Source organism: Onychostoma macrolepis, chromosome 03 (assembly GCF_012432095.1).
Source record: "Onychostoma macrolepis isolate SWU-2019 chromosome 03, ASM1243209v1, whole genome shotgun sequence".
Classification (NCBI taxonomy): domain Eukaryota; kingdom Metazoa; phylum Chordata; class Actinopteri; order Cypriniformes; family Cyprinidae; genus Onychostoma; species Onychostoma macrolepis.
Window position 1 is genome coordinate 29,482,617 of NC_081157.1, and position 144,179 is coordinate 29,626,795.

Genomic DNA, 144,179 nt, shown 5'->3' on the forward strand with positions numbered 1-144,179 from the left:
TCTCATGGTCATTATACGTCTTTGTTACAATGTTTGTTACAATCTTCCTTCTGGGATATCCACGGGGAACTGCCTTTTCAGAAATATATTTTGATGCTTTACCTTGCTGGGCAAAACATATGCAGCAGATGGCTGATAGAACTTTCAAATAATCTGATAGTTTTTCTTTTAGGAAATCACTGCAGGAAATTATCTTACACCAAATTTACACTGCAAAAGTGGCACAGAAGAAGACATTTAGCTGTCTTTACACAGACTGTTTCATTCCGCTCAGAGCTGGTATGAATGCATTTACACAGCAATTGCATCTCAGTACTCTGATACTAGTGTCTAAGCCTAAGGAGACAGAGCAGGCATGATTTAGTCTGGCTTTTTTGCGCCATTGCATCTAAACACAGAATTTTGTGCAGGCACAGAGCAGCCTTAACTCGAGACCCCTTTAGAGGCAAACATTACCATCTTTTTGTTGTTCTATACTAATCAGTGGTTTTTGTTGTAACCAAAGGGTCCAGAACACCTTTATTACAAATATGGGGTGCAAATAGCTTTAGGATTTTTAAAGAAATGAATTACAAATGTTTACAATGAATTACATTTGGTCAAATATTCATGATATATAAAATATTATAATGAATAATTTAAAAAAAAAGTAGCTGAACTGTCACCATACACTTTAAATTCTTGGTTCAACTGCAACAAACGCCAAAAAAAAAAAAAAAAAAGTGTTAGTTCAGAAAGCAGTTGTCTTTGTGCTACAATTTCTCAAAGGTCTAATTGGTGTACTAAACCCAAACCTGCCTTGATCACTCATCCAGATATATTGAGCCAAACACTGTCTCTAAACAGCGTCAGTCAAGCTAGACCCTCACTTACTCAAGAGGATCTCGTAAATGACATCCCTACCAGTGTAGAAAACAAAACTAAAGCTGCTTGGCAAGAGAATATAGATAGTAATTGTGCCCCCTGGGCTTTAAGAAACCCTGAATCCATATATAGCATGTTGCACTGAATTATGAAAGGTGTCAAACGCAGTATCACTCCCACAGAAAGACAGGAGCAAGGCTAAAATGAGTGCTTTATGTCATTGGGCACAGATTATTAGATATTGTAAATGAGACGATTTGTTTTTAAGCACAAATCTTAGTTCTACTATAAGGTTTCAAGTCATTTGTATTGATATATTGATGGCATGTGACATTTTCCCTTTCCATCTTAACTGGCTGAAATGCCAGCATGCGACCACCTGGGCATGATTTGTCAATAACTACAGAAAGAGTCTCAACACAATATTCCCTGTACTCTGTTGCAGCACATTGATTGACAGGCTTTCAATATCAGAGTTAACAGCTGTTTTAGTGGGTTGCCTGCGGGGAAACACTGTAGGCCCCACGTCCTAAAGTGTAGTGACTCCATCCAAGCACTCGTTCATTTCTATTCAACCAAGATAATACTTTTTGACTGCTGAATATGAAGCTCATGGGGGATTTCTGAAACATTTAGGGTGGCGATTTCATCCAAATCCGTTGGCCACACACAACAAAATGTGTTTCAGTTCTAGTTTCTAGAGTCTTAGTAGATTACTGTATGAGAATATTATTAAGAAAGAAAGTAGGAATACTACTAAGTATGGAAATTATCAAAGGTGCAAAATGTATTGAGAAATTGTAACATATAATATATGTAAAAAGTACTTGATATAAGTGCCACTGCCTAGCCATAAACAATACTTGAATCAAAGTAAAAGAGCCTCCACATTTAATCTAATCGTTCATTCATCTACTGTGATGATTATTATTCAAATGCAGGCAAGTGAATAAGAAAAGAACATCAATTTCACTCTGTTCAATAAAGCCTCATTTGGCCTTGGAAGACATAGAATATATTTCATCATTATATGCACTACTGTTATGATGCTTTTTTTTTTTTTTTTGATGTGAGCATGATTGAATGGTTTGTTAGTCACATTAGAGTAAAGAAAATTATGATTTTTATTTTCAGATCATTGAGGAAAGGTGACATACGGCATGTTTGTACTTTTAAGTGATCAGATGTACAAGTAAAATGTACAAGTATTTGGTTTTAACAGAACTAAAAAAAAAATTTAAAAAAAGGTTCAGATTCCTCCCAAAAATACTTAAGCATAATAATTAAGTATTGTTACTCAAATACTGGAAACAAGAACTAATAACCTATGCTTTGTACAAATATAAAACCATAACACGCTGTGTGCCTATGATTTTATATATACATTTTATACTGTGTCAGTTTATTTCTCAGCCTCATGCTTGCTGTCTGAGATAATCTGTCTGTTCTCCCAAAGACAGACATTCTCAGTACTGACATGTTCAATAGTTCAACCTAATCCTAATTGAAAAATGAACCATTATAGACAACATATCTCAACATGATAAATGTCAGGCAATCTGATGAAAAGCATGTCAGCAGTCTTCTCATGTTAGCCAATCTAGTAAGCATAACAATAATCTTTCATTCATTTGATTTTTTCTTTCTTTTTTGGCAGATACCCAGAGCCAAAGTAATAGAATGCCTTGTCTATTATACAAAATGTTTGATAACAGCAGATAACCACTGGTTAAGACTCCCGTCAGCTTTTGAAATAAAATGATTGCTTTAAGCTCACAGGTATCTGACTTCCACTGAATAAATGAATCATGATTCTAGAGTTGTGACATGTTATTTTTATATCTTAATTGATAGGCTGTTCCTGTTGGGTAATACAAAAACCTTTCATCCTTTTTTTCATGAAAAAAAAGTAATGATCCTTTGCAATATTTTGTAAATACTAGTTGATCACTTGATCTGAGCTCAAATGTCACTCGTGTGTTAATTAAGTACACTTTCCTTACAATATTACAACTTTTTTTTTTTTTTTTTATAAAATGTAATTTATTCCTGTGATGCAAAACTGAATTTTCATCATTATTACTCCAGTCTTCAATGTCACATTTCCTTCAGAAAGCATTCTAATATGCTGATTTGCTGTTTAAGATACATATATTACCAGTTGTGAAACAGTTGTGCTGCTAATTATTTTTTGTGAAAACATTTTTTCAGGATTTGTTTGTTTTATTTCTTTTTGATGAATAGCTCAAAAGAACAGCATTTATTTGAAATGGAGTAATATTTTAGTAATATTATGAATGTCTTTATTGTCACCTTTGATCAATTTAATGTATCATTGCTGAAAAGAAGTATTAATTACTATCAAAAAAAATCTTACTTACCCCAAACTTTCAAACGGTAGTGTAGATGAAGTAGCAAAATGTCTATTAAATATTGCATATATGGCAATACTGCATGCATATGGTAATCAGGCACCTGTGAAATTGTGTAAAACCTCATATAAATTCATGGAATAATTTATTTGGTCTTCATATACTCCCACAGTGAAAGTCATTATCAGTTAGTGGTTTGTTCAAGTCAAAATATACACTGTGAAACAGCAACATGGTACATATGACAAGAATCATACCAAGTCACTCCTATTAAGATGTCTTGGTGTTCAGGATCAGCGGATCCCGGGATTCCTCGATTATGCTTCAAAAGCCACTGTGTCACGAAAGATAACTGATAAATATCCAAGTGAAACGTTTCATGAATTTAAATCTAAACCTTTAACTGAAAGCTATTTTTCGGTAGCTAGAGCAGTCATGCTCCTTTTGTGTGTCTTTCCCGCTGTTATCCATCGTGAAGGATGTGTTAGACACTTTGCCAAAAGCCTTGTCTTTGGCCTCCTGCTGGCAGCTGAACACTCACTCCTTAGGTGAGACTGCACTTGTCATGAGAATGGCAGCAGCCGAGAGATTACTTTTCCGGAGATGTTGGAAGGCCTACCGCTTTTCTGAATAGGCTGCCAGGCCCTCTGAACAGCAAGCAGGGGGTATCGTGGCTTCAATGTGTGACAAACCCAGCTCTCCCCTCTCTAGGACCCCCGTGGACCTGACTACAGCGATGTGTCAAATCATGCTTTCAGCATCTTTAGAAAGATTAATGACCATGTGCTCTAAAAAGACTCCCCAGCCTCCATTTGGGCTCCTTAAGCAACCCGGAGGGGTATTCAGCCAGAACTAGAAATGCTAAGTGGATATGCTGGACTCTGTGGGGTTTGAATTCAGTCATCATTTATTGAAATTAAAAGCCAGCGTGAAGGTGATGAACTCTGATCTGCTTTAGTGAGATGTTAAAGAAAAGCGTTAAAATGTAATCATACTTGTTCACCTGAACCTCTAGGAATCTGCCATGGGGATGAACAGACTATGTCGACTATATATGCTTGCTTCACACACACACATATGCATATGTGTCAAGTTTAGTCAAGAAACTCTAGATGGTGTGGACTGATAGGTCTTTTGCAAGCAATCTGCTAGCAACAGACCATGGACAGATATTTTTGGGTGGCAAGGTGCTCAAATGACAGCTATGGAAGCTTGTTTCCACCACAAGATTTTTTTAAAAATCTCACAATTCTGTCAATTCACAGAAATTCGAACTTTTTTTGTGAGTTCGTATCTCGCACTTTAACCAGTTCTTTCAAAGAAGGCGGCCACTGTCTTTATGAATGGTTGATTAAATTATTTACTCACCAGATTCTGTAACAAATTTTGAATCATCCAAGAATTACACACCACTCTGTGCTGCTGAGAGATTCAGCTATTCTGCTTTGACTGGAACTATTTTCATTGGCGTAATAGAGCAAAAGCAGACCAAACTGATAATGTTGTGTCTGAAAATGGTCACTTAATATAACTTATGTTTTGAACTGTTGTATAAAATGCATATCACATTTGCAGTCATGCTAATATTCAGGAAAATAGCACTCTTGCTTAACTATATTATCTTAACACAAAATTATAAATTACTAAAAGGGCAATCCATTTGTGGTGGCATTTCTGACATTGCATAATGCTATTTTATGCCATAATGAAAATCTTACTAAGCCAAACGTTTGAATGTATATGTGCATCATGTAACATAGATAGCCTATTATACATGTACAGAAACAGAATTAGAATTTTTCATTAACAGTACAATAATAATGCAAACATGATTTGGAACAAATAAAAGGCGCAAAATTTAAACCATCCTTGTTTTTACAGAACACTTTGACTTGTAGATTTGTAAAATCTACAGTAGATATGAGAATATTATTTCAAAGTTTGAGAAACAGAGCACATAAAAACAGTTACAGATATCGAAACAAAGACAATGAAACTAAATCTGATCTCCTTTAAATTAAATTTCACACTGTGGTGTAATCTTTGCAAACAACAGATAAATGTAAGCACCTTTTTATTGTTTGGTTACTAAAAACATTTTGTTCTTGTCTTTACCATGAGTCTGGATGATTTCCTCTTGTTTGACAGGTTATAGGTTAAATAAAGACATCCCAGAATTACTTTGTGTACCATCTGTCAGTCTCCTGCTATTGTGCCCTCGTTTCTAACTTCTAATTTAGCTGTTGTCCACCTAGAGACCGTGTTTGCTGATCCCATGCACCAATACACACCTGTCCCTGCACAGGTTAATTAAAGGATAGGAGTAATAGGTCCACTGTGGAGGATCCCAAATTTCGTGAAGTGTCAAACAATCAACATATTATAAAGGGAGCATCTACTGAGCATCTTAAACTGAAGCTTGTCTAATATCCAATAGTGATTATGGCTAATGTTACAACTGGCGAAGAATGAGAAACAAATATTGTGTTGATATGACATAAGTGCAATGATCTTGAAATTAATTATAATTATGCTTTATATTTAATGGTGCTTAAGTTAAGGAGGTCTATAATACCTTGAGCTACCCATTCTCATGGTGTAGATACAGCATCCCACCTGCAGGGACTAACTAGTTCATGCTAACCAGCTAACCAGCTAACCCGGCTAATGTGATTTACCCAAGTGTTACTGGATCAACATGCTTGTTGGTCTTAGAACAACATTCCTGTAAACCGATCAGATTATACAGTAGGTGTAGGTTTAGATTTTGTTTGAGACATTCTTACCAACCAATCATTTCCCACTGATTTTAAGGGTTTTGGCAAAGGATATAAATTATTTGTATTATATTCTCACTTCTCCCCTTTTTCTTGTCTAAAAATGATTAGTTGTTGTTGTTTTTTCCATTGAGTATGTTGCATTTACTTCTGTTTTCTACTCCTTTGTCCCTGCGATGAAGTTAACTGAAATTGATTGTACAATAATAATAATAATAATAGAGCATTGTGGAATAAAGAAAACAAATAGTATAGCAAACAAACAAAAAAAAATCATTTTGGAGTAGTTTTGATCTGTCTAAATGTTAGAAGCCACAGCTGTTTCTCATAAAAAGGATTGATGGATTGTTTCACGTGAAATTAATTAGATTTTTGCACATGTTAAAGCCACTGAATTGTGATAGAGTCTTTGGTATCTGTTCAGAAGGAGATTAGATCTAGACACATATTTGATTATTTTGAACATGTGCAGCAGTAGGAATAAGCATTAATGCCTGATGCACATTTGCAATCTTGGTAGCTAGGAGCTTCATCAGAAAAACCTCTTCGCAATTTAGAGGCTCTTCACGGGCAGAAACCTATCAGAACGCAACCCAAGAAACCTAATGTCTGTGAAGCAATGAATATTCAGGCTCATGCTCCACTTCCCATTCTTTCTGGCAGAAGAAGGTCTTATAGCTTTGAGTTTGCAAAGCCACTCATTACTAGTGTCACATGGCCAGACTTATGGCCGCACACTTAGACAGGAAGAAACGATCTAAACAACATATGTATCGAACACAGTTTGTTTCGATTTTATCTGTCGCTTAGGGGGCAGTGTGAAAGGGGATGTCTAATGCTATTTCATGCATTCTGACTTATTTACACTAAACACTTGGATTCTCTTGCAAAACATGACCAAATAAGTCTCAAAAAAGTTGGATGTATGACAGAGTATTTCTTTGTCAAGGACACTCCATCAGGGTTTGTATAAGTTTTGGGAAGGGTTTTTTTTTCTTTTTTAAAATATCGCTCTATACATGTCACGCCACGTCTTAAAGTGTGGACTTTCTTGTTTGGGCACATCTCCTGGATGTTCTCCAGGAAACGCGCGCACGAGCCCACCCATCAATGTGCATCATTTGTTAATTTGTTAGCCATAGTTAATTTGTATCAATTAAGTTTTTGTTTTATGTCGATGTCACAGAGTGCAGACGATCAGACTGCGCACTTATCCAGGCCACACAGAAAAAAAAGGGCCAAAATTGCACCTTTTGGGATACAACAGCTTGTCACTGGAGCAGTATTCTTAAAAGGACATCTTAGTACCTTTTTTTTTTTTTTACCCCTAATAGGCACATATTAGTATCTTAGAGTAGTAGTTTGTACCCTTAAGGTACTAATAGGCCTGCCTATTAGGGGTAAAAAAGTAAAAAAGATACTGTTCCAGTGATAAGCTGTTGTTCCCCAAAAGGTGCAATTTTGGCCCCTTTCTTTTCTGTATATAGCTTATACAACAATTTCTGAAACCACAGACAACCCTATTTGTATGGCCATCACATAAAAAGGTCTAAATCCTTAGTCTGGAGCCGTGGAAAATAATTAAAGGTTCTCTCTTGCACTGCACCAATTCACTCCATTTTCCCCAATATCTCTATCCCCATGAATAATATATAGAAATTATTACTTTTATTTAGCAAGGATGCTTTAAATTGATCAAAAGTGATGATAAAGACATTTATAATGTTACAAAAGACTTCCATTTCAGATAAATGCTGTTTCTCTGAACTTTCTATTCATCAAAGAAAACTAAAAAAGATATTCTCTGTTTTCAACATAATACAAATAAATGTTTTTTTTTGTTTGTTTGTTTTTGCAGCAAAATGTGACTGTGTCAGTCCTCTGTCGTGTGTCATGTGTTCCCACCTCTTGTTTCCTTATTTGGTTTGTTTCCTGTCCTTATTTAATGTGTTTATTAGTTTATTCAGTTCAGGTGTGTCTAATTATCTGTGATTGTCATGTGTATTTAGTTCCTGCCTGTTTAGTTAGTTTTCGTCTGGTTTACTCGTTAGTCTTTCTTGTTCTGTCCTATCTATCATATGTTACTGCCTTCATTACTGTACTATAGATTTAAAAGAAATCTATATTTTAATTTTATAGTATATAAATATATAAATGTATTTGCTTGTTTTTTCATGAATGTATTTTACAACAATACAAAGAGCAATGTGTACCATTTTACCAGATTTAGTCCTACACTTATTCACTTTTATTTGTAAATAAAAATGTTTCACTAGGTTTTATAAAATTATTGTGCACCCATGATTTTTCTTATGCTGCTAAATTATCCACTAACCTAGTTTATAATAGTATTTTTGTCATGATCATGATTTTTTCATTTTTTAATTAAAATGAAGTTATCTATATATATTCAAAGTTATGCAAAAAAAGTGCTGCTGGGGTGTAGAAAGTCCATTAATTGGTGCTCTTTGGATGCGGGATTCTTTCGTATCGTCAAAAAACTCATAAATCCAAGGCACACGAATAGTGTGAAAAAAATTCTTATAAGGCTTTTTAATTTTTTCACACTATTCAAGTGCCTTGGATTTATGAGTTTTTAAAAGTTATCTATATGTAGTAGATTGTGTTTAACACACGAAAGAGTGACGATCAGGTCAACACACAGAAGAATAGAAATTCTACATCGATTTAAAAAAAAAAACTGCGCTGGTAATCGGATTGGATCGGTATCGGCAGATACTCAAAATTTTCGGGATCGGATCGGATCTGAAAAAATGGTATCGTTGCATCCCTAGTTATTTTAAATAATAAAAATATTTCACAATATTACTGTTTCTGCTGTATTTTGGATCAAATAAATGCAAGCTTGGTGAGCAGAAGAGACTTCTTTAAAAAAAACATTAAAAACCTTATTGATCAAAACCTTTTGACTGGCCTATTAAAACACATTTTCTAAAGTGCGTAAATGTCAAAATTAGTACAATATATTTTTTGAAAAATTCTAATGCACCATTGAATTATTAGGCTGTGACTATTGAATATTAGGTTTGTGTTGCTGTCTAGCTCCCTCCCTCCCTGTGCAATGAATGCATGTGAATATCTGTCTCTGCTCATTTTTTAAAACTTTGCAATTGATATTGATGTCCTTTAGCACAGTATTCTGAATGATGATAATAATGGAGTGCAACTGATAGCATAACTAGCAGTTTAAAGGGGTCATATGATGCTATTTTAAAGGTAATTATTTTGTGTATTTGGTGTTATCAGAATATGTTGACATGCTTTAATGTTTAAAAAAAACACATTATGTTTCAAATACACATTATTATAATGTACAGTATTTGAAAAATAATGTGTTTTTTGTAGGTCCTCTATGCCCCGCCTCTCTCAAAGGCGTAGTTTTCTACAAAGCCCCTCCTTCCGACAAGCACAGTCTGCTCTGATTGGCCAGCTGACACAGTGCATTGTGATTGGCCGAACACCGCAAGCACTGGTCGGAAATGTAATGCCCTTTCCATAATCGCGAGTTTCAGCTTTCAGAATAAATGTAAAGACAGTTAATAATGTCCTTAGTTTTACTATCAGTTCAAGCCCGAGAGGGGAACAGAGTCGTGTGACCGACACAATGATGATGCTCTTATGCATTTGCAGTACACTGACTCCACTGTGATGTGACCCTGTCTCTCTCTCTCTCTCTCTCTCTCTCTCTCAATTCAATTCAATTCAATTCAATTCAGCTTTTTTAGCATGACTGCAGCTGTGTTATCATCTTCTCCAAGTAAGAAGGGCATTTTCTCAGTATCACTAAGTTCAGTAAATGATGGGATCAGGGCTTCAAATCTGGGGAGAAATGTTTCTCTCACATTGTGATATTTAGGACACATCAGCAGAAAGTGTTTCTCATTCTCTATTTGCTGTAGATCACAGTGGCTACAGATCCTCTGTTCTTGCTCTGTCCATGTTTGTCTATGTCTTCCTCTCTCTATTTCTAAATCATGGTTACTTAATCTGTATTTGGAGAGGATTTGTCTTTCTTTGAATGGTTTCAGATTTTTGTCAATTTCTTTAATAATGGCTTTGGGGTTGTAGCTGTAGTCGGTGAGGAGCTGGGTTTTATGGACTAGCTGAAGAGCGAGCGTGTTTAGAGGATGAGATTCTGCTGAGGTTTCATTGGCGAGGAGGGCTTTATATTGGACTGAATCAGAATCAGATCGATGGAGGTGATGCCAGAACTGAACACATCTCTTCTGGATCTCAATCTTCAGTAGGTATAAGCCCCTAAAATGTTTTTGATAATTTCTAGTTGTAGTTTTTCTATTGATGTTTCATCCCAATTTTTAAAATGTATTATTGGTCCCCAAATTTCATTCCCGTACAGTAGAATTTGTTTAATGATTGCGTGATATAATTTGATCCATGTTTTAATTGGTAGTTTTAATTGGCCAAACCGTGATTTGATGGCATAAAATGCCCTCTGGGCCTTCTCATTCAAGGCCTTCACAGCCAGACCGAAGCCCCCTGATGCAGAGATCTCGATGCCCAGGTAAGTGTAGCTGGTGCTGTGCTCGAGGACTTCTCCTCCGTAAATGAACTGGTATCTGCTTCCCTGAGACCTGGCCTTCTTCTGGAACACCATGACTCTGGTTTTGTCCAGGTTGACCGTCAGTGCCCATTCCTCACAGTACTGTTCCAGATTCAGAAGCACCAGATTGTCATAGCAAAGTCGGAACTGACCCATTTTTTTTTTTTTTGGAAATAGCCTTTGTGCACAGCCAGCCTTGTACTCTCCTAGGTTCACGAAACTGTCGTCCATAAAATGCGTTGCACAGATTCGAACATTTGTGTTGTGCTGTTCTGTTGTAAACAAATCTTAACCAATGATTCCTAATTGCATCTACTTTGGGAAGGCCAAATAAAGTGCTTTTGCGTTTGCACAGAAACACACAGCGTCTCCCTGACATGGCTGCATCAACACTACTGCGGTTACTGAAACCACACCTTCTTTCTTTGCATGAACATTTGGGCGGCATTACGCAAATATTTCCGCATCGTGACGTAGACATGTGGGGGCGTGTTTTAATGAGGCGGTTTAGCCTGGTCTGGATCAGCCTTCTCTTTTAGATAGAATAAATTCTTTTGTGGGAGACTTTGAGCTTTGTAACTCTGCAGATCTTATACATACACAAACAGCTACATAACACACTAAAGAAAAGTAAAACAAGAAATCACATCATATGACCCCTTTAATACTCTCAACTACGTTAATAAAGACAAAACTATCTAGCGTATTTACAGATGAAACTGACCTGCACTTGAAGCCCTGAACATGTCAGTGATGTTGTTACATTTCACTGCTTCTTCTGGCTGCGTCATCTCCTTCATTGAGTCCTGCACATCTGTTCTGTTCAGAACTGTTTGACGGAAGCGCGGAACAGAAGTGAGCCGATCCTATAGTGCAGCGCTGCCTGCCACTCAAGACTAACTGATTTATGATTTATTATCGAATGAAAAAATCGGAAATGATCACTTTGGTACATTGAGAAGGCATAAATATAGAATATTATTAATAATAATACCCTAACTACAAAAAATAAAAATAAAAAAACAGGGCAGCGGGCCAAATCGGCCACCAGGCCACCGGGGAATTCTGGCTGATGGCCAGTCCGGGCCTGGCTCCGCCCACGGCACACCTCAAGGAGCTCGCCTGTTTTTGGAGAGAAGCGTAAAGCTGTATCTTTCTTTTATATGCCTAAATGTAATAAAACTAAAGACTCTTTGAAGACATGGAGGATGCAATACTACTCTATAGGTACTCCAGATTACATGAGATTGACAGAAACTGTAAATCCGCTCTAACTGAAATCATTATAATATAATATAATATAATATAATATAATATGAGTGAATGATTGAATGACTCACTCATAAAGACAAGGTCACTTGTTTTATACATGAATGAACTACTGTTTTTGTAGAAATATTTCAATGACTCACTTATAAAGACAGTCCTTTGTTGCCACCTACAAGTATAACGATTTAACCTGCAGAAAACAGCGACTAATACACAGAAAGCTTAACTGATTTTAGCAAACACTGCTGATGAGAAGGTCAGCCGAACCACCTGTTGACTGAAGAATAATAGTCTTTGTCTATTATTTTTGCCCAAGTGACTGAGTCACAGTGAACTCTATCATACATCCAAAACATCGATTTAAATTTAAAAACTTATCTACAGAGAGAGGGGGATGTATCAAAGCAAAGAGTTCGAGTGACCGAGCGGCAGAGTGGAATCCCTGCAAAGAAAGCACTCAGCTCTTGTTCATAACAGAAATGGATAAAATATAAAGATCTCGCCTTGCATGCCACCATTTTTGAACATCAAGACAAAAGTGGTCCACACAGTGGCAACCTCTTGAAATCACAGTTGGTGAATCTGAAGTCTAAAATGACTGTCTATACAGTTCTATGAATGCCTGTTGGGATATCCAGATATAGATAAATGCAGCGAAACATCTTAATTAATTCCCTTCAGGCTTCAAGCATCAAATCAAACCCTTCTGAGTAAACAGCAAGCTCACAGTTACATGATATGTGTCAAAATGTGCTTAACCCAACATTTACTGCAAATAGAGGATTTTAACCAGGCTTAAACATCACTAGCACTTACACTATTAGTATAATTTCTAATGCAATTAGAGCATATAACTCAAAAATAGATAAATATAAATGGAAAAATGATATCCATGTTGTACATACTCTAATTGTTACTTGTTATGCTACTGATCAAAAGTTTGGGATCGATTTTTAGGATCTGAAAGATTTTATTTTTTAAAGGGGTCATATAATGCTATATGCACTTTTACAAGTTGTTTGAACTGAAATGTGTGTTGGCAGTGTGTGTACACAACCACCCTATAATGATAAAAATCCACCCAGTGTTTTTTTTTTTTTTTGTAATCTCGTTAAATCTTTACCCCTTTCTCAAATCGAGCCGCCTGTCCGTCACACGGACTGAGGCCCCTCCCACGATAGTTGATTGACTGTAGCACAGACTGCACTGGTGTCTTACCTCAGACCCGCCCTGATGAGCTGTCATCAGTTGTTTCACCGCCGGAGCAGATGTAGACAAGAATGACTCCTAAGCGATTGAGGTGTTTTGTTGTTGGATGTAATAATGAACATAGCAGTAGTCATTTACTCCCGTCATCTGAGCGGCTGAAGAGGATTAGGTTTGGTTCTGAAGGGAAAGCGCCCTCCATTTACCTAAATGCGTCTATGTTCGCGCGAATCATTCGTGATCCAGCTTCACCTCCAGAAAAAGTGAGTACAAGGTTTTTTTTAAATTAATCTTTGCAAATGGCCTTTCCTAATAATGTGCTAGCAAGTTTCACGATGAATGCGGCTAAAGTGAACAGTCCCTCAGAGAGCGGCTCATAGAGCTGGGAATCGATTCCGAGGCGTTGGGAATCGAGAGTCGATTCAATCGACTCCTCATTCAGAGCTTTTTTTCAGTTTAACAAAGCTTATCTATGGGTGCCTCTCAAATGCAAGGCTGCATCCTCTGAAGGCTGCACACATTTAAATTCCCGAAAATAAACTGAAAGAAAACGAGTAGGTACTGATCATCTGAATTTGAGGATGCAGCCTTACGTTTGAGAAGCACCATTCGCCTCATGCTCGATAAAAGCCGTAATTACGAGAGTTGTGAGATAAAAGATTATTTTTTATATATAAAAGATCCATTTCATTTTTATATTTGAATTACCCTTCGCCTCACGCTCGCTAAAAGTGATTAGCAGTCTGATTCGTTTCCACGAAAAGGTTCTTTCGGATAGTTTTAATGAACCAGTTAAAAAGAAAGAAAGAAAGGAAAAAAAAAATAATTCACTGGCATATGTTGTCCACAATTTTGAGCGCTGCATGACAGAATAGATCATGACCTGATTGAGGATCTTATTTCCATCTAAAATACTAATTTTTATTTTATTTCTATCAGCTAATGATAATTCTAAAAGAAAACGAGCATGGATCAGTGGCCGAGCATCTGATTGACAGATAAACCACGAGCTCTATCAGTGTTATTGTTAATGTTCTGGTTATTTCGTTTCAATGTACAGTTTGTTAATTTTGTTCAAAGCATACAGTCAAAGTAAACTTCATCATTCAGCTGAACTGTGCACATTTATTTTAGACACTTCATGTCTTTTTCAATTCATGCGATATGCATGTCCCTGCTGAGCAGCTAACTATGACTAATTTCACGGGCAAAGCAGACAAAATTACTATTTAAAAATCAATCATAGCTATAGAAATTTATCGTCATTTAAAAAAAAATAAAGCTTCATATTATGAGAAGGATACTTTCTACGACCTTTACATCCTGCAGTCATGGCGAGATTAGGTTCCTTCGATTTTAAAATACAGGAATCAAAACAACAGAGGAATCGATTCTCGGAATCGAATCCCATCGTTTCCAGAACCAGGAATCGGACTCGATTCCAAAAATTTCGGAATCTTACAGCCCTAGCGGCTCGGAAGAGAGGGGCGGAGTCAGCAGAGCTCATTAACATTTAAAGGAGAATGACACAATACCGCTTGCTCTGACAAGAGCTGTTTTTGACAGGGTGAAAAAGGTGTTTTTACACTACCAATGAGAAATTTTAACCAAACTATGTTACAGAGTTTTCATTTAGACCCTAAAGAATAATATCAACTTGTGGAAAATGGGCATGATATGACCCCTTTAATATCACTGAAAGAAGTCTCTTATGCTCACCAAGGCTGGATTTATTTAATAAAAATACAGTAAAAAAGTAATTATTGTAAAATATTATTAGAATTAAACTGTTGTCTATCTGAATACTTAAAAAATTTAAATTATTCCTGTGATGGTAAAGCTGGATTTTCAGCAGTCATTACTGCAGTTTTCAGTGTCAGTTTTCCTTCTTAAATAATTCTAATATGCCGATTTGCTGCTCAAGAAACTTTTTTTTTTTTTTGACTCAAGAAACAGTTGTGTTGCTTAATATGTTTTGTGGAAACCATTTATTTGAAATTGAAATGTTTTGTCTTTACTGTCACATTTGATTAATGTAATGCAGTCTTGTTGAATAAAAGTATTTTTTTTTACTGACAACAACTTTAGTGTATGTACTGTTGTATAAAAGCAATATCATGCTGTTGTACTTAATATCAATACAGCTGTAACTACCTGCAGTTAACCCGTGCTGATATTCAGCATAACGTGTCCCGAAAGCTTCCTCCACCATTTGAAACTTGTCATTCAATCATTCCAAATCCTGTCAGAATAATCTCTGTTTGATTCATTTTCTCATTCAACAGGCCTTCATGACAGACCTGTGAGAAGAAAACTCTCTGAGAAAACATTCTAATCTCTTTCCTCCAGACCCACAGAAAACAGATTTGCGTTCATTCAGCACTGGAAGGTGCAAGTATCTGTTCATATCGGAGGGGTTCGTTGTCAGCCTCTGCAGCTTTAAACTCCACACAGAGCATTGCACAGTCTCTGAAAATATCTAAGCCGTCACTCTATCAAATGTTTTTAAGTGTATCTTTATTTGTATATCACCAAACAAATCAAGTTTTCAGCAAGTAACTTTAACTTTATTTCTGCTGGGTTTCTTTGCATTCTTTGCCAGAAGCCAGAAGATTAAAAAGCTGATCTCGTATTCTCATAATTAAATTTTAGGAAGTATACATAGTCTCTGTGTATAATTTATTTTCCTTAATTGACTGATATTTACATACAAGCCACCAGCTGTCCTAACAAAAGTAAATTAACCTGACAGTGCACCATCCCCCTGGAACGCTCTTGGAACAGATTCATTTAATATCGAAGTGTGCAAATTCTCACCTGTGTGAAACAGCACAGCAACTGGCAGGGAATTGCTTGATTAAATACAAATATATTTTAGCTTCTATAGCCATGGGAGTAGTATCAAATGTGATCAAAACACTAAAGAAGGGAATTAGTAGAGGGAAAACAGCCTTTAACTCTGCTTACGGTTATCATCCCAACATGAGAGACAAGCTGTGTTTTATTGGGTCACTCTCAAATTTGCTGGAGAGACTATCTCTTTAATAATCCTCACTTTCTAATTTCGGAGTGTGAATTTGAATTGTGGATACTGATGACAGGATAAGGAATTCACAGAACAGCAATTCAAAGAAATTCACTATATCACACAAGAGAGGAATATCATTTGTGCAGTAATCAATTTAAATAATAATGCATATTTATCGCCCTTTTTCAGAGAATACATTTTTCTCAAATAATTAGACATTTCACTAAATTATATTCAGTATTGTCAAAATAATTAACCTTGTCATTTTTTTTGTCATACAGCACCACCAAAATGTTCACCACATTACTTTAAAACAATTTTACAAAAATAAACATTTATATCCAAATTTTAATCTGTTGACTATATGATATATTGAGCTAAAGACACAAATTTAATATTTTTTCCTCAATCAGTTTTATTTCTCCAACCTAAGGTCAGAGTTCTCAAAACAATTATCAGACTCTTAACTTAGCAGTTTCATTTCACTGCATTTTTGCACTAATTAAGCACTGAATTATTTTTAGGTAAAACATTTATTTAAAGGAGATACTGACATCAGTAATATTGGATTGTTATCTGTTGGTTACATATAGAACACTCTTAAAATAAAAAAATTCGAAAAAGGGTTTTGACATGATGGCATAGAGTTCCATAAAGAACATGGTTGTTCTTGGAAGACATATCTTTTGTTTATCCTGGATCAACATTACTGTCCAAAAATACAGACTTAAATTTAAGCTTACCCATAATTTATTCCTAAAATCAGAGGGAAATGATAGCTGATTAACAAGAGTGTAGAAGCACCTAATCCTGATTGTAAGCCTAAAATTGACATTTCCAAATCACGCTTACCTTCTTTCTTAATGTGAAGAACATGTTAATAATCAAAAAAAAAAAAAAAAAAAACTATATAGAACGTTTTGTCCAATGGAAAGTTTCCATGTATTTTAATGGTTCTTCATGGAACCATAGATGCCAATAGGAGCCTTTATTTTTAAGAGTAAAGGCCTGGGCCCGTATTCCTAAAGATTCAATGAATCCTCTCAGAGAGCTACTAATTTAGCTTAAAAATTTCTAACTAGGAGTCTTAGCTTAAAAGTGATTCAGGACCAATCTGAGAGCAACTCTGAGCGGGGGGAAAGACAAAAACTTTTATCTCAGTGAGGAGGGGGGGCTGACCCCGTTGCCAGCTATGACACAGTCTTTTGAAGAAGGAAATAAAAGAGCGCTTTTAAGAGTAGGGTCTACTAAAAGCCTTAATTTTGAAATTACAGGTGTATTTTTCCTGTTTTACCGTACTCTCTCTGTCTCGCTCTCTCTATCTCACACACAGAGAATTTTTTATTCACCATGCTGACATACTTAACATATTTTATAGGAAATGAACAGCGACACAATAAGGTTCTGAAAGTGCTGTAATTGTTTGTGTGATCACTTTGCTTATAGAAGGTTGTGACAGACCCAGATCATCACTGCTGCATAGTTGCATTTTTCCAGTTGCTAAATATGCTAATGTAGTGATTACTTCCATTTCTGGTGCTATGGCATTTCTGCGCGGTGTCTGAGATATTAGCGTGTCTGTAATAAGATCGGTCACAAACATGATCTCTGCACAATCTAATGTGTAGAGTCTTATTAACTCACTGTCATGCATTGTGTGCAACACATTTCTTCTCCCTCTTCATGTTTCGTCCATTTTCTCCACTGCTAAAGAAACTCTTAAGCCTCTTAAAAGTCCTCATCCGTACTCCTAACAATTTTGGACCTTAAGACCTCTTTTTAGGGTTAAGTTTTATGAATTACTGTTTTCTGGATTACATTTTTCTTTACTAGGATCCTTTCTTTAATTTTAAGAGGAAACACCCACATTTCTAAGAATTTTCTTAGAATTTTGTTACTAGGAGCACCTCTTAGCACTAAGATTTTTCATGAATACGGGCCCTGTTCACACCAGAAAATGATAAAAGATAAATAGTTCTAAAAATCGTTCTCAATATTAAAGAATAGCAGAGTCCACACCACAGCTAACGATAAAGGCACAGAGAAACGATATCACTGGAATCACTTTCAGAATGATTTTTTTTTTTTTTACAGCTGATGAACGATAAATACATTAACACCCAAACAGAATCAATTCTGCTATAATAAGCTTGAGAATTTAAAGTGGCAGACAAGTGTGCGTAGAATAAACAGACGATATTGTCCGCTAACGTGAATGCTAATATAGGTATCTTTATAATTAACGTTCTTGGTTTGAACGCGTATTAAAGGATGTCATGGAAGGCTACATATTGCATACTGTAAAAAACAAATATCAACTTAAACTGTTAGTTCACCCAAAAATTTAAATTCTGTCACTAATTACTCACCCTCATGTCGTTCCAAACCCGTACGACCTTCGTTCATCTTTGGAACACAAATTAAGATATTTTTGAGGAAATCTGAGAGCTCTCACACACTCCATAGACAGCAACGCAACTGCAATGTTCCAAGGACATCGGTAAAACAGACCATGTGACATCAGTGGCTACGAGAATACTTTTTGTGCGCAAAGAAAACAAAAATAATTTATTCAACAATTCTTCTCCCCGAGTTACTGTCTTCCGCCATTTTGGAGAGTAGCACGACGCATGTGCGCACTTTCCCCAGAACATAATCAACGTAGTTTATGTTCAGGAGAAAATGTGCACATGCTGAACGTAAACAACGCTGATTACATTGATTGCATGGGAACATTGCAGTTGCTTTGCCGTCTATGGGAGGGTCAGAGAGCTCTCAGAGAAAAATATCTTATTTTGTGTTCTGAAGATGAACAAAGGTCTTGCAGATTTGTAACGACATGAGGGTGAGTAATTACTGTCAGAATTTTCATTTTGGGTGAACTATCCCTTTAAAAAAGTCCACAAACATGTTTCTGTAACTGAATGTACATATTTATGAAATCTTTACATCACACGTTTTTCAGATGCATGAACATAAAATGGTGTGAATGTTGAATCTTGACACCCATATAGGCTACAGTATCTCTGCAGTCCTCTGCTATTGCTTCAAAAATAATTACTTTGTCAATAGGTTTGCACATCGCAGATAGTGATGTTTGGTCTTTCTTGACATTGAATGACCAATGACATTGCCCTCTCTTCTCCTTTTTTTTTTTTTTGGTTGAAATCAAAGTATCTGTTGACATTGAGCTGAACCCTCTGTCCAACCATGATTCATAAAATGGTCACTTAAAGTGACTCGCGTCTCAATTGAGACTCTTCTCTGCTCTCTTCTTTGCTCTTTTCTCCATCTATTCTCAGTGTTACACAACCACCTTCTTGTTTCTCCCTTGTTTTTTTTTTTTTTTGCTCTGGGGTTTCACATTTATGGACAGAAAAGGTATGATTGAACAATTTAGTAAATTGCATTTCCTGTGCTGTGTGTATTACAGCAGAAATCAATACAATGACATTTGACAACATGATGTGCACTTGAGAATATGGCTTTGCTTTAGTTTTCTGTGTTACCTTTTGGCCAGCATGAGCATTGAGTTAGAAATTGATGTAGTGTGCCAAGAAAAGTACTTTGTATAAAATGAATTATAATTTACTGCTTGTTTAAGATAATTATGAACAGGTCCGAAGACTGTTTTGAGAGTATTGGAAATTCATCTTATTTTGGAGAAGTATGTAAAATCGGTTGAGGAAAACCTGCTCTAATAAGCATTCTATCAAAAGTCCATTAATTTTGTAATTAATGATTTAAGTTTTGTGTACTGGTAAGCAATCCTAAATATCAGCTCTGGAATGTAAATGAGCAAAAATGAGTAAGCTACATTATTAACACATATGGAAAACGTCTCGGTTATGTATGTAACCCTCATTCCCTGAGGGAGGGAACGGAGACGTCACGTTGGTGACCGACAAATTGGGATCTCGCCAGAGAGACCAATCCACTTTGAGTGTAACTAAACAAGCCAGTGGACATTGGCATGCTGATTCTGCATCTGGCTGCCACACCCTGAAGCAGGTATAAGAGGCAGCAGGTGCACCGCATTAATTCATGCTTTCGCTGAGGAGCCGAACCGGTGACCCGGCAGCTCAGCGGTGGTACAGCAACTGTGGCGATGGGACGTGACGTCTCCGTTCCCTCCATCAGGGAACGAGGGTTACATATGTAACAGAGACGCTCCCTTTCAATCGGTCACTTCGAGTCACGTCGGTGACCGACGAATTGGGATCCCTACCAAAGCGCCACAGGAGCTGTCCCCTCCAGTGGCCTGTGTAGGCTTCCTGGTCCTTCCTATAAGGCAGACGATAGGACCGGGCTCTACACAGAGAAGGTCAACTACTGCTGTTCCTTGAGCAACCCAAACAGTAGGACTTGGATAACACTGGGAAAGCGTGCCCTTCCAGCTGGAAGAGGCACACTGCGGAGTCACCTCCTCCCAGAAGGGGTTAAGTGACATTTACTCATGTGAAGTAACCCCGTAGGGCCATATTGCACATGGAAGTCTCTGAGATGGCACAGGCTGCATCATTTAGAAACGGCAGAACGTGGTCTGCTAGGGAAAACACGGCTCTAGTAAGTATACCATGGAATACACATATGGGATCCCAACAGGGTCACTCATATGGGCTCTAGCCTCACACCAGATTTCAAGAACTCATTGGTTGAAAGGCCTGGCGCGGGCGCTCCGCCATGTCTGGCCGCCGGAGTGCTGGAGGACTCGCCCAGCCCACAGCTCTACAGATGTCTGCTAGTGAGGCACCACGAGCCAGTGCCCAGGACGATGCGACACCCCTAGTGGAGTGAGCCTGAGCGGGCAGGGCACACCTTGTGCTTCATAGGCCAAGGTGATGGCATCCACTATCCAGTGGGCCATCCTCTGCTTGGAGACAGCCTTCCCCTTCTGCTGTCCTCTGTAACAGACAAAGAGCTGTTCTGAGGTCCTGAAGCTCTGAGGTCTATCTACATACTGTTGCAGTGCGCGTACAGGACAGAGCAAAGCTAGGGCTGGGTCTGCCTCCTCCAGGGCCAGCGCTTGCAAGTTCACCACCTGGTCCCTGAAGGGAGTGGTAGGAACCTTGGGCACGTAGCCGGGGCAGGGTCTCAGTGTTGCACTGGAATCAGCCAGCCCAAACTCAAGGCACGATTCGTCGGCCGAAAATGCCTGCAGGTCCCCCACAGGGGGGCAGGCCGGTGTAATCTGAACCCGGTGAGTACTGTGTGAGTACCCGAAAACCCAACTGGCTGAGGTGCCTGAGAACCAGGTCCCTGTGTGCACACAACTGGTCGCCCCCCCCCCTCGAGAAACTATTCTTCCAGCCTCGAAGGATCGGGATGCGGTGGAGGATTCCACACAAGCCCCGACATTCTCGGCTGCCCGGGAAAGCATAGCCATCATCTCGGACTCGGACAACGCTACCACACCCGAAGGGGGCAACACAGCCGAGTCATCATCCCCGGAGAGAGAGGGCTCGCCCTCCGATGCATCAACACCTGATCGTCAGAGGGGGCACCGAAGGAAATGAGTGGTGCCCTCTGTCCTGGTGTCCTCCACCGGCTGCGGAGTGCTTGAGGGGTGAGGAACTCCCTTTGGGCAAGCCCTCACCGTGATCCTCAAATCACCTCTGACTCCACCGGACTCAGTGCCACCCCGGGTGCCAGGACGAACGCTGGATCGTGGCAAAGGCAGAAGGACTCCGCCATGTTTGACATAGCGGAGCCTATTACGCAACTCTGAGATGGTCATGTCCCCACAAGAAGAACATGCACCATCCTCGAAAGCTTCCTCAGCGTGCTTAATGCCCAGACACGTGAGGCAGCGATCGTGACCATCCTGAGGCACCAGAAAAGGACCACACCAAGAAACACACGGGTGATAAGACATCTTTAAAAAGACACGATCACCCGTGTTGCACTTTTAGAGAAATTGCTCTTTTAGTGCTGAAGCACGCAGGGGAGCTGGTCACCGCACAGTCCTGGTGTGGCTGTCTGCACGATCTTTGTTGAAGCCGCAAGCCCGTGACAACCGCTGCTGTCGACGTAATGCCCGCACTCACTCATTCTCTCTGCAACACCAAAGTAGAGAGCAGTAGTGATGCACCACCGTTCGGCTCCAAAGCGAAAGGATGAATTAATGCGGTGCACCTGCTGCCTCTTATACCTGCGCTGCAGGGTGTGGCAGCCAGATGCGGAATCCGCATGCCAGTGTCCATTGGCTTGTTTAGTTACACTCGAAGTGGATTGGTCTCTCTGGCGAGATCCCAATTCGTCGGTCACCAACGTGACTCGTAGTGACCGACTGAAAGGGATCCATATTTTGTATTGTAGGAAAAAAATACTTTTCATTGAGAAAGGATGCATTAAATTGATTTTTTTTTTGTTATTTAAAATGTTACAAAAAAATAAAAATTAATTAAATTTTTTGAAAAATCTTTTGAACTTTCAATTCATCCAAGGATACGGATTTAAAATTCTGGAAGTTTAATGCCTACAAAAACGGCTGGTAAGGGACTACAATGAACTACTTCCCGGGTCTGATACTTCACGGACCCAGATAAACCCCGCCCTCGGGAACATGTAAAGAAGGGGGCGAGGCCATGCTGTGCTGCTTTAGAGAAGAGGAAGAGAAAACAAGGGGTGCACGTAAAAATCTATTCTATATGAATCGCGATTCTGTCTTCTAACGATTCTAATGGATTCACAAGTTTCAAAATTAATGTTCTAAAACAGCCGTTCTTAATACTGTTCCTCGCGTCACCCTGCTCTGCATCTCTCTCTCTCATTCAAATCGTCAGATCAGCTCCAACAAACTGTTCCGATTATTAATTTTCACATAGCAATGAGAAGCGTTATACATGGACTCGTGTGCGGTTGCCGTACTGTAAAATTTGTAAAAACTGTTAAAGCTTTAATCAGAATAAAACCGTATATTAAAAGCTAACAGAAGCAGTAGCATAATAACAGCGTATCTAAAAGTATGACATAACAAACAAACAAACATACCATTAAGAGCCGTGCTTGCACAGGTTCTGCGCGATCCTCTTCACTAATATTCTCTGCGTCTCAATCGGGCTCAAATTGATAAGCAATATAGAGGACGCCGTTGTTTACAATACAACCGGAGCACATGCCACTGAGCTGAGGGGCGGGACATTTAGATGCACGCTCAGCGGTTTAGTGAATCACAACACTGAGCCAGATAACCAATCAGAGCCCATCACGTATTTCTGAAGGAGGGGCTTCATAAAAACAGGAAATAATCGAGGCGTTTGTGGACAGAGCGGTGTGGAATAAAGGTAAATTATATGAAAAATAATGCGTTTTTAAAAAAAACAAAGCCGGAACACATGTTAGACTGCACCCCATAAACACAATCAAGCCTAGAAAAAAAAAAAAACAGTAAACCACCCCTTTAAGCAGACCAACTGTTTTCCACATTAATTAGAAGAAATGTTTCTTAACTGAGCACAAAATCAGCATAATTAGAATAATTTCTGAAGGATCACATTTACTGTAAACTGTAATCTGTAACTGTATGCCTACTCTTCAATTCAGACCTCAGGTTTTCAATTTTAGTGTTTAACTCCTGAGGCTTAAATGGGCATTGCTGAGATGATTTATTCTGGGAAATGAAGTGTTCTTCTACCATGCTCCATAAAATGAAAATCATTGATTAAATATAATGAAATATAAATGGACATTTCTGTTCCTGGAAATACCACTTATGCAGTGCAATTAATAACATGTTTATGGGCAATTAATATTCAACAAAAGTTAAATAAATTAATTTGAATTTTATTTATTTAGAACTTTAATTCTACTTCCTTAAATTCAAATTTGAATAACAAATGCTGCCTAAATACACATTCAATTCAAAATCGACAAATGTAGAAGGCATGAATCCTTAATGGTGCACAACCTCAGAAACGCAAGTAAAAAGTTTTGCCAAAAGTTTTTTTGCTATCCAACTCTAAATTCAAGTCTCTCAAAATGTTAGACAGCACATTATTACAGTGCACTGGTGTGCCTGAACTCTGACCTTTAAGAGAATTTGAGATGTTCCAGGAAACCAGAAGGACGTGAGTTAACAGCAATGAACCTTATAGAAAGAATAAAACAGAGAGAGAGAAAAAAAAAAAAAAACGTATAAAATCAAGACGATAACTTCAGGGGCCAAAAAAGCTATTATAAATTTAGCACGACCACTTGTATTTCCATATCACTCAGTGTGGCTGAACCCCTGCAGAAACTAGTCTCCACTTTTACAACCGTTAACAGGCGAATAAAACTAAGCTCTCAAATAAATTCCTTAATCTTCCATAATGAATTCTCCAGGCTCTTTTGACATGTCACTGACGAAGGAGTGGATTGTCCCTCAAACATACGCATTTGACACGTCAGAGCGATGATCAAAAACCACAGCATTCAAATTGACCGAAGAGGCACGCACATTAAGCATGTTGCTGACACAGGCGCTCAGATTAAAGAGTGAGGTGGCAAGAATTTCAATACTGTATGGAACACACTGCAGCTCAGTCGAATATGAAAGCGCCAGAGCTGCCGGCAGAATTCATTTAGGTATGTTTGAGTCTCTCAGCTGAAGATTCCCTGAGTTTGAGATTAGAGCAGTCCAGAGTCGAACCTGACAATTCTTTTCTAGTGCTTTCAAATCAAACCTACAACATACAGTTTGAGCTACTTAAAGTTTGAGGAGTTCTCCTTGTAACTAGTGTATAACCATAAAACTCCATGAGGCTTTAGTGATGAACATACTCCGATCTAACCTCTATGAGTCATTAAACCCCATTTTATTATCTCTAATATTTCTGTTCTGCATACTACCAAAGGTTAGGTCTAAACTCTCCATGCAGCACAAGCTGGATGTCATTCACAGCTGGACTGTAGAAAGCGACTGTCTGAGATAATAATGTGTCAGGCTAATATCTGCGAGACTGCATTGCTACAGGGACAAAGGATTCTCATTAGTCATACTGTCTATAAGACACTTATCCATCCTCTCTGCAGCTCCTCGGCTTGTAATGAGAGAATGATTGCATCTTTCTACACGGCAGGAAAAACTGATTTTCGGTACTGCACAAACAATTTAGCTTTCCGGTTAGGGAAACACAAAATTAAAGTGTTGTCAAATAAGCCACACTTCAAGAGTTTGCTAAAATGCAAATGACAATGCTGGATTTTTAACTCTTGAGCACTCGACTCTCAAACGGATGGGAAAAATAGTGTTCCCAGTAACAGCCGGTCCACGCCGGGGTGTGAGAGAGTCTGGGTACAAATACTAGTCTGCTGCTTTCACGCTGGCAACTCAAGAGCACCATCTTCTGGCAAGCTGATTGTCTTCCGGTCCAGTGTTTCTTGCACTTTTTTAGGTGGTGGAACAAGAGTAAAAGCAAAATTGCAGGCTACCTAATATCCCAATATCATTAGGATAGTGAACCAGAGGGCTGAGGCCCATTAGGCAGCCTTAATGACTAAAAATAATTTAAAATAAGACAAATCAAGCTTTAAAATAAATGAGCTCATTCCTTAAAGGAATAGTCCACTCAAAAATGAAAAACATTTACCCTCATGTCGTTCCAAACCTGTATGCACTTCTATTTTCTGCTGAACACAAGAGAAGATATTTTGAAGAATGTTGGTAACCAAATAGTATCAGTTCCCACTGACTTCCGTTGTAGTTTTTTCAGTCAATGGGAGCCAAAAACTAATTAAGTACCAACATTCTTCTAAATATCTTCTGTTGTGTTCCACAGAAGAAAGTCAGTCATACAAGTTTGGATGGAACAACATGAGGATGAGTAAATTATGGCAGAACTATCCCTTTCATTTAATTCACCCACCAAACAGTTTAATTATTTCAATTTTCTACTGTATGGACACTTATAATTTCTGTAAGTTAAATTATGGACTCCACTCCATAATTTTGCCAGACTGCCATTTTGTTCTTATTATATCAACTATAACTAGATAGCTACTAATGAACCTAAATAATTTGACTTTTCTCTTCCTAGGAAGTCAGACTGAACACTTACATAACATTATAAATGTACATACATTATACGCATAAATGTTACTATTTATAACAACAGAAACACTTCGCAAAGTCTGGAGAAAACTGGCATCCTCAAAACAATTGCTTTTATGTTGTGTACAATATTCGTAGGCTAAAGATGAATCATGAAATAACTTTTGCTGATCTATAATTTTGCCAGACTGCTGTTTTGATCTTTCATGTTCATTTCATTGGAATTAAATACATTGCTACTTTTAGCTAATAAACATTATAGTAAAGCCTAAATGAGCCTCCTGTTTGTTAGGTAAGAAGTTGGATTGTAAACAGTGCATGACTGTCACTGAAATGAGATTGTGAGGGACAGACTTACAGTTTTACTGCAATTATAACACGAATTTAAAGCTAGAATCATTTTCCAGGATTTAACTTGTTGATATCCAAGTTGTCACTTAACACAACTTTACATCTCAGGTTGACTAAACTTAAAATTTTAAGGCAGCGTGAACACTTTTTTAAGCTGAAATAATTTGTCTATTGATTTTTGTTGTTGTTGTTGTTGTTGTTCTTGGTAAGAAATTTCATCAACTCAACAATTAGTATGTTGTTAAACAACAGTTAAACAACAAGGTCTGTTGAAGTGAGAGAACAAACTTAAATGATTAATGTTACAATCTGCAAGTTCATTGTCATGAGTTTAAATCAAAGAACTAATTAAATAAAAAAAAAAAACTTGATTGGATTGAATCCTTCACAAACCACTGTTTGAGAACCACTGATTTAATCCATCAAATAATAGGAGTAAATATTTCTCCTTTTTTAATATTCTCTCTGTGCTTTTGTTTCATTATTAACAGAGGAAAACAAAAATACACTAGAAATAGGGAATCACTCACTAAAAATCAATTCAGATGCATGCCAATCATGTCTTTATTATAAATTATTTGGAACTTTAACACTGCTAGGCCTCCCTGATAAACTGAAAATCATATGCAAATCTGACTTAACATAATGTTATATTCAACACCTAAATCTAATTATTCCGCTATAGCATTTATATCCAGGATCTGTATTGAGTTTCTGGTTTCTTATGCACTGAGGCAAGTGTTTTTATATACAAGTAATAGGAACAAAACCATTTTTTTAAATAAAATATACATTTATTTATATTTTATATATTAAAAATGCATTTGCATGAAACATCCTATCTTATTTTGAACATCCTTGCCAAAAAGAAAAGCTCTGCGGACTCTTTCCTGCTTGCTCTTGGTTTTACTGTTCTTACATCTTGAAACATTGAGGAAAGCCTCTGCTGGAGCTTATGGGCCAAAGCTCCATCCCAGTATTTACAAATCAAAGAGCCCCCGGGGCGCAAAACCTTGTCAGCTAAGTCCAGCACTGATAGACACATGGTGACCAGTCTTTCATGATCCAGTTCCCTGAGCCCACTGGCATTGGGAGCCATGTCACTGAGGATGACATCTGCTCGAGCTTCAGGGAGGAGCCTCTCCAGCGCCATGTGAGTCGAGGGCTCAGTGATGTCATGATCGGACAGCAGCTGAGCTCCATCCAAGGGGGAAATGCGTAATATATCTATTCCTATTACGCTTCCTTTAGGAAGATCCACACCTGGAATGAGCAAAGGTATAGTGTTTATATCCTCATCAGCTAAAATAAATGACACCTAAAACAAAATGTAAATATAGTTGTATCTTGGCCAAATATTGTCCGATCCTAAAAACCATACATCAATGGAAAACTTATTTATTTAACTTTCAGATGATGTATAAATCTCAATTTCGAAAAATTGACACTTAAGACTGGTTTTGTGGTCCAGGGTCACATGTGTTTAAAATTAGTTCTGTAGACATATATAAATTGTACTAATATATGAATTACTTAAAAAAAAAAAAAATGATGATGATGATGGATGGGTTGGACAGTTGAGTAAAAACAACCAAACATTCAGGATGCATGTAATTTATTTATTTTTTATAAACTTTTTCTTTTTTTTTTTTATTCATTTATTTATTTCACTACAAAAATCTCATGATTACATGTGTAGCAATTCATAATGGTAATGACTTTACTATTATTCTAAATTTTTAAATAATACAGACCAAAAGTTTGGGGTCAGTAAGTTTTCTTTTTTATGTTTCGGAAAGAGTAAGTGCTTTATAAAAAAATAATAATAATAATGATCAAAAAGGCTGTATGTATTTGATCAAAAATAGATTAGATCATATTTTTAAATGTAGCTTATTTCTGTGAATTTTCAGCATCATTACTCCAGTCTTCAGTGCCACATGATCCTTCAGAAATCATTATAATATGATTATTTGCTGCTCAAGAAACATTTCTTATTATTATTAATGTTCAAAACAATAGTACTGCTTTATACAGGGTTCCCACACCTTGGTTAACTTCAAATTCAAGGACTTTCCAGGTCCAATACCCTCAAATTCAATGACTTAATGTGGGGACACATTTCAAGTGAGAGCAAAGGTTACATTGCATCACCTTGTAAGATACATTGTTACAGTTTTCATGTGTCAAACACAACTGCAAAAAAAGCATTTTTTTTTTTTTTTTTTTGCATTTTTTGTCCATATGACAGAAATCTGATATTTGTCTTATTTCTGTTTTGCATAAAATTGAATAATATTTGGTACATACTATACTGTATTCTAAAATTATCTGATATTAACTTTTGCATGGATTTTATTGAAAAGAGCTTAGGCTTTTAAGATATATGAATATGCTTTTAAGTTTTTCTTGCCTCATGTCTTTACATTATCTTACCAAGCAAAGCAATTCAACATTACATCCTTTGGATCTCTGGCAAGCCATTCTTTGTAATCTTCTTTGGTGCGCCAAATATCTTGAAACTTGCATTTTCCAGTCATAACGCATAAATGTGCAACGTAAATCAAGCAAGCTAGTATGCAAAGTGTTGGCAAAATAACACATTAACGGACCGGAGGGAATAATATTTTCAAGGACCTGTATCCATGTTTGTTTATTTTCAAAAACTTTCCAGGGCCTTGAAAATTTTTAATCAGACTCACAAACTTTCAGGAATTTCAAGGACCCGTGGGAACCCTGTTTATATTTTTGTGGAAACTGTTAAAGTTTTCAGGATTCTCCGATGAATATAGAGTCCAAAAACTTTGTGATTTTACTGTCACTGGATCAATTGATTGCATCCTTGCTGAACAAAAACTATTCATTTCTTTCAAAACAAACGTTTTAACTGTAGTGTATGTATCCTAAGATGACATGCATAGATATTATATGATGTGATGTTACACTGGTGATTCATAATTCAGCAGCTCACTTACTTTCTCCCGTTGAGTTGACTCTCTGGACTGCAACTTGACTCCATGCACCAGGCGCAGCACCGCAATCTATGACACTCAAGCCAGGTTTGAGAAGTCTGTATTTGTCGTCTATCTCGATCAGTTTAAAGGCACTTCTGCAGCGGTAATGCTGCGCGTGAGCAGCTTTAACGAAAGGGTCATTGAGCTGCCGCACCAGCCATCTCTGATCGGCAGCACGCTTCCCCTTCATATGCAGAGGCGTCTTCTTCAGACAGACCGCTGACACGTGAATGAACGACTTTTGGATACGTTTCCACATCATTTACAAACAAGTGATCTGGCGAGATACATTTAAAACTTAAGTACGAGAAAATAAGGAGACCCATGTGCGTCTATGTTGTCCTCATGCTGTCAAGGATGCGCGCACTTTGCGCAGACTCACTGAGTAATGCATTATCCTTCTTTATCTGTAGGATATATTATTAATTATTTAGATGAATTGCATTTATGTATATATCAGTTAGTGATCATTTCACTGTTATACACGGTCATCTTTGAGTTTGTGTGTCTACTGGTTGCTTTCAGTATCAGTCGAGAATATTTGACTGTTGCACACTCCGCATTACGATTCGAAGACTCGTTCTTTTGAGTCGGGTCTTTTCAATGATTTACATGTGGCGAGATGAGGAATAATTGCCTTTGGTAGTGGTATAGCAGAAATGTTACAATGTAGGCTACTTGAAACATATTTACGGTTTGGCTAAAACATGCAATTTTAGCCAATTTATGTATTTGAACTGTAGGTTTAGTTCTGTTCGAAAGAACCGATTCACAGAAACGAGTCGCTTTTCCCATCGAGAACCTTTCACTGTTGCACACTCGGTTACAAAACGTAGGTAGGTGGAGTCAACCATCGTTGATGGAGTAATATATTTTCGCAGATCTGTATGGCATATGCTGCATTTGGATAATTAACAATCTGAGTAAAATGTCAATCACTGTTATGACTAAATCCACTGTTGTCAATCTGAAGCCTCCATGTGATCATCTGACCGCGAGCAACACGCGGGAACAAGACCGATTCATTAAACTAGAGGCAAATATCTGCATACTGACTTATCTGATTTTTATACTGTATATGTGATTACATTTTTTTTTTTTTGTCTCTACTTATTACTTTGGACAAAGTAAGCTAATTATTTGGATAGAAGTAACTGTGAACAGTTTAATTTAAATGAATTTAGGAAGCCACGCTGTACTGATTTATATTAATATAAATTTAATATTATATTCATTGATTCATTGATTATCCGATCTATTGATTGTTGTTGCTTGATGTTTATATTCTGTAAAGAAAAGTTAATCATGTTTCTAATGCTGATTGAGTGTAAATAAAAGTCAAAACATTATACTGTCTGTCGAATGGAGATGAGCATAATTTTAAAGGAAGTCTAACAAATAGTCTACTATCCATTAAAGACACTGTATTTTATGAATAGGGTGATGTTGACTAATAAACTGCTGACCCTGGTGCTGGTGGTGCAGCCCGGCCGGGTGTTGTTGGGCATGAAGAAAAGAGGCTTTGGAGCTGGCAAATGGAATGGGTTTGGAGGGAAAGTCCAGCCCGGAGAGACTATAGAGCAGGCGGCCAGACGGTGAGTCATTCACGCAGGCGATATTATTATTGTAACAATACCACACGATGGTGTTACTGTTGCCAAAAAAAAAAAAAAAAAAAAGTTATTTTAGTTTCAGTTATAGTTTTGTTAATATTTTGAATTAGACTTTCATTTCATTTTTAGTTAAAGTCATTTTGTTGAGTGTTTTGTCACTTTGTTAAAGTATGTCTATAAGTTTTAATTTATTTAGTTTTAGTCATTTTAGTACTTCAGTTTAAACTAAACAAAAACGAGACCTGTTGAACTAGCTTTAATTTTTTAAATTATTATTATTATTTTTAATTAGAAAGGGGGCATTTCTAATTTAGTGGTCAACATATAATTTAAACCTCACTTTTTATTTTATTTCTTCTTTTTTAAATGTTTTTAGTGAGCATACAATCTTATTATAATTAATAATTATTATGATGTTTGCAGGTCAAACTGACCATAACTGGTTTTACTATAATTCACCAAAAATCATAGCTATTGCATCAAAATAATATCATAACACATTTATGAATTTACAAAGACACTTCACAACAGTAAAATAAATATGAGAACATATGATAAATAAAATTGTATTTAACAAATATTTAGTTATTTTATGTTTGTGCTCTTGGAGGCTACGTTTAGTGCTGTGTTTTGAAAGTGCTGTAAAACATTTCCAAGGACAAGAAAATTGGACGTTTGGTCACCTTTTAATTAATGTAATTGTCTTACATTTCCAACACTAAATCATAGCAGATGTTTTCAGGTATAAAAGCATTAAGAATGTTTTTCTTTCTGGTGCCAAGAGCTGAGATTTATTAATATAGATAATTTTATTTATTTATTTATTTTTTTTATTACATAAATGTACAGTATGCTTCACTTTAAAAAAAGCTATTATATTCTTCTAGTGTCTGTCTTGAAGCTACAGATCAAAGAATGCTGCTGATAATGTTTTGTGTTATTTACTTGTCTGTAGAACTTAACAATGGTGCCAGCGATTGGCCATGTTCAGTCTTCCCTGCTTTTATTGGTTTTCCAGCTAAAACAAAATGCCATTTTATTTGACAGGGAGCTGCTAGAGGAAAGTGGCCTCACCGTTGACACCCTTCACAAGATTGGAAATATCAAATTTGAGTTTATTGGGGAAACAGAACTGCTGGATGTCCACATTTTTAGAGCTGACACCTATAAAGGAGAGCCAACCGAATCAGAAGGTAATACAGCACCACATCACTTAATGATCCAGTTTGTGAGACACATACTGAGACAGAAGGTCTAATAACGTGCCACTGAAGCGGTTTGTTTTCTCTTTCAGAGATGAGGCCACAGTGGTTTGACACAGATAAAATACCTTTCATCCAGATGTGGGCAGATGATGTCCTGTGGTTCCCACTGATGCTTCAGAAAAAGAAGTTCTTGGGATATTTTAAATTCCACGGTCACGATGTGATAGTGGAGCACAAACTGGAGGAAGTGGAGGATGTGTGATCAGGGTTTGAATACCACTGATGAACACTGCCACTGTATCAGTGGAAATTATCCAACTGCATGGTTTCTGCATGGAAATCATGAGATATGAAATGCTGTATTTTAATGTAATAAATGTACAGCATTTGTATAAGCACACTTTTTCGCATGGGAAAATAGCGTTATCTGTTAAGTTTGGCGTTCCATTTATATTTAGATTAAATTCACACATGTATCTTCTGTATTCTTATGTTTTGTTTTTACCTCCTTCTTTGTTCATAATTCCTACAACGGTTGTTCAGTAGAGTACACCAAAAATCACACCTTCCTTACTAAGATCTTTTATGTTCATCTACTAAATAAAATGCTGGAAAGTGCACAATAAAACAAAGTATTTGTCTATCTGTCTGTCTGTCTGTTATAGTGGAAATAAACCACTGCAAGTACACAGACTGAATGTAATACAGGTGAAACCTAAGTCTCAAACCATTTGCCCTCTTTGCCAGCAGGTGGCAGGATTGAATACGCATTGGAGTACATACAACAACTGTTTCCATTTCTTTAATGCTTTACCTAGTCCCAAAATAAAACCAAACATGTACAATTGATAATAATAAGCTCTGCTAAAGGGTTTTATAGAATGTTAAGCAATTAAGACAATAATATGCATGATGCATGCATTATCAACCAACAGCAACAGCTTCTGTACAACTTTATGGTAAATTTAAAGTAAAACCTTTTTTTTTTTTTAGACATATTTTGAAGTGTAGTTCATATGATCGCTTACTAGCAGTGTGAGAATTTCAGACCTTCATGATTTATTGAATGAAAACAGGTGATTGGCGTATAGAGCAGCTAATAATAACTAATTATTTCATGATCATTGTAGTCACTACTTGCAGGCTCAGGCTTAGCTACAAAAAATTAAAAACTTTCACATTTTACAGAACTGTCAGACAACTAGTTTGAAAGTGTTCGCTTGTATACACTACTGTTCGAAAGTTTGAATACCTCGCTCACGGTAAAGTATATGCTGTTTTCCTGCTCAAGAAACATTTCTTGTCATTGTTGGAAACATTTGTGCTGATTAATATTTTTGTGGAAACCATGACACATTTTTCAGGATTCTTTGATGAACAGGAAGTATAAAAGAACAGCATTTATTTGAACCTTTTGTAACACTGTGAATGTCTTTACTGTGACTTTTGCTAAATTTGGTATGCTCAGGCTGAATAAAAGTATTAATTTCTTTCAAAAATAAAATCTTACAAACTCCAGACTTTTGAATGGTAGTGTAAATATTACTTGCAGATAAATGTGAAAACAAAACAGACAAAATTATGTCAGTTGAAACCACAAACAAGGAAGAATATGATGCCTTTGCAACTAATAACATCATTTCTGCATATTTCCTGTGTTTGCTAAGTATATTCAACTGACCACTGCTCTGGCTCGCTGGCTATTAGCTTCTCAGTTCATTTCTCAATCTTGCACTAAAATAGGAGATACAGGTCATCTTTCATGGGTTACACTGTTTTGTACAATGTCAAATTTCTCTTTCAGCTTAGCTTACGTTTTAAAACAACAACATCAGCTTTGCATACATGTAGATTAAACATTAATACAGTGTTGTAGCATCTTGTTGCATTTCCTCAACTTGTTCTCAACAACATTAGCCGTTTGTTTTAACCGTCAGTTTGTTCAAACTGTAGGAAATTAAGGGCCCTTTTCGACAGACAGATTTTAGGAACTGCCACATACCACATTCACACATAAGCAGTTCCCCATAACTCTTTGCAAGGAAGAATACTGCCTGTCCGTAGTTCCTGAATAGATCCTGCTATTCAAAACAGGCTGGAGTTCATTTTCTTTCGATTCTGATAGCACAGAAGGGAGGCTATTTTGGGCTGAGAGGCGGAGACTGTCCGTTACCATCCCCAAAAAGACTTTTAAGCTTGGAATGAAGATCCTGCCACACCTCACCCATCTAGATCAGAGCAAAATAAGGCACATCAGTAAATATTAGAAGGCTTTATTAGGATCGAAGTAATAAAACTAACTCACATTAAAATGAATCGCTTTAACACAGACATAAATAAAAGATAAGCTTACCTCTTTATGTCCCTGCACCTGTGAGTTTACAAATGCCCCCAGGATGTGAGACGTAATGGGCAGGTAGGTGAATATGAGCTGGCTCTCCTGGTGCAGGCAGAACAGGGAGAAGTAGTTGCGCAGCTCCATGGCCTGAATGGCGTTTTCTTGCTGCCGTGAGTCAGAGATCACAGTGAGGTTACAGTGTGGTCACATCTTCCCACCCTAACCTCCATCATCATCATCATCATCATTATCACAACGAGCCACCCAGCAGTTAAAAACCACTGGATCGTGACATGCTATTTGAAGGCTAGACAGATATTGTATGTGCCTCACATGATTTGGCATTGCATCAATATCAGTTAAGAATGAGGGAGTGTTTCTCTTGTCCTCCAGCTGGACAGGGCCTTTATGTTTTTTTATAACAAAATTAAATTGATAAATCAAATTGTTAAATGAGAAAATAAAATGAACGTGCAAAATGGCTGCACAAATGATCAATTAAATGCTTCAATGAAAGTTTGGTCAGTGTATAAAGTTTATAGACTTAACAAAATGAAATGGGTTGCTAGGAATTACTTGGTGGCTTATAAAAAGGTACTGCGTCCTTGCTGAATAAGGGCCAGATTTACTAAACAGGGCAAATTAGCATTAGAGCACAATTCTATCAAAGCGCTGATGGGAGAAAATTCTGTGTGTGATTTATTGAAAATGCGCACAATAAAGAACATAGACACAACATCTCATTTCCATAATGACCAGTGCAATCTACCAAGAGAAGCGCAAATTGCCGCCTGCTTTAAGACGTGCTTTTTTGGGCGTTAAATAATGCTGCAAATACTACTAAATTGACGAGCGCAAAACTTAGTAAATTGCGTTGTGTGATTCATTTAAATACTCTCCTCCCATAAATTTACAGATCAAAAGGGAAATATTCGATTGAATATTCAATAAGGTGAGTTGCAAAATAACTGTCCACGCCTTTTCAGTGCTAATAGTTTTTTAGCTGATAGTATATCTGGCCCTATAAGTGTTCATTTCTTTCAAAAATAAATAAAAGTAAATCAATGCAAATCTTACTCAGACCAAATAGTAGTGTATTACCAAATCTAATCAAATTCTGAAAAATATTTAATATCTTAAGATAAATGTTTTTGTTCTCTGTACAAGGTTTTTTTCTAATCAAATCTTTCACAAACCTCCACGCATCCTTAGCAGCCTCTCTAGACCCCAGTTTGAAAATGCAGGCCTAAACAAGATTTATAAAAAAATAAATACATTTTTTTTTTTTTTTTAAAAGAGCGGTCTACTACTACCTCTCCAAAGAGGCAGAAATCTTAATTCAGATGCCTGCGGCATCCCCAGAGGGATTTTGAGGATACAACTTCTTGCTCAAGGGCTTTGGTTTCAAGCCCTTCAGATCAATTTCACCTACTAAATTAAAAGGATGTATCAGTGCCCCTCAAGCTACTGGTCCCCACTTTTCCCCTCTGGTAATTCTACCTGACAATCTGCTGTAGCACTGTCTGTGTGTGTGTGTGTGTGTGTGTGTGGGCTGACCTGGACGATGCGGGACTCCAGCTGTTCGACAGAAACCTGTTCTTTAGGCTGCACTGTGGCACTCAGCATTTGTCTTTTCATTACACCGTACTTCTGCAGCGCACGCTGGTGTTCGTGCAAGACTCCTTTCTCATGTCGTTCACACAAGTCCTGTATGACACCACAAATACACACTCATAAAATCTTATGTGCCATGGCTCAGTGGTAACTTATGTACTTTGAGCTTCGGTGCTCATGTGGGTAACACAGGTTTGAATTCAACTTGCAACACAAGCCAATACTGTAACTCCTCTCTCTCCCCATTATTTAATGTCCTCTCTAGATAAACAGTGGATGAAAACAGCAAATTACAACTCGTTTGCTATATGCCAAGACTTCTGAAAAAGTCAAAATTCAGAAAAAAAAATACCAGTCAAAAAGTTTGTGGTAATTACCGTTTGTTTTAAAAAAGTTTTTTAAATAAACATCTCATGATAACGTTTTTCAAAGTCTCTTATTAAGGCTGTATTTATTTGATCAAAAGTACAATAAAAACATTAATACTATGAAATGTTATTGCAAATTAAAATAACTCTTTTCTATTTGAAATGTTCTGTTCAAATGTAATTTATTCCTGTGGTGTTAAAGCTGTATTTTCAGCAGCATTACTCCAGTCTTCAGTGTCACATGATCCTTCAGAAATCATTATAAGATGCTGATTTGCAGCTTAAAAACATGTATTATCATCAATAACAATTATTTTGACTGGTACTGTTTTAACTGCATAATCTTTTAACAGCCCTCAAAGTCATATTTCAATTTATTTCCTCTAAATGGGCAAAAATTCAAAGAAAAACATTTTAGCTGTGGCTAAATGTTTAAGCCCATAAATACTCACCCTGTACGACTGCAGCAAGTCCAGGAACAGATTCAGTTTTTCCACCACATCATCCTCCTCTCTTCTGCCCTGTATTAAATAAACAAATTAAATTCCTCTGTAGCAGCACGCAGCCAGTTCACGTGATATGTGTGGGCAGCACAGTACCTGTTGGGCAGCTTTTTCAGACAGAAGTGAGAACTCAAAAGAAAGCCCTTTGACAGAGCGTCTGAGAGCAGCCCAAGGACTCTTGCAGGATGCCAGGATAGGCACAGGTGACTCATCTGATCCCAAAGAACTGGAGCGGAGAGAGACCAAAGCTGAAATCTATGGCAGGTAGTCATAAGCATCTGATAATCAGGCCCCCTTAACCACTGAAAAAATCTGGTATTTTCCACCTACTCAAGCAGTTAATGTTACTGCACTCTACTGTACCACTGTACATAAGAGATAATGCACAGTCAAATGTGACCCTGGACCACAAAACCATAAGGGTCCATTTTTTTAAATTTCGATTTATACATTATCTGAAAGCTGAATAAATAAGCTTTCCATTGGACGGGATAGGACGATATATGGCCGAGATACAACTATTTGTAAATCTGGAAACTGAGGGTGCAAATTAAAAAAAAAAAAAAAAATCTAAATATTGAGAAAATTGCTTTTAAAGTTGTCCAAATGAAGCTCTTAGCAATGCACATTACTAATCAAAAATTAAGTTTTGATATATTTACAGTAGGAAATTTACAAAATCTCTTCATGGAACATGCACTGTAAAAAATGAATCATGGGTCTTGTAATTTTCATTAAAAAAATTAAGGTGATAATTAAAAATAGTGAGTATATTTCATTAAAGAAATTGTGATTCAGTGTTGTATAGAAAATATTGAGGACTTTTTACTAATAAAACCAAGAGATGTGTTTTCCTCAATTTTTTAAAGGAAACTTAAGCAGTTTTGAGGCTTGATTTGAGGAACTGATCAAACTAAAAAAAAAAAAAATTAAGGAAAGAAAGCTGCCTAATTTTATTTTAAGAGAATTAGCTCAATTTTGCAGTTTTATTTTAGAAGTGATTGTTAGTTCCCAGCATGCTTTGCGTATGGCTGGATATGGAGAGTACATTTTGAAATCAAATGCTATTTTATGTGTTTTTGAGTGAAGGGAAACATCTATTAATGGTTAATGTTCAGTTATGTTTGACATTTGAAAGAGTTTCTGTTACATTGAAGTTTCCATTGTGCAGTGCAATCGTTACCATTGTGCAGAAGAGTAGCGTTTATGGTTATGGATACTACTCCTATAAGGCATTAAGCCTTGTTCAATGAACAGTAGCTTTGCTAGTGCCAGTGCAGTACTTTCTAGTATTTCTCAAGTATTTTCCTACTTGAGCTGTTTAGCTGTATACAGTCTTTTAAATGTACAAAATAACTCAGTCAAATACAAACAGGCCTCACTCAAAATCACAGACTTTTAAGAATCAACTTAAAATAAATGAGCACATTTCACAAATTATATTAAATTCATTGTGTCATAAATTAATTAATTTAGGAGATTTTACATGATTTATTCAGGTAGATTCCATTAAAAAAAAAAAAAACAAGTCTTAAAACCTACTCAAAAATATTAAGTGTAATATTCTTACCATAATTTTTAAAAGTAAATAGCCTGTTCTATATTTTTTTTTAGAGTGTGGTCTTTACTTAATATCCTAATGATTTTTGGCATAAAAGAAAAATCAATAATTTTGACCCATACAATGTATTTTTGGCTATTGCTACAAATATACCCCAGTGACTTAAAGGAACACTCCACTTTTTTTGGAAATAGGCTCATTCTCCAACTCCCCCAGAGTTAATAAGTTGAGTTTTACCGTTTTTGAATCCATTCAGCTGATCTCTGGATCTGGCGATAGCACTTTTAGCATAGCTTAGCATAGATCATTGAATCCGATTAGACCAGTAGCATCGCGTTCAAAAATGACCAAAGAGTTTCGATATTTGTCCTATTTAAAACTTGGCTCTTCTGTAGTTATATCGTGTACTAAGACCGGCGGAAAATGAAAAGTTGCGATTTTCTAGGCTGATATGATTAGGAACTATACTCTCATTCCGGCGTAATAATCAAGGAACTTTGCTGCCGTACCATGGCCGCAGCAGGCGCAGTGATATTACGCAGCGCCTGAAAGTAGTCCCCAGCTAGGTAACTAGTTATAATATATGGGGGAGTTGGAGAATGAGCCTATTTCCAAAAAAAGTGGAGTGTTCCTTTAAGACTGGTTTTGTGGTCCAGGGTCACAAATAGTCACCATCCAAAAATAAACCCTTACAGGCTGGTGGTAGAAAAAAAACAAAAAAACTGGTAGACATTTCTTTAGACATTCTACTAACAGTAAGTAACTTTGCAACTACATGTCAACTAGCAGTCATTACAGTATTAGTAGACTGTCTGCTTAATATCTTCTAACACTTTATTTTGATGGGTCCACAATATACAGCATGATGACTATCAGAAACAAGTATATGTCAACTTATTCTACTAACCCTAAACCTACCCTTACAGTCTACTCTGAGAGTTAGTAAACATGTAGTTGCAAATTAATGAGAATTAGTTGACATGTAGTTACAAAGTTACTTATAGTTAGTAGAATGTCTAAAGTGGACTATCGAAATAAAGTGTAACCTTTTATAGATAAAAATCTACAGCTGCCTTTATATTTTAAACATTCTAAACATGGCCTCTAAATGGCCAAAAACATCTTAGCTGTGGTATTATTTATTTATACATCTAACAGTACTAACTGTTTTGTATAGATAAAATATATTTTTATCAATAAAAATGTATAGTTGCCTTTATATTTTGAACATTCTGATTTGTTTTTTCTTTCTACATGTCTAAGACCGTGGTTCTCAACCGTTTTTAAATGACAGACTGTAACAACTGTAATTAAAATAACAATAATTCAATTCTAGAACTTTAGGGGTGAATTCAATTAAGAAATATCTTGTTTTAAAGCTTGCTTTGACTTATTTTAAAACATTTGAGGCCTCCTTGGAAGTTGCCCTTGGATGTGGACCTCAGAGCCCTGCTTGAGAACCACTGGTTTATGAGATTCACATAGATTCAGAAACAGCCCTCAGGATCAGGTGGTACCTGAGCTCCTTCCCAAACATCAGCAGATCTGTGGCGTTCTCCTTCGAGCGCTGGGCCATCCTCTCTGCCCTGTCCCGTAACTTCTGAAAACTGTAATGGATATTTTTGATGAGCTCTCTGCTGGATGAAAACTGACTTTGGATATCCCCTGGGAGGTAATCCTGCAGGAGAAAAGAAAGAAAGAAAAAAAAAAAACACAAAACAGACAAGCAATATTTATTATATAAAAAAGTTATGAATATTATGACATTTGAACAAAAACATACATTCTAACATGTAAAGTCAAATAAAACTGAATCAAACCTTGGCCTGCGTTGCATATTTGCAAGTCATGAACTCATCACCCATTTTTCTGCAAGCATCTCTAAGCTTAGTTTGGACATCCTGTTGGACATAAATATGGAAATCTGGAATGTCTATCAAGAATATAAAACAATTTATACATTTCCTTTCTCAAGCCGGAACTGGCATATCTAAAGTACTTTTAAATGCATTTTTCTTGCAGTATAAAATATCATAAAAATTCAATACCATTTATCTAGAAATTTGAATCAAGTTTAGGGTTAGCAAAAAAACTAAATCCACACCGAGCCACTGAAGGTGAGGAATGTTTTCACAAGCTCATCCTCGGAAAAGACAGGGTGTCGTGCCACAAGATTCAGAAACCTGCCCAGAGCTCGTCTCCGCCCTTCAATGAACTCTCGCTCTGACATGGAGGTCAGGACTGCAGAGGCACCAAAGAACAGAGAAAAGATTAAACTTTTCCAGAAACAACAAAACATAGCCCTTCCATTAATAAAACACAGAAAGGCACTTTCTGGTACTCAGTTACTATGGAAGTACAAGTTGCTGAAGTCTGCAGAAAAACAGAACAAGTTTACTTTTTTTAAACCTTGGCAGAGCTACGATTGTTTGTCTGGTGCATTCCCAGAAAGCATTGAATGTCACAGCATAGTCTAAGTGGGAAACACAAGACTATAGTCTACAGGTTTGATTACAAACTTTTCACAGGCTGAGATTTTACAGTGAATAAATCAACACCTTACCTCCTTTCAGCGCCCTTTTGGGAGGAAGTGCTGGCACAACTCTGTAAGCATATCTCTGAAGCAGGAGCTCATGGAAGACATCAAAATCATTGTATCGCCGATAGACTGATAATGTAAAACGCTGCAAAAGGGCACATAGTAGATAAACTATCAGCGATATGTTTAAATATTAAAAAAGTTTTTAACCCTTTTCTCCTTTGCAAAGTCAAGCATTTTATCTCAACTGATCAAGGAAAATGATTCCTCCATGTTTTGTTTGTCCTTGTTTACACATTTATCTTGGACTGTCCACATGTGATTGGATCATTTGATACAGACATTAAAGCCATTTTTCAGCTACATATGGAGAGAAGTAATTTTTGTTTGTGCACCATGACACAGTATGACTCAACTAATGGTTTAGGGTATAGAGTTGGATTTATTTATTTATTTTTTCTGACCAAAGACAGAAAAACTCAAAACTTGTAAACCAGATCTTTTGAAAGAATAGTTCTCACAAAAATGAAAATTTCCTAAACATGTACTCACCCTCAGGCCATCCAAGGTGTAGTTGAGATTGTTTCTTCATCGGGAAAGATTTGGAGAAATTTAACATTACATCACTTGCTCAGCAATGGATCCTCTGCAGTGAATGGGTGCCGTCAGAATTAAAGTTAAACAGCTGATAAAACATCACAATATTCCACAAGTAATGACTCCAGTCCATCATTTAATGTCTTGTCAAGTGAAAAGCTGCATGTTTGTAAGAAACAAATCCATCATTAAGATGTTTCAACTTTAAATCACTTCTGGCCAAAATACCAGACCATAATCTATAATAATGCTTCCTCCAGTGAAAAAGTCCATCCTGTAGTCCTCTCACATCGAAATCCACCAACATGTTTGTCAAGAACTGTTTTTGCTTATAAACAGTGCTTGATCTGTGTATATTTCTATCCTGATTCAGACAAGATGAGTTTTCCACTGGAAAAAGCAATATTATGGAAATATTTCATATTTCAGCCAGAAGCAATTAACTTCAATTATTGTGATGTCTTTATCAGCTGTTTGGACTCTCATTTTGATGGCAACCATTCACTGCAGAGAATCCATTAGTGAGAAAGTTATGAAATGCTAAATTTCTCCAAATATGTTATGTGAAGAAACAAACTCATCTACATCTCTGATAACTTAAGGGTGGGTTAATTATCAGCAAATTTTTACTTTTGGGATGAGCTTTAATGCCGCCTCTAAAGTCACTCACCTCACTGGTGACCTGATACTCCACGTGTTTAAGAAACAGCCCCTTCTTCTCGGGAATGAGCTCAACTTTAATGGTGTCCTTCTTCAACAGCTCTGCCAGAGTCAAAGACAAGTTCAAAGGACTCTCCTGAACCGTCTGCATCTTCAGACTCTGAAGCTCCTTCGGTTCTCCCAACTGAGGCTTTGGCAACTCTTAAAAAAAACATGACATATAACAGTGACTGTACTGTATTTAAAGAGGTGTGACAGCCAGATGTGACTGACTAAACATTACATGTGTTTATAATCACTTAATAAGATAAAGAAGAAGATTGCTTTCTTTCTATCTCTGTTCCATGAGAGTCTCGTGACAGCAAACAAATGACACAGCATTACAGAAAAGTCACAAGGAAAGACAAATAATGAGAGAAAAAACAATAAACAATGTTGAGCTGTGTGGCACACAACATTTTTTTCTGTGGTTTGTGTTTCCAGTTTAGAAACGAAAGTCTGGAAAATGGGAAAAAACAACTTGACCTAGCAAAAAGTTGCCTCAGCAGATTCAACCCAGGATCTTTGCTTTTGTTTGGTGGAATGCAAAAAAAAAGTTTCTTGGTCATTCCAAAGAGAGATTTGGCATGCAGTTGACAGGAAACTTGGTCTTGCTTAGAGGAAAAAACAGGAAACATCACTTTTAAAGCACACAGTCAACTGTCATACTGGCAACACCTGAAATAACACAAGTATTAAATAAAAACTTTAACTCTTCAGAGCTCTTATATGAATCATATGTGATGAAAAACACTCAAACACACCATCGCACAACCTGTCCAACAAAATCATAGACCTGAGTAATGTAAATAATACATGCATACTGTATAAAATAGGGTGAGAACACTTTATGATTTTTCTCTTAGAAAAAAAAAGGAATAAAATCCTCACATATTAAGCTCTGCTCTTGTGCAAATCACTGCAAACAGATGGTGACACTGAAATGCAGCTTGAATGTAATTCAGTTGGGACAGCATGTAAGAGGCAATTTAAAATCACATGATGTGAACAAAAGGCAGTTTTTATGGAGACTTAACTAGGGTTACTGACTTTAAAATGGCATTTGATCAAGCTACACATTTACCACAGTCAGCTGAGGAATAGATATGCTTATGCTTACCTTGTATGAAATTCTCCAGCAGTTTGGGACTAGGCGGTTTTCCTTGTTGAGCAAGGGCAATGAGAGCCAAGCCTTTATACAGCGAGACTTTACTTAGGAATCCATCACCACTGTTTACATGTTCAGCTATCTAAAATGCATATGAGATCATTTTCAGCCTGTGCAGAATAAGTCCCACAAGAAAACCATACCATTTTCATTTCCAGGCATACATAATGTCATTAAACAAAGCCTGCGGGATGTAATTCAGCTAACTATCAGCTACGTTCTTTCTAGCCAGTTACGACATGTAATCCTAGAGCAAGTCTCACCTGGTTTTGAACGGTGATGGAGAGAGATGTTCTGCTGAGAACTCTCTGGAATACACTGACAGGCACTCGTTCATCAGTTCTGGAGCAGATGGCTTGGTGTACTTCACGATAGTATGAAGGGACAGTTCCTACATTCAAAAGACCATACGAGCTAGTGTTGACATAATAAATTGATTGACTTGGTATGGGTGACTGGGAACATTTCAATTTTGTTACTAGTGAACACACTGAAATAATCTTTTTTTCCAAACAAACTGATTGCTCCAACACTGACAGAATATTGTAGTTACGCAATTCATTTGTATTTTTTATTTTTTTTTTATTGAAGAGTTCAGCAAGTTCTCGGGACGTTAGACACAAACAATGTAAGTCTAACACAAATGGAAACACGACAGAACTTTATAAAAATGACATTAAATACAAATGCCACCGCAAGCATATAGTAGGCTATATTAATTTAATAGAAACACAGTTGAAATGTATTCTATTCAAAATACATTTCAAGAACTGTTTGGAATTTAATGGCTTTTGAGTATCCATTCGAATCCAATGGCGTCGGACAAAATTTAAATATTCGCAGAGAAAATGATTTGATTGGTTTAAATCAGACTATCAAAATGGCAACATTCAGCCTATAAGGATGGGTGTATTGACTGCATGCATAGGCCTAATCAATATAATTAACCATTCGGCTCTGCGCAACTCCTTCACGAATCGTTAAAATGGTGTCAAATATTTAAAATATTATATAGGACATATATTATATGGACATATCAGCTTTAAATTACTAACTAGCTTTGATGTGTCAGGAAATCTTGAATTAACAGGTAATGTAGGCTGCTATAGTCACTAAACAGGTGAAACCAGTGAAACAACAAATACAAAGAAACATTTACCCAAGAACGTAAAGCGCATAACTCGCGTTAAAGTGACTCGAGTTGTCACTCTCGATATTTTAAAACCCCATCAGAGAAATTTTAGAAGTCAAGAAAACAAATTCGCAGACAACTGCCAGTACAGCAGTTAAATAAATAAACACGCACGGCAAAACATTATCTGAAACTGTGCGATATTTCGCTTAAATGCCTGTGATTTCTACTCCTTACCTTCATTGATGTCCGCTGCCATAGTTTAGATGTCATGTGAGTGCGATGGCACCTCCATGTGATTTCCTGCAGAAAAGAGCAGGAATGTCCCTCTCCTTAAAGTTGCAGTGATGTGGAAACACATGGTACAGTATGTGACAGTGGGTGGAGCCTCAGGTTCAACAGGCTCTTTGAGGACAAACACATCTTTATATGACATTATACACTGGTTTTATATGGTTACAATGTTTTTTAGAAGGTAATTCACTCAGAGATGTGATCTGTTACAAAGACAATATAGCTTACAAGACATGTCAAAACAAAACAAAACAAAACAAAACAACCACACTAAACTCATGTGCTATATTGTATAGATTTACCTTTACAATAAATAAACCAGAAACAAAATAAGTAAACAAACATTGCCATTACCTTTTGACACTTGTGTAATTTATTGCTCATGATTTTTTATATATATATATATTTTTTTTGCCTACTATAGTAGACTAACTATTCCAGAGAATAATGACTATGCATGAGGGGAAGAAAAATGTTATGCCATTGCAATGTGAAGGTCTATGAAACCTCTGATCACTTTACAATGTTCCTCTTTTAGTCAAAATAATTTTCTGTTGAAGTCAAAACAACACATCCTGGACTAAATCCAATTTAAGTTCAGGGAACTGAAAATAATAGTCATGAAGAGTTTATTAGTTATAAAGTATTGAGATTAAATTGTATGTACTTTTTTTTTTCTGACCAAGAAAAGATTTAAGATATTTGAATGCATCAGCGAATACATGATACAACTATTTTTGATAAAGCTGAGATCACATTAAAAGTTAATTTGAGAATTGATTATGAGTAATATAAGAAACCTTGATGAATCATTCCTTGAGACCTAAATACTTTTTATTTATATTCACATTGCATTAATGTTTCCAGTAAAGTGTGAACTGCTCAGCATATTGTTGACTAATTACCAAATTAGCTCTGTGAAGCTTAAATGCCAAAGATCAAAATTACTTGCACATCTTAGCTCATGCAAATGTATTAATGCCAGAGCAACTACAGTGGAATGAAACTGAAAAAGCATGTTTTTTATTACCAAATCTACTAATTTAGACAGGTACCAGTTTTTGGTTATGGCACTAAAATGATGCAATTGTTTAAGTTCTTTCACAAAGTATGTTAAGCAGCTTTGTGAGACAGTCTATTTATCTTGCCAGATTTAAGAGATGTAGCCTATATAAAAGAGTTTAGATATTCTCAGTCTGTACATTCTAAGTTTGATATTAAATCTAGAATCAGTTTCATTTATGAAAGATGCAATGTGTGTGTGTCAGAGTATATCTGAAGGGCCAAACATTATTACTTTGATGATGATGTACATTGCCATTAACCATCTTAAATTAAACCCACTCCAATTACACTTTTGTTTCTCCATCCTGGCATATATCTTTATGTATGTTCATTCTTTGGTGAATTGTATGTTCTATTCAGCATAATAACAGAAACCATCACAGGTTTCATTTAGACTTGTTTCGAGGAAGTGTGTTGACTAACTTGCAGGCATAAAGACAGAATTCAGATATTCATTTATTGTGCCATGAATGGGTAACAAACCAGCAAACCCAAACTTGCTTAGGTTTGAATTCCTTAAGCTTTTGGTCAAAGTTCATTTTTTCTCCATATGACCAAATGCATTATGGGGGTCAGGTTCAATTTGATAAAAGTTCACTATATCAGGTCTTTCTTTCAAACCAAAAACTAGCTGTAGTTTTGTGAAAATTTTTGACTTGGCCGAAAAGTGTGCATTTATTTTGCGCACTGATTCCCCAAAATGCTTTCAACATAATGCTGTATCAGCATAATATTTTCCTTCTACTTAATTTGTTGTCGTAAATTGTGTTTTTAAAGTCTCAATTCAATCTTCTTCATCAGAAATTAAATTTAATATGGTTAAAAAGCACATTGGTTGTGACTTGCTTTAGTCTAATGCAGCATTTAACCTTAAAAAAAAATGAAATTGCTAGTATAAATTTCATAAAGAAAACAGTAAAGTAGAAGAACTAAAACAGTATTTTCTTGTAAACATACTCCAATAATCTTTGTTTTATTTACAATTAAAAATAAATATAAACAAAAGTGTAGTTACAGTGTAGTTGTTTTTTTAATACTGTGACAAAAAAAAAAAAAAAATCACATTTTAACCTAAAACATCTACATGGCATTTGATTTCATTTATTTTTTTTATTTAATTTAATAAATAATTTTATATTTTATATTTTATTTAAAAAAATGTTTTCAATCATTTTACACCATGGGATTTTATGTTACCCAAAAACATTGTGTCTGCTGTGAAATATCATCACATGTTTTTATACAATTATTACAACTTATTTGATTTCATTTTTTTATTTAATTTCTTGTAAAAAAATTAACTATACATTAAATTTATATTTAATTAAATAATACATTTTCCAGTTATCACTATATCATTCATTTTATATTTTTGTCATGTTACCGTTAATATACCTTAAAGGAATATGTGTAAAAATCAACCAGCTGTTAAGCAGCATAAAAGTATCATCAGCCTCCCTTTCCAAAAAGAACATTTTTAAAAAATATTAATAAAAAAACACGTAATAGGTGTGTAGTGTGTGTAGTATAGTGTCTGAGCACTAGATGCCAGCATTCTCAACAGTTGTCTCGTACCCTGATAAGCCTCCACTATCTCAACGTGAGTTTGTTGCGGTGCCATGGGGCTCGTTGCTTGATTGTTCTTCACTCACTCACACTGGATTAGAGATCATCTCACCGAGTTTAGTCGGCGGGGAGGAGTCGCGTGGCGTCCACTAACCCACACACAGACATCTCGACTTCACAAACACCTTCCCCGGTCATTTGGGACTAATAAGGACAAAAGAACGGAGGAGTTCCACCGTGGGAATGACGGAGCCGCAGACAAACGCTTGGCACTAATCTCGGCCAATGACTGACATCAAGCAAAGGAGATACATTTTATAACTGGCTGGCGTTGAGAGCAGCCTGAGGATTGAGGCTTGAGTCTCGAAAGGATTCGGCTCTGAATGCTTGCATATCTCAGGGTTATTGTGTGCGTGCGTGTAGTTTTAATGTATCCAAACAATAGGCAGTTTGGAGAGGGGAAGTAGGAGCTTGTAATACACGCTTCCCTTGTGTTTGCCAGCCAGCCGATAGGAATAGGAAAGCTGAAGTCCTGTTTTACACAGCTGGACACTTCTGATGCGTTTAAATAATTAGCTGCTTCTTCTTTTTTTCTTCTTCTTCTTCTTTTTTTTTTTTACTTAACAATCAGTTTTCGGCGCTTTGAACAACTAACGTTAGTCGGTTTTAGCTCCATATCACTATGGATGAAGAACGATAGATGTGCATTTTCCAGGGAAGAGCAGCTTTATGTTTGACTTTATAGTCTAATGATATTGTTTAAGCACTGACAGAAGTTTTAAACTTCCTGCTTTAGTTTCTCTCGGCTCGGAGTGTTATTGTCATAAAGACTATGGCAGCCGTTGTGAATTACTCTCCTCCGTGGTGGGTTAATCTTCTCCACAGACTGCCTCACTTTAATCTGCAATTTGAACAAACCAGCAGTGATTTTCGACCGGAGGACTCCTCATACCAGCAGGTAAGTCCATGTATTACAGTAACACTGCTGCTGTTTGATACAGCAACACGTGTAGATGAAATTCTGTGTGGTAATATGAAATGGTTTGTGTTGAAAAGTTGATAATAACGATTGAAAACCATTCTAAGTAATATCACACAAGAGTGCTGTTATTCTGAATATAGGCACAGCTGTAGTAGCAGCCGTGCTGATATTCAGTGTATAACATGACTAAGTTTGCTTGAATTAAGTGATTTATTTTATTTAATCTTTGTTTGAGACATATGTTGACCCAGTTAGTTCATGTATTTCTTCTCAGCCAACTAAATTAGTTATAAAAGTAGCCAAAGCATCAAGGTTTGCTTGTCACCTTGCAAAGCTGGACTGGAGCAGTGTATATGACTGGAGCAAAGCGACATTTCTCCATTTGGTCAAAGAGTTCTATAATCATTCCAGATTTTCCATCTGTGACTTTCCAGCACAGTAGTGAACATTGCGTTCAAGTCATGTTGAAAAGGTTGTATTTATGGGGACATTCTAAATCGCTTAATGTGGCTTAAAGGTTTAGTTCAGCCAAAAATTCTGTCATTAATTACTCACCCTCATGTAGTTCCAAACACACAAGACCTTCGTTCATCTTCAGAACATAAATTAAGATATTTTTTGACGAAATCCGAGCGCTTTCTGATGCTGCATAGACAGCAATGGAACTACCACGGTCAAGGCCCAGAAAGGTAGTAAGGACATCAAGCTACGAGAATACTTTTTGTGCGCAAAGAAAACAAAAATAATGACTTTATACTACAATTTCTTCTCTTCCATGTCAGTCTTCGATGCGCGTTCATAAGAGTACCACAATGTGCAAAAACGATTCTCGTAGCTTCATACAATTGCTGTTGTTCATACAACAACTGATGTCACATGGACTATTTTAACAATATCCTTACTACCTTTCTGTGACTTGACCTGGTTTCAGTTGTGTTGTTGTCTATGCAGGGTCAGAAAGTTCTTGTCTTGTATCAAAAATGTCTCAAATTGAATTCTGAAGATGAACGAAGGTCTTACAGGTTTGGAATGACATGAGGCTGAGTAATTAATGACAGAATTTTCATTTTTGGCTGAACTAACCCTTTTATGTTCTAAAACAACGACCAGGGGAAAACCAGTTTTCTCTCATAATTCTTGCCGTAAACACTGTCCACTATTAAGACAATGGCACTCTAATCCAAATAGCAAGATAAGATTTATACATATATGTTTTCCCCTTAGAAAACCATTATGAAGAAAATGCTTAAAATGGCTTAATGTTCTTAGCAATTGATATTAAAAGAACAAACTCAGTATACACATTACATTAGTAATAAAGCATACTCTGTACAACGTACAAACATACATCTGTAAATATGAACTGCCCAGGAGGACTGAAACACACCAACAAACCCATATATACCTCTTTGTCTATTGAGTTAGAGCACTAGAACAAACTGTTCATTTTAGTTCAATAGATAGTAAGAGCTTATCTCTTAAAGAGATTATGCAGATCTTTTTTCATGTGCACATGTCTTTGTGCCATAACATGGCGGTAACTATAATTCAATCTTTATTATGAATTCTTTATTGTTATTGCATCTCTCTGCTGAACACACCCAGGCCAGGCGTGGCTGGTAAAGGTAGAAAGTAGGCTTCTGAGCACCCTTTCAACTACTTGGCTGTAGTCTTTCATCATAGAGACAACAGATGGCCTAAAGACAAGCCAGGAGTGCAGTAAGCCTGGTGACAATACCTCTAATCAAAGCTCCTTAAATCAAGTTCAGCCTTCACTGTTGTTCGCTTTATGGAGTGTTGGGTGAAACCAGTTGGTAACTTGAAATACAGATGTAAAGAAGTCATAATTGTGCTTGACCATTACCATCAACCTGAGCAAATGGCAAGTTTTAAATGACAAATTTGGGACACCATGAATGTAAACTAAAATGCACTTTTAACATACTCGCTTTGTATTTATTCACCACTTGTAGTACACTTGAGTGTACTAGTGTATGAAAGATGGTTCAAGTGTACTGCAAGTGGTAACTTAATACAATTTTTAAATGGAGATAGTGGGCCTCATTTCAGTCTAACGTAGAAACAAGCGCAGATCCGAGCGCACAAATCAATTTACTACAGAGCTCACATGTGATTTATGAAACATTCGTATGCCGCCAATCCCATTGTACGAAAGATTGCACGTTGATAAATGTGGCGGAAGGAAACAATCGTCGTTTGAATATCACGCCCCTAAAAACACCCCGGTTTAGAAGCCTCGCCCCTAAAGTTTACGACACGGAGAAACGTAAATGAAAGAGAAATTGATCTTACTCCAAAAACACCCTTTAACCTTATATTTGCAAACAATGGCATTCATTTATATGTATATTAAATGCCAGTAAATATAACTAAACATTTATAAACATTATAAACACTATATAGATTATTTAGTTATCCTTAATCCACAACAAACCCTTTAAATTTAACGGTATTACAGAACAAGAATGAAAAAATGAGTAGCTAAAAAATTATATTAAACTATGAAGTAAAATGCAAATTAGGCTATAGTGGCATAAACAGAATACAACGTCAAGCTAAAATGAATTTATCAAAGCGAAACTAAACGGCATTGGGCTCACAAGCCTCTCTCATTCGACATCCAAATGTTTCCATTTTTGCCATGTAACATTTGGTTGCTAAACTATTATATGTGATGTAAACAAGGCTTTGTACTTCTCTTGTGTTCCAATATCCACGTAAAACATCATCCTTCATATGCAATAAATGTTTGTTTCGGTGCTGCACGCTGATTTTACAGTGGACCTTGTAAATTGTGCAGTGTAACTTTTATGTTTGGTTGACTGCATTTTAGTTTGATTAATGGCTGAAATATCAAGTTAGTAACGCTGAAATGTTGTGTGTGCGCGTGTGAGGCACCTGCGCGATCACCGATCAGTTAAATTTTAAAAAATAAAGATACAAAGAAAACAAATAATATGCATTAAGAGTGTTAAATGAAAGAGCATTAAACGAAAGTGGCCTATACTTGTCGCACTATTTTTTCTTTTGTTAATCTGTTAATTAAGAGAAAAATATTTTGTGTAGCCCTATTTATTTTATTCCTTTTATAATTTCTGTTTTTCTCCATTCACAGAAGCACTGCAGGTGCAGAGATTTGATCGTAGCCACCGCTCGCGTCCAATTTTCGGTCGTACGTTCGTTTCGTAAATGAGGCCCAGTATGTTAAAAGTGCATTTTAGTTCATATTCATGGTGTCCCAAAATAAATAGCACAGTTGAGTACATTTAGATGATCTTAAGAAGTACTAAAGAATAATTTTTAGTTTAAGTGCAAAATTAGTGTGCAAAAATAGAGCATCTGGGTAGACCGTTTTACCTTTGTGCATCCACTAAATATCACCTCAACACTATTTAATGAATTGCAGCAAAATGTAAGTTTGACTTGTGTCCAAAAATGTCTAAATACTTTTTTTAGCTGCTGTATATGTTTATATGATGGTGAGAATCACTTCTCTTTCAGCTAGAAGTGTAGAGGAACTAGATCAAGGCAAGAATGAGTAGATTAATTTAGAAACAGCAGTTGCAAGCTTAATGCTCAGTGGTCTTCTAGCTTATAGTTCCTGGAAATAATGCAGGCACAAAGATGTAAAAGTTCCTCGAGAAAGCAGCTGAGATGGAGAGCAGAGGTGAAGGCAGGGAATTCAGTGCTTCTGGGCCATAAAGCCCAGGATAGAATGTCAGCTGTTTGAAAACGTTTTACCGGGGATTTTTCGAAGCATCAGCACTGGAAGAATGTCTTAAAACAGCATGGCAGAAACAAGGTAAAGCACATGATGAAGCAATTTTCTGTTTTTACAGTTGTGTTAAGGGATCTAACCTCCTCTTGTCAGATGCCATTGACATCAGGTGCATACAGAATTACAGACAACTGTATTTGAAATGTCTAGAAGCTCCTCTGCATGGTTGGAGAGGAAGGCCTAAGTCCTAAACAATAGTTTTTACTATAACATATTTAAAGTAAAGGGTACCCTTTGCAGCATCAAGTAGTCATGCATTCTTTTTTTTTTTTTAGAAAGTAAATAATTAAAATGTGACTTTCGTATTATTAATATAGAGGAAAATCTAAATTATTAGTTAAAGAACATTATCAGATTTCTCAGTTATGGTACTGCCACTGATTATATTACAGTTTATGGCTGAAATATTGAAGAAAAAAATCATTTTGATTCTCTACGTTTATCATACAAAATAAAATAATAATAGACAGGATGCTTGAGCAGCTTGTATTAGCAGCCTGTTCTATGTAGCATTTGTCCTGGAGTCAAAGCGCACAGAGTGAATGATAACAGACAGACAGACAGCACAGCTGAGGATGGGGAGAGAGAGAGAGAGAGAGAGAGGGGGACACCTGCTGTCCACTGAATGGCACTTGTTCACAGGATTGGAATTAACTAGATATGTCATCTCGTTTGGCCACTAGTTAGGGGTTAATCTCACTCCTGATGTGCTTATCTGTGAACTTTGTTCTACTTTTAATTTCAGCTCAATATTTTTACTTTTGAATAGTCTGTTTCCATTAAGAAGAACAAAGCTTTTAGCTCAAAATCATTACTTATTGATGCCGCTGCCTAAATATTCATTTGTTGGGGACTGCTTGTAGCGTGGAGTGAGATGACAGGTTATTAATGTTGCTCAGCAGACTGTGTCAAGAAATGTTAAGTTGCCCAGCTAATGCATGTACTAAAGAAAGTTTGGGTAATGAGTTTACCTTTAGCACAGGAGTTACTGCCCTTAAAATGGTGTGTGTCTGTGAAATTTCTTTTTTTTTATTTTTATATTTTAACCAGATGTATTTATTTTATCCTACAGATAAGGAATGCTACCATTAGATTTTATACTATTAGGTTACCATTAGATACCATTAGGGTCTATTAGAATTATTTTTTTTTTTTTAAATGTGAAAGTAGTCTCTGAAGGTCACCAATGCAGTATTTGTTTGATTAAAACTAGCTACAGCAAAAACAGTAATATAATGGAATTTATTACAATTTAAAATCAGTGTTTTCTGTATTTTAATGTAATTTAAAATATAATTTATTCCTGTGATAGTAAAGCTGAATTTTCAGCATTAGTACCCCAGTCACATGATCCTTCAGAAATCATTCTAATATGTTGATTTGCTCAGTAAACATTTATTATTATCAATGTTGAAAACAGTTGTGCTGTTTAATATTTTACTATTATTTTTTCAGGATTCCTTGATATTGTTCAAAAGAATAGAAATAAAAATTTTTTCTAACATTTATTACTGATTTACTGACTCTAAATTTTGAATGGTAATGGACATCAAATCATTTTAAAATTCTATAATATTTAGTCTTGAAACTAAAAAAAAATCTATAACATTGACAGAAGTGACTTTAAGCATCACAACATTATAATGTGTACAGTAATTCTGAGATTTGCTAAAAAATTGCATTTGACAGTGTTATTAAATTATTAGCATTAAAGGAAAAACTAATAACATTTAATAAAATGAATAGGCATTATAGGCACAATTAAATATCCAGTATATCAACTAATAATGATAAATTAAAAATATCTTTCATATTTGCCGATAACTCTGAAATCTTTGGGGCCAACGTTCCATCTGTGAACTCAAGTGGATTGTACCAGTGTCTAATATTCTAGTTGAACTTCACCCTTTCCCATCCCTTAACACTACTCATTGGCTATCAATGGGTATTGCATTGAGAAAAGCATGTCTCATGTTTACAAAGGCCAGGACTGTGGGAGTTTGGGCAGTGCTTCTCACGAATCGCCGTGGATGAAAGCCAAGCTGTGAAGGGGAGGTCCAGTCAGTGGGATGATGGATGAGACTGGAGCTCTGGGTTTGTTTGAGTGAGGAGTCTGAGGACAGACCTGCCAGTGGATGAGGAAGGCACACAAGGCTAACTTGAGTGTGCCGCCACTGGGTTGTCTACCATGAGTTGATTAACCTGAATGATGATGTTTGGGAAATCTCTTATAGTTAAATAAGTCATTTTTTTCCGGAGTTAGGAATGGATATGACATTCGCAAACATTACTTGAAATAAGTTGATATTGCCCTGTGAAAAGTGGTGGTATTTTCATACTTAGACTTCAGCAAAATCCGCTTAGAAAGAACAGTTTCAGCTGAAAGTTTAGCATGGTTTGATAAAGACTAAGTATATTTAAATTGAAACATAAAATGACAATAATGGAGCATTGAATGGAACCCTTTAAATGCATAAAAAATTTCTTGGAAATTTGTATCAACCATCCAGATTCCGCTGAGAGCCATAAACAATTTGCCTTTTATCCCGACGACCTAGAGATACCAGATACCAAATACAAGATTTGCCAAATCCAAACCTTCGTACTTCATTCATGTTCTTAAAGACCTTGTGTGTTGACGTAACAACTGGGAAAAAGGAATACTTGACTTGAAGTAAACGATTGAAGCATGGAATGAAAATTATTATTTTTTTAAATACATGATTTTGATCTTCTTGTGAACTATTTGTCTGTTTCACCTTTTACATTTTTTTTTGACCTCGTAATTTTTTTAAACAAAATAGGTGAAAATTAGTGAAACTACTTTCTCTCTGGTAACGTATGCCAGCGTTTTCCAATAATTATTTCCACTTAAACCGCACCCTTTTCTTACAATCATCTGCAAGCTCACATTCAGATTGGCCTCCATCCAATCAAAAATCAACAGATAGAACCGAGTGTTTTTTTCAATAATTTGTTACGCTCTGATATACATGTCAACTTTAAATTCCAGCCACTTTCCATGTCTAAAATATGTTGACTTCACAACAAATTTTTGGATGGGAAAGGAGATAAATACAAGTGTTAGCACAGCTGAAGACACACTAACAAAACATAATTTGGCACTTGCAAATGCTAATCAGAGGGAGGTTATATTTATAATTAAAGAGATGGCACATTTCTCATTCTAGAAAACACTTTATTGGATCTATCCCCAAAAAAGTGGTGCAAAATCTGTCACTGGGGTCATCCCCTTTCAAAAGGTACACTTTTGAACCATGTTTACCCCTAAAGTGACATCTTTTGTACCATTTCTATTTTGACTCTTTTGCTGGAAGAGAAAAACTGTAAATCTTAAAAGAATTTTAGTGATGTAGTAATACACTAGATTTTGATTTCCTAACTTAACAGACATGGACTAAAAGCATCTCAGTTTTGATTTCATGGGGTCTTTAACCACTGTTTTATTGAAAACATCAGTGTAGTGTAGTTCATTTGTCTTACTAGTTATAGTTCCTTTCGTCTTGTTGTGGGAATGTGGGCTTAAGCATGACTTGAAGTGCAAATTTGAAAAACAAAACCCCTACATGCTTTCCCACTCCCACACCCACTCCCCAGGCTGGCTGTGGGGGAGGTTGGAGAAATTCGTGACTGGCCTCTTCATGTCGTGGAGGAGCGCTAGAACATTTCCATTTTTGCTAATTGTAGCGCTGGTGTTTGAGTCATTTTAGCGTGTCATTCTCAGGGATGTCATTGGGCACGCAGGAAGTGAGAGCAGGGATGCTGATAATCTGTTTTGTCATCGTGTTTGCATGGAGCGACACAGACTGACAAGGCCGTCCTGTCATCAGGCCAGGCAGGAAACACAAGCTGTCTCTCATAGTGGCACACTGCCAATAAATTCATCACGTGGTCAGCCGGTTATGAAGGATTTGTGAAGGAGCCATTCATGGAGCGGTGTAAACACAACCCTCTTTGAAATATTAATGTCTCAGCTTTCATTTGACTCCAAATCTGATCTGCGCGGCGGTTTCTTTTGCTGTTTACATTTGCAGTTAGGTGTTAACTACTGACGTCCTGTGCATGTGTGTGGGAAAGTTTATTGCCATCCAGTCTGCCTTCAAAGGCTGAAATGCTTTTGACATCCTCTCTGAAAGTGTTGCTAACTCCTCCCAGATTACTGTTGGTTTCCCAAAGAAATCTCTGACCCAGATTTGGCCCCTTGCTGCTCCAACTGCAAATGAAAAGAGCCTCAGCTCTTTTCCATGACAATGTGGAGGCTATATGGCTCCCTAAAGAAAATTAAATCAGTGGAAAGCGATGTTTTGGAATATCAACATGTAAATTTCAGGCTTTAAGCTATATATCTCTGTCTTTGAGATGCTTGTTTGTCGTATTTTTTTTTTTTTTTATTATTTCGTAAAAAAATATTTTGTGTAAAGACTTATTTATATTCTCTGAGTGTGATATTGAAAAAAAATAAATAAAGGGAGAGATTGTTTTTTATACTGTCACTGCGCTAGGTCAAAATTAATTAAAATATCTCAAGCGTATTTACTTTTGTTTTAAAGTGTTAAGCTTTGCATCTTTTTTCTACCCACTATGAAATTTAGCCTAATTGTCTAAACTTTTAAAATATTTTTCCCTAACTGTTTAAAACTAGGGTTGTCAATAGATCACTAGTCTGAGAGTGATTGTCATGTTCACACATGGCTGCATGAACTGAATTAGGAATGAAAACATGCACCTTTCATGGTTTTCCGTTACCCACCACTATACCACCCCAACCACATGATGCTTTTTTTGGAAACTAAATGGTCTAGATTTCAATCCTGTAGCTTGCTTTTCTATTTCAGATGCAAAAATGTGTTATTTCATGTGACAGGTGTGACATTTTCCAGTGTCATTTCCTGAAGCAGCAATATTCGCTCAAAAGCTTCGGGCTGATCTATTCTAGACTCCTATCATAGATTGTTTAGATGGTCTTGTGCTTCAGTCTCTGCCAAACTGAATGAAACCACCTGTGTGTTTGACTGCTGTGCCACATTCATTCAAAGCACCACAGCCACAGGCTCCTATCAGAGAATTAAGCCGTTTCATAGATGGCTCTGAATTGAAAATTAGGCCGGCAAATGATTCAGTCACTTGATAAAACTGAATTACATCTCAACGGTTGATTTGTTTTTCTACAGATTTTTCAAAGTTGTTGTAAATAACATTTCTTTGAAACAATTTTCACTCTGAAAAGTAAATCCTACACTGTAGATAACGGAATTTAAATAAATTAAATGGTAAATAGAACTTAAAAATCAGTCCCTTAATGTGACGCACCTTTTTGTCCTTGCTTAGTTGAGCACAGTGTGATTCCATGTATGGCGAAAACTTCCTTTCTCTGAAACGTGACAGGATAAAGGGTGGTGCATATTTTGCAAATATCATTCGGATGGCCTACAGCCAGGAGCACTTCAGCACAGTGACCTTGTGTTTGAAATGCTGCTGTTGTTCTTGGGCAGTGCTATCGCTCAGAGGGGTCTCACGCTACGCTGCATCCTGAATCAGCATATGGAAAGAGTAGATCCATTAAGATAATCTGCAGAAGATTACTGTCTGTTTAGAAAAGCTGAGTCTGGGCCTTTTCCTGTTAGCGGCAAAAGGAGAAACGTGGCAGGATTGAAATTGAGGTGATTGCGGTGACCTCCTTGGCACAAGTTCTCACAGGAAAACACGAGCACTCTGAGCTGGCAAATGCCAGCTCATATCTTTAACTGGTGGTGATGTCTGTTGAAAACGTGTAGATTGTGTTAGATTTACATTTACATTTACGTTAAAGCCTTATCAAAGTACACATTTGATCAATTCACCCATTCCCTGAGAGTCGAAACTATGACCTTGGCGTTGCAAGCATTTTGAGATACAGGAGGTAAATGCACTCTTTTTGGGTGTAATGCTGGCTAATGTGATGTTTCTTCTTATTTGTAACTTGTTTTTCTTGTTTTCTGGAAACCAATTAGAACCAGTAGATGGATGTAGTAGACATGCAAACCTCTTGTTTCTTCTGCCATTTTCTACTAGGGCTGATTATTCAGTTGCGTTGTGTATTTATATAAAGGCGCAGCTTTCTGCCAGTACGCTGAGATGATCTCATGGGCGCAAAGGCTGTTAATCATGTTCTCCAAACACATTATCAGAGGTTGTCAGCTATGCAGTTCTGCCAAGATCTGCCATTCTTTGTAAATGAGGGTATTTAAGCACTGATTAATCATATCAAGAGTGCTTACTGGCCATTCTCCCAGATGGTGCTGGGACCAAGTCACAAATTTCCTCATCCTGAGACGTCATATCACCCGTCATCATCATCATCATTCACACCTCATTTGTCTCAGATGAGATCCTGCCTCATGTTGCCCATTGTTGTATTGAATGGTTTTGGGTTTGAGTTGGACTCGACTGAATGTGATGACAGTGGTTCCCCTAGTTATGACTGATTCATTTAAGGTGATGATGTGTGTAAGTGTTAAGATCACAAGTTGCATCGATTGTGTTTACATGTGTGACCCTGGACTACAAAAGCAGTCATGAGTCGCACAGGTATGCTTGTAGCAGTAGCCAATAATACATTGTATGGGTCAAAATTATCGATTTTTCTTTTATGCCAAAAATCATTAGGATATTAAATAAAGATCATGCTCTATGAACAGATTTTGTTTAAATTTCCTACCGTAAATATATCAAAACTTAATTTTTGATTAGTAATATGCATTTCTAAGAACTTCATTTGGACAACTTTAAAGGTGATTTTCTCAATATTTAGTTTTTTTTTTTTTTTTTGCACCCTCAGATTCCAGATTTTCAAATAGTTGCATCTCGGACAAATATTGTCCAATCCTAACAAACCATACATCAATGGAAAGCTTATTCAGCTTTCAGATAATGTATGAATCTCAATTTTTAAAAAAACTGACCCTTATGACTGGTTTTGTGGTCCAGGGTCACATATTAGCAGTGGGTCACGATGGCTGTCTAATCATCCGACAACTGTTAGTGACGTTGACTTGGAAAGAGGTTCATGGTTCATCATCTGCTACTTAAAGTAGATAGTCATCAGTGGAGTTGTCTTGGTTTATTCATCTATCCTCAATATGTGTCTGTTTGATTATTCACTTTTTCACAATTTAAAAGATTCATAAACGTCCACGGGTGTGTTATAAGTCGGCAAAAGCCTCAATGTCCTTTTCTGAACTGTCACATAGTGAAAGATTCAGAAGACCTCACAAAAGATTCATTTTTCTTGAAGTGCCGCTGTGAATAGTGGACATTGTAGTTTGTGGACAAGTGGTTTTCACAGTCTTTACAGCACGAGGCTTAATCATGCTTCTAAAATTAGATCGGTTTAGCATTTCCCCGCGGGGACTGGGTTGTCTTGATTTTTGGAAATTATTTCCCATGTTTCTCCATCACACAGAAATGTGAAGCAGCAATGAAGTAATGGACTTGTTCTCATCTCCAGATTCAAAGCAGAGGTTTTGAATGCGAGCATTTTGAAACCATTTCAAGTAGGGATGTTCAAAACACAGGGGTCTTGATATTTTCAATTTGCTGAAATTGCCAAAGATCCATCAGCTGGTCGACTGTCATAAACAATCCTTGGTATTGAGGGCAGGTTGAGTGCTCTGAAGGGTGTGTTAACTAAGGTGATCTAATTACCATGGCTGATTTCTTGTAAACAAGAGCTGTGAAGCATACTTGTTGTTCTATTGCATGATTACCCTGTTATTACCCTATAACCTTGCACTATTACCCTAACCTAGATTTGACCTGGTAAATTGTTATAATTGATGTAATGATAAAATTGTTATAATTTAGCAAATGATGAGACAAACTTTTGTTACCATATACTGACTAGAAATGGCAGTGTGACTGACACAAATGATCAGCCAGGCAGCATTTATTTAATCAAAATACAGCAAAAACAGTAATGCTGTGAAATATTACAATTTAAAATAAGTTTTCTATCTGAATATTGTTTTAAAATGTTATTCATGGCAAAGCTGAATTTTTAGCAGCCATTACTTCAATCTTCAGAGTCACATGATCCTTCAGAAATTGGCTACTTCACAAACATGAAACAAATTTTAATATATAGCTGTATTGATTGATATCTTGTTTATTTGTTAACAGTTGCATCAAACAAACTTTTAAACTCACTGTCACAGTTGTCAGTCCACAACTTCTAGTTTTTCTTTAGACCGTGTCAATCGATCACAAGTGGTGTTATTAGTGTAAACACAACTTTGTTTCCAGGTGGTCTGATAAACCTCTCACCTGAACATTCACTGGAATCTTCTGAGCCTAATAAGCCCAAATAATTACCTTGAGTCAAACAGTCAGGCCTTGTGTTTTAAAGTAAATGCACTGAGCAGTGATGCCCTTTTAGCATTACAGTCTGTGCTTTTAAGACCTGCTCGCTTTTCCAGTCTAACTCGCTGGGCCCTTTTGAACCAGCACAATGGTTTTCCCAGCTCTCCTGTGATCACACACTGTGAGCTTAACGGACAGCTTGGCACAGGTTGAAAGGCGTATGGAAACTATGTGATTTGGGAGATTTGAAATGCTTACATGCGAAGAGGGGTTCAGTGAGTCCATGCAGATTAACTGATTGGATACCAGGCCAAACCCATCATGGGTGTCTCCATTTGAAGGATTCCGCCGCTAATCGGGTGGGACCAGAATTGGGTCGGTTTTGAGGAATGTGAGTGCAGACGATCTTAAAGTGCTTAATCCCTGTGTGGTTGTCACAACAAGATTGTCAGAGCGAAGTGTGTGTCTTAACCGAGAATAGCTCTGACCTCATTATACATAAAACTTCCCCTGCAGGTTACTTGTCACGTGAGTTGCAGTGGGAGACTTGGTTTAGAGCGACCCACGCACCATTTTCAATTTGAATAAAAGGTGAAGTGTTATGAGGTGCTTTTGATTTGTCTTAGTCATATTTTTATCTAAAAATAGTCATTGTCTGGAAAATGAAACTGAAATGAACAGCAAATCAGTTAATTTATATGTAGCAGCATGTCGTTGTTTTTTTCTTCATTATGACTGGTAATATCAAGTTAGAACATTTTATTTATGTATTTATTTTTAACAAAATTATATGTAGAGTTATTTCTTTCAGTTTAACCATTGTGCTGTGCTAAAAATCCTTTACCTAATTTGGTGTTCCTGGTCAAAAATTGCCGACCTTTTTAAAATTGCTTGTAAATCTTTCATTATGCTATATTATCACTAAACTGTGGATTTAATATTTTATCAACTGGTTTTCTTTCAATTAGCACAGGTTTGGCATTTATTTTTGGGACTGATTGATAATAGGCCTCATTGATCTGAGCTTATGCACCTCAGTTTTTGGATGAAAACAAACAAGCAATCAAACAAACAAACAAACATAATTTGTGGATGATTTTGGCAATATTCATTCAGTACATAAGTTCAGATCAAAAGAAATAATACAAACTCTGTACTAACTGAAAGAAAACAAGTTGATAAAAAAAAATCCAATATTTGGTCATGAATTTGGAAGTTATTGTTGTCAATAGAATAGAATTGCAGTCTCAAAATGAAACATCAAAATGAAACAGTTGTGTAAATGTGTTCAAATTCTGGTAACCATTTAATAAATATCTAAGTTAACATGTTAACTTTGGTAGCCCTAAAACATTTTGTGAAATCTTTTTTCCAAAATATATTTTTTTTAATGATTTGTCTTCAAGGGTAAAGCTTTTCAAAGTGCAAACACAGGTTCGCAACACATGAACACTAGAAAGTTTCATCTTTGTCTAGTGTCTAGGCTGTTTCTCTCCAGAAGTTATAACCGACAAATGTCTTGATTCTCAATTAAACTGGAGTTGTAGGTAGAGGTCGACCGATTCATCGGTTTTGCCGATTAATCTGCACCATTAGTTGATTGCCACAACTATCGGGTATCGGCAAAAATCCATGCCGATAGTTTTCCGGTGTGCAACCATTGCTGGAGTGGCTGAGAAGGGTCCGCTGGCATTATACAGTACGAGAGCGGCCTCTAGAGGCGGAAATCACTGACAGCACGTGTTGTTTATTTTGACACGTGACACTGCGCGCTGCACAGAGCGGGAAACTCCAGACTCGCATTTAAATACAGCCGACAGAACAGAGCGCCATTCACATAGTTTTCTATTAAATTACATTATATTTGTCCCAAATCGTTGTGAATGTATAATGACTTCACCCTAGGCTATAAATTATGTATTGTGCATTTTTCAGCAAAACGTTTGTCTTTCTGTGGCTCTAATAAAGTCTGTATGCTTCATGTAGAGAGCTGTAATACAGATCGCGCGTTCTCTTTCCGCTTGCTCTGTTTTTTTAAACACCGAACTTCAAACTCATTTATGCCACATTGTTCATTCTTGAAGCAAACTTATGTCCGTTTGGTGATTAAATAAATTGTTTTAGACCGCCACTTGATCTGAACGCAAAGCGTCTGGTGTGTGTGTGATATTTCTGAGTTCTCCTAGACGCAGCACTGCGCTTTTGCCCGGTGTGGGACTAACTTTTTTTTTTGATTAGATAATTATCGTGTTAAAAAACAGAAGCAAATAAAGTGTGTGAGTACACATACAATATCCATATGTATGTAATTTTAATGCTATGGCCTTGTGTAGGCATTTAAAGCTGGCCATCTTTAAGCGTGATTGTTGAAATTAAATGCTAGCACTTAACAATAAGAGTCCATTCGTAGCATTAATGAAAACTGTAGAAGTATTGTTCCTTGTTAGAGTGTTTTCATTTCAACATTCACTATTAGCTACTAATAGGCTACATTTTTAAATTTTAAAGTTTCTTCTTTTAACATTAGCAAACTATGAAATAACTTTAATGATCAGTATAGTAAATACTATTAATATTTTTATTCATTTACAAAGTATGGTTCAGTACTGTTGCTGCTTTTTTTTTTTTTTTTTAAATAGTAAAGCACTAGCTCTCTTTCAGTATCCATTTTGAAAACTATCGGCTGATTAATCGGTATCGGCCAGTGTGGTCCAACCTAGCTATCGGTATCCGTAAAATCCACTATCAGTCGACCTCTAGTTGTGGGTATCTCTTAATATTCAGAACCAGAGAAAGCCATAATGATAATGTCACTTCAGTAACTGATTATTTGAGTGCATGTGAATCTAATCAATGGCTCATGTTTTCTTCTCGTCTCTCGCACAGTCTATCCTGCTGCTGGGCAGTGTAGCTCTGGCATGCTTGGCCTTGGACCTCCTCTTCCTCCTCATCTACTCCTGCTGGCTGTGCTGCCGCCGTAAGAAGAGCGATGAGCAGCCAAACGCAGACTGCTGCTGCACCGCCTGGTGCGTCATCATTGCCACCCTCGTCTGCAGGTGAGTCTGAGAATGCATTATTCCTCATATCAGCAGCTCATTCAGGCAGAAGATGACACGTGTAGTCCGAATCTCCAGAGAGATGCTTTTATCAAATGATCCCCAGCTGGAAAAACTTCATTCTGTCTGTTAGAGTGTGAAAGAAGGCGTGTATTATCTGAAGGGCTGCAGGGTTTAATTTCTGGAAGGGAAGTCATTTCTATACTAATCTCTGTGGTTCATTTGGAGCTCTCTCTGGGGTTCGGTGTGGCTGTATTAACACCTCTGACTCCGCTAGCTGCAGGCGTGGGGTCATTCTACCTGTAGCCCCAAAACTCCTTAGTGGTAAGGGATAATGTAAGGATGTCCACTGAAAATGTCCACTGTATGAATATGAAAGTTCATCAAGCCAGAAACACATTTTATGGCAATACTGAAATGCTTAGCCAAGACAGTCCTGTTTTTAGTGTTATTTTGGCGGTAGTTTCAACCTTTTGCACTCATTGGCTTCAGGAGAAGATGATATTTTGAGAAATGCTGGTAGCCAAACAGTTTTGTTTACAATAGACACTGAGACATTTCTCAAAATATCTACTTTTATGTTTTGCATAAGCGAGGAAGTTTTACAGGTTTGGAATGACATGATTATGAATAAATGATGACCGAATTTTTTCATTTTTACATGAACTACCCTTTTAAGGCAGTGTCAATGCACAGATTTTGTTGATCAGTCCATCTGGTAAAGAAGATAGTAAGTGGTAAGAAGGTTGATAAGATGAGTGGTTTTGATGAAGAACTAATTTTGACAGGTTAATGGCATCAGAGCTTGAGTAGGAAATGAACTAGATATTCATGAGACATTCAGTTTCTTATTCAGGCAGCTGAACTTGAACCAAATTGCTTAGCGGGATTCTCTTTAGACTGTTACTCTGACATGAAGGAACCAAAGATAAACCATGAGTTTTTTTAGTTTTCCTTCTTTCCTTCACTTTCCTTTGCTTTTAAATAGCTTGTAAAAGCGCCGCTTGCATTTTACTTTTGTTTCCAAATTAGCCGCAATTCGGCGTTGATTCAATTCAAGCAACAACAAAATACAACGTCAAACAAAATTAACAAAACGAGTAAAAACACACCATGCTACATACCTAATATAAAATAACAAATTGGTTAGGCTACACAAAGTTTAAATGGGTATACAAAACTGAAAATCAGCAAACACTGTGGAACCAAATAAATAAGAAACATAGAACGTTTATTAGTAAAACGAATAAGAAAGCTTGGAGGCACGGCATTCACCTTGATGTAAATTAAAATAAAATAAATAAAATACTCAGTTTAAATAAAGTAAAAATCAGCTAACACTGTGGAACCAAATAAATAAGAAACAAATGTTTAAAAAGACCTCCAAAATCACCTTTGATAAATGGCAAAAGGCTTTTTAAACTCCAAAAAACATATTGCCAAACAGGTGCTTTTGCATTTTGTTTCGAAACTAAATCTTATCTTCCGCCATCGTCTTGTCTCTCACCTCACCATTCTTGTCAGTCAGCTTGACTCGCTCCTCACTTGATAAATGAAATCTGACTCCTGCTCCTGATCTGTGATGCCACTGTTGTTCAGCACGCTGCACTGAGCAGACGCTTCGGTTTTTAATTGTCCGTTCCCTAACTGAACTAAATGATTATTACTATAAAAAAATCATAACGACGGTGGGGGGCAATTGACTTTGTGGGCAAATGAGGTAACCGGTGTTGCGGCTTAACACCGGTAACACCGTAAACACTGACTTTCGCAGTAAGCCTCCGTTAAGAATTATGAACGTGGAAATGCAGAGGAGAGGGAAAAACAAAACACCAGTCATGAATTAGAAGTACAAAATGAGGTTTTGTAAAGAAAAATGACAGGATTTCGATACGCATGTACGACAGTTAGTGGAAGCTAGAGAATGTGGTTCTAAAGTTTTAAATATGGATATTTTTCTTAGACAAACACTTCACTTGGCTTCAGAAGGCCTTTATTAACTCCACGGAGAAGTGTGGAACATTTTTTATGATGGATGGATGCACTTTATTGGACTTCAAAATCTCGACCATTATTCACTGCCATTATAATGCTTGTAAGAGCCAGGACTTTTTTTTTTTTTTTAAATATAACTCCGATTGTATTCGCCTGAAAGAAGAAAGTCATATACTCCAAGGATGGCATAAAGGTGAGTAAATCATGGGATAATTTTAATTTTTAGGGGAATTCAACACCAATGTCTTGATTTTGATTATTTGTACTCTTCACGATCATGTCAAGGTCATTTGGATCTTGTAGTGAAATGTGTAGCAGTTGGTTGAAAAGAACTGAACATTCTTCTTGAGAATCAACTCTTGGTCCTTCAACACACAAGTGCTGGATTGCTTGAATTAATCACAGGATGTCTATTAATTGGTTTGTGAAATTGACCGTTTCATTCCTGGTGTGTTATAATGTCGATAATGACAAAGTGCTGAGCTGCAGAGTAAAGCTTGCTTGTGCATGAGAGAGTCATTTCTTCAGACACTACCTTCTGTCTGATGCTGTTGATATAATGCATGAAACCACAAAAAGTGTTTCTGTTGTCCTTCACTCTAGTTTTCCATCATTGTCTTCAGAATCGACCGTAGTGGGTTTTTATAAAAATTTTCCAAGTGCATTATAATTCATTAAAATTCAAGATGTTTCTCTGAGTCAATTCAAACCAGTGGAAGGATTCATAAACAAACAGATTGAATAAGTAATGCTGGCTTTTGTTATGATGATGTTTGACGCACAATGTGAATGAAAAGATTTTGGTGGGAAAGTTGAGACCCCGCTATTGTCCTGTCTGACATCCTGTCTCAAATAAACCCTGTTGCTATGGCAGCGTCTTTCCCGGCAATTCCTAACTTGTGGTTTTTGGCGTTACAGCCATCATCAAGGACTCACAAAAAAGACCACCACCTTTTTCCACCACCACCCCCTGCATCTCTCGAGTTTTTTTTTTTTTCCCATGTTAACGTGCGCTCGCTCTTCAGGGAGTCCACCTGTGATGGTGTCAGCATGAGGGAGGGCCTGCTGTGTGGTTTTGTGAATCTCTGTTCTTCAGTGTATGTTGATGACAGGTGTGAACTTTATGGTCACTATGAGTTACACACCAAGCAGTAAATCCTGTCTTCAGTACATGGTCTATTTTTTTCCCCAAGCTCGGAAGTTGTAAAGACCTCAATGACTAAGCAAAAATACTCTAAGGAGTGTTGCTGTCTCTTCTTATCTTCTACGATCACACCGGTGTGATCAGTCTTGGCTGGTCCCTGGAGCGTACGATCACACCGGTGTGATTGGAACTTTCAGTGAGTCACGTCATTAACTGCTGAAATTCAAATCTGCTTTCTGGCGCGGAGCCAGATCAGACGCGCGAGCGCTTGTAATATTATCACTTATTCAGTGTTTTCAACCATATAATGTTTATTTTAGATTTCAGACATTTAAATACACATAAGTACTAGCAAAGCCATACATTTATAGTTTGTAAAATATGCGCTGATGTCTATGGAAGCAGCAATAATGATCCTTACAAATATAATCTGACGACATGTTTTTATTGATATCATATACACATAGTGTAGGTAACACTAAAGTTTACTCTGCTCTTCTCCCAGTTTACTGGAGACTTACTTTAACGTGTTTCGGGAGGCGAGGATGAATTTACGTGTTGTAAATGCCACAGCTGGATTCAGCGCGAGCAAACATGGCGGCGCCCATCACCCTGTATAGATCAACTAACACGATCATTATAAACGTGTTTAAACAACCAAACACATTTACTTGCATATATTTCAGAATCGGAATATCAGATATTTAATAATATAGCGAGTATGTTTGTGAATATTAATAATAAAAAAAGGAAAAACGAAATAAAAGCAATCCATGTGTCATACAGCGCTATTACGGCTGCGGTGTGTCACATGACAAGCATGACGCGTCGCCATGGAAACAATAAGGCTATAAGTTCTAAAATAACGGTCGCTTAAAAAAACTCACGCCTGGGGCTCAGATAGAATATTTTAAACTCACGTGTGAAAGGGTTAAAGCCACCATGGAAGCAAACGTGACCCTAATAGTTACTTAATACATATCCAGGTCTTATTTAGATTATATATATCAGTGCGCATTTAAAAAAATATATAATATAAAACAAAATGTGAATTAAAAAAAAAAGTTTATAGAAAGTAAATTGCATCTGTTTTAGACCAACATAGATGATGTTTATTAATTTATTTATTTTTAGTTGGTTTTGGTTTGCTGCTTTTAGTTTGGTTTGTTTTTATTTGGTATTAGTTTGCTTTGCTTTGGCTTTATTTTTTGTTTTGTTTGCTTTGTTTGATTTTTGTGTGTATGTTTTGTTTTAGTTTCTTTTGTTTTAGTTTGTGTTTTTGTTTGTTTTTTTGTGGGGGAATGTGATTCCATGTTTACCTACTTGTTTAATCCACGAAGAGATAGTCTCACACATCCTCACTCTCTCTGTCAGTCTCAGTCATTTCACTCTTTTGCTAAATCAGTTACTAAAACTTCTCTCTCTCTGTTTTTCTCCATCTCATGCTTTTTGCTGCGAGTTGGCACGTTGAGCAAGCATCTTCCCTTCTGTGAAAGTTTATCAGTGCACATCTGGTCCTGTGTGGAAGTGAAAATATGGAGAACACTTTATCGGTCGTGTTCACAGGCTCCCTGCTGATTTCTCCCTATGGGGAGGAAGATGAGCCCATTTTCAACACAAACACCATTAATTATAATCACACCTGTGAGGGACATGACTCAGGATTTCTCATAATGTGATATTAATATTCTCATAATGCACGCCTGCAGCCAGCAATGCTTCATTCTCACTTTTAAGTGGTACACTTTAAGTCTAGGATGAAATGTTACTTTTTAAAGTGATAATTATTACAAATGATTATGATGGTCATCTTGTTGCTCAGCTGATGACGAGTTAATCTGGATTTTTCTTATATTATATCTTATATTTTTTTAGAGGAGGTGTTTTGCATGCATGATGTGATTTTAGTTGTTAGGTAGTTTGCATAGTAAAACATCTCACAAAAGTTGCTTCGTTAAATTCATCACCTACTTCTAAAACCATACACGTTCAAATAGATGTCTTTTGCCATTACGTTATGCTTCAGGCTGGTGTTTTTTTGGTGTGTATCACCACTGTTTGCTTTATAAAGAAGACGTGTCAAAACAAAATTTGTATATATATATATATATTTTATTTTTTTGTTTTATTTATTTTTTTTTAAATGTGTCTCAACCCTGTGTATCGTTCCATTCCGCTCATTTACATCCCGTAATATGTAAACGTACTCTAAGAAATGTCTTAATTGGCTTCAGGTGAACCTGAAACCATCAACCACCATCTATTTTTTTTTTTTTTAAATACGTAGTTTTACACATCCCTAATAATTATGAACTGAGATAGAATTGCTATACAGTAAGACTAATCATGGTCCTGAGTAATAAAATAAGGACAAGTTGATACATGATTGATCATTTAGCAGATTTGCCCATTGTTCAGCTTCTGTGTAACACTGAAAATATAAATGGGCCACTTTAAAGCAGCAAACAACAAACATTATCTTATTTCACATCAGCACGCCTGCATGGTAACTGCACCAGCAGAATTCCACTGAAATGCGGATTTCCACGTAATTCTTCTGTACGTCATTTAGACACATCTCCTCACCCATCTCTTGCGTTTGAGTTTCAAGCGAAATGTACCATATTTGAGTTTATTCTCAATTCCACCCCAATCAGCACCAAAAATGTGCAAAAGTGTAGATACTGCATGGACTACTCATCACTTATGCAGGTCTTCCTGTAGACTCTGTGTATCTAGACACCCTATAGGAACAGATTGTTTAGTAAGAAGCCCTTGTAATGTGTACCATCTGAAGGTTCTCTTATTCCATCGGATTTGGTATTAAATATGTCAAGACAATTCTGTTTCTATTGAAATTTTATGGCGAAACCTCCTGAGAATTGCTGATGAAGGCACATATTTTGAGAGCTTCACAAGAAATCTCAGTTGACTCATTTGAAGTAACACACGAGCGCTCAAATAGAAACCAGAAAGTACAAGAATGTTTTACAAAATGTGGTTGAGACATGCAATCCCCTGTCCTGAATCAATGATTCATGAGGACGCAGAGGAGTGATCGTAAACAGCAGAATCTGAGTCATGTTACTGTAGATTCCTTCACGGTCCAATCAGTCGTGTAGGTTAACACCTACTCTTAAGTGTTTCCTGTTTATTCTGAGTAACATTTAGGGTTTGTGTTGTTATTTGCTCCTACATAGGAGTGAGTTCTTTTGAGTTTCTCTGCACCACATTCAATATTTAGTAGGGATGCACCGATACCACTTTTTCTAGTAATCGCCCGATACCGATACTTTTATTTTTGGTACTTGCCGATACCGTGTCCTGAGACTGATATTTTCATTGCATTTGTACATTTTTTTTAATTTATTTATTTATTTTTATTATTTTTTTTATAAATATTGGGTACAGAAACCAAAAGAGTATGTATAATGTTATCAAATAGATAGTCAAACCAAAATTTATTCAGACACCTTCAACATTTCTCACATTATCAAAGTTTATTCGCTATAGTTTAGAAAATGGTAATAAAATATGACACAAACTCAGTTAAACTGTGTCAGAACAAATTCAGCTTGATAATGTTCCGATAACTTTGATAGAAAGGTATGTAAAAACCTGAACGTCAAATTTTTCCCAGACTCGGTCTGAATAATTTTTGGTCCCAAATTTGTAGCAATTTTACTGGTAGTGAATTTTACTTCACTGTATGAAGAATTGTTGGTTATAATATGTCGCAGTTTACTTTTATTTTGCTATCCTCACTTACTTAAATTAACTATTGTGTCCTGCACCCACTAGTAAAAAAATATCAAAAATGATATCTGGTGTCTGAATAATATTTGGTTTGACTCAGGGGCGTAGCCACGGGTGTGCCGGTGCCACCCACAGTGGCAGCTGGCACACCTAAAAACAGATGCAGAATCATTTTTTTTTTAATCGTAATAAACATGGGCAGCGCTAAGGAGGGGCTTGCAGATGCTTCAGCACCCCCAAGAAAGACCAAAGCGCTGCCATAGCACCCATAAGAAATTAAATAAAATAAAAACATTTGACTTATTACGCATTCATAACTCGTGCATTGCAATAAAACGTGACGTGATTAGCAGGCGCACTTTTCAAATTGTCAGCATTTTATTTTAAAAATGGATCGGTTCCTTGTGCCAAGTAGGCCTGTCCCCGACTAAAGATTTCACTAGTCACACGTAAATTGATTAATATAATAACCTAGGCTACTAACCGTCCTTTAATATATAGGTGTATAGCCTATTCCGCGCTCAAGCACACGTATAAAACTAGCAATGGCAAAAGTAGGCTAATGATTATGAATATGTTGGGGGAAAGGGAAAAGAAAACATTTGAATTATTTGTTAATAAACTAGTGATTTCTTCTCAGTCAGTCAGTGTCGGCTGAAAAGATAAAGTTGCTGAATGCGACGCTGCACTCGCCATCTCCACATGAACTTAATAAAGAAATGCACCTTTTCATTCCGACTATGTAATTAGAGATGTTATATATTTTTACAGGCTATATCAGCCCAGTCTGTTCTGTTCTGTAACGTTAGTAATACACAGTCTTGGTGTTTTTTTTTTTTTTGCACATTAATCTGACAGTAAATGTGGCACACCCAGTTTTTCTGATGCACACCCAGAGTCTCTTTTCTGGCTACGCTCCTAGTTTGACTGTATGTCATTCGGTTATTTTCACACTTAATTATGCCGATTAAAAATGTATTTCACAAGTTTTTGTTACTTTCACTGTTAATTTTTTTTTTTTTTTTGCTCTATGGTACATCATCTGTAACTTAATAGCATCGCAGCGGCTTAGTACTGTAATCACGTGTTTTGCTGTAATAATGCAGGGAGCCACTTGTTATAAATCTCCTAACTAGAGGTCGACCGATAGTGGAATTTACGGATACCGATAGCTAGGTTGGACCACACTGGCCGATACCGATTAATCAGCCGATAGTTTTCAAAATGGATACTGAAAGAGAGCTAGTGCTTTACTATTAAAAACAAAAAAAGCAGCAACAGTACTGAACCATACTTTGTAAATGAATTAAAATATTAATAGTATTTACTATACTGATCATTAAAGTTATTTCATAGTTTGCTAATGTTAAAAGAAGAAACTTTAAAATTTAAAAATGTAGCCTATTAGTAGCTAATAGTGAATGTTGAAATGAAAACACTCTAACAAGGAACAATACTTCTACAGTTTTCATTAATGCTAGGAATGGACTCTTATTGTTAAGTGCTAGCATTTAATTTCAACAATCACGCTTAAAGATGGCCATCTTTAAATACCTACACAAGGCCATAGCATTAAAATTACATGCATATGGATATTGTATGTGTACTCACACACTTTATTTGCTTCTGTTTTTTAACACTTAATAATTATCTAATCAAAAAAAAAAAAAAAAAGTTAGTCCCACACCGGGCAGCAGCGCTGCGTCTAGGAGAACTCAGAAATATCACACACACACCAGACGCTTTGCGTTCAGATCAAGTGGCGGTCTAAAACTATTTAAGTACATAAGTTTGCTTCAAGAATGAACAATGTGGCATGAATGAGTTTGAAGTTTGGCGTTTAAAAAAAAAAACAGAGCAAGCGGAAAGAGAACGCGCGATCTGTATTACAGCTCTCTACATGAAGCATACAGACTTTATTAGAGCCACAGAAAGACAAACGTTTTGCTGAAAAATGCACAATACATAATTTATAGCCTAGGGTGAAGTCATTATACATTCACAACGATTTGGGACAAATATAATGTAATTTAATAGAAAACTATGTGAATGGCGTTCTGTTCCGCGGCAGGCTTTTCTGTCGGCTGTATTTAAATGCGAGTCTGGAGTTTCCCGCTCTGTGCAGCGCGCAGTGTCACGTGTCAAAATAAACAACACGTGCTGTCAGTGATTTCCACCTCTAGAGGCCGCTCTCGTACTGTGTAATGCCAGCGGACCCTTCTCAGCCACTCCAGCAATGGTTGCACACCGGAAAACTATCCATGCCGATACCTGATAATTGTGGCAATCAACTATCGGTGCCGATTAATCGGCAAAACCGATGAATCGGTCGACCTCTACTCCTAACTGTGATATTTCAGAAATAAGTCGCATTTTTTTTTTTTTCATTTGAAACGTGCTGCGATTTTTATATTTCAAAGCCACTCATATAATGCAGAATCTCTCATGAAGCAAGCAAAACATGCGCAGCGTGTGCACGTATTTGTACTGGTGCAGAATGAGAGGGACAAGTACAGAAGGCCTACAGCCTAGCGCATTTCAAACAGGCTGTTAGTTTCACTTTCGCCAGTAAGTCGTGTATGCTTAACGTTGATAGTAAATTGTTTATAGTGAATGCCCCTATAAATTGTCTTATTTACGATTTAGTTTTAAGCCAAATGATGCGTGTGCTAAGTGAGCGAACATCAACAAAGATCACACAACAGAAGTATGTGCGCACTCTCTCTCTCTCCCTCCCTCCCCCTTCCGTTAAGTAACTTGTGCATTGTTTTACTTGTTTCTGACATATCTGACCGAAGTACAAACTATCCAGTGATGTCTGTGAGAAAAGGATATTCACTCGACAAGCTCACGCATCTCAATCCACTCAGCGTGCTTTGCTTGGCCTATCAGCTTGTGCACATCAGCTATACAGGCGTTAATACTGAATATTTAACATTAAATTCATTGCATACATATACTTCGTAGACATCATCTCTAATAACTCCATTCTGCTGTCTGTTGTTCTGTTGTCGGTGTTTCTTTGTCTGAATATGGCACTTATCACATGCTGTGTGGCGTTTGGTATCGTGCATTTTAAAAAGTACGAGTACAGGAGCTCAGTATCGGGCCCGATACCGTTATCGGTGCATCCCTATTATTTAGTCCAGATGAAATCCCTTCAAATGCACACTGTTCAGTCAGAATTGATATAGGCCCCGTCCCAAATGGCACCCTAAACCCTCGCAGTCTTTCTCGGAGTCTGCACTTTCGTGACGTAATGCCGCTTTGACTGTTGGGTAGAAGTATGGATCGAGGGTGCATAATGGCTGCAAAGGGGGCGCTCGCGAGCACCCTTCTGAATGCTAAAATGACGAATAGGACACCCTACGGTCTCGTGGACTTAACGGACACATGCATGCGGCGGCCATTGTAAGACCGCAAGTGTACATGAAGTGTTCCATTTGGGACAGGGCCATAGTTGGAGGCATACAAGTCAAGACACATGAATTTGCTCTGTTTTCAATGATTTAAAGTTTGATCCTCACCTCTGTCAGATAGTTTAATTGTAGTTGGTGTGAAACAGCCTAGAGGACTCATTCCAGATGCACAAGCACCTAAGTTTCACGCTTGGACTTCTGATCTCTGCAGCTTCAGGCACATTTTAGCTGTAGCGCTGCATAACTAAAGATTATGGAAATCCAGAGCAAGACTCTGAAACCTTTACAGCGTTTATGCTAATCAGCTCATGACTTGACATTGAAGCCACTTCAAAGGCTCTGATAGCATCACAGCAGCTAGTGTGCAGTTCATTTGGGAATTTTGAAGGGCTTGAGACAGGAATATATAAGCTTGTGTCCATCCAACATTTTTGCACCAGAAATATGATTCATCTGTCCAATTGTACATCAATGTATGTACAAATTATTTATAGCAGATTTTCTGATTTGATTCTGATTCACAAGCTCTTGATTCCAGTTTTGATTCAATTCTGTTCATTTTAGTATATTACAGATATAATGTCAGTATTTCTTACATATTAAAGATATTCTGTCTCTGCTAATGCTGTGAACTATTATTATTATTATCGCAGTACCTTTGCTCACAATATAACATTGGGTAATGTGACCCTGTGAAAAATAAATATACTAAAATGTATTTGAAATGCATTTCTTTCATGCTAAGTATACTAAAAATAAAATTTCATATTTATGCACTTATTAAAAATAGCCTGCAATTTGGTGTACTAAACTGTTATACTTAAAGTCTGTTAAATTGGAACAACTAATTTTGTACTTGATGTACTTTAATTGTGTGAAAGTAGTGCTGAAGTACAACTAATTGTTTGTGCTAAAGTGGAACTATTGCAAGTATACTTCAGGTACACTTACCTAAAAGACAGATACTATTGAAATATCATACAATCCTCATCAGTAGTGACATTAAAACACATTTTAGGCTTAATATTAAGAAATTTTCATTGTGCACAAGTAGTGACCTACTCCAAATAAAGTTTAATTTTAAATTTTTATATCAGTTAGGCTTGATCGATATGTTAGTAAATATGCTAATAACTATACTTAGTATGAAATTAATGTATTTTAAATATATTGTTTATTTACTAAGGGAATATTGCAATAATGTCAGTAGTCTTCTTTATAGATAAAAAAAAATATATAAGATTTCCCTACCTTTTTTTTTGTCTCACTAGAGTAAGCTTTTTTTTAAACACTCCTATGTGTATGTGTAATAGGGTTGGGCGATGTCTACCAAATTGGCATCGGACGATGTCTACAGTGAAACATCATGATGGATGATGGCATCGGGGGGCGGGGTTAGGGGTGTGCCACGAAGCGTGAAAACAAATAACACGTTCTACGGAGCCACTTGATAGTGGTAGCCCGTTACATTACAATAGCTTACATGAAAGTTCACTTACCACTTACACAAAGTAAGGAGAGATGACTGATAGGACGATGGTGAATGATTTGCAGATCCTGAGCACCACTGACAAACATCTAATCTTGTAAAATGTGTGGTAAGTACTGCCACTCCGTATTATAGAGTCCGTGTGATCTTGAATCTCGAAAGTGAACGTAAAATGAGTGCGCACATTCGAAAGTCGTTTCAATTCCCTGCATATTAATAGCGGCTCCCCAATTTATTTACAGTATAATTACCCAATGATATAATTGCGAGAGAAAGTATTGAAATAATTTTTTTATCCTCCCATCTCGTAGGCTAGTTATTCTCTTTAGGGGTTCCGTTGTACACTTAATTTTCTTTCCGAACATGGAATTGGGGTGTGGCGGATTGCGAGAGGGGGAGGGGGGGAATCACGATGCCGGCTCAACATCGTGATGTCTGTCAGCCATCAGCCCAACCCTAATGTGTAATCGCTCTAAAAGTGTCAAAGGTTTTTTTTTTTTTTAGCATAACTGATTTGCTGCTAGCTACACGGTTAAATTTTTAGATTGAGAGCCATATTTAAATGTGGGATTTGAATTTGAAAATGCATTTTAAATGGCAGTGACAACTATAGCAATGGAGGGATCAAAAATCTGTGCATTAAGTCTTGCAAACTAATAGACCTGCTATTTGTTCTATGTCATGTATTTTTTATTTATTTTTTTAATTATATATTTTTGTAAGAAGATTGCACTTTTTGTACATCTCTCTCTCTCTCTTTCTATGTATTTATATGTATATGCGTGTTTTTTTAATTCATTTTTATTGGTAACTGTAGCTGTTGTATACAGAGATAAAACACCAAAGGCCTCTCTTTGGGTACAGTGACCAAGCTAGTCTCGTCTTAGCTGTGTGACACTCCACTTAACGAAATCCCCACTGATTCAGGACGCTGTGCTTTAGGGGGAAGGGCGCACCAGGACGAGCATGAGTAATGAGATTGCTCAGTGTGATCTGTCCAGTCAGTGGAGTGTTATTCTCTAAGGAGCATTTAACCCCATTCACACTGATCAACAATCACAGGTCATTATTTATTATATGTTATGCAACTCAAGTCTGCTTCTTAGCATTAAGGAGCGCTGGGATAGATTTCGATGAGTCATGTGGCTTATGTTTGTCATTTATTTGTTTGCAGTATGTCTGTATGGACCCATGAGAGCTGTTGCCCAGAATAGAGACTGTCTGACAGACTGAGCTTTCTTTAATACAGGACAGCAGTGATATGGGACCACCAAAGGCCACAGCTGCGGGAACATTGATTGATCTGTCCTCGGGTCATATCTTGCCTTTAGAGCCCACAATCACTTCCTTTCTCTCGGTATAACTATTATCTGAGATGTCTCTGGTATGGTTTGATGTATCTGACCCTATAAACCTCACTGCTGCCCTTTTTTGCAGGCTGACAGTTTTATAGCTGACAGGCTTGTTTGGGCTACCCATACCTTGTTTGATATGATTACAATGGTAAAACCGTAGTGTTCTTAGAAGTAAGTCACACTGGCAAGGTTTTTTTTTTTTTTTTTAAGAAATCAACAAAGCATCTAAAAATACTTTAAAATTACTGTTCTTGAACTGATTTTTTTATATATATACATATACACTGACATATAAAAAAAAATATATATATATATATACTTTTTAGATTTATTTTAAAGATCCATTTAAAAACTCAGAACGCCACCTTGCACAAATAGTCCTGTATAAGTATTAATTTATTTCTGTCTTCTTGGGAACTACAGTATGAACCTCTGCTTCTTACAAACAGATAATTTCACAGTGAAGTCATTGCATAGTTCTGTAATAGTGTAAACACAAGTAGCATTATAATTTATTTTAATACAAACAACATGAGAAAAGAAATGTCACACTCTAACCATTCATGTTGTGCTATGAGAGATTAGACTGTGTTTTTGTGTATTTAGTTAACTTTACTCATGCAGATTATCCACCAGATTTAGTGTAGCAGGAATGCTGGGAACTCCACTGAGACCTCTAATGGGTCACATGACCATGGCTTCGGGGGGACGGCGAGGTGACATCTGCTTCCTGATCTGCACATTCGTGCCGCAACACGCCCCATCTGAACAGCACAGCGCATGGAGAATAAAACCAACACACCACGTCAGTTTAGCACAACTAACTGCATGTTTACAAAATATAGAGCTATTTGAGATACTCTCACTCAAGTGACTTCCTGCCTAGTGCTTAAACGACAATGGGTCCTTCACATTCAGACGTTATTGTGAAATCTTAATACTTATCATTTGCTTCACAAATGGGCCAAAGTCTAAGACTGGCAAACGCATGGAATGCGTCTTAAATGTACTCTGGCTGAGAGCTGTGGAGCTTGTCCTGCGGTGAATAGCTCTTTGTTTAGCTGCAGAACCCCCTTAAGCGGGGTGACTGCTGATTGTAGCTGCCATTGAATGCTTTACAATAGAGTTGGGTGGCATACTTGAGCGAGAGAGGGTGGGGAATGGGAATGAGTGGGATTGAAAGCCCCATCGGCAGGTTGTGCTATTCTGCCACCTGGTGGTGAGGCAACAAGCTCAAGTCGGATGTGTTGGTGGTCATATCTCTGGTACAGATGGTGCAGGTGGTCTGTACATTGCTGTGAACGGTCTCAGTGGGTTTGTGGGGCAGCCGTGTGTTTGTGACCTGATTCTCTTGTTGGTCAAAGCTGTTAGCACAATCGATTCATTTTCATCTGTCTTCTCCCAGCGCTGTTGTTGTAGCCCAGCAGTCTGAGTCAATGTTGTGTTGAGTTTCACAGAGTGCTATTGATCATTTGACCACTAGTTCTCTTGTGGTTCTCACATGTGCACAGACACTTGGACTAAATGGACTAAAATCATTTTGTTAGTTGCGAACTGTACAAATATATAAAGTGAGTTTTCACTACGTTAACATTTAAGGCTTGTATTGCATATTGCATGGCTTGAACCAGCAACCTTCTGGTTATGAGCCCATATGTAATGCAATAATGCTTAGAATTCATCTCTCTGAGACAATACTACACTCTTTTCTATTTACAGTCCATTGTATTTTCATCACTGATTTTTAAATATTTTAAAGCTGTGAGCCTTTTAATGCTTTATTTGGTTACATACATACAGTTAAATGTTTGGCATCTGTAAGATTCTTTTGTTTTTGAAAGTCTCTTATGCTCACCAAGGCTGCATTTTATTTGATCAAAAATACAGTAAAATCTGTAATTTTGTGAAATATTATTATAATTTATTTAATATTAATCATTACTCCATTCTTCAGTGTCACATGATCCTTCAGAAATCATTCTAATATGCTGTTTTGATGCTTAAGAAGCATTTTTATCAATGTTAAAAGCAGTTGTGCTAAGTAATATTTAGGATGTTTTTTTCAGGATTCTTTGAATGGAATTTTATGTGTCTTTTTATGTGTTTGTGTCTTTACAGAGTAAAAGTAAAAAATAAAAAAAATAAAAATCTTTAAAACAAATCTAATCCAAAATCATTTTAACAGTAGTGCATATAGTGTATTTATGGTTAATACAAAAAAATACACACAAGATAAATAGTTTATTTTTAGTATTTTATAATTATTCTTAAATCTTTACATTTACATCTTTACAATTTCTAAGTACTCCTGTTTAGACATGACTGCTGTAAATCAGTAGCCCTGAATGATCTGTGAGAATTCACTCTTATTTAATAAGTCATTCATGTGTGTTCAGTTGTGTTATGAGGACAATAGAGTCTGAATTAGATGCTTGTCTGCGTCTTCTGCCGGCTGTGTGCAGGGGTTTTGGGACATTACTGACCTATTCCTCAGGGTTACCATGGCTCTGCAGAAGGCCTCCTCTTCATGCCTCTCTCTTTGTCTCCTTACAGCGCTGGCATTGCTGTTGGTTTCTACGGGAATGGCGAAACCTGTGACGGCGTGAATCGGTTTACCTACTCCCTCCGCCATGCCAATCGCACCGTGTCAGGAGTGGACAGATTGGTGAGACACTGATGCACACTGGGTTATGTTCACACAGTGCTTCGTCTCCCCAAAAACACACCAGAGCTTGACAATCTCTGTGACATACTCAGATGTTATGCTGTATGATCTGTAGCTCGTGAGAAAAGAGCTTACAAAGCAAATGTGTGTGTCTGTAGGTGTCAGAAAGTACATCAGCTCAGAGCCAGACTGTGGACGAGAACCTTCAGCTGCTAAAGGACCAGTATGCAAAGCACACAGACTACCTGTCCATTGTACAGAAACTCCAGGATCAGCGGAGCGAGCTTGTTCGTCAGATGGCTGACATTCCCTTTTGGAGCGATCTCAGCATCTCCCTGGAGGATCTGGCAACCCAGATTGAACTGTATGACTGGTACAGGTATGTACTTTGATGTCTTTCACAGAAATGGCAATATCACTGAAAGAAATTTGTAGGGATGTCAAACATTCTACTTCAGTACCAAATCAATTCTAAAATTTAAAAGAGAATACACATTTCAGTACGCAAGTTCAAGTATGTGAACATTATTTATTTTTAATAAAGAAAAATGTATATATATCATTTTTTAAATTATAAACATATTTGCAAAAATAAATAAATATTGGTTTACCTGCGTGTCATGTGATCATTAACTGACATCAGAGAACTGTGAACTTGAGAGAGAGCGTTATTAAAATATTAACTTAAAATTTAAGGGTTGTGTCAATAAGTAAACATATTTGGTAAATGAAGTTTGGCTGACAAAAAAGAAATTAGGAATCCCTTATACTGATTACTGAAATTTTTGTGGTACGACAACCCTTGAAATATTTCTGACTGACATTTTGAAATGTACTTCAGTTTGTTTGAAGGTGTAAAATCTTTCTAACATCCCCAAAAAAAAAGTCTCAGGCAAAAAAGAAAAAGTGCTCAAAGGATTTCTCTGTATCGCATAAGTTGTGAACAGTGCTCTCTTAGAGAGAATAGAAATTAGCATTCTGTTCACTCTCTGCCTCTTTCCACCTCTCGTCAGCCATTTACATTTCTCACTGAAAGAAATTGCTTTGGGGTCTGTTTGTTTACCTAAAAAGCCAAATAAGTTTCATTTCAGGCTTCCAAAACAGGATAAAGCCAGAAAACCAAATAATTTTGGCTTTGATTTCCAAAAATTACATTTTCTGAAAATGTAAATGGATCGCTGAAGCTTACTGAAGACAAGTAAACAGTCAGCGATTTAAATAACAATAATAAACTAATTACAAGCAAAAGGACAAAAAAAAAAAACACTACAGTAGAACACATAAAAATGCTGCATACATTGTATAAAGTAATCACATGTATAAAAAAAACTGCATATTCTTCACTGTCTAAATTAAATATATATTTCTTCTTATTAAAGTTACAAAAGTTATTTAGTCAAGAGCAGTGAGAGATTTTCTCTCTTTTGTTGTCTGATTAACATGAATGACAGACAGCAGGAATATTATGCTGTCACTTTAAGAGCTGCCTGGATCCAATATACTGTTACACGTGCGTCGTCTTTCTCAGCTGGTTGCTTTCACTTAAGACCTAAATTACTGTGTTTACGAGGATACTGGCAAATATGGGCATTTTGACTCATACAATTGTGTATTTGACTGTTCAATGCCTATAAAGCAGCAAAAATAACTCTCCCACACTTTATTAGCACCATCTTTACGTGCACACGGCTCTCTGACAGTGCTCAGAAAGCACTGTCTCTCAGACAGCGTGCATATAGTGAAATGAGTTCTCTTTTGCTGCTGATTGAGTTTCCATGGCTCAAAAATCTTTTTTTTTTTTTTTTTATAGAAATGCTTAAACACGCATACAAACGAAATGTTTTCGTGACCACGTAGCACAGCAATGTCACACGAGCGTGTAATCACAATAGAGGCAATAGTCGGAAATCTCTGCCGGTATATCGCCCATCCCTACTTACCAAGGCCGCACTTATTTGATCAAAAATACAGTAAAAACAGCAATACTGTGAAATACTGTTACAATATTATTGTTATTATTTTATAAACTTACGAATTATCAATTTTATGCATCCTTGGTTAGTAAAAATATACATTTCTTAAAAGAAAAACAGCATACTGACCCCTTTTTCATATATTTATATTTCATTATTTAAATATACAAGAGACAACTGATCTGTGAAGCATCTTATACTATTTGTTAATGACTTGTTAATGTTTCTTGAAGTGTTACCATTTTTGAGTTTCCAATAAATTGTTATACAGCGTTCGTTACATTGACTGTGGGTTTTGCTGTGTTTGTAATGTTTATGTGTTGTTGTCTTTAGGTGGCTAGGCTACCTGGGTCTGCTGCTGTTTGATGTGCTCATTTGCCTGCTGGTGCTCTTTGGCCTTATCCGCAACTCCAAAGGAACTCTGATTGGGTAAGGCTCGACATATGGATGTGTCTTTGGGTCATGTGTGGTACACCAGGGAAAATAGATCTTACAGAAACTAGTAAATGACCAGCAATCTGCTCTTGTCACTGACCCACAAACGTCTTTCAGTTGTCAGGGAGCCATGCACTCGATGCCACTCCATGAGGCTGGTTACACCAGATTGATTTATGAAGTGTTAGTTATGCTCTTCTATTTTAGCTCCAACACAGAAATTATAATGTCTCTTTCTCTCCGATCTCCACCCCACGCCCCACCCCCCCGGGAAGTTTTAAATCAGAGATGGCACAGAAAAACAGAAGAACAACAGCGTGTCAAGCTGTCCACAGTGCCTGAACAACATAGCTCGAAAAACAGACACATTAGCACTGTTCCAAAACCGCTCTATATAGAAAGTAACTTCCTGCCACACTACCTCTTATGAAGTGCTAAGAGACTCCCCAATAAGAGTATCCCAATCGTTGTACTTATGCACTCTTCTGTGCTCTTTTGTAGTGTGTTGACACTGAAAATTCCCCAAAAAATGAACATTATGCTGGATGACAAAATATCCTTATAAAATTCATACAAGAGACAGTATAGGGCAAACTGGATACTATTCAATTTGGGGTGCAACTAGAGATGTCTCAAAGCTAACAATGCAACAGTGTCCACCCGTCTTGGTTCCAGTAGTCTTTCTTAAAGCATTATAAGCCACAAACTAAACCAACCATCTAAGAGGTAAATCACAACATTACAAATTTTGCCTTTTTGGCCAACTCTATGTATGTTTTCATGGACCTCCTTTCCAAATTTTATTGGACTGTCCAGGTTTTAGAATTTCATCCTGTATGAATGTAAAAGGTCTTGTATTGTGTATATATATATATATATATATATATATATTTATTTATATATATATATTTATTTATGTATGTATTTGTAGTGAGATTTCACTGGACTGATGTCCACCAACTTTTTCCTTCCAAATTCGTTCTAGGTTGCCTTCTCATTGAAGCATACATGCTGTGTTGCCTTAGCTGTCTTCTGTGGCATGCCTATCCTTTGAAACTTCCTTTGTGTTGGAAGTGTGTAGCTTAAAATGCTGTCTGGGTAGGTAGGCGGCATACTAGATTTTGGAACAGTGCTATTGTAAGTAAGCGAGATATTCTCTGGAAGGTCTCTTCAGTTGTATGTTGGTTTCCTATGTGTGCTGGAGTACCTCAGGTACATGGTGTGGGGCGATCATGTTCAGTCATTTAGTAGATAGTGCACAACTCCTTCCACCAGACCTGCCAAAAAACACAGTGTTATGGATAGAGTCATTGTGTCTCTAAGGCCGTCGTTAACCTGTTGTTTCTTATAGGAGGAAGCAGTGCATCGTTTCCTCCTAGGCTAGAGCTCACATTAAAGCCTGCCATCTCTATCATGAAGCTGGCTTACCGATTTCCTCTAGCTTATCTTATTTACTATACATTAAGACATTTAACATTTAGCATTCACATTATATAGCGAAAAAGCCGGTTTGACATTAGGCTGTGTCAGAAGGTAAATGTTAGGATATTGATTTGCTCTGCAAAAAAAGTTGCTACTCACTAAAAGCGTGAAATCTGTAGGATGCCATAGTTCAATCCTGACTCAAGGCATTTCATGATACTCAAATGCCAAATCAAGTAGTATGATGGTATTAATTTAAAGGTATAGATGGAAGCATAATTTTTATTAATGTACACATCACCAAAAAACTCAATTCAGTGTCTGACTGTTTTATGTGGAACATGTTGATTTTAGAGTTATGCTGCAAACAGTATTTTTGTTGTTGTTGTTAAGAATTCAAGATCTATTTTTTTTTCCCCAATAAAATAAAACTAAATAAATTTATTCAAGGATGCTTATATATTTTAAGAAATTATATTTAAACATATAAATGGATAACTATTTTATTTTTAAGTTTAACACATTGCAGATTAGCAGACTGTATAAAAAAAAAAAAAAAAAATATATATATATATATATATATTTAATTTGTGTATATATGCTAATTAAAATAAATAAATATCGTATTTGATTTTATATTCACACAGAGAGAGAGAGATAAAGAAATTATTTTAAAATATAAAGAAATAACTTAATTTTTAAAATTGCAGATTAGCAGACTGTAAAAAAAATAAAATAAAATGTATTTATTTTTAATTTGTGTATATATAAATAAACAATATAAATAAATATTTATTGTATTTTATTTCATATATACACACGTTTACAGTCTGCCAATCTGCAATATGTTAAATATATTATGCTCAAACGTGGGCATCAGATGTTAGATGTGAAGGTGAGCAGATATTTTAGTTGGAGTTTGTTTTACACAAATGTGAGGCTCATATAACAACATGCTGTATGGATGATAGCAAGCCATGTGTGCTTATTACTTAATGGTTTTGAATCCCACTGTTGCTTCTATAATTTTACCAACATTAAATTCATATTATAGATGAAAGTTATGAAAATTGTAGTGGGATGAAGGGTTTTTCTAAGCAGAAAAGCCCAGTGAAGGGATTCCAACCTTTTAGAATATGATAATATGTGTACATTGTATATAATGATGGCAGAAATGCTGATTATCTGTGTTCTCTCAGGGTGTGTTTTCTGGGTGTGTTGGCGCTGGTAATCAGCTGGGGCTCACTGGGTCTGGAACTGGCTGTCTCCTCGGTGAGTGTCTCCATGGCAACGCTTCTCCTCACAGAGGCAGGACAGTATTGTAGTGATGCTTCTTCGTCTTAAGATCTCACGGCATATGCCCAAATTATGAATTACTGTGGAATTACATAAAGCAGCCAGTAATAGTTCACCTCTGTGATTAGCAGCCTCTTTAGCATAGTTATATTATACAACTGCTTTAAAGGGGAGATGTCATGACATTTTTTGTATACATACTCTAACACTCAGAATTTGCACACTAACAGCAGTTTGTCAAACATAATCAAGGTCATTTTCATATTAGGAATGTACAAACCTACAGATCAAAGTAAAAGCTAGTCAAAATGGACTAGTCAGTGGGTTGCCAGCTACTAGCTGGCAAATCAGTTATATGAAAGTCCCTGTATGACTAGGTTAGTTTCAGATATACCAGGGCTTGATTGCATGCCTTTCTTAGGGGAAATTTAGATTAGATGTTTTCTTGCTACTGCAAAATACAGTTAAACAGAACTGAGGGATTTCAAGGTGCATTTTTTTAAAGTTAGACTATTTTTAGCTTGACATGCCATCTTAAAAACACAACACTTGTCAACCAGTTAAAGCACAGCTAGCTGCCAGGATGCTAATTAAACACTATCGCTAAAAATCACAGCTTAAAATATACACTACCCTTCAAAAGTTTGGAGTTGGTAAGATGTTTTTGAGAGAAGCCTCTTGCCAGTCACCAAGACTGCATTTATTTGATCAAAAATAGAGTAAAGTGAGTAATATTGTGGAATATTTAAATGTTAAAATATAATTTATTCTTTGATTTGTTAAAGTTGAAATTTCAGCATCATTACTCCAGTCTTCAGTGTCTCATGATCCTTCAGAAATCATACTAAAGTGTTGATTTTTATATAATCCATGTTGAAAACAGTTGTTGCTTAATATTTTAGTGAAAGCCATGACAACTTTTTTTTTTTCAGAATTATTATAGAAAGTTGAATAGAAGGGAAAGCTGAAATTAATAGGAAGTTCAACATATCAGCATTTCTTTGAAATGGAAGTATTTTGTAACATTTTAAATGTCTTCACGGTCACTTTTGATCATTTTAATGGATAAGCTGTCTGTAGAAAAGTTGAATAACCTTCAGGGGAAAACAGCATGCTATAAAGTGTAGAATATCCTCCTTTAATATTCATTGTTTGCTTTTTCTTTCTCATTTTAGGGCTTCAGTGACTTCTGTGCAGCGCCTGACATGTACATGACCAAGGTGTCAGAGCAGTATATGCTCATCAAGAAAGGTTTGTTTCATTTCGCTCCAATCCATAGTTTTCTTTCAAATCTAACAGATTTTACATTTCTTTTTTTTTTCTTTCTTCCACCTCCTGCTGATTTGTGAGTAAGATGCTTAATCTAGCAGGTGTTATTGTGAATCACTTGCGAGTCTGTCTGAATTTAGTCTGCCCTACATCTCCTGACGGAGGAGCGTGTTCTCTGAGGGATGAGCGGTCACGCAGGCGTTCATTTCCTGTTGGCTCAGAGAGGAAGTGTTCCATCTGACTTTCTCTTCCTCACTTTATCAGCATTACTCAACACAGCAGTTCCTCTTCAAAGTGACCTTATTATCCACAGGAGGCTGGATGCTCTCAGTATATCAGGGGGAAGAGACAACTGTGTGGGTGTTTTTCTTTCAGTCTGTGTTTGTTTTTTCATGTCCGAGCGTTCCTCTTTGGTGGCCGGACCAAGATGTTGATGATGGAAAGTTGATGCTCACACATTCTGGTTAAGCCTAATCTAGGTGGACTCTGGGTACGGCCCATTGGAAATTGGTCTTCCTATGACTTAATCCTTGGAAAGGAAGCATTTGCACTGGCCTGAACATGTGTGAATCCTGTTAAATGTGTTTAAATGGTTTCATTATGTTGGACCTGTGGTTAGATATGGAGATGGAGAGGTTATATTGGGACTCAATGAATGACTGCTAGAATTGGTTCTATGCAGGAAGCAGAAGTGTCTTTTTATGCATGTGGATCTCTATATGCTTTCATTTAGTAGAAGCAGGTTTGATATGTCAGCTTTGGTGTCTGTTATGATTAATCACTTTGTTGGTCGGTTGAGAAGAGAAGAGCTACAGCAAGAACTTCTGGAGAGCAGAGGAGAGAGATAAGAGGAAAGGAAGAGTAAACCGCTGAAGGATGTGGATGATAAGCCATGTGACTATCAGCTTCACACAACCATGTAATTGTGTGTCTTCTGGGCTCTATTCTTATCTTTTGTTCTTCCTATCTGTAGTCTTCCTCTCATTTGCTCTAAATAAGTCCTTAAAGGGATAGTTCACCCAAAATTGAACATTCTGCCAATGTATTCATCGTGCTGTTTTTCCAGACTTGTAACGCAGAAGGAGAATTATGAGATTTCACCCAGGATTTTTCAGTCTAACACAGTTTTGTAGTGACCACGAGTAAGCGCTCCATGTGACTTGTGCATTAAGTCTTCTGAAGGAGTGGCGTTATCTAAATTGTTATTAACTAAAACCATTACAATGTTTTTTTATTAATTTAAATATATCTCAAATAAAATATAAATATTAGATTAAAAATGTAAAAAATGAAAACGAAATTAGAAAACTGAAGTAAGTTGACTACTAAATTTACTAGAACTAAAACTGAAATAAAATTAAGCACAATAGCACATACAATTACTGAAAATAGAATACAATTTACTAAAATAGTATATAAATAATACTAAAATAACACTGTTCTGAAGTTAAAGAGAAAAGCAAAGTTTAATTGTAACCTCATCACCAGTTCATAAAAAATTGGCTCAAAAAAAAAAAAAAATCTACTCCACTCAGTGATTCATTATTTGATTTAACAGCTCACTGCAGGGGAGGATCTACATTGAAACAAAATTTAGTCTGTTCCTCACACAAAACTATTAACATGACTTTCGAAGAATTGAAATATAGCACACAAGTCATTACACTACTTTTATGGTGATTCTTGTTTGTCTTTTTGTGGAGTCACGATCACTGAAGTATGATTGCTTGATGACAAAATATTTTGCTAGTGGGTTTTCAGAACTTGTCCCACCATTCTAGAATAAAATATATCTTTGAACATCATCATAATATGCACATCAGATCTTATCTTACACATTTGCACGAATTACATCTCTTTAGTCCAGAATTATATTTGGAGCAGTAATTCAGCCCGGAAGCATTAATGGCTGTAGATGGAGACCACAAAGAAAGCTCTGATGTGCTCCTTCTGGCTATCACCATCCTAGACTGACTCATCCTACTGTGTCTCCCTAGAATAGAACCAAGACATTTCTGTACTTACAAATAGTACACATGTCTGTGCCATCCATCGTGTCTCTTCTGTGAGGAAAGACTAAGTATATATCCCATTATGTCTTCTGTCTTGAGCTGTTTAATACTGAATCTAGTTGTTTAAAGAGCCGTATGGACCCTTTTTATATACAGTGATGCATTTTTGGAATTATTAAAATCATAAATCTAGCAAACTTTGTATTTTCTTCATTTCATTTATAACAGTAAACCTTTTTTATATTAGCCTGGCTTTACCAAAACAAAATTAAAAGTCACACTTTATATTAGGTGGCCTTAACTACTATGTATTTACATAAAAAATAAGTACAATGTACTTGTGTTCATATTGTATTGCAAAACTCTTTTGCTGCTATTGAGGTGGGATACGGGTAAGGTTAGGGACAGGTTTGGTGGTATGGGTAGGTTTAAGGGTGGGTTAAGGTGTAAGAGATGGGTCAACAGTGTAATTATAAATGTAATTGCAGAAATTAATTACAGATGTAATTACATATAGGTATTTTTTTAAATACAAGTACAATGTAAAAACATGTATGTACACAATAAGTGCATTGTACCAAATGATTAATTTAAATGTAAGCACGTAGTAGGCTAGTTAAGGCCACCTAATATAAAGTGGGACCAAAAAAACGGCAAGATGAAAGGGTAAAACGAAATACACAGGCAAGAATCTGATACACAGGAAAAACAGGCAAGGCAAGACTATGAATAACCTAGGAAAACTAGGACAGGCTCCGTAAAGTAGCTATCAGCTAACACAGTGATAAACGCTTAACAATACTCAGCAACTAGATCAGGATTTGAGTGTGTGTTATATAGTGGGTGTAATAGCTTTCAGGAGAGCGTGTGATTGGTGACAGCTGTTTGATCGGTGCAATGAATGATGGCAAATGCAGTCCAGTGTGAAGTGTGGTGTGAGTCAGTATGATGGAGAGGCGACCTCTTGTGGCAGTCGGACGGAAGACCACGAGCCAGATTGGTGACAGGCTACTTCTACATGTAAATAAGCTCTGTTATGATGGGCTAACCTACTAGTTTATGTGTTTGTTTTTATTTTTTTATTTATTTATTTATTTTTTTAAATTACATCACACAATTTTATCTGTATCAAGTCTACTTGATCTTCACTCGATATTAATTTCAAATCCAGAAGATGACAGTAGTCCAAACATGCATCTAAATTAAACGCTTTCCTCTTTAAAAAATCAACAGTAATGCATGCTATAATTGTCCTCCGTTATGTATGCAGTTTACTCATCTGATAACTTCTCAGAAGGATGTTAAATTTTACAATCATCATTGAAGAAAAGCTGTGAAACACTTCATAAATAAGATCTGTCAGTGCGCTGGCGTGTTCCCTGCCTCGCGTGAATCAGGATCTTTTACAGCCTGCAGTCATCGGCGTGAGTGGGATTTAAAGCTCTGCCTCCTCTCAGATCGTTTTTGGAAGCCACTCCATTGTCTTTGTTCGGTTTCATATGGGCATCACCAGTCACCCAATATTACATCCAATTACTGGAGGTCATTTACACATGACATATGAGCCTGTGGGGCTCTGGCCCGCTCACTGAATACTATTACAACCTATAAATCCAGCACTGAACTCCACTACCACACTATAAATGAATGCTGCTCAGTTTAGCCTTTTGTATACAGCCATCCATGGTTATAATTGAGAGGCCAGTTTATTCCCCTCATCAGTGCCATAATTATGCCATTTATAGTGCAATCAGGGATGCCGGTTGTATGGGATGGGAGAATTGACTTAGCAGGTTAGCAGGTTTTTCTTTTCCCTGTGACCGCTGCCGTGTGTGTGTCTACGTGTGTAATGATAGTGATGAAAGCATCACACTCCTCCTCAACAAACCCACCGCTCTGACGCATGTGTCTGTTTTTGATTCACGTCCACGCAACCTGCTGCAAGCTGCGTGTGAAGATGGCCCAAGACTCCATCTGCGTTGGCGTGTGGAGGTTTGTGAGAGGACTGTGTGAATTAGTACCGTTTCCTGTGCAGAAATAGAAAATATATTTTTTTTAACAATGCAGTCTAGATCTTCATTTCCATTCATCTTTACATTCACAGATCAGATTCATTGCATTGTAATTTTAATCAGCTTTGGGGGGACCCCAAACTTTTGTCTGTGTTTTGTACTTGTAATTTAATGGGAATCAAACCCTAGACCTTTGTGTTGCTAGCGTCAAGCTGCACTGTTTGAGATAATAACCTAGTATTTACAAAGTTTTCAGCTCTCGTCTTTCTTTTCAGCAATCGTAGAAATCCTCAATGACCTGGCAGAACTCATCAAATGTGAGATTGTGTTTTCTGTTCACGTTTACTGAAAATAGTAGAAATCACAATGAAATTCAACCGAATATGGCATATTAACGAATATTAATGATGCACAATAATTGACAAGCATATGCAACTTCCTGCACCAGGCAAGAGTTATTCCTGAACACCCCTAAGACTGAAGTCCTAGAGTATCATTCATTTATTTAATATTTTGGCTAATTTAATATGCGCTCAGCTACCAATAAGAGTGCCATTTAAATTCTTGGCACTCTAAAACATACATAAAACATACTGATAAATGTATAAATGTATACCCTGAATGCACTGTAAGTCGCTTTGGATAAAAGCGTCTGCTAAATGCATAAATGTAAATGTAAATGTAATTCTGTCATTAATTTCTCACCCTCATGTCGTTCCCAGCCTGTAAGAGTTTCGTTCATCTTCAGACACAAATTAAGATATTTTTGATGAAATCCGAGAGCTTTCTGGACCTGCATAGACCACAACACAACTGACACGTTCAAGGCCCAGAAAGGTAGTAAGGACATCATTAAAATAGTCCATGTGACATCAGTGGTTCAACCTTAATGTTATGAAGCTACTAGAATACTTTTTATTCGCAAAGAAAACAAAAATAATGACTTCATTCAACAATTTCTTCTCTTCCGTGTCAGTCTTCAATGTGCGTTCATGAGAGTACCACGACACATTTCTTTGCGCACAAAATGTATACTCGTGGCTTCATAAAATTAAGGTTGAACCACTGATGTCACATGGACTATTTTAACGATTTCCTTGCTACCTTTCTGGGCCTTGACCGTTTCACTTGCATTCCTGTCTATGCAGGGTCAGAAAACCCTTGGATTTCATCAAAAATATCTTAATTATCCCTTTAACTAAACGCAATGTAGCATGTTTAAATTTCTCCTACAGATTTTCCTTCAATATTCATGCAAACAAATCTGCATATTTGGTCTGGGATTAGTTATTGATTCTTGTGCATTGACTGGGAAATTCTCTTCTGCAGGAGAGAAATTAGATGCTCGGCTTAGCTTGGGAGTGTGAGGCATTTGTGGACGGAATCTAGTTGCTTGTGGTTGGAAATATAGCTGTTCAGATACCTGACATGGCTGCCGTGGGTTCTCTGAGCTCAGTAAATGACAGTGTGTCAGTGTGTGGGTTCATCTGCTTTGGGCAGATGTGAAACGGAAAGAAAAGAAACGATTTGTAGAAAGTTTCAGGTTTATAATGACTTGCACAGTGAATAAAATTGTATTATATGCTTGTAGATGCAAGCAAATGGAAAAACTTTCATACCTGAGTGGGTCTTCATCTAGATGATAAATGCTGATTTCTTTCATGGCATTGCTCTTGACCTACTGCCCCTCTCTCTCTTTACAGATATCCTGCAGTATTACCTCACATGTAGCGTGGGTCAGGTCAACCCCTTCCAACAGGTAATCATAGCTTCTACCTCTCTTGATTGCATTGATTCAGATTTTATCTGTTAACTAAATCCCTCACTTTCACAAATCTCTGAGAGATGTCTTCAGAAAAAGTATATCGGCTCTTTTCAAACACTAGTGAGCTTCCTAACTGGAGAAGTCTGGCATCATAGAGACATTCCCAACAGAAAGGATTTTGCAAATAGCAGAATTATGCACCATTATAGGTATCTAATTTGGCAAAATAATAATAATAATAATACAGCATTACATGTGTGCATCATGGAAATGGTAATCCCAGAATTCATTGCTATGAGGTAATTTAAAAAGTTAGCAACATGCTAACAGGTGTTATTTTAGTATTATTTATATTCTATTATAGTATTTATTAATATTTTGTTCCAGTTTAAATTCTATGTGCTTTTGTCATTTAAAAAAAAAATAATAATAATTATAAATAAATTAGTAAAGTTCTAATATTTATTTTATTTCAAAAATATTTTTAATAGTTTGTTTTAGTTACTGATTCTAACATCAGACTCTGGGAGAGTTAGTTCAGTCCAGTGCACTTAGGTGTGAGGGACTATTAATGGCATTCCTTCTGTAGATAGTTAATGGACAGCAAGGTATCTGACTGGAGTTTGAAAGACCTCTTCTCCTCATACTCCATTACAGGGGAAGTGCCGCCCCCTGTTTAGTTTGCCACTGTACATTAGCATTCTCATTGTGAGCTGCTCAGTGGAAATGTGTGTTCCTTTGGCTTCCTGCCTCCCGTTAGTTAATAGAGTCAGACTCCACGTCGTTATTTGAATAATGTATGTGCATGATTCAGACAAATCACAGCTCTTAACTGATCATGATTGATGGATTATGTCTCCATTGTCTTGATGTCATTTAATATAAATGAAGGGTAATGCCCATATGGAGATTGAATGCTCTACTTTGTCAGCTGAATGGAGTTCCTCCAGTTCTCATGCAGCATACAGATGAACTGAGCCTTATTCACATCTGAGACTGCAATGTATTGAAATGGATAGTGATTTCAGTCTCCAAGGAATATTTTAAGAACATTTAAAGACAAATGTTGAAGATTCTGCAACAAGTTCAATGCTTTGTTTTAAAAATCAGAGTTGCTTTGCTGTCTACAATGCACATAAGCAGTTACCTTCACACAAGACACGCATTCTTGCATTCAAAACAACTAGAGGTGTTTTTTTCTGTGAAGAATGCCAAAAGTGGAGGCATTGGCTGCCCACTGCTCCGGGTGTGTGTTCACAGTGTGTGTGTGCACTTGGATGGGTTAAATGCAGAGCACAAATTCAGAGTGTGGGTCACCATACTTGGCCACACTTCACTTCAGAAGTCTTCTGTGAGCTCTGTAAAGAAGGACATGTTGTACTTTCACTGCCTCTTTTTCAGTGAATGTCAGCAAATTTTCCAGCCTATCATTGTGGAACTGTCGGCAGACAAAGCTGACACGGTGGCCATTTGGCGTCTCAAATATTCATGTTTTCAAGACCTGTGCTCTTGAAATGCTCTGCGACACACCTAAATGGCCGGATGCAAGAGCCTGTACTGACTTTTGCTGCTGGGTGTAAATGCACTGTTGCATTATGCAAGCAGCTCTCTCTGCTGCTGCAGTATTAACAGTGGAGTGAGCTTGGGTGTGTGCTAGTGAATGAACACTGAGGAAATACTTCTGCACTGGGCAGGAAGTGGAAGTTGCACAACCCAGTTTGTATTACCTGTCGAGATCTTAATATTGCATGTTTGTGTCTTTCAGAAAATAACCAGAATCAAATAATTACACGCCTTATTAATAATGATATAGTTTTATGAATTATACTAAAAACTCATACTTTATTTAGCTAAGATGCATTCAAATGATCAAAAGTGACAGTAAATAATATTGTAAAATATTTCTATTTAAAAAGAAAAATAGGGATCTTTTTAAAATTTAATTTATTATTATTGATTTATTTTTGATCTAATAAATGTGGCCTTGGTGACTTCTTTCTTTACATTTTTTATAATTAGCTTTTCAACTGCTGTCTTTTAGTTTCATTTTTATTTGGGTCACTTTAAGATTTACAAAAATGTGTTTAGATCTATAGGTTTTTGGGCTAGTTTTAGTGTACTAACCAGATTCCTATAAATGAGATGATGTTTGCACACAGCATGTAAGTGATTTTAGTTTTTTCTTGTTGTAGAAGCTGTCAGGAAGTCACAAAGCACTGGTGGAAATGCAGGACGATGTGTCAGAACTACTGCGCTCTGCAGTCCGGGAATACCCCAAAACAAAGGTGAGCGCTTGTATGTAGATATCTGTATGACTCTGTGTGTGTGTGTTTATTGAGAGCATGTATGTAGTATGTATGGTCCATTTCCCACAGTCCCTGATGCACAAAAGCTTGCAGGTCCTTTTGTAGTGTCTGTGTGAAAATGTTTGTCTGTGTGTGTTCACTACTCCTGGGCCTCTGTCATTGTGCAGCATCTGTGTGTGTTCAGGGACAAAGTGATGGCTGACATTCTGTACATGTGAGAAAGAAAGCCGTCCTCTCGCTAAAACACAAGCGTTGAGAGAAACCGCTGAATCAACGGAAATATTTCACCCTTAGAACCAGTCAAAATCTGATTACCACTGCAACTTCATACAACTTAGACCTCACACAACACTGAGCCTTTAAAAGAAAGAAAAAACAAGCCTCTCTTCTTTGACATCCTCCTGTTTGAATGTTTTGCTTTGTCGTGTGTGTGCCATTGTGTGCTGGACTCATGAAGACTGAATAGAAATGAGGATATTGATTATACTTCCTAATGTATGCACTGCATTTACATTTAGTCATTTAGCAGACGCTTTTATCCAAAGCAACTTCTAAATGAGGACAATAGAAGCAATCTAAACCAACAAAAGAGCAATAATATGTAAGCACTGTGACAAGTCTCAGTTAGTCTTGAAAAGTTTTTTTTTTTTAAATAATAAATAAAAAGAAAACAAGTAGATAGAATAGAAAAACAATAGAGTACGCTAGTGTTAGAGGGTTCTTTTTTTAAATGAAAAAAAGTAGTAGAATAGAAATAGAATAGAGAGTGTTGGAGCGTCAAGTTTTTTTTTTAAATAAAACAAATTAAAAAAGGTAGTATAGAATAAAATTAGAACACTACTGTTCAAAAGTTTGGGTTCAGTAAGAAAATAATACTTCTATTTAGCAAGGACACATTAAAAAGTGACAGTAAAGACATTTGTTACAAAAAAATTATATTTCAAATAAATGCTGTACTTTTGACATTTCTTTTCATCAGAGAATCCTGAAACAAACTGTATCATGGTTTCAACAAAATATTAAGTATCAGAACTGTTTTTATAATTGAAAATAATAACAAGAAATGTTTGAGCAGCAAATCAGCATGTTAAAATAATTTCTGAAGTATCATGTGACACTGAATACTGGAGTAATGATGCTGAAAATTCTGCTTTGTATCACAGGAATAAATTACATTTAAAAATGTATTAAAATAGAAAATGCTTATTTTAAATTGTAATAATAGTTGACAATATTGGTGTTTAAATGTATTTTTGATCAAATAACTTTTAAACGTCTATGTAAATTTAGACATTGCATTTAGAGTAACCATTTTATTTTAAACTGTGTGCCTGGTTTTTTAGGGAAACCTTGAGCAAATTCAGGGGGGTTTGAACACCACTGAAGTTGGACTGCACCAGCTCACTGCTCTTGTGGACTGCCGCAGTTTGCACATGGTAAGTGCTTTAGAGTATATGACCACTTTGCACATACGGCTCCTCTCCGACTCTAAAATAAGCACATCTTGCCACCATTTTCACTGTAATCTCAACCCGCGGGCTTCTGTGACATGAAAAACCAGGTTTGCAGCCCACCTGCAGATCTCTCACAAACAAACACTCTGTCTCTCTCTCTCTCACACACACACACACACACACGTGTATATATACTGTATATGTTTCTGTCTTCTATCTGCTCTAAACCTTACCAGTACTTATTGCTGCAGTTTGGAGCCTGTCTTCTCTGAGATGATGGAGATGTCCGATATTTCGGGATTCAGTATGACTAGAGTTCCTCCTCAGGGCTGAGAGACAGAGGCCTGCTGTGTGGGTGGTCCTAGAAGTGCATCTCCTTCCCATGAGAAGAGAAAGTAACGGCTAAAATATGGATTTTTGGAAATCCATTATACATTATTAATGGTGTTTTCATTCTGCAAAAGCAATAACATACTTTACGGTCCAAACCGTGCATCTAGACCGTATGTGGGAGAGTTTGTGCTGGAGATGCAGAACAGCGCCGGCAGTAATTACAAATGGAGCAATTTTGCAGTTAATAATGAGAGTAATTTGGAGGAAGGAAGACGCTGCCATGTTTCTCTGATAGCAGCATGTGTAGGGCTTGTCGCGGTTCGGTCAACATGTATTATTAAAAGCCCTGTTTCTCTCTGCAGCATATGGTGCCGTCTACCACAGAAGTTCTCAGTTAGAGAGTGTTTTCATTTCTTCTGTATCTATTATCCACATACCCAGCAGAGACTGGTTTCTGTGTGTGTGCTGTTGCATGCAAGGCATTTAAAGTGACAGTTGACCCAAAAATGAACATTATTCTGTCATTATTTTCTCATCCTCATAATGTTCAAAACCTGTATCCTACTTTTGTGCTTCCGCTGATGAAAGAAAGTCAATGATGGCAGTGAGTGAATGATGACAGAATTTGCAGTGTTTGTGTGCACTGCTGTGATTGTCTTTCTGTTTGTGTGCAGGATTATGTGCAAGCATTGTCTGGAGTGTGTTATGATGGACTGGAGGGCCTGATCTACCTGGTGCTGTTCTCGTTCATCACAGCTCTCATGTTCACCTCCGTCGTCTGCAGTGTGCCACACACATGGCATGGCAAAAGGTGAGATCTGAAGAGAAAGAAATTCATAAATTTTATAATTATTATTAATTATAGAAGGGTTATTATAGTTAAGTAAAAAAATATATATATATATATACTGTCATGGCCAAAAATATCGGCACCCTTTGGTAAATATGATCAAGAAGGCTGTGAAAATTAATCTGCATTATTAATTCTTTTGATCTTTTATTTAAAGAATTCACAAAAATCTAAGCTTTCACTGGATAATACAAATTTTAAATGGGGAAATATCACTATGAAAAATGTTTTTTTCAAATACACGTTGGACACAATTATTGGCACCCCTAGAAATTCTTATGAGTAAAATATCTCTGAAGTATATTCCCATTCATATTCACAATTTTGAGCACTCCAGGGGGATTATGAACATGAAATTATCCAGCCATGGCTTCCTGTTTCACAGAAATATAAATAGGAGGGAAAACAAAGCCCAAATTCCCTTAATCATCCATCACAATGAGAAAAACCAAAGAATATATTTCTGATGTGCAGCAAAAGATAATTGAGCTTCACAAATTAGTGAAGTGGCTTTAAGAAACGAGCTAGAGCAGTGAAAATTCCCATTTCCACCATCAGGGCAATAATTAAGAATTTCCAGTCAACATAAAATGTTATGAAACTGCCTGGAAGAGGATGTGTGTCTATATCATCCTAATGCACGGTGAGAAGGAGAGTTTGAGTGGCTAAAGACCCTCCAAGGACCACAGCTGGAGAATTGCAGAAAATAGTTGAGTCTCGGGGTCAAAAACACCTACATCACCACATGTTGTTTGGGAGGGTTTCAAGAAAAATTCTCCTCGCTCATCCAAAAACAAACTCCAGCATATTCAGTTATCAGACACAACTGGAACTTCAAATGGGACTGGCTTCTATAGTCAGATGAAACTAAAAAAATGAGCTTTTTAGCAGCAAACACTCAAGATGGGTTTGGTGAACACGGGGATAAAAAGTACCCCATGTGTACAATGAAATATACTGCTGTATTTTTGATGTTGTGGGCCTATATTTCTGCTGGAGGTCCTGGACATCTTGTTTAGACACATGGCATCATGGATTCTATCAAATACCAACAGATAAAAAATCTAAAAGTGACTGACTCTGTTATAAATCTTATAATGGGCCATGTTTGGATCTTCTAAGCATACAATAATCCAAACACAAACCTTAAAAACACAAAAATAGGTCACTGAGCACAAAACCAAGCTTCTGCTATGGCCATTCCAGTCCTCTTACCTGAACCCTGTAGAAAATGAGGGGTGAACTGAAGAGAAGCACAAACATGGAGCTGGGAATCTAAAGGGTCTGGAGTAGTGATGCGCGGATGGCGGTTGTATCCACGGGTCGGGTGGATCATGAAATAAAAAATACATTCTAATTAATTGCGGGTGGGTCGCGGGTGGATGAGAAATCATTAGTGATTCAAATATTCTCTAAAATATGAATGTTTTAAATTCATTTTTTCATCAGGCAGACAGACATGCAGATTTCATTTTTTTGTGTTCGCCTGTTCGGGAAGTTGCAGTGACAGATACAGTGGCATTCCAGATAAAGTTTGAATGGAGTAAAGCGTGTGTTTATGCTATTAAGAAAGTGTAGACTATAATCTGGCCAAAGAAGAACTTTTGTTTTTTAATTAAATGTTCATTTAAAAGCAGCCTATTATCATTGTATTAGCCTGTTACCCCTTACGGCTCCGACGACGTTTTGTTCCATATGTATGTAATGGTAAAGTGATTATATTTTGTTTCGTTCTTTATAAAGTTAATTTATAAAAACGTTTGGAGCACTTTTTGTTTTTAATTTTTTTTTTTTTTAATTTTAAGTAACGACCAAGTGGCCAGCGGCAGACAGTGAGCTGATCAAAGCCTATGTTTGATCAATTTAGCCTCAAATCATCACGACTTCTATCTAAAAATCTATAGATATAAACAGTTCAAGCATATCACAATGTTAGTTTAAATGTTTGAACTATATAAATGCGCTAGGTGCATATTTAATCGTTTGTGTGAAGAGTGGAAGCTGAAGCGTGCTCTGCAGGACATGGAGGTGCCAGAGCGGTCACTTGCATTTTTTCTTGATAGTGTAAACAACTTAAAATACGCTGTAATTTTTGCTCATAAAGGTAAGAGTTATACATCATTCGGAACTGTAAAGGGTCTACTTTTATTTGTGTGCATTCACAATATCAACAAAACATTGTGCTTTTATCAAATAAATAGGAAAACCGGGGATGCGCTTGCCGTCTAGTCTTGAATAGGAGCACTTCACAATGCTGAACCGAAACTCAACGAATTGAGTCACAAATATAATAAATATATCTATAGAAAGCTTTAAATTACTACTTTAAAATGAAATAATTCAAACCGAAAACAAAAACTCTTTCATTATGTAATCCGTAAAGATGCATTTCTCTCTAAAGGCACGTCCAATGAGGAGATGGCAAGTCATTTTTCATCACCATCTAAAATATAAAAATAAGGAAAAGCCTAAAACAGGCCCGATTATATTTTTTCAGATTTTTATGTTGCTCTGCTCTGAATTCCTTAAAATTTAAAGGATTTTCTGCAACCAATTTTGTCTGATATGTGAATTATTTATTAGCCTTTTTTTTAATCCATGCAGCAAATGCTTTAAAAACAGCTTTTAAAATTACTTTATTGCATTCCAGATGATTTTAAAGAACTTTTAACTATAGATTTTAAGGGCAGCTTGAATGTAAAACATCATCATGAATTCATTGTATTCCCATACACGGGTCTAATTTACTGCTGAAATGTTTGCGGGGCAAATCTCAAGTCAGTCTGAGCGCTCATGGTATGCACAGTGCGTACAGCCATACACCTGCAGGCGCCACTGTCTATGGGTATAAACAAGCATTGTCTTGACTAGAGCGACCGTGATCAGCTCCGGTGGCCGCGTCGGAGCCATAATGCGTGGCAGACATGGTGCGCAGATCAGCTCTCACATCACTGAATCTGCTGTTAAAAATGAACCATCCATTCATCATATCATCGTGCAAAAATAAGAATTAGTCTAATTAGAATCATTGTAAAGTGACGATTGGGTGCGGGTCGGGTCGGTTATTTATATCAGAGAAAAATATAGGTGCGGGTGGGTGGCGGGTGGATAATTTATTTGAAACCGCTGATTCGGGTGACGTTTGAGATCATCCGCGCATCTCTAGTCTGGAGTGATTCTGGATGAAGGAATGGTCTCTGATCTCTTGTCAGGTGTTCTCTAGCCTCATCAGGCATTATAGGAGAAACTCCTATACGATTTTGGCAAATGGAGTACTTTTTCAAAAAGTATTGAATAAAAGGGTGCTGTTAATTGTGGCCAGTGTGTATTATTAGAGAAAAGCATTTATTTCATGATGATATCCCCATTTTAAATTCTTATCCAATGAAAGGTTAGATTATTGTGAATTGTTTAAATAAAAGATCAAAAGGATTAATTTTCACAGCCGCCTTTGGTCATATTTACCAAGGGTGCCAATATTTTTGGTCATGACTGTATATGTTTGTCATTACTATACATTAGTTTAGTAGACATTTAGATTAATAATATTAAAACCATATATATATATATGTATGTATGTGTACGTATACGTTATACCTACCTACAATTTTATGACAACTATACTATTACTAAAAGTAAGCATCTGATAGTGACCTTATACTATATATTCCCAACACTATATCACATGAAATATGTATTATCAGGCTTATAGTGCATTAAAGAGAAAGCAGCGGTTTTGTTGTTGTCATAAAACACATTGTTCTTTTCCCACACAAGTTAGTGTTAGCAGTTATCATTTTTGTAGTTAATGCACTCGGGAGGATTAAACCAAAGATTAAACAACAATGGAAGTAGTTAGTGGTGTGTTTGTGTGTCCATGGGCATTGTTTTGAAGACTATGGTTGGACACCTCGTGCTCCCATCACGCTCTTCGGTCAAAATCTAAACGGAAACAGCTGCCTCGCTCCATCTCTTCCCCCCTGTTCCTTCCTTCCAAGCGCCCTGTGTGGGAATCGCTCACATCTTCCTCCCATAATTATATAAACTGCAATAATTTCCCGGTCCAGGCCCATGCGGCTGATCTCCCAGGACAGGCCTGCATCAGCCAAACAGGATTACACTGGAAGAGATAGAAAGGACAAAGACGCCAGCTTAAGCATATTATGTAATTATCACACTCATAAGTGTGTGTGTCTCATAGTACACAGCTACTCTCACTACATCTTCATTATAAATAATTAGCAGTTTCTGAATATGAGTTTAGGCAGGCTGTGGCAGGCCTTGCAGTGTGGAGGAGGTAGACACCGATTATGTCAACTGTGTGAAGTTGGGAAATATTTTGGAACATTCAAAGTTTTTTATATGCAAAAAATTGTTTTGGTGGTGTTAAAGGTGCACACAGGCTTTTTTATAAATCTTTTAAAATGTAATATATGCTCCATCTCCCGTTTGCAATATATTCAAAATTCTGCTGCAAGAATGTTAACGTACACCAAATGATCTGCTCGTATCACTCCTATTCGTTTTAACCTCCACTGGCTACCCGTTTCCTCACGTATCACTTTCTTTACTTTCTCGTATAAAATTCTTCTGCTTACCTTTAAGTCACTTCACGGTCTTGCACCTACTTATCTCTTTGACCTACTTTCTCCATATACTCATTCTCGTCTACTTCGATTATCTGGAGGGGAACTTCTTTGTATTCCGAGATCTCGCCTTTCTTCTATGGGAGGGAGATCTTTCTCTGTTATGGCTCCTAAAATTTGGAATTCATTGCCCTTGTGTCTTCGGTCAATAACCACACTGCACGAATTTAAGTCTAAACTCAAAACCTATCTGTTCAACCAATATTATCGGTCATTATCTGTTTCTTCTGAAACTGTTATGGTTTAATACTGTATCTGATTGTTTGCTGCATTTGACTATATGTATTATTACTATGGTTTGCAACTGTGTGTCCTGGACTTGGCAAATGTCTACTGTCCATCTATGTATGTACTGGTTGCTTATATTGCTTTTGTCATTAAGTGTCCTTGAGCTTGGGAAAGGTGCTATACAAATTAAACTTATTAATAGAATTTATTTTTTTTTTTATAATAAAAAACTTGATGTCACATTGTCAGGTGCCCTAGACCAGCACAACATTTAAAAAGAAAGAAAGAAAAAAGTACAGAGTTACCCCTTGTAAAAATCAAAAAATTGGATTCAATTCAATTTCACTGATTAAAAAAAAAAAAAATCACACAATGAAAACAAATTACAAATTTACAAAAACAAATTTTAACATGTATACTTCTCATGCATTGACAACAATAACAAAAAAGAGAACAGGATTTATTTATTTTTTTAAAGTATGTAACCGCAGATTTTTTAAATACAAATATTTTAAACGGTGTTGTAACTATTTTTAACATTTTACCCAGAAATACCCTCAGAGTAGTTAAGAAACTGACATTATGTATTTTGTTTTTATTTTGGGTCTGTGCAGCTGCCTTTAACCATGAAATACACAAGTCAAATTGACCTGCAAACATCATAATCCTAATAGAAATTTTGTGCACGCATTTCTTCAGCATATTAAAGTGTCAAAACCTTGTTCATGACCCTAAATGAAAAAGTTACTAAATTTCAAGAAAATCATCATAGGTTAACAAGTATCGCTGGTAACTCAAAAATTGAAATGTGCTGCAACTAAATGGCATAAAAGTATAATTATTTTTGTCATGAAACCTAGTACTGAAAATTCAGACTCGTGCCCGTTTCACACCGCGAGCGTGGGCGGTGCATGAGCAGCGTATTTTTTCGGCACCCATGTTAACAAATGAGTGTGTTCACACCGGGAGCAGGAGCAGCGCGTGAGCATCAAGCAGGAGCGTTGCGTGAGCAGCGATGGTTTCAGGAGCCGAGTCTATTTTTGCTGCGCTGCTCACACTCAATTAATATAATAATTAATAAATAATAAATATGATTTCACAAAACGTGCTAAAAATGCACAGAATACGCATGTCTAGTGTGTTTTAAGACGAATTAGAGGATGTCAGGAAAGAAAAAGGAAACAATCAAAAATATGTATAGAAGATTTACCCATTTTGACTTGTTTTTCATTTTTAATTTCCATAAGCAAAGTATAACTTAAAGCATTTTATCAAACTCACAACGAACAATTCATCTTGCTCAGGATCTTAAGTTACAATGGAGTATATACAGTAGGCCTACATAAGAAATTCATTATTCATTCATTATTGACAGCTTTTATAAGAAATGCAGATTATGGGTAAAAGTATATATTATTAATAAACAAACATCAACAACAAAAAAAACAGTATAAACAGCACTTTTTATATTTGAGTATGACTGAAACAACATGATAGGAGCTGTTTTTGTTGTTTACCATTTACAAGCGAATCCCCAAGACTTCAAAACTTTCAAGGTTATAACTGACCAACTTCTAAAAACAAATTTATAGTTGTCTTTGTAAAGAAATATCGTTTTGGGCTGTGATGCTGAACAAACTCTTCCAGTGTGAACACTCTGGCGAGTCTGCAGCTGCAGTGACGCTGTAGTTACGCTGCCGTGAAGCTCACGCTTGCGTTGTGAAACGGGCGTTAGTGTGAACAAGTTGTTTACTGGATCACCTCTGAGTTTACTTTTGTGGGCAATAATGCAACCACACATTATGCCAGTGATAATTTTCAAGTGTTGGCTGGAGTTGTACTGAAGCTGAACTACTGTATACTGAATAGTTCAAGTATAGTAGAATAGTTAAATCTAACATGTCCAGCAGGGGCCGGCCCAGATCTGTATATTTATAGCGCCACACTGTTTCACAGCCTTTCTGATAGTGTTCATTTTTTTTCTCTCTGGTCACCATCAGCTTTTTCATTCACGTTCATTAAGCTAACACAGTGCAGATGCATCTCGTTCTGTTCCTGGTCACATGTAATCCAATCAGTGGACACAGGAGAACAGACTGTTAGTGGTCTGTCAAGAGTCACAGAGTCACTGATGCAGGTATTTGTGTGGTTCCAGGCTTTCCCTCAAACGATAAAATGTCCTCCCTTTTGGTCAAATGCATGCTGCTCTCTTTGTTCCCTGCAGCTGAACACGAGCAGAGCACATGCCTCTATGTGGACTTGATGTGCTCTTCCTGTTTGTCATTAGTAACACAGCAGAGAGCGCCCTCTTCTGTTCATACCACAGTGTGACACATTGATAGTGAAGATCAGATGGAATTTATTAATGTACAGTTGGGCATATCAAGGTGGTATGCATACCCCCCTCCCTATTTTGAGTGAATTCATCCATTTCTCTGAAGTTTTGGCTTTCCACTTTGAATTAAGATTGATTTATTTATTTATTGGACTACACTGATGATACTGGACCACAAAACCAGTCATAAGGGTACATTTTCTGAAATTGACACGTGTACATCATCTGAAAGCTGAATAAATGAGCTTTCCATTGATGTATGGTTTAATAGAACAATATCTGGCCAAGATACAGCTATTTGAAAATATGGAATCTGAGGGTGCAAAATATTGAGAAAATCACCTTTAAAGTTGTCCAAATGAAGTTCTTATCTATGCATATTACTAATCAAAAATTAAGTCTTGATATATTTACGGTTGGAAATTTACAAAATATCTTCACGGAACATAATATCCTAATAATTTTTGGCATAAAAGAAAAATCGATAATTTTGACCCATACAATGTATTGTTGGCTATTGCTACAAATATACCTGTGGTACTTATGACTACTTTTGTGCTCCAGAGTCACATATATTTAGTGACATGTTAACACTACAGTTCAAAAGGTTGGGGTTGTAAGACTTTCTTTTTTTTTTCTTTTTTAGGTTTTTAAAGGGGTCATCGGATGCCCGTTTTCTACAAGTTGATATGATTCTTTAGGGTCTTAATGAAAATTCTATAACATACTTTGGTTAAAATTTCTCAATGGTAGTGGAAAAAACACCTCCTTTACCCTTTCAAAATCAGCTGTTTTTAGCACGCTGTTCTAGTTCATGTTGCTTTAAATCCTAGTGAGCTCTGCTGACTCCAAAATTTACCGACCCCAAAATTTTTAACAGAAATTATTTGTTCGTCTATTTAGATTTTGTCCCATACTCATTCATTGATTCATTATGCATTGCTGTAATTACTGCGTTGCTAATTTTTATCAATAAAACTTTCAATAAAATGACATGATTTTTACCTGACCGTATTTCCTTTTTTTGTTCTGGAGGTGGTGCTGATCAACAGCAGGTATTTTGCTTCTACCGAGTGTTGGGTACAGATGACAACTCTCTGATAACTTGAGGGGTCCTGTCTGCACTTTGACACTGCTTGTCAGCTATATGCAGTGTCCAACACTGCTAACTGGAAATTTTACTCCAGTTCACGCTCCCACAGAGATCAGGCGGCTTCACAGCAATTCACAAGTTGCGTGACATTGTGCTGTGTTGACAGATTAAACAATAGATTAAACAAACTACAGCTGATGTCCTCTGAAATCAATGAAGTATCACCACTGAGCTCAAGCCAGTTTGAGCTGATGCATCTGTCCCTGTAATAAGTTGCTTTGAATAAAAACGGTTATTTGATTCCAGCTAACAGTACTGTTGTGTCTGTTGTGTGTGTTTGTGCATACAGGCCTGATGAGGACAGTGAGGAGGAGTCCATGGCTCCTGGAGGCAGACAGAATCATGATAACCTGTACCGGGTGCACATGCCCAGTCTCTACAGCTGCGGCAGCAGCTACGGCAGCGAGACCAGCATCCCTGCAGGAGCACACACTGTCAGCAACGCTCCTGTTACTGAGTACATGTGAGTTAAACACACACACACCCCTGTATGACTTCAACAACCAATACCTATGAACACATACAGGTCACCTTGTCCGTTCTGTGAAGGATCCATGGAGTTTTTTGTAGAAATAGCCTGATATTCAGTTTGACCAATACTTCTTAGTGATGCTCACACATTTTCTATTACATCTCTTTTTGGTTCTTCCATGTGCCAACTGCCAACATTCATTTATAAATGATAAACTCAGTAATTTAAGTGAAACTTTTATTTGTCACCTAAAATGACTATGGAAATAAATACACCATTATTTAGATCACAAAACTGCTTCGTATAATGATTGCACTTATTATTATTATTATTATTATTATTATTATTATTATTAAGCTCTTTTTTATACTACTACTTTTACTATTAGAAGTTGAATTCTTAGAATCAAAAAATCCTGAAAGCAGCAAGTGCTAAGCAGCACTGTTTCAACATTGATGATGATGATGATAATAATAATAAATGTTTCTAGAGCAGCAAATCGGCATATCAGAATGATTTCTGAAGGATCATGTGACACTGAAGACTGGAGTAATGTTGCTGAAAATTTAGCTTTGACATCATGGAAATAAATTCCATTTTAAAATGCATTCAAATAACAAACACTTCTTTTAAATTGTAATAATATTTCACAATATTGGTGTTTTTACTGTATTTTTGTTCTTTAAAAAGCATTTTAAAAAATCTCCCCAACCCCAAACTTTTAAATGGTAGCGTAAATGAACAAGTACAATAAATTTGAAACAGATTAGTAACAACAATGCAGGAGGATTTTTGATCTTGTATCTCATTTCCAGGACCCAGAATGCAAACTTCCAGAACCCTCGCTGTGAGAACACTCCTCTGATCGGGAGAGAATCTCCTCCTCCGTCTGTAAGTATCTGCACTCGTCCTCAGTGAATGACGACACACACAAACATACAATAATCACAAACACACTAACGCACAAACCACAGAGTCATTTTGACAGCCTGAATGCTTAAATATTCACCTCAAATAGCACGTTCTTGTAGTTTGCTTGTGTAAATCAATGATCTCCCCCACTGTAGTTTCACTGTACACAGCAAGTCATTACAAAGAGCCCTGAACTCTGTTCAAGTAAATGTCTAATTAAATGATTAAGTTGAGTAAGCTGACCTTTCAAGCCAACTGCTGTTGGACAACTTCTGCTGTTGGGAACTTCTTGCTTGCCCAATCTTACAGAACAGTTTAGGTAGAGTGGTGATTTATAGTCATAGATCGATGTCGCATTGATTTTTTTGTGTGTGTGAGGAAAAGGAGAATGGAGATTTTGAGCCAGCTGCCCACTTACCGACTCGAAACACCTTGATAACTGAAGCGAGGTATCAACACGGTCACCTGTAATTGCTGAAATCGGGTTGTTAAACTCAGTGCTCCAACATGGAAGAGGGGTGATTGATTACCTGAGTGTCTCTGACATTTCACATAGACTTTTAATGCATTTCAACAACTCCTTTTGGGAGCCAATTAATATGAAGTTCCCAAAATAAGAACTAGAGCACAATGCAAACATTAGCACCATGGACAACAGTCTTGCTGTACTCTTTGCGATTAACATTTCTGAGGAAAAAACATTTAAAAGAATGGTCTGGCTAAGAGTTCAGACAGTATGGCTTGTCAGTTTCATTCTTATCTGCAGGAATCTGCCAACCCAGAAACTAATTCACTGGGGAGATTAGTTGGTAGGACTGTTAGCATTCACTCATTAACAGACACGAATAATGTCAGAAGGTGGCTAATTATTTGAGTACTTGTTCTGCACCACTTAGTCGACTAAAACTCAAATAGATTTCTTTTGAGCGAGCGCCTGCCATAAGCACCAAAATAAGTTCACTTAAATCTTGGCATTACAACTGTGAACATTAGGTGGCGCTGTGGATGCATGATGTTGAGGAGATAATGACGTGTGCTTTCAGACACACATTATTTTGGTTTTCAAGGTTTTCTTTTAGCGAATTTTCCTGTGCGAAATCCAATCATTTAGTGTGAAGGCGAATGATTTCCTTATGCAGATTTCACAACGGATTCAAGTTCAACAGAAAACTGCTTGGTTTGAAAGTGACTTTTGTCTGAGCTGTGCTTCATACATCACTACGCTATTGATGTTAGACAACGGCACAATTTTTTTTTCTTTTTCTTTCTTATTTGATGTATTTGCATCTTATTAGAGTCGTGCATCCCACCAGATGAGAATCCAGTTTTATGATCTTATAAAAAAAAAAAATTATTGATTAAGATTGCTTATAAGATTAGTGTATATTATTAAAATATATTTTTATATAACTAATGGTGAACGCTAGTGTCTTATTATAGTTGACTTTTGCAATTACATTCGATACATTATTTTACATTAATTTTGGAATAATGTATTACATTATTTTTGTCTAATTATTGTTTGTTTAAATTTCACATACATATACTCATCTTTTTTTACCTGCATTTTATTTATTTATTTTTAATTTATTTTTCTTTCCTTTATTATAATAGGATAGTGGCTAGACAGAAAGCGAACTGGGAGAGAGAAAGGGGGGCGGGATCGGGAAAGGTCAACAAGCCGGGACTTAAACTCAGGACACGCGAAGCACAATGGCACTGTATGTCGGCGCGCTGCTCACAAGGCTATTGACGCCGACGCTTGCATTTTCATTTTTGACAAATAAGTTACATGACCACAAATTTACTGTTTTTAAGAAACATTAACATTATGGACAAACTTTAAATGAAGCTAAAAATCTGTGTTAAAATGAGTTCGCCGCTGGTAGTTTAGGTGAAATACAGATTGTCAGGACTTGCTGATGTAAGTTAACCCCACTCACACCGTGTACTTGTGTCCCCTCACACCCTCATGTCTGGTCTTGTGTCCTCTAGACGCTGTGTGTGTGTTTGGGAGTGCATGTGTACGTGTTTCTTGTGAGCTGGAGAAGCAGTCAGTGGTGTCTATCTGCTCTACAGTTTCTTGTCGTTTTCTTTTCTGCAAACCCACACAGTTGTATTTGACATCCACGGACAGTAACAGCCGTCACAGCTGGCAGTTAAAGCCATCGGAGAGTTCCCGCTCGTTTTGGTAACAGCCTCGGCTATTCCAACAGGTACTCAAATGCCTCACTCCCACTTATTGGCCCACCTTCCTCCCTATAAAAACAAAAAAACACAAGAGGGTGATTCCTTCCCAAACCACCCTCGCTCTGACCCAAGCAAGCTGCCCTCGCCCCTGGTGTTTTTGTTGTGTGGATCCCTGGTCTGGCATGTTCTCCCTCCACCTGCATTACCTCTTCACGTATCTGACAGAGAATCCAATTTCCAAGAACACACAGAGGAATAAAATGCATTAAGGCAGACATTAAGGGAGAGAACTGCTTTTTAATTTAGTTTGGCTAATGATTAGCATCCTGAAGGTGCATTCACACTGACAGTCTTTAAATTGATAGAGGTAAATTGATTGAAAAAGTAAATATTATTAGGTAGTCCTATTAGGGATGCTATCAGTATCAGCTTGATATGTTGAAATTTGAGTTTTGACTAAGATCTGTCAGCTCTAGTCGCTACATATGCATCTGTAAACTGATGATGATTAGTGTACACTGGACTTGAATGTGCAGATTAGACTTGTCTTTCATTTAGAAACATGTGACTGAACTTGTTAATACCCATCTGTGGGAATGACTCATTATCTCAGTATTAAGCTATTTGCAGCTGTTTGAACTAGCCATTTTGCAAATGTAGATAGAGCAGATAAGAGCAATCAGCCAGTTATATTGCCACACTTAAACGCCTCGGTAAGAATAAAATAAGCTTAAGGGAATCAAAAGAGGATTTACGTTTGTATTAGGGTAATTTTAGGTCCAGAAGTATAAAGATATGTCTCCTCATTTTTGTATGTTCAATCATGTTAGCGGTTAGCTTATATGTAAAAAAAAAAAAAAAGTAGAAAATAGAATAGTATTTATACTTGTATTTATCTGTTCACTCTATCAAAACAGCAAGCAGTCAAAGTTAAAATGCTTTTTTTGCCGTTTTAATCACCAATAAATACTAATTGCACTAGTTCAGTCTTTACAAGCACATTAATGTTGCGTCCACAAGGCTGTCTAAATGATTCTGGGTGTGCTGTGACAGACTTTATTATTATTATTATTATTATTATTATTATTATTATTTTGTTCATTTTATTATGATACATTTTATTTTTATGATAATTTTTTCTGTTACTACTTTACACCTGTTATTAAAGTCACCATGGGTGGATAAGTGTCATTTTAGTATCATTGAGATATATATCAATACATAATTTAGGTAACACTTTACAATAAGGTTCATTAGTTAACTACATTAGTTAACATGAACTAATAATGAACTGCACTTATACAGCGTTTATTAATCTTTGTTAATGTTAATTTCAACATTTAATAATACATTATTAAAATCTTGTTAACATTAGGTAATGCACTGTGAACTAACAATGAACATCTGTATTTTTATTAACTAACGTTAGCGAAGATTAGTAAATACAGTAACAAATGTATTGCTCATGGTTAGTTCATGTTAGTTAATACATTAACTAATGTTTAACTAATGAACCTTATTGTAAAGTGTTACCATTTATATATAATTTCCTTGGTTTTTTTGTTTTTGTCATTTTTATTACTGGTTGCCCCCTCTCCCTCCCCAATATGTCTACATAGTTTTTATTCAATTTTATCCCAATTTTAGTTTATATTATTTTATTTATTTATTTATTTATTTTGTTGTTGTTGTTATTTTGATATTTTAACTTAACTAACACACTCAGTATGCCAAAACAAGGGTATCAAATCTTTCAAGGTACAGCTTCCAATCAAAACATTTTTAAAGCATGCATTATGCATTAGGGATGCACAATATACAATATCCGTAGCATTTTTCTTCTTAGCTGATATTTTTATAATTTTTGGCATCATAATTGGTTACTTAGTTGTGCATGCTAAATGCCTGTTTTTACATATAGATTACTACCTAATCTTTAAATTAATCAAATTAACACTTTTGAATGAATTTTCAGCAAATTTTAACATTAATATAATAAAGTATGTTTTTATAAAAATTTAATTATGAAATAATTCATTTACAATGCATCCCTAATACACATCCATGAAATCATGAAGCATCTGTTTTTAAAGGGGTCATATGATGCTATTTTAAAGATCGTTATTTTGTGTTTGGTGTAACAAAATGTTGACATGCTTTTTAATGTTCAAAAAACACATTATTTTTCAAATACTGTACATTATTGTAGGTCCTCTATGCCCCGCCTCTTAAGCCGCGGTTAAGACCGCTGACTCCACTGTGTTGTGACTCTCTCTCTCTCTCTCTCTCTCACTCTCTCTCTCACTCTCACTCTCACTCTCTCTCACTCTCACTCTCACTCTCACTCACACACGACGCGTTACTCTACACTGCGCAAAACTAATAACAAAACATACTTACAGTCACAGAAGCGCCAGATTGTCATAGCAAAGTCGGAATTCAACCCTTTTTTTTTTGGAAATAGCCTTTGTGCACAGCCAGCCTTGTACTCTCCTAGGTTCAGGAAACTGTCGTCCATAAAATGCGTTGCACAAATTCAAACATTTGTGTTGTGCTGTTCTGTTGTAAACGAATCTTAACCAATGATTCCTAATTGCATCTACTTTGAGAAGGCCAAATAAAGTGCTTTTGCGTTCGCACAGAAACACACAGCGTCTCCCTGACGTGGCTGCATCAACACTACTGTGGTAACTGAAACCATGCCTTTTCTTTGCGTAAATATTTGGGCGGCATTACGCAAATATAACCACATCGTGACGTAGACATGTGGGGGCGTGTTTTAATGAGGCGCTTTAGCCTGGTCTGGATCAGCCTTCTCTTTTAGATAGAATAAATTCTTTTGTGGGAGACTTTGAGCTTTGTAACTCTGCAGATCTTATACATACACAAACAGCTACATAACACACTAAAGAAAAGTAAAGCAAGAAATCGCATCATATGACCCCTTTAATACCAGGTATTAACAGTGCCACTGTGACAGCCAGGCATGTTCACACTTAATTGCACTATCTATAGCATGTTTTTTTTTTTTGTGAGAACTAAGTCTAAAATCTAAATGATTTTGTATTTTTTATTTCTCAATGTTTGTTTCTCTCCAGTACACATCCAGCATGAGGGCCAAGTACCTGGCCAACGCCCGGCCCGACCCCAACAGCAGCACCTCAGCAAACTAGAGGAACACTGTCTTTTTTCCCTTCAATCTAAAGCTCCCACTCAGCCACGTTGTTCCCACAGCCCAGACCGGTTTCACCCCAGGCCCACCCATCTTTGATGCTTGCTCTCCAACCCAGCTGATAAAGGACGTCCTTGCATCATGTAAATACTGCTGTCAGAGGAATGTTCCAGAGGCCTCTTGCGCTTTTTCCAGATGGCCGGTTCAGTTCAGGCAGCTAGTAGGGTTACTTTCAGCCCTGAGTGCTTGTGTGTGAGCGCCTGTAATGAGTATGAACTTCATTACCTACAGAGACATTGAGTGACGTGTGTGTGTGTTGATCCATGCTGCCCTTGCTCATTTGTGGTGCTCTTGCCAGAGGTTCAGAAAGGTCCAAAACTGAAGAACTGGACAGGGTTTAACGCCCATAACCCTACATTCCTGTGTAGCCTCTGTCCTCTGGTCATTTGAAGTAATGTGACCTTCTCCATTTGCAGGACCTACTGCCACATCCCAACTCTACCGTTTACATCAGTGGCATCTACTGTAATATAACTGAACCGATCTAATATGAACAGCGTGAGATCAATGAGAATTTTCCCAGAATTCAGTAATTGGGTTCCACTTGTTTAGGCTTAGATTGCAGTTTTTAAATTAACAGTAGCTGTTCTAATGAAATGGTGTGAGAAAGAAGTCCAAAAACATACTCTACTCTAGTAAACAAATGCAGACGCCAAGAATGTGGCGACTCATTGTACGTGCTTTGGCGCTAACCTCCATACTCAAGGGGGCGATACACCTATTATGTTTTATTCACTGCATTACTAATATAGTCCACTTAAATAAGTGAAAGAAAAGGAGTGAGTGAATTTGTTGGAGTGGTGAACACAGTCTTCTGGCAAGTTTGGTAGAATATATTCGGCATGACTCTCACAGTGCATTTGTATTCAATAACAGCTAACCATTGAGTGTACATCAGTTGCAGTGAATTATGGAAGCGAGTGTACTTGATCATGTTCACGATTAATTGCAGACACCAAATAGTGCACTATATTTCAGACGCAGCCCAAGTTTCTCTTCAAAAAATTGCTTTTTCATGACTCTAATAGCCTTAAAGATAAAAATTTGACTGTGGAAGTTGACGGAAATGCTTGCTTTAGCAAACTTGTTGCGTTATGGATTCCAGTGTAATGCATGAAATCAAGTTTGAGTTAGCACAGTTAGCTTATGCATTTTTGTACTCGTGTATAGTATGTTTCAGGCCTAAATCTGTAGCATACGCTGGTTGTGAGGAGAATATATTTTTGGATTTTTCATCTCATTTACAGGCTTGAGTTTTCAGTGAGGAAATTATGGTTTGTAGATGTTTACCTATTGAAATTCTTGTTGGGATCTTCTCAATACAGATGGACTGAATTAAACCAACTACTCATTTAACTGGGCTGTATCCACTGCCATTACTGGAAAACCTGGATAACCAGAGCTGGACAAAACCAGCCTAACAAAGAGGAAGTTGAGGAAACCTCATCAGATAGTTGACCAAACCTTGATGACCTGGATTTTGACCAAACGCTGATGATCTGGACAACCTCAAACTGCTTTTATATCCAAGTAGTTTCAGTCTGAATTCAACAGAACTCTAAAATTGCTTAGTCTGATGCTGGGATCATTACATTTGTCCTATTGCTGTACAAACATAGAGACACTGGGACCAGCTTGGACAATTTGCCATCGCTTAGCTGTTCTAGGAAAGAAGATGGGAGAAGTTCATTGTAGTGTACACAATGTAAACTTAACATTTGGACCTTAATTTTGCTAATCAGTTTAGTCCTCAGGAAAGGGGACACCAATATGGCAGGAAGTAAAGTCATCAGTGTACTGTCTTTTTTTTTTCTCTCATTCAAAGAAATGGAAGAGAGCCGCAAGCCTCAGTAACTTGTGCTGTAATTCAGTGTGACTTTCAAATCCCGCAATTTCCTGGGCTTGTTGCTTCTGTACCACAAATTGCTTTCATTCCCAGAGTTGAGGGGAAACTTGCCATCCCAGAAGAGGACATAAAAGTGATGTGCTGTCATCCAGAATTTTTTCCCCTTGATGAGAGCACAGACACACAGGAGGCTGGCATCTGATCAGGGTGAACTCCCTTTCTCCTCAAAAGACCTCTCTCTGATGTTGTAGACCGAGTCTAGTATGAATGCATCTCCCCTCTGGACCTTATAAAGTGGTGCCAATGTTCTCATATCATGGGCATCTTTGGTTCCACCTTCACACACACACCTCAGGACTGACTGCCTCCTTCCTCATACTGCCAACATCTCAATTTCAGGACACCAAGTCCAGGTCATATCCTTACCATTTCAGGGCTCAACAAAAAGCAGTCAAAAATGTTGCATTTTTGTTATCCACATGCTCTAAATTCATAATGATAAAGGTTCATAATTCGTGAAGAATAGCTAAAGCATTGGTTTGGTGGTTCATTCTTATTGTTGAACCCTGATTTCCATCTCCTAGAGATCTGCATGCCGTTTAAATGCGAACTAATAACAAATGCCAATGTGACAGCGTTGCTCCTGAGGTCCCAGACTTTTATGAAAACAAGCAAGAACTTCATGGAGAAGAACAGAGCCTTGGATTGTGTTCTTCAGCAATTATTGGACCATGTGAGTTCTTTTGCTTCTCAAAGGCATGGTCATCCTATAAACATGGAGTGGAACCATGTTGTGTGCTACTGACGCTTGCATTGGTTTCTTGATTGATGCTTTTGTGATGAATGATGAGGTCCTTACGTCCTCGACTGTGCCAATAACCGACAGCTTTCCTATATCTCTAAATGTTTCGCATCTTTGAAGTGGACTCTCATGAGCTCTGTGTGGCCTGAGCAACCAGATGAGACACCTGTGAACATGAGCCTGACGTTGACGCTGACGGGAGTGTTTTTATTTTTCTCTGTAAATGACCATGTTAGTGATGATGCAATCTCTGTTTTTATGTCGCCATTTACTCCTTGGTAATGTCATACTGCAAAAATAATGTATATACGGTATATTGAGCAAATGTTTGCAAGAAAATGCCCTGTTAAGGACATGTAATTGTGCTGTGATATAGTACAAACAGGATTTGTTTTTAATTACTTTTTATTTGAATTTCATAGTCCTCGTGGCATATTTTTAGACATATTAGGAAGCACAAAATATTTTGTCTCATGCGATTTAATGATTTTGGTCTTTTATCAAGATGTTTTTATATGACTTCACTGTAGGATGAACTTTTTTTCAGTTACTAAAATATTGTAAATGTAAAACCTGTGGGTTTTTTTGAGCTTGAACTGTGTTTTCAGATTAAACCTAACATTAACTGATGAATGTGTCTTTTATATTCAACTGCATAGTTTTTTTTTTTCTCTGTCTACAGCAGTGCACTGTTGTGAGTATGTTTAAATTACATTATTATAATGGTGACCTTTCTGACTAATCCAAGATCAAAAGAAGGTTTTTTGGGTTGAATTAGGAAGTAAGATCACTTTATTCTTGATCTTTTTAATACTATCATAGTATTTATAGTTATAGTGCTTATTCAAGGATTTTGTGTTTATAAAAAGCTGACATTTTATATAAATTCTGAATTTATTTAGTTAAGATTGCACATTTATTATTTGTACTAATTGACACCCCTTGTGGCTCATTGGTAATACCGACTCAGTTCTAGCATATAAACACAAGAGGGCAGTATTGTTTCATTGAACAGATTGTTATACAAGCTTACTTAGACCTACTACTCAAAGAAAAGCTGTGGGTATTACTTCGTATTAGTAAGTAAAACAGCAGGTTTACATTTTAATCAAATTTTGTGTAAAAAAAAAAAATATCCAAAGAAATCCATTGCATTGCAATGTGGGATGCAGTTCTCTACATACAGTAGCTCTATTTAAAAAAAAAAAAAAAAAAAAAAGTGTAAGTAAGTGTATACTTACTGCTGAATTTGATGTATTATGTTCTGAATTTCATTATATTAATAATAATTAAAGAATTACTATATATTAATTTATTTTAGTTGTCTAAAATAAAAAATAATAATAGACTACATATATATGTAACATTATTACGTTATTTAATATGTAATTAATGGCAGTAAATGATTAATTATGTATTTGATTCGCCCTGATTATTGTTATTTTTTTCAAATTTCCTTTCTAAAAAAAACTCTTACTGCTTATATACACTCAGAAAGCCTTCCAGTTTTATGGAACTGCACACACCAGCCACTAGTCAGGTGACTATAATTACACAGAAAATGGAGATATCACACAATTACTATAATTTGCCATTTTGATTTAATGAATTATTAGCTTTTCATCACCTCGCAAACCTCATGCCGTTCGTTCAGGAAACCCAGTTCAGGAAACCTTGGCATAATGTGATGTTTACTGCAATTCATGATGCTCACAACAAAGAGTTCTTATGGGTTAGGTCAAAAGTAATCTAAAAGCCATAAGAATGTGTTACCTATTGTATGTAATCAAATAGATTATGTTGCTAACTACATTGCAGTTTGAAGATGAGTATTGGCATTTGGGAATCTAGGTTGCTAGCTACATGATTGTGAATTACACAGAATTTGGTGTGCCTTTGTTGTTTTGATCTGTTAAGACTTGCTGTAAATGGGATGGTTTGACATTTAACCAAAAATTCTTAGAAATTCACTGATGTTTACTTCCCTGCTTGTGGGATTGGTTGAAATTTGAAGGTTAATTTATGTTTTAAAACCAAAAGATAGTAAATGCAAATGCACTGAATGCAGTCTGGGGCCTGACAGGAAAATAGAAATCAGAGTGTTGTGTTTATGACCTCTGCTGTGACATCAGTCATGGGGGTCAGTGTCACAAACAGGACAGACACCCACCATAGTGGCTTTCCTGTCAGCCGCCAGACAGCTGCCGCTTCACTGGGCCTGTGTGTGTGTGTGTGTGGAGGGGAAGAGGGTGGACTTCTGAGAAAACAAAGTGGAAAACAGAGGGATCTTTACACTGAGCACACCCTGCTTGTCTCCTTCCATTGTCAGTGAAATGTAAAGCGTTTATTTTTTTTAGAGCCAAACAATGTCACAGACTCAAAATGTAGACAGGCATCAAAGAAACAAATTAGCTTAGTGATCCACAAATGAAAAGCCTGTGTATGTGTTACGGGAACCGTTTTCCCTCTAATAGAAAATGGCACAGGTTTATTCCGTAACAGGGATCAGAAATGGAATTCCGCACAGCCTAATTGCGTTGGAAATTGAGTTAGGCTCCTATTGTTGGGCCGCAGGAATGCGTTGCGAATGCAGTGGAGTGGTTAAGTGAATGGAAATGGGGGTGATGCCAGGCTCCTGTGAAACCCCCCCAGCAGATTTGCTTTTATTAGACAGGGCTCCATGCCAGCTCTTTTAGAGTAGCTTCCTCTTTCTTCTCAGCCGGGCCTTTTCTGTTGACGTGGACATATCAGTGTTTCTGATCATAGGTGAGATTTCTTTTAAGTTTTTTTTTTTTTTTAGCAACCATCTGCTTGGAAATGATTTCTGTACTCAGGAAACTTTTGGGGGCTTTCTTAGCAGATGTTAACTGTGTTGTGCTGTTAATATGGGAAACTCAACAGGCAGATTCCACTCTTACTCAAAAGTAAGGGCAGAAGCAGTAATCGCATGACGCATACAAAAATGATATTTTTTTTTTTTCAAAGTTCTGAGTAAAACAAGTATTATTGGAGTATGTTTTACAAGAAAATGTTTATATTTCACTCTTTCTACTTTTTACTTCATTTTGTTTAATTCAATGTGTCACTTGCAGTTTTCTGTAATTATTTGTGAAATTTACTAACAATTTCTGATTTGAAAATTATTTTTACACATTCTCTCCTCACTGCAGGTTAGCTAAAATTTACCTTCTGCCGCAACTCAGTGTTATAGTTAACTAAAACTATTAAAAATCATTTTTCAGTAATCTAAATAAATTCAAAATAAAACAAAATATATATATACAAGATGAGAAACTTAAATGAAAATTAGAAAAGTAGCCTTGGCAAAAAAGTTTAAGGTGAAAGACTAAAATTATTAACATTTAAATGTTAAATAAAAATAAATTAAAGCTGCAGTCTGTATCTTTTTTGGGGGGTTAAAAATGATCCGAAATCAATATTTGAGCAAGTACATAACCAGCCAGTGTTCAAAACTATCGCCTTACTTTAGCCCGATTCACAATGGTTAGCTTATAATAGTGTTTTCTAATTTGAGTGTTACGGGTAGGTTTTCGTGGGAAATTTGAGCATGGCACTGTGTCATTACGTCACGTCTGTAAACATAAAGAAGTTGTCCTGGCTTGTAGGCTATCGCATGTGAGGATCCTGCAGGTGGCCGATCATTTATAGCCTTTTCTCACAGCAGCTGGAATAATTACATTTATCATTTTGATGGCGGATTGTAATCCAGAAAGGATTATGTGTTTATGAAACACATGTGAATAAAATTCAATTTTATTCCAGTTTTAAATGTGCTTCTGATTACAGATAGCCTGGGATTACACAAGATTTGTATTTTAAAGAAAACCAGTTCGAAGGGAGCATAGTTTGCTTTTTGGTAGGGATGCACTTTTTCCAGTACTCACCCGATACTTATTCTTTTATTTTTGTTACTTGCCGATAACTAGTACCGATACCGATATTTTCATTGCATTTGCACATTTTTTAAATATTGGGTACAGAAACAAAAAGAGTATGTATAATGTTAGTTGGATAACTTCATTTATCAAATAGATAGTCAAACCAAAATTTATTCAGACACCTTCAACATTTCTCACATTATCACAGTTTATTCACTATAGTTTAGAAAATGGTAATAAAATATGAGAAGAACTCAGAGTTAAACTGTGTCAGAGCAAATTCAGCTTGATAATGTCAGATAACTTTGATAGAAAGGTATGTAATGGATTACAATCAACCAAAAATTCTTCAGACAGCTGTTAGTATGACAATATTTACACAACTATCAATACTTTGTCGGGCCACCCTTAGCTTTAACGACAGCCTGTTGTCTCCTGGGCATTCTGTCAACCAGGTTCATGAAAACATGAACTTCAATTTTTCCCAGACTCGGTCTGAATAATTTTTGGCAATTTGTATCAATTACTGGTAGTCCACTGTATGAAGAATTTTTGGTTATAATATTTCACAGTTTACTTTATTTTGCTATCCTCACTTAAATGAACTATAGTGCCCTGCACCCACTAGTAAAAAATATATCAAAAATTATATCTGGTCTATGAATAATTTTTGGTTTGACTGTATCATTCGGTTATTTTCACACTTAATCACATGCTGTGTGGTATCGGCGTTTGGAATCGGGGTATTTTAACGAGTAGGCCTACAGGAGCTCAGTATCGGTATCTACCATGACACAAAAGGAAATAGCCTGTGACACAGATATTACAAAACCATACAAATAAAGTTTTTCTTTATTATATAAGTCAGGGGTATTCAAATAAAGTTCCAAGAGGAGCGGCCTCTATATTTTCTTCCAAGCAGAGGTCCTGACAAAAATAAATAATTTTTTTTTTTTTAAAGTACATTTTTTACATGTATTGTATTACATGTATTGTAAGAAAAATAAATAAAAAATACTGTTCAGGGTTTTCCTCCTGAAATCTATAATATTTTAATATTTTACTTAAAAGCATTATCTACTGAAAACAATGTAGCTACAATAATCAAAACGTTCTCATCTTGACCAGAAAAGAAAAATAACTAGCAGTTTGAAAGTTTAAGCCGGGTGCCTTTTGAATATCAGTTATATACAGTTGCATCTCAATAAATTAGAATGTCGTGGAAAAGTTCATTTATTTCAGTAATTTAACTCAAATTGTAAAACTTGTGTATTAAATAAATTCAATGAACACAGACTGAAGTAGTTTAAGTCTTTGGTTATTTTAATTGTGATGATTTAGGCTCACATTTAACAAAAACCCACCAATTCACTATCTCAACAAATTAGAATACTTCATAAGACCAATAAAATAAAAAATTTTAGTGAATTGTTGGCCTTCTGGAAAATATGTTCATTTACTGTATATGTACTCAATACTTGGTAGGGGCTCCTTTTGCATTAATTACTGCCTCAATTCGGCGTGGCATGGAGGTGATCAGTTTTTGGCACTGCTGAGGTGGTATGGAAGCCCAGGTTTCTTTGACAGTGGCCTTCAGCTCATCTGCATTGTTGAGTCTGGTGTCTCTCATCTTCCTCTTGACAATACCCCATAGATTCTCTATGGGGTTCAGGTCAGGCGAGTTTGCTGGCCAATCAAGCACAGTAACACTATGGTCATTGAACCAGCTTTTGGAACCTTTGGCAGTGTGGGCAGGTGCCAAGTCTTGCTGGAAAATGAAATCAGCATCTCCATAAAGCTTGTCAGCAGAAGGAAGCATGAAGTGCTCTAAAATTTCCTGGTACATGGCTGCGTTGACTGTGGACTTCAGAAAACACAGTGGACCAACACCAGCAGATGACATGGCAACCCAAATCATCACAGACTGTGGAAACTTCACACTGGACTTCAAGCAACTTGGGCTATGAGCTTCTCCAACTTTCCTCCAGACTCTGGGACCTTGATTTCCCAATGAAATGCAAAATTTACTTTCATCTGAAAAGAGGACTTTGGACCACTGAGCAACAGTCCAGTTCTTTTTCTCCACAGCCCAGGTAAGACGCTTCTGACGTTGTCTCTGCTTCAGAAGTGGCTTGGTAGCCCTTTTCCTGAAGACGTCTGAGCGTAGTGACTCTTGATGCACTGACTCCAGCTTCAGTTCACGCCTTGTTAAGCTCTCACAAGTGTTTGAATCAGCTTTGCTTGACTGTATTCTCAAGCTTGCAGTCATCCCTGTTGCTTGTGCACCTTTTCCCACCCAAATTATTCCTTCCAGTCAACTTTGCATTTAATATGCTTTGATACAGAACTCTGTAAACAGCCGCCCCTTTCAGTAATGACCTTCTGTGACTTACCCTCTTTGTGGAGGGTGTCAATGTTCGTCTTCTGGATCATTGCCAAGTCATCAGTCTTCTCCATTATTGTGGTTTCAAAGAACAAGAGATACCCGGAATTTATACTGTAAGGATGGTCATTTATTGAAACTCAAATGTAAATAATCTAATATTTTGAGATACTGATTTTTGAAAAAAAAATTCATTCATCAAAACTGATTCATCAAAATTAAAACAAAAAAAAACTTTTGAAATGTTTTACTTTACATGCAATGAATCTAAAATATATGAAAGTTTCACTTTTTGAAATAACTTTTTCACGACATACTAATTTATTGAGATGCACCTGTAAGTATTTAAGGATAAAAGACTCGAGTTGCTTTTAAAATATTCACGAGTCCTTTTCCTCGAGTCGAATCAAGTCTGGAGTCATTTCAGGTCGAGTCTGAGTCAAGTCTGAAGTCTATAAAAATGCGTCTCGAGTCCGAGTTAGTCCGAGTCACTAACTCGAGTGCCCCTCTCTGATACACACTATACTCATAGTCACGCAATGCTGATGTTGTTAACATTAATAATTTGAGAATAAAGTATAACAATAATAATAAGTTGCATGAATGTGATATGAGCTAACCGATCGTTATAGATTTAAAGGAACACTCCACTTTTTTTGGAAATAGGCTCATTCTCCAACTCCCCCAGAGTTAATCAGTTGAGTTTTACCGTTTTGGAATCCATTCAGCTGATCTCTGGATCTGGTGATAGCACTTTAGCATAACAGCATAGATCATTGAATCCGATTAGACCAGTACCATCGCGTTCAAAAATGACCAAAGAGTTTCGATATTTGTCCTATTTAAAACTTGACTCTTCTGTAGTTATATCGTGTAGTAAGACCGGCGGAAAGTAGTCCCCAGCTATATTATAACTAGTTACCTAGCTGGGGACTACTTTCAGACGCTGCGTAATATCACTGCGCCTGCTGCGGCCATGGTACGGCAGCAAAGTTCCTTGATTTATTACGCCGGAATGAGAGTATAGTTCCTAATCATATCAGCCTAGAAAATCGCAACTTTTCATTTTCCGCCGGTCTTAGTACACGATATAACTACAGAAGAGTCAAGTTTTAAATAGGACAAATATCGAAACTCTTTGGTCATTTTTGAACGCGATGCTACTGGTCTAATCGGATTCAATGATCTATGCTAAGCTATGCTAAAAGTGCTATCGCCAGACCCAGAGATCGGCTGAATGGATTCCAAAACGGTAAAACTCAACTTATTAACTCTGGGGGAGTTGGAGAATGAGCCTATTTCCAAAAAAAGTGGAGTGTTTCTTTAAGGCGAGACACTGCAGGTGAATAGGGTAAAAAAAATTAACTAATAGTTATCGCCTTACTTACCTAGTTGATTGATTACAAGTTTTCTAAAATATTAGGTTTAAATATGCAATTAGGCATTATTTAATGAAATATGCACTAATTTGCATACATTTCTAGTACAAAAATTTGGGGTATCTCATTTTTTCACTGCATAATTCAGAAAATACTTAGAACAGACAGAAAACACTATATTTTGACAATTTTTGGGGGGATTAAAATGTTTTATATAATCAAGCTAATTATATATGAACAAATCCCTCTGTAAAAACCTTCAGGATATAGACAGGAATAAAAATGTAAAGTTTGGTGTGTGTAAGTGCTACTGAAGTGGAGATTTATGGCTCAGTGTACAAGAAAAAACTCATTTTGAGAAAACGGCCTTTAAAAATATGTGTTGTAATTGAAATCTATTGACACAAATAGATAAACTGGATGTTTTCGTTCTACTAGTCTGATAAACCAAAAAGCCCAAAATCTCAAAATTGACAGGTGCATAAAAAAACAGTGTTTTTGCCTGCAGTGTCTCCCCTTAATTACCATTGGTAGCGCGATTTATTGTAATTATTTTTTTCCTCAGTTGGGCCATTGAATGCTTGAATCTGATTGGCTGACGATCATTCTAAGGCTTGCAATTATTTTCAGGGAAATGCACGGCGAACATAGTTCCAGGCAGCTCTTGACCACATTATGTCCTTATCACTTCGCCAAATGATTTTTGTTATTTCAAAGGTCTTGCAACAGCAAAGTAACCAAAACCCACAATGACACTGGCCAAACAAATAAATATAGTACGCAATATAAAAAAAACGACAGATCATTTCCATGTTTACCACAAAATTGTTTTATTATGTACGGAAAGCACATACTCTCTCTCTCCCGCTCTCTCTCTCTTACAGACACACATACAGTTTGCACTCACGTTAACAGGCACTGTAATGTTGTAAGCACTACTCTGATGATTTTATCAGTAACGGTAAGTTTAACAACTTACAAACTATGACTTCTCACAAGCGAGGTAACAACGGCGCTGTTCGTGAAGAAAATGAAAGTTATTAGACATTAAGACATTAGGTGAACACTTTTGAGACGAGCACAGACTCGCAGGTAATTCACACAAGCTCTCTCTCTCTCTCTCTCGCTAATAACTTAACTGCATTAATCTGCTATCAACGGTTTAAGCCTTGTTACTAGGTCTAAAATGACATTTTGGAATTAGCAATGGAGGCGTTGGATGAGATGCGGAAGAAATTAATCGCTCACAATATCGTTTTAATTACAAAAACGGACAAATGCCTTTGAAATATATCGTCTGATCGATGTCTTGAGGTGTGGCAACCATAGTATAAGCGGAAAAATTGATGACGAATTATTAGAAAAATAATACACACTCGAGGTGGTCGCGGAGTGGCCATTGCACCTCGGGTGTGCATTATTTTTGTAATAATTCAACAGCCCGTCATTAATTATTCCTTACATTAAATTATGAAAAATAATAATAATAATAACTTTACTGACCTGATTCTGATCCTACCTTACTACTTACTATTACCATCCATTGTTTTTATTGTTGTTGCTGTTTTATGGATGATCTGTGCATTTGAATAGTTTTGAACACTAAATTATGCATAAAATTCAGCTCATTCAAGAATATAGAATAAAATTGTAGCACTTTTACTTAAAATGACACTGTTGACAGAAATCTCAGGTCATTTCTATGGGTTGTCCTGTAAAGCTTGACCTAGCAACAGTAACCAATGAGGGCAGAAGGTCAGTTAGGTTCTTTCCACACCATCAAAACACATTATACCTGTCAAATGCTCTGTCAGAGCTGTCTCTAGTGTGTGTAAATTCCCTTTGCACTCCGTCTTGATGGACAAGATTTTGAGTCATGGTGACAGGACAGGTTCCTCAGAGCCATACAGAGGGGCAGCTGTATTCAGGGGGTCTGCATACTCATTCCTCACACCCCACTGCCTCTTTTTAACATCATCCTCCACCAGCAGGAAGGAGCAGGCCGCTCTGAATAGCTCAATCCTGTTGTTCCCTGTCCTTTATTTAAGAGCAGTGTGGAGAAGCAGTCATTCCTCCAGTGCTGGCTTTGATTGTCAGTTAACTTCAAACTCCACCCATTGCTCTTCTCTAATACCCACACCATTCAGAAACATCTAAGACCATTTATTCTGAGCCATGCGTCCTTTTCTTACCCATTTTGTCAGCTTTATTCCCCCTCACTGTTGCAATTTATATACCTCAGTGTTCTTTCCTACCACAGCACAGGGACAAGAGAAAGTTAACAAGGTATAGCCCACATTAGTGCACCACGCTGCCCCTGAATACCCCAAAATACCTCAAGAATGAACAACTGCAGGAAGACCGGCCCTACACCACAACAGCATTGTGCTAAAGGCCAAGAGAGTTGAGCTCTGTAGTCAAAGCTAACATGAGTAATTTCTTTTAAAAGAGGTTTGGTTGTGTCCGTTATGAAATGCGAAAACTGAAACCTCAAGGAGAGCAGCAGTTGAGTTTTTAGTCATAACAGTTGGTTGTTATTATTGATTACAGTCCTGTCACAAACTTTTTGCAGGATGTTAAACAAACTGAAGATGTTAGACGTGTTTATGAGTTAATAGCACCATCCTGTCCTGGCCTGAGAGAAATCTGTAAGTTTAACTGATTTTCTGCTTATTTGCATCCTGCTTTGCATCAAAAATCACCAACAGATCACTTTCACCTAAAACTAGTTCATGCACTCATTCCAGCCTGAAGAGAACTACATTTTTATGCCACTGGATGAACCTCAGTACCATGATTTTAGCAAGATATTTCTATATCGTGTATGATTAAAAATAATAATATAATATATCAGTTTCTCATTTTGATTCCCTTTGCACTCAAAGCTCAAAACTGTTATATTTTATATTATTTGTATATTATTATTATAATATTTGTTTTTATAAAATATTTTTTTCGTAGTAGTAGTCGTTGTAGTAATAATAATAGGATTTAAGCATTACTTCATTATTTCAGGTGACATATGAAAATGGGACTTTTTCCGTGCCATAATCGGGTCCCCGGTACATCTACCAACCCAGAAAACGTGAAAAAGAACAACAGTAAAAAAAATTTGTAAGCCTTTTTCTACAAGTTTGTGAAAAACGAGCCTCTACCGCCCCTTAATCTGTAAGTTTCCACCCACAGTGCCGCCATTGTGTTTTCGCAAGCCATGGTGTTCGAGTAAAGTCCCAGCCTCAGAGGAGACAAGAGAGCAGTGGATTTATTGATTTATTTACTGTTACGCTGCTGCCACACAGATCTAATATAAACAAGTGATTTCTTTCTGTTTACATTCACAGACGTTACCGACTGTTTTTGTAACTCGTGTGTTTTTAACATAAACTTGTGTGTATTTGACAGTTTAAGCGCAATAAGACATGAAAGAGAACTTAGTTTAGGACTCACATGCCGTGTGACAGCCGCTTTCTGTGTGCGCGCTTGAGATGTGTGCGTTCAGAAAACCGTATATCAGAAGATTAAACAGATATGGTTTAAAATGCATGATTTCAGGGCAATAGACATGATAATCAAAACCAAACAGATGTTTTCAGCAGAGTATCTGATGTACAAGCTGTAAAGGCACAGCCCTATTCTGGAAAAGGGGGCGGGGAGCAGCAGCTCATTTCCATTTAAAGAGACATGTATGAAAACAGAGTGTTTGTACTTCCACTCAAAATAGGCATTTTCAAAATGATATAATAAATGATCTGTGGGGTATTTAGAGCTGAAACTTCAGACACATTTTGGGGAGACCTGAGACTTGTATTACATCTTGTAAAAAGGGGCATAATAGGTTTCCTTTAACAAAAATATTTGTATTTTATTTATTTATTTTTTAGTTAACATCAACACTGGGTCAAAAAAACTTATAAAAATATTCTTTCATTTTCTTTTCAGGTAAACGTCCTGTTTAGGCTCACCATCAACACTGTAACTATGCTGGGAGTAACTTTTAAAGGGGTCCTATTATGCTTTGTCACTTTTTGAATTTTAGTCAGTGTGTAGTGTCACAGTGTATGTTTGGGCATAAAAAGATCTACAAAGTTACAACTCTCAAAGTCCACTCCAAAGGGAGATATTTTTGTTTTTTTTGTTTTTTTAAATCCTTTTTCAAGAACTACAACGAACGGCTCGTTTGGACTTCTAAGTTGTATTCCTGTATTTGTGATATCACAAAGCGGTCAATTATAATATCAATAAAATAAATCCCGCCTATGGAAATTCGAATGGTTGGCGGGTGGGAGAATGCTTGGTTGAGCACTGCACATTTAAAAATCGAAACCCGGTGCGGGTGTTTTTATATCACTGTATTTCTGAAGGAAACAGACTGTCTTCAGAAAATTTTGGATGTCATTTTCATTTCATCTTGTATGTAATGTCTAATAAAGCAGCGTTTGTGAGCGGAGCGCTGCTTTGTGTACAGCGTTCCCGGGGAAACCTCGCTCTCTCCCGCTCCAATAGCGCCTCCTGCTGGCAGAGAATGAATTTGCATATATATATGCCACCACAAATAGTATAAGTCTTTGGGACTATGGTATAAATAAATTCAACTGTATAACGGTTTCACTGCAATTCAAGTTATAATGTTAGAATTAAAGAACAATAAACATAATACATATTACCTTTGCACTTATCTGTACATAGTAAATGCAGTTATTTTTAAGCTGTTGTTGACATCCTATCTAAAACGTGATTTAGCCAAAAAAAAACAAAAAAAAACAAGACTTTTCAAAGGGGTCCAATAATGTTCTTTTACAAAGTTTTATAGCATCCATGTTTTAGTTATCATTTGTGTCGCTTATTACTTTTTCAAGCTCTTTGATTGTTGCTGAACTACTTGCAGTTTTAAGTAAAACAGTAAAAGTAGCTTAAGCATCAGTGGAAATGTTCTTAGTGACGTATGTGAAACTTTCTGTTTCAAGTGGAAATAGTCAGGTGTTAATTTATGCCGATATGTGCCAGACACTGATGAAAGGCGGCTAAAAAGGCCCAAAGAAGGATCATATTTTCCAGAATGAGATCACACATAACTCTTATCCTCACCACTGGCAGAACATCATCTCCTGGAGTTTTATTTTAAATGTGTGCTGGTTTATGAAATGAGGAACAAAACTTTTGAAATTACTTGACTGTTTCTTGTCACCCAGGTGAGAGTTCAAGGCAGCTTTGCCAAGGAAGTCCAAGTAATAGGCAAATTAACTGCTGAATGAATGAGTGTTGAGCACATGGGACACCCAGGAGACGTCTCTCAACATGCTTGATAACACTCCATGAGAATCCATGAAACAGACATTTTTTCTTCGTGAGGTAAAGCTTCTTTGGTGGAGGATATCTGATAGCTGGATTAGGAGATAGTCGCTCAGCTCCTTTGAGCACATGTTCATAGGGATTTCAGCTCTGGCTAGTGGCTGGGAGGCCTGGAGAACTTGTGGAGCTGGCACTTGCTTGCTGACTGCTATAATTACAGCCTCTTAAAAGAGCTGAGAGAAGACAAGAGTGTCACGCTAGTCTCAAATCTTTACTTTCAAATTTAACAAAAGCAATTTTGCTGTTGCTTCCGATTTATTGAATACTCCACCTTTTATTGGATTGATGACAAAATGCAGCATAAAATGCTTCTAAGCGATGTTCAGAACACAAATAGCAGCATAACAACGTGCTAGAAATGCTCAGAACACCTTAATAACTGCATAGCAGTCCCTTTGCATTGTGGCCATGAATTTTGCACTGGCAAACACCACTTTTCATTCCAGAAAATATCAAAATCAGATTTAAATAATGCTAAAGTGAAAGTAACATCTTTATGAGAGGAATTATTTTTGTAGATTATTGTCTGATCGATATCTAACAGAAGTTTTCACTATGAATTCGCAAGCACTTTCACTTCATTGAACACATTTTTTTTAATCAAACATAGAACATGCATCCGGATGTGAATGGAATGGGGTGGGGCATTTCTAGTCAAAGACAGACAATATCAGTAAAGTTCAATAAAAATGTGGTTTGAACAGAAAGGGGCATAAATGTGCATTGCTGTTTATTGCTGTGATCAGTTTCGAGAGTTTAAAAGGTTTGAAGTGTGAAGATATGTGGACAACAGGGCCCTCTGACTCATAATAAAAATGCTGCCATCTTCCTTCCAAGAAACTGTGCAACGGTTGCTTTGCTCAAGCAGCTATTTATTTGTCTGGCAAACCACTATGTGGTTTGTGGCCTGATGTTTTCACATTCAGTGTTTTTGTTGGGCTCTCTGAGGTGAAACTGGCATCGCAAGCTCATCAAGGTCAAGTGTCAAAGGAAGGGATCAGTTGTGTTTTAACTTCATTATAGATCATCTGAGTGATTTTTGTTTTAGATTTTAGCGTCATTTTCCAGTCTCTTTCGGACCCAGACATTGTGTGGTCCAACTGTATTTCACGCATCAGTGCAGAAGCAGTCAAAACAGACCTCACTGCTTTAATTACAAATGAGATTTTGGCACGAGGATGAGAACGGAAATGGATTCTGTTTCTAAAAATTGGTTCTGCAATGTTTGTCATACCAACCAGCTAAGTGGTTAGCAGAAATCATTAATAAACCCTTCAAGTTGATGAATGGCATGGATGTCTCTTACACATATATACACACACACACACACACACATATATATATATATATATATAATATCTCACTATGGTCATAAGCAAGTAGTTTCGGTTATGGTACAAGACAGCTTTGTTTATATGCCACACTGAAAACGCAATGTTTTGTGTACGGATGGGTTCAAGGCACCGGTTTTATTTTAACTGATAACTATCTGAGTAATATTTAGGCAGTTATCTTTCCTTCAGGCAGATTACTTTCTCTGGCTGACTGCCCTGCTTGAGTGCTTTGCATAATTCATTCTCGCTCTCCACCTTGAATGTAAATGTATTTAACCTAAACAAAAAGATGTTGGGCTTCCTGGAATGCAGACTTCAAGATGAATACCCATAATCATAGGTTTGGATTATTACAGTACAGTGGGAGCAAACACATACCCATATGTGTCAGATGCTCCGGCTCTTGCAGACATGGTTTCTGACATCTGCAGCCACATATGACATATGAACTGTGTGAAGTCTCTGAAGAGGGTTTTTGGGGGAAGAAATATGATTCAGGATCAGTGAAGGAAGTCTTTTTGCTGCGGTGGTTGATTTTGGGGTGATCTGTGTCTCAGACTTACCCTGAAGAATGCAGAAATCCCCTCTCTGCCCTCAGACTCATGGGAAAACAGGCAGTCGTGGCTTAAGAATATAAACTCTCACACCATTAAAACAGGCACAGATGTGACTTAATAAAAACATGATTGTTTGTTATAAGATCTTTGTGATCTGACTGGAATGTAAAAATTGTGGTTTTAAAAATATATTGAATGGTGTCATTGGGGTGTGGAATTAGTGTTTGTGGTTGAGTTCTCAAAATATGACCTCAGCCTGTTATTAATGTTGAAGGAATAAAAGGATTTGTATCGTCTTGCAATAACATTTACAACATCTCTGTTGTTGACCTCCTGTTTATGTGAAGGAATTCTTTTATCTGAAGCAATTCAAGTCTCCATTATGTATTAAGTCATCCAAAGAAAGAAATCAAGCTTCATTTCTAGGCTTTTCCCATTTTTGCTGCATGTATTACTGATTCCCGACTATGAAGAGCATGCACATTATACTCTACTCTATCTAGACCAGACCAGGCCAAAAAATAAGAAGTACAGCAGACTATTTCCATATAAATAGCACTTGCCACTCTGTATCTCCAAATGTGTCGTACAAAACGTGTAATACAGTTATGATTGACAATTGACAATTTACCTTGCTCTCCCCTATATTTTCCGGGCCTCAAATGACACGACTATATAGTGTGTTGAAAGGCCCGGTAGTGAGGAAATGTTCTTTCCCATGGCAATTCTTGTGGAATAATAAATTACGTGTGAGTGAGACTAAACTTTCAAGTGTGTTTCATTAATACAACAAGCAACACAGAACGGGTCAGTGCCAGCACTCGAACCCCACGAGAGAGCGAGTTTGTTTTGCTTGCATGCTTCAGTAACTGTTCACAACAGTTTTGACAGAGTAAGAGACACTGGCCTCTGAACCTCTGCGGTCTGGCACTGATTTTACTCCAAATGATTGATGCAAGTCGCCTGTGTTGCACTATAATAGTGAGTGTGTCCTTTTCATTGTTTGCCTTAGATGTTGTTGAAAGGGATAGTTCAACAAAAAATGAAAATTATGGAATGGAAGGAAATGTTTTCAAACATCAGTGCCCGATCGCCATACATTCATTGTGGCTTGTGGTCTATATTATTCATTAGATAAATTTGTGTTAGAAACAGGCTAAAATTTAAGTTTTGTATGTGTTGTAGGTCTTAATTGTAGGTGAACTACCCCCTGAAATCTGAAATATGTATGTAGTGTGTCATCTGAAAGAAAACAAACAACAGTGCAGTAAAGTTTCTTAGCGAATATGCTGCTTTATTCAAAAGCTGAATGGTGAATTACCAAGGCGGCGCATGGTAACAATATCAGGATTGTGATCCCTGAGAGCACAACATTTGAACAAAGAATCCAGATACTGGAATATAAATTACAGCCATTAGCAAAATTCAGAGCAATAAAAAACATTTTAGAGGAATCATCAGAACTAGGTCTGATCCATAGGTGACCAAAATGCATATATCTAAACAATTATGTACAAATACAAATGGCACAGTACATAAATACTGCTTTAAAATAAAATATACAGGCTCACCCAATATGGGTCATTCCCATAGAGAAACTGCAACTCTGTTAGGATCACTGTTGTTGCTCATGCAAAGCTCTCACTTAACATGTTTTGTATAGTTGGCATAGTGATGTCCAACTGGCAGCCGTGAAGGAATGGGGAAAACTGTGGCTCTAAGCCAGACCAGTCTGTGCAAAAAGGATCAGAGAACTCAGATCTGTGGTATTAACACATCTTAAACTTTAGCTGCCATCTGTTTTAACAATGTACATTGTTGACAGTGGCCTTGGTGCCAATTCAAAAGCGTAAACGGCATTAAGCGATTGCTAGGAGATACTTTACTTGAGCAACCAACAGGTATTTTAAACCAAGCTGTGCAACTCCCACTTCAGTACATCTTTGAGCAAAGCTAAAAAAAAATTATAATAATAAATCATGCCAAAAATCTCATATCTATCTGCCAAGATTGTGTGAATGCATTGGCATTAAATAATATAAAGATTAAAAAATTTGGGCACTTGATACATTTTCACACCGCTTTAAGATATAACAGTTCAATCACCATAAAATGCCCAGAGGATTTAGGGAGAAAAGTGCTCAGTCCTCATACACCACAGATTAAAATAACCTGACAGCATATTTGGAAAATTTGCCTATTGCCAGAACAAAATGTCATAAACTAATAGCAATAATAATTAGAATAACACTGACATCAAAGAAATCAATTCGCAAAAAAGTGGACCTTCATCTCATTTTTTTTTTTCCGGAGTCCTTTAGAACTAGATAATAAAGCACCCATGTTACTGATTTCCTCCGAATATTTTAAAGAACTCAATCATTAAATCAAACCTGAGGGAAAGAACATCCTGAACGGCATTTGGAGAGAATAAAATATAAAGTATGCTCTAATTTGCTAATTAGAATTTAAAACTAAGCATATAAAGCTGGCAAAAGGCTTGGGTATACTAGAAAGTTACATTCTATGAGAATTGCAAATGGGACACAAGCAACAGTAATCACATAAAGCACAGTTGATTGCCTGCAAAGCTTGGCGCTGAAAGCGTCCTTCAGAAAGCCAGGCCCTTCGTAATGTCTGAGTTGGACAGGAAGCTCAGGCACCAGGCAGGAAGGAACTGTTTAAAGGCGGGCCGCACAGCAGCCCAGTATAACCACGGAAGGCCATGCGCCACTGCAGAGTAAACGCAGCGGCCACACGGCCCAATACCACACTGGTCCCTCATGCCTTTCAGATACCGAGGCAGTGAGGGACGAGGATACAACAGAGGAGCCGGTCACCTTAATAGGCAACCTGAGGAGGGCACCACGGAGTGTCTGGGTACAGCAGACAGTGCACTGACTTAAACCTGAGAGAGGATAAAAAAATAGAGGTTAGTTTTGTACATGCATGCAAATGTAGATAAGAGCAAAATCCAAATGTGATCTAGAGTGTTAAAAACTTGTCTTACCTGGATGGGTCCTCCTCAACCGAGAACGCCCCTTTCATGTTGATGATATTCCTCTTGTTTTCAAACATTCCATAACTCAATGTAATCTAAATGAAATGATATGAAACATTGCATTAATACAACTATACTGCATTTTACAGAACTAAAAAGTGCCTTTATCAAGTTCCTCACCTGTTTGTGTACTTCTGATTTGGACACCTGTTGCAGGTTCTCCAAGTGTGAGTGGAACAAGCTGCTTCGGGTCAAAGGGACCCCAAGAACTGACTCGATGATGTAGCCGATGGTGCAGTCATCAGGAAGACGGATCTTCTCGGCAGTGTTCATGAAATGGCCACCACTGTCATAAAAATAGTACAGTAAGTCAAAATAAAACATTAAATATGCTCTTAGATGCTGCATTAGGATAGTTGAGAGGTTTTTGTACCTTGCCCAGGGGCTCATCTTCAAAGCTAGCCCACGGCTGATACAGAAGCCTGCACCTCCCGTAGCAAACCAGAAATTGACAGGTCTCTGCAACGGAGAAACAAAAGCATCAGTTTCTATTCCTAACTCTCCTTTTAATATTTACAGCCAGTGTATGTATGTATGTGTGTATATATATATATATATATATATATATATATATATATATATATATATATATATATATATATATATATATATATATATATATATATATATATATATATATATATATATATATATATATATATATATATATATATATATATATATATATATATAAGGATATTTTGGACCACCTACCATCTTGTTGTCCCCAAGTCTTTCCGTGGCCTCAATCGGCCTGTCCAAGCTGGGTTTCCCAATGTACATGTCCTGAGTGTGAGGGTAGTTCGACAGCAACTTCACCAGTGTCTTCACGTTCACATAGTTGTCATCATCCACATGACAGAACCACCTAAACCAGACAGAGATATCATTAGAACATCCAATATGGTTTGGTTTGACACTAAAACAAGTATTTACAACGTGACTGTAATCATGCAATGCTTACTTTTTTCCAGACTCTATGAACTTGTCATACTCAACAGCCATCTTGCAGGACAGAGCCTGGCGGCTGTGGGCAGCAGAGCAGTTGGTGTTGATAGCATGGCTTCCTGTGTGGACAAGAGGACAGATACTTTGTCAATGCTCACGTAATACTCCACTCATGTCTATCACTTGAGAAATGCCCATTATCTAAGAGGTCAGGTGACTCTGCACGTGCCCTCATACCATCTTCCCCCAAGAGTCCAGCCCCCTTTAGCTAACCACAAGTTTTTAAGAGGATTAAAAGGCTGAGTCCAAACTATGTGCATATCAAAGTGGGAATGTCTTGTGACTTCCGCTTGAGGAAACTGCACTCACCGATTTTCTTCTTCAGTTCTTCATCTTCGCCATCTGTGAAGATGTATGTCTGCGAAAACAAGACAAAGCCCAGTTAGCTCTATCAATGGAGTCACACAAGTTCATCAATGAATCACTGCACTAGAGCAAAGACGAAACAGGAATTGGCGTGTTCCAAACTGGAATCATGTGTCTTGGAGAGTTATTTATTCCAAGCGGACTGATTAGGAGCCATTGTCTGGGTTTTACGCCATGGAAAACTCGGCAAGTTAAACAAGCCAAACTCTACCCTCCAAAATAAAGGCCCCTTGTTCTTGTTGTCAATCTCTCCATGGCAACTGCTCCGCACCCCAAAGCATCCCAGGCCCAGAACAAAGCAGGGAGCAGACCACCCCACTTACCCCCACCGCCCCAACACTCCACCCCCATTCCATTGCCCCTGACCACCTCCCAAGTCTTTCCGTTCCTCATCCCTCTATCCACTTCAGACATGTCCCAAAAAGGAATGGCCAAGTCATCTGAAAGAAAAGAAAGAAGCACCAGGTCCCATTCTCCCAGACATACTCCAATTGATGAATATACATTCACACCAGTGTGCATTCACTGACGTCTGACCCCTCAGGGTTTTGTTAACATTAAAATAGAAGGGGTGGGATTAGGAGCTTATTGTGGAAGATAAGATAGAGCAGGTGCAAGGCGGCAGCCCCGGCTCAAAGGAGCCATTGAGAAGACGCCGCCACACGCCTCAGACAGACTGATGAAAAGGCGGCGTGCCCCTGGCCATGCACTGCCGTTAACCTGTTTGCTTTCCACCTCAGGTGAGAGAGCACCTGCCACCCGCCGCCTTATCACAGCCACGTGTCTGAACAGGTCAACCTGCCCACGCCCAACTGGCCTTGAACATGTACACCTACGCTACAAAACTCTTCTCTTATGAGCTTCAGCTGTTTTGTGATCCTTATCTCAACAGTGAATTCGTTTTTTGTTGCCTTTCAAATGCCAGCACGCACACACGTGGACTCATTCCCCCTTTTCACAGTCGCATTTTTTCGAATGTTCAAACATTGCCAGATAATGTTTGATTGGTTTGCAGAACAAACTCTGAGCAGATGTTTAGCGCAGCACTCTGGGGCCAAGGCCCAAGGCCGATGTTTGTTCAGGGAGGGCTGGCGGTTGGACCGGGTAAAGGATCAGAGGCTGGCGCTGTTTGCGCAGAGTTCTGCTGAAAGGACAGACTAATCACTCTTGCAGCTGCCAAGGCAGACTGGGCACTGACAGAGAGAGAAACCTCAGAGCTGATTAGTGCATTACAATGTGTGTGTGTGGCCACTCACCCCCATCCCTGCTCCCACTGTCCCTATGCACAGAGACAATGAGGAGTGGGTAAAGCTGTCACTGGGTAAATCCCAAATATGTTTGCCTGGATTTGCATACAGCTGCAGTGGTTAACTAAAGAGAGGCCTCTCGTGGCACATGGCTTTGTTTCTCAGTTTCCCTTTTATTGAAGATATTGTGAGCCAAAATGACCCTTTTGTGGTTTCTTTCATAAATGTCAAGTCTTTTCTTCAAAATGCAGTTTTCCCAGCGTTCTCGGCACACAAGAAAGGATGAGGGTTTGGTTGTTTGAGCGGGCAGAGATTGGTAGGGCTTCCCACCCTGCCAAAGGAAGGTCTGGCATAGGGCAGGCTGAGCGTGGAGCCTGGCTGTCTGTCTCCTTCTACCCGGGAAGGAAGTAGAGAGATGTTACTCCCTCTATTAAACACCAAACAGCCCTGCTCCCTCTACCTGTGCCAATCAGAGACCAGAAACTTGCACAGACTCGTGCCACAACAGATCTGCACTGCTTTCAGTGTCCTGTCTTCAACCCAAAGAAGCTACTGCCACAAACAGTGAGTAGTTATGCAGTTAAGTATTTCAGATAGAGATAATGAGGTTGGTCATGGCACTTAATTTGCGTCGAGCAAGTGTGCATTTGATCTGAATGGCATTCTGTGTAACTGGACACCGGATACTGCAGCCGCGGCACAGGCTGTTCTCTCATTGTTGTGAATTTCTCTCGCTGGGGAAGCTGCATTGTTCCAGGGGGGAAATTTAGAGAAACAGCGGAAGCCAGAAGCTGCAGCGTGAACAATTCAAAATGGAGCAGATCTGGCTGAAAAGAATAACACTATTCAAGAGTCTTGACTCATCAAGTCAAGACAATTACAAAGCATGCTTTTAATAATTAGAAACAAGTGCTCAGAAAGCAACAGAGCTCTAGGATTTCATTCTCTTAGAAAAATTCTGATAATTCCAGTGTATTAACTAAGCTAGGGGAGCTTCTAGCTGACCGTGACTAACTCTAAACAAAGACAAGACAGTTTCCCACCAAGATGAGCCACAGGCTGCCATGAGTGTCAACAGCAGGCACAGATTGGATCTATTCTCAGTGTTTACATGTAAACAGCCCAAGACAGCGAGCTGTTCATCACCCGTCAAGGCAGCACCTGAAGTAGGTAAGCGGGTTGGAAAGCTCCTTCCTACACAAGTTTCGAGCCCCTATGAACACGTTCACAGTGTCGGTCATGCTTCATCTCACTTGACATATGTGACAAAGTTCCCATGCTGTGGGTCTAACAATGTCTGGCCCGCTGAAACACTTGTCTGGTGCCAGCCATTGTGGCAAGCGGCCAAACGGTACACCGGAGTCCTTGGGATAATCCCCGGCCGTTCAGATGACAATAACTGGGATTTAACGTACTCAGGTGTTGCACGGATGAATGTAGAAATAATTTGAGAGCGGCTCTCCGTGTGCACATGTTGAGAATGTGAGGATTCATATAGTTGGCATTAGAGCCATCTTTTGTTCTTTGAGACCCAGCCACCTGGCACTCATTCTCCAGGAACTCCCCCTTATATTCTGGGCTGCACTGGTCTTTTATGTCTGCGCTGCTCCCCACCAGCTGCTGCTATTAATCCCTGCTGTTAACTCTCTCTGCTGTGGGTTAACTTCCATCAACTCCTGTACTGAGCAAACTTAGCCTTAGCTTTCAGTCTCGCCTATAGCCTGTAGTGGTCATATCAGTTTAGCTGGATAGTGAAAGAGAAATCCGAGCTGACTGAACGAGTACAGAGGCTAAAGTGGTCTGATGTAAATTTCCACTTTCCACACGCTTTGATATTCACAGAAACATCACAAACATAATGTTCTTTGTACTGAGACGCTGCAGGCATCTAAAAGTGTTGCTATGGCTGTGTCATATTCAAATGACAATAATAAAACCCCTCTTGTCTAAGTTGTGAGGGAAACTGATTGTGACAGAGCCCCGAGGCAAATTAAACTGACTTTTGCAAAATGTATGAGCAACTACTCTAGGTGGTGGATAAAATCACTTTGACTGCTCTGCGCTCGCTGCTGTCGAAATGCCGAGAGTGCTTTTGTGCTGGCTGCAAAAGAGGCCTGTTTCTCAGAGCTGTATTTTCATACTGTGAGCCACTCGGCATGCTGCTGAAAAGCCTTCCCTTGCCTATAGATGCTGTCCCTTTGTGCCCCCCAGCATCTCCATAACGAAGACTCTCTTTTCCCACCGCTTGGGTAGTTTGACCCAGCCTCTGCTCCAGATCCCCTGTTCCCATGGAGAGTGGGAGACAAGGGGCTGGCAAAGCTTTTCTTTCCCCCTTCAGAAAGACGCTTTGTTAGTGCTGAGAAGGGGACAGCTCTGAAGCTGCTGCTGTGATGCATCCTTAGCCCTGGCGTATTCACGGGGACACCCCAAACAATGGAGCAGGAGGGGAGAAAGGGGGGAACTTACAGCCACCCATCACACTGTGAGCAACACAGCATTTGCTACAGACAGCACTATGAATCTGAGTTTAATAATGTTTTTTTAATATGCCAGGCAGATATAAATGGATTTTTGGTCCCTTAATAACAATGTACAATATTTGAATTTGTTTTGTGGTCCTGCTTGCAGATATTAATACTAAAGATTGGTTGATGATAGGTTTGACCAACTTTTATTTATTTATTGTTTTACTGTTATTCACACATTTGTTTACTTATTTATTTGTTAATACAGTTCTTTATTAACATGTATACTAATAAATGCAATCATTCAAAGGGTCTCTAAAGAGGAACACCTATATACCACTATGTTCAACAGGAAACAACAATGTTCACAGGTAAAGTGACTTAATGTAAGAGGACAAAAACTTGCAACCATTTAGACTGAAAACAATGCATGTGTGAAATTGTATTAATGAATAATAAAATATTTAAGCACATTTAAATGTATCTATTTGTTATCGGCCAATTAAACAAACATAATCTGTATTGGTCTTGAAAAGCAATACTGATCCATCTCCAATTAAAACGATTTAAGTTATATTTTAATAAAGGCAGTAATGCATACTGTAACTGGATTTCAAACACTCCGAAGAATATGAATATGAACTAATTTCATAACTAAATGTGTCATAAAGTAGGGCATGGTGGTCACGGAAAGACAGTGCCCACCATTTATCATTAAAATCACGAAAAAACATCCCCTTTGTTTCAAAGTTTCCGGATGGAAAAAAATATGTAGCCTAACCAAAGTGTGCAACAAGTCATGCAAACAGTTTGTAGACGCGTAAACGGACATACCTGCTGCTTGTTTCTGGATATCCAGGTGTCCAGCAGTAGATCCAGTCTGGACCGGTGAAACTTCTTAGTGGTCTTCACTGCGATGAAGATGTCATCCGCGCTGATGTCCTCAGCCGGCGGCGCGTCTGTCGTCGCTCCGGACGCTTCGGTGGGCTTATCCGCTTCCCTCCTGCTGCGGGTCAGCTTGGAAAAATAGGCAGAGAATCCTTTCTTTCCATTCTGCTCAGGCTGGGCTCCATCATCAGCCTCTGATTCCCCCAGACTCTGGAGCGAGCGCAAGCCGACCTCACTCTTGTTCTGCATCCCGTCCATCGGAGTCCGCTGATGCTGCGACAGAAATAACAGCAGCCCCAGACAGGTGACGGTCGCCCCCGCGAGGGAGAGCACAGCTTTCCTGCCGTACGTTTTTGACATGTTCATTAAACTCTAAGAGAAGGACGCTCTCTTTGTGATCTACACAGCATTAACCTAAACTTCCCTCCAATAGCCTACTCTAAAAAACAAGCGTGTCATCCGACTGCAACATAGTAGCGCTGAGAGAGTCTCCTCATTGTAACTCGAAGGGTTTTTTATAAACTGCCCAAAGCAGTGGTCACGCCCAGTGGGCGGGGCATTGATGGCTATTGTGCTGTGGGAACCGCAGAGAGACTGTCAACGGGAGGACGCGTTAAAGGACAGCAGGCGAGGGACAAAGGGGGGAGGGTGAAGAGCACAAACAGACGTAAACATTTTCAAAGTACATGTGCTTATAAAACAAACTATATATGCATGCGCTATAATCACTCTTAATGGCATGTTTTCCATTATCAGGAGCAGGGCTCAAAATAATTGTGCAAATTTGTGTATCAGTTTTAAGTGGAAACAACATTCGTTTATTAATTAATTTATTTTTTCTTTATTTTTTATTAGCTTTTTTGTTATTATTTGTAAAAAAATAAATAAATAAAAATGTAGCACAGATTTAATTCATTTTAACATGTCTCTGTAAGCATATAGCCTAGTTCTATACTGAATACATTAATTGGGTCATATTTCCCACTAAAAATCTGTGTGTGTGTGTGTGATAGAGAGAGAGAGAGAAAGTGTAGATTTGAACATTTCTCTGGCCTTTTTTGCATGAAGAAGATGTAATTGATTAAAGGCTAAGAACTACAAAGTTCATTGCTGTCTTAGTCAATTACAGCTTAAGTTGAGTTTATTACACATTGAACCACTTTAAATTTGATTATTTATTACTTAAAAACTCATTAAAAAGTAAATATGACAATAATTATTGTTAAATAGATGAAATATGTATTTTTAAAACATGATTTGAAAACTTTTTACAAGAATCTGACAGTCACAATGCAAAAATTGTTCCACAAACAGAAATCAGTTTGTTAATGTATTTTTTTTTAATTATTATTATTATTATTATTGCCTTAGATTTACCTCTGAAAATAAGACTACTGATATAGGACGTCTTCTATAGACGACCTGGATCACATCAAGCACCAGCCATTTCTCAATGTCAACATTCAAATCAAGCTCATAATGATGGTGCGCTCCAGTCAATCCACGGCAGCTGACCTCGTGAGGCCTTCAAACAACCGCATGTTCCTTATGCTTGCTTTAAAATGGCGCCTCTTGTGCGGTGAAGAGCCTGTAGATCTGGGAGCACGACCCTGGCCATGACTTCCAGCTGACAGCTCGCCAACTGCTGGTGACAGACTTAAATGCTTCACATCCTACTTCTAGCCCTCTCAACAGCTTGCTTTCAAAACAAGCAGCAGTCAGACACTACATTTAAGTCCTCACTTCCAAGTCAAGCTGAACAGCTGAGATGTTCTTGGGTTTTTTGATAACAGAGATAATTAACACTCAAGAAATGGTCATTTGGAACATATCATTAAGAACTTAACAAAAAGTTGTGCTCCTTCAGAAATTCTAGAGGTCCAAGACAAAGCGCAAAGCTTCAAAATTTTCATTGCTGCTAACAGACATACAGCATCTTTTGTTAATCTTTTGAAGCAGCCAACAAAAAAATGTGTTAAAACGTGTATAAGAAACCAGGCAGAGGGGTCAACCTCCCCCGGCCTCTGTTCTTTTTTAAGATCAGCACCCTTTTTTACTCTGGAATGGAGGAACACTTTGGCAGGCCCCTTGTCAGACGCCTCAGACAATCTGTGCAACAAAAAGCAGGACTAAACCACACACAATGCAAAAGTTCCGCTTATATCCCAGATTCATGCCAGTCACCCCATTCCCCCTCCTCCACCTCTGACGGATAACAAAAAAGGGAAAAAAAAAAGTTTCTTTTCTTCCAACCTCTCTTTCATTCTCAAGAAAAAAAGGCTCCCCCGTCTGCCCTCCATACCACATCCCGGATCCTTCCCCATCTGAAGATGTTACCGCCGAATTCCAATTAAATGAAATCTCCCATCCAAGCACAACCCACTTCCCCACAAGAATGCCCAGCGATCCTGCTAATAAACGCAACCCCATTCCCGCTGTCCCGCCGTGGCATCTGGAGCGGGATGATGGAGAATCTCAGAGGAATGGATATGATTACTGCTATGCTATTTATAGAGTCACTTTAATGTGTGTAGTACAAAGGCCGAGGTGCAACATTTCAATGCGTGTGGCTGGCATCCTTGCTAAATGAGACTGGACGTGCCCTGTCTGAACATCCCCTTTTCCCGCCTGCCAAAACTCAAGCTCAAGGCTTGGCGCAACTGTTTGTTTTGGGATTTGAATGTTTGCGTAGGGTAAACAAAGCAATTTCAGCATGTTAGCTGTATTTGAGGACAGAGCTGTCTTATCTGACCGTTCAGTTTAAACAGTTCCCTAGATGCAAACTGACTCGCTTTGATCTTAATACCCTCGATGCACCACAACTACAAACACAGATACTCTGGGTAATGAGAGCGGTCTGTTCGGAGTGGTAGAATGCCATCATGTTGATAAAGGCACATCCTTCCTTCATCCGTTCCATATTTATTTTTATTCATCTCTGTCTTTTCCTTACCCTCCAACCATTGGACAGATTCTTTGAAGATGGAGGTTAAATTCACAACAGCTGTATGAGAGGATGACGGCTATGTGGCGTCCCACTGTATCCTTGTAAAATGGGCATATACAAGGATATAGTGGGATGGTTAGTGGTTGTCTGTCAGCCTACAGTCTCCTGTTTATTATTCTGATCCACATAATGGAGCATTTAACTGTATTACAATCATCTGGAGTTACAGTATGTGTCTTGTAGTACATCTTTCGGTGGTCTATTTGATTTTTTTGGGGATAATTTCTTCCTTTTGGCCAGCTACGAAACAGAACTTTCAAATATCGAATACAATACAGTCATCTCTTTCCTCAACTAAAAGGGAAAAAATAGCTCTTTGAGAAGCAGTCAAAGTCGTTTGACATATTTAATGGGGATCTGTGAAATGTTCGATTAAATTATGCAAGCACCAAGTCCTGCCAAGTTCGAATCTGTCCTTGGAGCTTTAATGTCTTACTGTCTTGTTTCATTCTTTCTTGTTTTCCAGGTCTCTGTTTTTTCTTTCTCCAAAGCTCTTGGATGAAATGGGATTCCAGACAGTGATGGCCCTGGATGATATTCCTATGGTGTAAGTGCACAGCGGTAATGAAACTATATTCGTCCCATCTGGGTAAAATCTATTTCAGTTGATGGAAAAAGTATCTATGTGCTATAGCCAGATGAAGGGAAAACCGTCTTTATTTATTTGTCTTTTTTGGGCTATAAATCCTGCAGCGCATATCCTCTACGGTTGCATCCCAAGCAGGGAAACATAATGCAGCTTCTGAGGGGCCGCGGAGTCCCCTGGCTCTCACTTCTGGTGTGACCTGTAATCCTATCAATGCTAGCACAGCCATGCTGGGAGAATAAACAGAGCTATTGGCTTCTGCCACTGCCCCTTTTCTACACTATGTCCTTCTCTCACACAGCGCATTTCAGCTTTGGAATAAATATTCGTGAACAGGAAAATGCACTTGGATGACTTGGGTTTGCGCCTCTATTTTTTTTGCAACTTTCACAAATAAACATTGTCTGTTTTCTCAGGGCTCATCCAAGCTTTTGATTTGCTCGTCATTCTCTCCAGATCCTACAATTCTTCAGAAGAGACTTAATTTTGTTATTCTGAGAATTGCGGATAGTTGGACTGTCGTACTTTGCAGATGTTGGACGCCAGGGTCTGTGTCACAGTGCCAGCTGTTGTTGCTGTAACTTGTGCTTTGTTTCCACCATGTCAAATGGATTATGGGAAATTTAGCAATGGATTAAATGGCCTTTCTGTAGCAGTGGGGGGTCAGATTGCACCCCTGGCTAGTCCAGGCTTGTCCTCAGCCACAAATGCTCAATGTATGTAATGTAGTGAGGAGTGATGTTAAATATCCCCCTGACACAGAACACCATGCAGTCACAAGGAAAAGATTAATTAACTGCTCATTCATCTACATAATTTACTGCATTAGAACTGCAGTTTTGAGCAGCATTGGAACCATATGTGAGATTTATATTCAAGCAGAAGCAAATCATCTCCCCAACCTTTCAGCAGTAACATTTTGTAGCTGATTACAGTTTGAGGAAGAAGTGGGAGGTGTAACGATGGGAAAGGAGCCGCTTGGCTCTCTTTGTATAGTGCTGGAACAGTGGAGCTGGGACAAGGACGCTGCTGTTTGTGGGTGAATCAGGCTCTGGATCACTCAGCCTCTTTGAAAGAGTTCTCTTCAACCTATACCCTTCCCTTTTGTGGCCTGCCACTACCTTGCTGAGCGGGACAATGAGCCAACCACTGAAAACTGAGACATGTTTCTGTGCTGCCCGGAGCCCATTAAGCTCTAAAGCACTACTGTAGGTCTCTCTCATCAGGCCTCTATTCTCATTCTAATGGCTCGCTGCATGCCAATAGGCCTGTTGCTAGAAGCTCCCATCGCATTCCAGCCACAAATACGAGTGGGTTTAAAGTTGTCGGGTTTCCCCACCTTTGGGTTTTGAGAACGCTGCCAGTTGTTATGATGTAACCACATGTAATTGGGTTCATTGATCTCATTCCTCTCCCATGACTCTTCCGATCTGGTCTATGCAATGATGCTGTTGTGACCACATTTGCATCTCTGTGAGATATATATATTGATTATTCCTTAAATGGTTGGTATTCTGTACAGTTGCAATGTAGCAAGTAGCTTAAAATGGCCTGGGGTATCGGGTACTGAAATGCTGAACAGTTTCCTTTGTTCTCATTGAAAACAATGGGATATTGCAGCTATGGGTTTTGGGTGGGGTGACCGCTGTTGAGGTGAATTACCTTTTCTCCTGCCTATTTTGGGTATTTGAATGCTAAATGGCATTTGGGAATGTTGAGATGGCTCCTCTAGGAGAATATCAAGAGATCTCATTATGTGGATCTCCTGGTGCTTTCAATGGTAATTAATGGAGAGATAAGCTACTGTTGATATTTAAATTTTGACCTGGATGAATAGTGCTCAGGGGAACTGTGGTGTATTTGTGTTGTTTAACATAGTTAGCCTCATTAAATGTGTTTACATGTAATTTGAAATGTCAGATTTCAGTCAG

At 37.3% G+C, this 144,179-nt stretch overlaps 5 protein-coding genes across 10 annotated transcripts; 2 read left to right on the plus strand and 3 right to left on the minus strand.

Moving 5' to 3' along the window:
- Window positions 1-27,038: 27,038 nt before the first annotated feature.
- mrm2 (mitochondrial rRNA methyltransferase 2) lies at window positions 27,039-29,758 on the minus strand. The gene is made up of 2 exons (XM_058768462.1): window positions 29,458-29,758; window positions 27,039-27,745 (listed from the first exon to the last, which is right to left on the minus strand). Exons 1-2 carry the CDS (start codon window positions 29,756-29,758, stop codon window positions 27,321-27,323), a joined length of 726 nt encoding a protein of 241 aa, XP_058624445.1. The 3' UTR covers window positions 27,039-27,320.
- On the plus strand, window positions 29,435-32,957 carry nudt1 (nudix (nucleoside diphosphate linked moiety X)-type motif 1). Of its 5 annotated transcripts, none has more exons than XM_058768465.1 (5): window positions 29,775-29,798; window positions 30,470-30,532; window positions 30,936-31,091; window positions 32,157-32,302; window positions 32,404-32,957. In XM_058768465.1, exons 3-5 carry the CDS (start codon window positions 30,940-30,942, stop codon window positions 32,574-32,576), a joined length of 471 nt encoding a protein of 156 aa, XP_058624448.1. In that variant the 5' UTR covers window positions 29,775-29,798; window positions 30,470-30,532; window positions 30,936-30,939; the 3' UTR covers window positions 32,577-32,957. The 5 variants fall into 5 exon arrangements, with proteins under 5 accessions (XP_058624449.1, XP_058624450.1, XP_058624448.1 ...); XM_058768464.1 differs by lacking the exon at window positions 29,775-29,798 and adding an exon at window positions 30,254-30,332; XM_058768466.1 differs by lacking the exons at window positions 29,775-29,798; window positions 30,470-30,532 and adding an exon at window positions 29,435-29,541.
- A 143-nt stretch (window positions 32,958-33,100) lies between these two features.
- Window positions 33,101-47,838, minus strand: snx8a (sorting nexin 8a). Its single transcript, XM_058768460.1, has 14 exons — window positions 47,768-47,838; window positions 45,071-45,136; window positions 43,965-44,092; window positions 43,654-43,783; window positions 42,505-42,695; window positions 41,262-41,382; window positions 40,803-40,939; window positions 40,519-40,599; window positions 40,216-40,376; window positions 37,234-37,363; window positions 37,087-37,155; window positions 36,210-36,359; window positions 34,668-34,817; window positions 33,101-34,542 (listed from the first exon to the last, which is right to left on the minus strand). The coding sequence occupies exons 2-14, from the start codon at window positions 45,090-45,092 to the stop codon at window positions 34,453-34,455; spliced, it is 1,560 nt and encodes a 519-aa protein (XP_058624443.1). The 5' UTR covers window positions 45,093-45,136; window positions 47,768-47,838; the 3' UTR covers window positions 33,101-34,452.
- A 743-nt stretch (window positions 47,839-48,581) lies between these two features.
- On the plus strand, window positions 48,582-115,348 carry ttyh3a (tweety family member 3a). 2 transcript variants are annotated; one of them, XM_058768458.1, is made up of 15 exons: window positions 48,582-48,716; window positions 63,784-63,953; window positions 79,665-79,776; window positions 79,935-80,155; window positions 82,083-82,178; window positions 84,806-84,878; window positions 86,078-86,153; window positions 91,899-91,954; window positions 94,153-94,245; window positions 95,610-95,702; window positions 96,728-96,864; window positions 105,555-105,728; window positions 106,553-106,628; window positions 108,764-108,865; window positions 111,938-115,348. In XM_058768458.1, the coding sequence occupies exons 1-14, from the start codon at window positions 48,591-48,593 to the stop codon at window positions 108,842-108,844; spliced, it is 1,584 nt and encodes a 527-aa protein (XP_058624441.1). In that variant the 5' UTR covers window positions 48,582-48,590; the 3' UTR covers window positions 108,845-108,865; window positions 111,938-115,348. The 2 variants fall into 2 exon arrangements, with proteins under 2 accessions (XP_058624441.1, XP_058624442.1); XM_058768459.1 differs by lacking the exon at window positions 108,764-108,865.
- A 15,540-nt stretch (window positions 115,349-130,888) lies between these two features.
- lfng (LFNG O-fucosylpeptide 3-beta-N-acetylglucosaminyltransferase) lies at window positions 130,889-139,136 on the minus strand. The gene is made up of 8 exons (XM_058771812.1): window positions 138,602-139,136; window positions 133,999-134,047; window positions 133,646-133,748; window positions 133,396-133,549; window positions 133,055-133,140; window positions 132,802-132,967; window positions 132,631-132,716; window positions 130,889-132,528 (listed from the first exon to the last, which is right to left on the minus strand). Exons 1-8 carry the CDS (start codon window positions 139,019-139,021, stop codon window positions 132,462-132,464), a joined length of 1,131 nt encoding a protein of 376 aa, XP_058627795.1. The 5' UTR covers window positions 139,022-139,136; the 3' UTR covers window positions 130,889-132,461.
- Window positions 139,137-144,179: the final 5,043 nt, after the last annotated feature.

Coding starts and splice junctions, on each gene's coding strand:
- snx8a (XM_058768460.1), bottom strand. CDS start 45,092: ATGGCAGCGGACATCAATGAAG. Junction 42,696..43,653: donor GCTGGAGAATTTCATACAAG/GTAAGCATAAGC, acceptor GTTTTTTTTAAG/AGTTGCCAAAGCCTCAGTTG. Junction 37,364..40,215: donor ATGTTTGGGAAGGAGCTCAG/GTACCACCTGAT, acceptor TCTCCGCTCCAG/TTCTTTGGGATCAGATGAGT.
- lfng (XM_058771812.1), bottom strand. CDS start 139,021: ATGAACATGTCAAAAACGTACGGCAGGAAAGCTGTGCTCTCCCTCGCG. Junction 133,749..133,998: donor AGAACTGAAGAAGAAAATCG/GTGAGTGCAGTT, acceptor TTGTCCACACAG/GAAGCCATGCTATCAACACC. Junction 132,968..133,054: donor AAGATGAGCCCCTGGGCAAG/GTACAAAAACCT, acceptor TTTTTATGACAG/TGGTGGCCATTTCATGAACA.
- mrm2 (XM_058768462.1), bottom strand. CDS start 29,758: ATGATGTGGAAACGTATCCAAAAGTCGTTCATTCACGTGTCAGCGGTC. Junction 27,746..29,457: donor AGTCAACTCAACGGGAGAAA/GTAAGTGAGCTG, acceptor TGCTCATTCCAG/GTGTGGATCTTCCTAAAGGA.
- nudt1 (XM_058768466.1), top strand. CDS start 30,940: ATGTTGACTAATAAACTGCTGACCCTGGTGCTGGTGGTGCAGCCCGGC. Junction 31,092..32,156: donor ATAGAGCAGGCGGCCAGACG/GTGAGTCATTCA, acceptor TTTATTTGACAG/GGAGCTGCTAGAGGAAAGTG. Junction 32,303..32,403: donor AGAGCCAACCGAATCAGAAG/GTAATACAGCAC, acceptor TTTCTCTTTCAG/AGATGAGGCCACAGTGGTTT.
- ttyh3a (XM_058768458.1), top strand. CDS start 48,591: ATGGCAGCCGTTGTGAATTACTCTCCTCCGTGGTGGGTTAATCTTCTC. Junction 94,246..95,609: donor GGGAATACCCCAAAACAAAG/GTGAGCGCTTGT, acceptor CTGGTTTTTTAG/GGAAACCTTGAGCAAATTCA. Junction 95,703..96,727: donor ACTGCCGCAGTTTGCACATG/GTAAGTGCTTTA, acceptor GTTTGTGTGCAG/GATTATGTGCAAGCATTGTC.